Source organism: Brassica napus, chromosome C4 (assembly GCF_020379485.1).
Source record: "Brassica napus cultivar Da-Ae chromosome C4, Da-Ae, whole genome shotgun sequence".
Classification (NCBI taxonomy): domain Eukaryota; kingdom Viridiplantae; phylum Streptophyta; class Magnoliopsida; order Brassicales; family Brassicaceae; genus Brassica; species Brassica napus.
Window position 1 is genome coordinate 47,754,125 of NC_063447.1, and position 122,642 is coordinate 47,876,766.

Consider the following 122,642-nt stretch of genomic DNA (forward strand, 5'->3'; position numbering starts at 1 on the left):
CATATCGGCCGTCATTATCTCCGGCGTCGATCATTTCATCCATCATCATCTCCGGCGCCACTCATCTCCATCGCCATCATCACCACTTTAATCGTTTCCGCCTTCACTCCGTTATCGAGCTAAGCGTGTTTGCTAATTGTGTGAAAAGTCAATTCTGAAAATGTCTCTCAAACTAGTAGACTACGAGTCTCTCAACGGAGATGTGAAGAAATATCACTATGCAATCAGAGGTTCTCTCTTGACCAGAAAGGTTCTTCCTTTCCTGGATTATCCAAAGTCAAAAGGGTGTTGTTATCTTCATAGTTCCAAGTCTATTATTTGTGATTTTCATCACTTTCTCTCATTGTTTATATCACTGCTTTTCTCGTGAACACATGTAAGCAAATTGGTTTGGTTTGCTAGAAGGATCCTTAAAGTGGTGATGTTAAAGTGCAGATTTTTCAATACTACACTCTCTAAACCTGTTTTGAAATTAGCAAATTTAGTAGATTCATTGTTGGGCTTGTGGATATCGAAGCATATTCTTTCAGGTGAGAATCAGGTCAGTGTCCGTTCCGTCCCGATTCTGGTGAGCGGGAGTTCCGATCAGTTCTTGGTCCTACTAGAAACAAACTGCAGAAAAAATTATCAGAGATGAAACTGAAAAAGAAGAAGAAGCACATGAAGTCAAAATATGAGAAAACAAAGAAGTTAGGTACTCTGCCAAAAAAGAAGGAAGCTTTTTGTTGCTCAGGTTCGCTTGATGCAGAAGCTTCTTTATTGGTTAAGACACGTGGTTAATGGCAGGTATGGGCAATGGTGATCATTAACTCCAGAAACCCGACCGGTCAGTGTCTCAGTGAAGCTAACTTAAGAGAGATATTGCGATTCTGTTATGACGAGATATTGGTTCTTTTTAGAGATGAAATGTATCAGCAAAACATATACAAAGATGAGAGACCCTCATCAGCTCCAAGAAAGTAATCATTATTACACTATGGAACACATGTGAGAACAATACTTTGACTTTAAAATATTTTGATGGATATCTTAGATAACATATATGCCTTATAATAGTATCACATTAAGATTTTCTTAATAAAATTCCTGAAAATACTTCAAGACAACTGAAACTTCTGATACTCTCAAAACTTCATTGATGTTTCTACACTAACTGAAGTAATTTTATACATCGTTTAAACGTTTCCTTTGTTCCTATCTGCAAAAAAATCAGGAAAGAGATCATGAACACGTACAAAAGCTTCCAAATATTACTTGAAAACTCCAAGATTTTGAGCATCTACCTGCTGCGTCTGATTTGGAGTAAAAACTGGAGTCTCAGTACTCAGATGAGCTTTTGGAGAGGCATGTGTCTCATTCGTTGCCTCTGTTCCCATCTGCAAAATAAATCAGGAAGGAGGTCATGAACACGTACAAGAACTTCCAAAAATTAGTCATCAGAGGTTTGGTGTAAAAGCAAGTTACATGATTGAGCAAGTTCATGTTTATTCTCAGAATATTTGTCTCTATTGGTGCCACTTGCAGCTACCAGACTTTTCTGTTGTATCAAATGTCTTCAAAAAAAAAAAGCAGGATTCAGAACAATCTACTGCTGAGCTGGCTCTCGAGAAGGTACGTCTTTTTGTATGATCTCTATTCTATAATTATTTATTTGTTAAAGAAGAAAATACTATTTATGTTGCAACTAGGCATTCACCCTTAGGATGATGATGATGATATAACTGTGGAGCAAGCTTGGGATGACATCGTTCAATGCGTTAAAGTATATATTATTTGATGAGGTTAGTTCACTAATACGGATAACTTTATATGTTTAACAAATATGTTTAAGTTTTTGTCATTATTAATGTTGTAAGTTGTTTCCCTTACAGTTTCTTTAAGCTGATCATCCTCTAGGAAGCCACCTTAGAGCAACATTGCAAAGGGATGGTGAACGTCACGGTTCAGTTCATGTTCTGTCATACTATCAACAATTGCTATAAAGTTATCAATCATTCAGTTAGTTAATTAACTCTGTTTGTATGTAAATTAATGCTCTCTATTTGATATGTGTTCTCTGTTTTGTAGACTATAGCCAATGAATTTTCTTATAGATTTTGATTATGTTATTTTGTTTTGGTTGTTCTAGAAAATTAAGTTTCAATTCAGGATAGCCATCCAGAACAAAGGCTGTCTAACATTCCTTACACGCTTTTGATTCTCTTCGAAAACAGACTTATGCAAGAAAACACACTCATTTTATTTTCTGGAAACCCATCTTGAAAAGTCCACAAGCTATCCTAGATAACATGTGTGTTTTATAATGATACCACATTTAACACTTTCTTGATAAAATTACTAAAAGTGCTTCAAGCTGTCCTATTCCCATGTTCTATGTTTGATTTGTGTTCTCTGTTTTGTAGACAATGAACTCTATTTGGAGATTTCTATAGCCAATGAATTTTCTTATAGATTTTGATTATGTTGTTTTGTTTTGGTTGTTTTGGAAGATTAAGTTCCAATTCAGGATAGCCATCCAGAACAAGGACTGTCTAACATTCCTTACACGCTTTTGATTCTCTTCGAAAACAGACTTATTCAAGAAAACACACTCATTCATAAATGAGCCACAGTTCTGTCTGTGGGATTGGGCACTGTTTCTGTATCTAGCATCTCATCATATCTGCAAGAACAAAAAACAAGAGCTAGCTATGTAAACCACACGGATATATGATTTCTCCTATCTCACATTCACAAAACTGTATGTGTATTATCTATATGATCTAACTACGAAGTATATGTATACCATATTGATTAATATGCATAGATTTGCATACCTATATCTTGACTTTTCTTTGGTACTGACGTGTGTATCATCCTCTTTATTAAGCCTAGTCCATCCGAAATCAGAATATCCCATCTTGTTTCTATCTTGCGTAAAGAAGGAAAAATACCATCTGATTTTCTGGAAGGCTTTTCTGAAACTATACAAATGATTCCTGAATTTTTCTGAACTCTAGACAGCTTCACAAGAGATATCAAAGATATCAACATGCCTAAGCAGAACAAGACACCAAGCAAAAAAGTTTCAAAATTTGTTACCATCCGATTTTCTGAAAGGCTTTCCTGAAACTACACAAATGCTTCCTGAAATTTTTCTGAACGCTAGACAGCTTCATAATCACAAGCAACAAGAGACTAACAATGTCATAAGCAACATTTCCTAAACACATTCAATAGATGCAAACAAACAACAAATGAATATGTAAGCAGAGATATAAAAGTAGAAATTAAAGAAGAAATCAAAATAACTTGTCACTTAGGAAAGCTAAGCTTAAGACAGTAAGAACAACAACAATGATGGCAAGAGGTCGGGAGATAATAGCAAGACATGAGTGTTCAACACAACTCAATAGGATCATTAATCATATTTCTCAATCAGTGCTTTAAAAATGACACAGAAAGGCTTTGTCATTCTATTGAACATGTTAAGGGAATAACCAAATCCCATCAAGATAGAAACTTTTGGAGAAGATAAGATGGATTACCTTAGTTTTTGTACTGCTCAAAGTGAATCTTGAATTGCTTTGTTCTATCTGTTCAATTAATACAACAAAACAAACTTATTAGTTCTCAAACCATTATCATTGAAGACTGAAGCCTCATATTTGAATCTCAAAACTCTAGACTTTGGAATCATACCGAGATGGCGTTGGAGAATCAAAGCTTCGTCATTTCGTCGGAGTTGATGATAGTGCTTGTCGTCGCCGGAGTCGATTGGGATTTCGTCGCCTTGGTGCTGCCGTCGGAGATGATGACAATGCTCGTCGTCGCCGGAGTTGATGACAGTGCTCGTCGTCTTGGTGCCGACGTCGTGAGAGAGATCGTAGGAGACGACGCCGAGAGAAGTCGTGTCTTTTTTTTGTTAGTTATATTATTTACTGAGGGTATTAGAGTCTTTTGAACAATTAATGAATGTTATTTTTGTGACTTTTAGCTTCTCATCCTATTTTTGAGATAAAAACTAAAAAAAATGCTATTATGGAGAATTGCCCTTTTGATTATGGTTCTATTAAGTTCCATAAACATTAAAACATAAAATTTAAAAGAAAATTTAATATTAAGAAAGTAAATAACTTTAATAAGATAAAATATAATATATCTACCTCATTAAACGATTTTGTAACTATTTGATCAAACTATGTTTATTTTTAAAATTTATTTTTAGTTTTTTTAATATCTCTTAAAATAAGCAGTAAACAAAATTGTGACTGTATTTGAAAATAATATTATATAAGTAAAATATAATTTACTAATATTTTTTGCTGTAATTGAAAGATATTATGGTCAACTAAATATAAGAAAAATAAATAAAACATTTCAGTAATACTTATTATAAACTATTTTTAGTCAATTAAACATATATAAGTTTATGTTACTTAATTATTTTATGTAATCATCTAAGAAAATAGATAGATATATAAAAATATTTTTATCACTTTGAATTTTTTTTATTGTTTAAAATTATGTTTTAAAAGAAATACTATTTTTTCTAATATCAGGATTATCTCTGTAAATTGTTTTTAATGAAATCACATTATATAAAAATTTCTATTTTTCATTTAAGAAAACATAGATATAAACAAAGTATTTTATTACTTCAAAAGTATATTTTATGTTATTTAAAGATATTTTTTAAATGTAATATTACTATTTTGTGGACTTTTCATTTTTTATGAAATCATATTATATATACATATATTTTCGTTTTTCAATTCATTTTTTTTAATTTTATAAAACAAATTCCTATTTTATTATATGTATATGTTTTTGGAAAATTTTAAAAAGGAAACTAAAAAAAAATAGTATTTAAAATATAATATTTTTAATTCATTAAGGGTATCAGTGTAATCAACCATCGTGAGAGTTAACGTTAGAGTGACACATAAGAAACTGAATTTTCAAATAATACTAGGGATTAACCCGGGCTACGCCCGGTATTTTTATTTTTTTCTAATTTAAGTTGTTAAATTATTTATATTTAGGTTATGATATATATTTATATAAATGTTAAGATGCATGTCATAATTAAAATTTATTTTTAAATTTTAACACGTTAAATTAACGTATTTTTTACTATTTAAATATTTTTTTGTAATTTTCTTGGCTATCTAGTTATCATATTTAGCAAAACTATATATTGAGTGTTGTAATAAATGTTTTAGATATTTAATTAAACTGCATAGTATTTTCGGATCGACCACATGCTCAACAATCGATCGATCCGTAAAAAGATGGTCGATCTCCTTGGCCAGGTAAGTACAATTTTAGCAAAAAAATCTTTGATTTTCAAATATTAAGTATATAACTATTCTTTTGAATATTGTTTTTTTGAATTGTATTTTTTGATTAAATTATTGTATTATAACGTTTATGTAAATATTTTTTGTGATGTTTGAATTTGTGTTGTTAGTATACTTAACCTAGATGATATTGATGTTTAACAATTAATTTTTTCTGGAAATAAAAAATAATGATATATCAAAACGTATCTAATACTTGTTAAATGATAGTATAATGTAAATTACATCCATTATTTGAAAATAACCTTTTGTTGTTTTTATTTTTTTTAAATCAGAAATTATTTTTATTTAAAAACATTATTAATATATAATATAATAGTTTAAGTTTGGAAGATTAATCTATATATATAAATTATGTATATTTTTTAAAAAATAATTTAAGATATTATATATTGAGTAACTAAATAAAAGCTGAATTTTTTATCTTGAAAATGAAATATTTATATTTTTATCTTCATGTTATACTCACCAATCCAGCATTGATATTTATAACTCAGTATGTTTTTTAAAAAAACTTAGTTTTAAGTAATAAACGAATTTAATAAATTAAATTCATCACCTATAATATTCTGTAAACTATATTTGAAAACTCTCTAAAATTATATTTTAAGGATAATATTACTATTATTTAATTTAAGTTATTTTAAGCATAATATATGCTAAACCAACTTAAATTATATTTACAATATGACCACCCTAAACTGGTTAATAAACCAAAAAAATACTAAACCAACATGAACCAATACCTGATTCGGCGAGGAAAGAAGTGTTTCGGGATAAACGTTTGAATGATTATTAACAGTAATTGTTTGATCATGAAAGAGTTAGTATGAATATTAACAATAAAATTATGGATTAGATTAATTTAAATTTGTAAGAATACCTTTGAGTCTATGAAAAGCAATTCAATTCCCATTAATAAGTTTGGCTTTTGGAAGTTGCGGGTTTCCCAACAATGAATCCACCTAACAAAAAGTTCGTTGTTATAAAAAATCTCCTTCAAGGTCATTAAAGGTTTTTGGAACGGCAAGAGTTGAAGGTGGAACCATTTTTTTGCTCGAGTGCTTTGAAGTTTTCCTTGATAGTGTGAGGTTGATGTTGATGGAATAATGAATTTTATAGGGATTTTTTTGATGTAAAACTATACATTTTTATTTTCTTTTGTTTAATGTGGTATTTCCATTTTTATATAATTTACTACCATTTTAAGATAGATGTAAATTTTAAGATAGATGTTTAAATCTTAAAATACTTTTTCCATTTTTTTAAATGTTTATTTCCATTTCTTATATTTTTTATTTACGTAATATCTATATTTTATATTTTAAAATATGTATTTAAATCTTAATGTACTTTATCTATTTTTTTTAAATTGTGTATTTACTTATATTATATATTTTACATTTTAAGATAGAAGTTTAATGCTTAATGAATTTTTTCCATTTTTTTAAAAAAAATGTGTATTTACTTATTATTATATATATAATTCATATATTATATATTTACATTATTTTCTTATTATTTATTTTCCTGTATATGTATTTCTATTTCTTGTACTTTTTATTTACTTAATATCTCTATTTTACATTTTAAGATAGATGTTTAAATCTTAATGTATATTTTCTATTTTCTTTAAATTGTATATTTCCATTTGTTATACTTTCTATTTACGTAATATCTATATTTTAAATTTTAAGATATATTTTTAAATCTTAATGTAATTTTCCATTTTTAAATTGCGTATTTACTTATATTATATATTACTTATTTTTTTTTTATATTGTGTATTTCTATTTCTTATACTTTCTATTTACTAATAATTTTATATTTTAAGATAGATTTACATTTTAAGATAGATGTTTAAATACTAATGTACTTTTTCCATTTTTTTAAATTGTGTATTTCCTTTTCTTATACTTTCTATTTGCGTAATATCTATATTTTACATTTTAAGATAGATGTTTAAATATTAATATACTTTTTCCATTGTTTTTAAGTTGTGTATTTCTTTTTCTTATACTTTCTATTTACTTAAATCTATATTTTACATTTTAAAATAGATGTTTAATATTTAATGTACTCTTTCCATATTTTAAAAATTGTGCATTTACTGTATATATAATTCAAATATTTATATATTTATAATATCTACTTATTATTTATTTTTCTATATATTGATTGTTAATAATATGATAATTATATTTTACATTTTAAAATATAAAATATAGATATTTTTCATATACTTTATATTTAGTTAATATCTATATTTTATATTTTAAGATAGATGTTTAAATCTTAATGTTTTTTTCCATTTTTAATGTAAAACGGCAGTGTTTAATAGAGAACTTGGACAAATAGTCAAATAGTTATATTTATGTTTTTTTCTTTTTTTATAAAATGGTAATGTTACATTATGGAGATAAGCCGTTTTTTAAGTGAAAAATGGTAATCTTACATATGTTTATTGTAGTTTTTCCATTTTTTATGTTGTATGTTTACATATTATTTTTATTTTTAAATGTAAAATGGTAATCGTACATATGTTTAATGTAGTATTTCCATTTTTTATGTTGTATGTTTACATATTATTTATTATTTTCGAAATTATATATAATATTTTTTTTTACAAAATAGTAATGTTACATTATGGAGATAAGCCGTCTTTTTTTTAGTGAAAAATGGTAATCTTACATATGTTTAATGTAGTATTTCCATTTTTTATGTTGTATGTTTACATATATTTATTATTTTCGAAATTATAAAAGGGACCTTTTGAGGCTCCATGGAGCGTCCACATCAGCAAAAAAAAAACCTCCCGAAAGATGACACGTGGCATAAAATATAGTTTTATATTTTAATATTACTAATTTCAAAAATTATAAATAATATGTAAACATACAGCATAAAAACGGAAAAACTACATTAAACATATGTAAGATTACCATTTTTCACTTAAAAAAACACAGCTTATCTCCATAATGTAACATTACTGTTTTATAAAAAAACAAAAAAATTATATATAATTTCGAAAATAATAAATATATGTAAACATACAACATAAAAAATAGAAATACTACATTAAACATATGTAAGATTACCATTTTTCACTAAAAAAAAGACGGCTTATCTCCATAATGTAACATTACTATTGTGTAAAAAAAAACATTATATATCATTTTTAATAGAAGAACTTGGACAAATAGTCAAATAGTTATATTTATGTTTTTTTTTTCTTTTTTTATAAAATGGTAATGTTACATTATGGAGATAAGCCGTTTTTTTTAGTGAAAAATGATAATCTTACATATGTTTAATGTAGTTTTTCCATTTTTTTATATTGTATGTTTACATATTATTTTTATTTTTAAATATAAAATGGTAAACTTACATATGTTTAATGTAGTATTTCTATTTTTTATGTTGTATGTTTACATATTATTATTATTTTCGAAATTATATATAATGTTTTTTTTACAAAATAGTAATGTTACATTATGGAGATAAGCCGTCTTTTTTTTAGTGAAAAATGGTAATCTTACATATGTTTAATGTAGTATTTTCATTTTTATGTTGTATGTTTACATATATTTATTATTTTTGAAATTATATATAATTTTTTTGTTTTTTTTTATAAAACGGTAATGTTACATTATGGAGATAAGCCGTATTTTTTTTTAAGTGAAAAATGGTAATCTTACATATGTTTAATGTAGTTTTTCCGTTTTTTATACTGTATGTTTACATGTTATTTATAATTTTCGAAATTAGTAATATTAAAATATAAAACTATATTTTATGCCACGTGTCATCTTTGAGATTTTTTTTTTGCTGATGTGGACGCTCCATGGAGCCTCAAAAGGTACCTTTTATCAGTATAGATTATAGAGATATTAATGTTAATCCCATTTAGCACTTAATCAAAATTATTATCAAAATTTTTAATTTTAATTAGTTTTTTACATTTTAAAAAAAAAATACATATAGATACAAATAAAACCTAAACGTTGATTCCCGTCATGTTTTCTTCAACTCCTCTCTCACGTTGGCCTTCCTCTTGTGCTCACTCCGTTCAATGATAACTTTGAGATCCTTTTTTTTTCTCCTCAAAATCTTGTCTTCTTCTTTTTCTCAATAAACCCAGTATTCACAAAACCCTACTTTATTAATTCCATCGAAATCATGGAAGCTCGAGATATCACCAACCCCAAGATACCAATAAAAAAATCCCATTTAGCACTTAATCAAAATTATTATCAAATTTTTTAATTTTAATTATTTTTTTTACATTAAAATAAACATATAGATACAAATAAAACCTAAACTTTGGTTCTCGTCATGTTTTCTTCAAGAGTTCAACTCCTCTCTCACGTCGGCCTTCCTCTTGTGCTCACTCCAGTTCAATGATAACTTTGAGATCCTCTCTTTTTTTTTGTAAAGAAACCACTCTTGATAGTGCTTAGCACTAGCCCAAGATCGTAATACCCGAGAACCCGAAAGAAACAAGAAAACTTCCAAGTATGAAGAATAATATGGAAGAACTCTCAAAGAGATTTAGAAAACTTTGAGTAGAATACTCTTTCTTTAAGAAAACTTTCTTATACTTTACTTGTTCAACTTCTTGTGTTTTTACAAATGAGAGGATGAAGAGGTATTTATAGCCTCCTAAACTCTATTACAAATATCTAGATGGTTCTATTACAACCTCCTTACTTCCTAGATTTTTCTTTATTCTCTAGATTTTTCTACTACAATATCTAGATATTTTTCTATTTGAGGAGGTGATGATAATTCTAGAAAGATTCTAGAATTTAAGCTTAATTTTGGGTTTAGTCCAATAAGAGTTTATTGGTCCATAATTAAGCATAGCCCAAAATCAAGTTTAACTTCAATACTCCCCCTTAAACTTGATTTTGTCCAGCATTCCGAGCTTGGAGCGGAGTATCTCGAACTGACCTTTAGGTAATGACTTGGTGAAGATATCAGCAATGTTGTCCTCGCTTCGAACCTCCAATGCTTCAATTGTTCCATCGAGCACCTTCTCTCTTATGAAATGATGTTCCAATTCAATGTGCTTTGTTCTTCCATGGAACACTGGATTATTGGCCAGCTTGATAGCACTTTGGTTATCTCCATAGATGGTAATCGATTTATTGATTGGTTTGAACAAGTCTTCAAGGAGTCTTCGAAGCCATATACATTCTTGGGCTGCGAGTGTTGAAGCTTTATACTCTGCTTCAGTAGTAGACAATGACACCGTTGCTTGCTTCTTACTGCACCATGAAATGCTTGTGTCTCCACATAAGAACACAAAACCCGAAGTTGATTTTCGATCATCTAAATCTCCACCAAAGTCAGCATCTGTGAAACCATGAAGAGAAACCTTGGCATTATACTTGTACATCAGTCCCATGCCAAGAGTTGTCTTCACATATTTTAATATCTTCTTTGCCGCTTCTAGATGTGGCTTCCTTGGTTCCTGCATGAACCGGCTTACAAGGCCAACCGCAAAGGCAATATCTGGTCTTGTAATGGTTAAGTATAGAAGACTTCCAACAAGAGAGCGATAAGGTCGAGGATTGGCTAACAATGATCCTTCATCGCGTTTGAGCCTTATGTTAGTATCTAGTGGAGTGGAACGTACCTTTCCTTGGTGTACTCCAAACCTGTCAACAATCCTTTTCGCATAACCTTGTTGGCCGATGAATATTCCATCCTTTACCCTCTCGACCTCTAGACCAAGAAAGTGATTCAGCTCACCTAACTTCTTCATCTCAAACCTCACCGACATATCCTCTTGTAGACGAGCAATTTCAGCATCGTCATTTCCAGTAATGATCATATCATCCACGTAGAGGAGAACTACTACATGAACTCTTCCACTTCCCTTGAAGAATAGGCTTGAATCAGCACTTGATGCCATATACCCGCAAAACTGAAGAAATTGAGCAAGCTTTCCATACCAAGCCCGTGGAGCTTGTTTTAACCCATACAAGGCTTTCTTTAGCTTGCATACATGGTTAGGATACTCTTGTGACTCAAAACCAGGTGGTTGCTCCATAAAAATTTCCTTATCAATCTCACCATAGAGAAAAGCATTCTTCACATCTAACTGCCATAGTTTCCATCTAAAGCTTCCAGCTAGTGATAAGAGTGAGCGTACCGTAGTCATCTTTGCTACTGGACTGAAGGTCTCATCATAATCTTCTCCGTACTTCTGAGAGAATCCTCGAGCAACCAACCTTGCTTTGTATCTATCGATGCTCCCATCCGCCTTTCTCTTTAGTCGATACACCCATTTACAAGAAACAGGTTTAGCATCCTTTGGTTTCGGAACCAAATCCCATGTTTCATTTTCATGAGAGCATCAATCTCTTCCTTCATTGCGATCATCCATTCTTCAACTCCTTTTGCTTCTTCATAAGATGATGGTTCATATTCATCGAAAGGAGCTGCAAAGTAACAAGAGTAAGTGGTGACGAACCTTTCATCTCTGAACCGAGCGGGTTTGACAATGTTCCTTTTTGGTCGTTGATTGGCGATAGAACCATGATCATGCTCCTCTTCTTCATCTTGGTCAATGCTCCCCCTTTCACCTTGAGTCTCCTTTTCAAAGCTTTCATTACTACTTGGAACTTGAATAATTTGTTCATTAGTCTTGGAGGAACATGAACCATCATGCTCATCTAAGACTTGATGTAGTTCATAGTAGGATGAAACTTCGTCAAAGACAACATCACGAGACACTGTGTATTTATGTGTCTCTGGATCCATACACCTCCAGCCCTTTCGTTGTTCATCGTAACCGACAAAGATGCACTTCTTTGCCTTTGCTTCCAACTTTGTTCTTTGGGAGTCGAACACATGAACGTAGCAGACCGATCCAAATATCCCTAGATGCTTCACCGTCGGCTTCTTCCCGTGAATCATCTCGTAAGGCGACTTCATGTTGTTTGGACTGAGTGGCATCCGGTTGATGACATAGGCTGCGCATCTCATGCCTTCTGCCCATAAGGCCTTTGGCAAATTCTTATCATGTAGCCAACTTCTGCACGTCTCAGTTAGATGTCTAATTTTTCTTTCTGCTACTCCATTTTGTTGAGGTGTATACGGACATGTATATTCTCTCTTAATACCATTCTTTTGGCAAAAAGAGAGAAACTCCTTTGACATGAATTCTCCTCCATTATCCGTCCTTAGAGTCTTTAGCTTCCGGCCAAACTCTCCTTCCACGGTAACCTTGAATTCTTGAAATCTTTGAAATACTTCTGATTTTTCCTTCACAAAGTATACCCAGGTGTACCGTGAGAAATCATCTACGAACAGCAACATGTAGCAAAACCCGGAATAGGAGGATGTTCTTGTTGGACCCATCAAATCACTATGGACCTTCTCCAATGGACCGTTGCACCTTGAGGTTGAATGATCAAATGGAAGTCTATGTGACTTTCCATATTGACAACCTTCACAAATTTTTCCTCCATCTTGAATCTTCAATTTTGGAAGCCCATGAACCAAATCTTTATTCACCATGACCTTAAGCTTGGTCATATTTATATGGCCAAGTCTAGCATGCCAGATGGAAGCATTGTCGTTCGTACTCATCTTCTCCACATAGGCGTGTGAGGCCGATAAAACATATAAATCTTTGACGCGTGCTCCAGTGTGAACAACATCCGCCTTTAATTCTTTAATATTCCTTAAGAACTTAACGTCTCTTGGGCCAAATAGAACATAATTACCTGAGTCGACCGCATTCACCACCGTAAGAAGATTCTTCTTTACTCCAGGGACATGGTACACATTCTTGAGGGTGATCGGTTCTTCATCATCTCTTTTAATGACAACAGTCCCTTCTTTCTCAACTCGATGGATTGAATTATCAGCGGTAATAATGGCTTCTTTCCCGTCATAACGTTGAAGACTAGAAAATAACTTCTCATCTCCGGTAATATGATGGCTACAACCCGAGTCTACAATCCAATCATTTCTCAAGTTTTTAGTTGTGGGTGTACCTGGATGTGTAGCCTCCACCGTGAAACATTTCCCCCCATTCTTCATCTTCCGTATGACTTTTTGACTCCACCATATTTGTTTCCTTCAACTTGACTCGACAATCCCTTTTGAAATGCCCAGGCTTTCCACACCGATAGCACTTGAACTTTTTCTTATCCATAGAAGATCCTTCACTTCCATCATTGTGTCTTGAACCTCCATCTTTGTTTTTCGCCTTGAAGCTTTGTTGTCTCCGAGCTACAAAGGCGCTTCCCGAGTCATCATTGATTTTGACTCCTGACATTTGCATGGCTAATGACTCTTGCGAAGCTAGCAAATTTTCAAACTCTTCCAAGGAAGGTTGTGTAGCCCATCCTTGAACCGAAGTCACAAACGGTGTATATTCAGGCCGTAGACCTCGAATGATAGACCGCTTCAACCGTGCTTCAGAAATTGACTCCTCCGGATTTAGAGTATTAATCTCAGAGCATAGGTTCTTTACCTTGATAAAAAAAACTCCGAGATTGAAGACTCCCCCTGCTTCGCATTCGCAAGCTCATTCTCTAATAATTGTAGTGTAGCCTCATTCTTCTTGTTGAACAATTGATCTAAAGCTTGCCAAATGGAACTAGCGGAAGTACACCTTGAGACATGCTCAAATATGCTTGAAGATATGGACCTCTTCAAAGCAAACTCCGCCTTGGCATTCTTCCGTGTCCACTCCTTTGTCGCTTCTGGGTTGCAGCATTTCCCCTTGGTGGTGTTGTGTTGTTACCACCGACGACATCCCATAAGTCCTCACTCACCAGGTATGACTCCATGCATGACTTCCATAACCGGTAGTTAGATTGGTTTAGGATTTCCATTCCCAATCCAACAACACGACCCGTTGATTCCATACTTGGAATAGACTCGAGCTCTCTTTAAAAACCGATCTTGATGAGCACAAGATTAGCTTGGCTCTGATACCATGTAAAGAAACCACTCTTGATAGTGCTTAGCACTAGCCCAAGATCGTAATACCCGAGAACCCGAAAGAAACAAGAAAACTTCCAAGTATGAAGAATAATATGGAAGAACTCTCAAAGAGATTTAGAGAACTTTGAGTAGAACACTCTTTCTTTAAGAAAACTTTCTTATACTTTACTTGTTCAACTTCTTGTGTTTTTACAAATGAGAGGATGAAGAGGTATTTATAGCCTCCTAAACTCTATTACAAATATCTAGATGGTTCTATTACAACCTCCTTACTTCCTAGATTTTTCTTTATTCTCTAGATTTTTCTACTACAACATCTAGATATTTTTCTATTTGAGGATGATGATAATTCTAGAAAGATTCTAGAATTTAAACTTAATTTTGGGTTTAGTCCAATAAGAATTTATTGGTCCATAATTAAGCATAGCCCAAAATCAAGTTTAACTTCAATATTTTTTCTCCTCAAAATCTTGTCTTCTTCTTTTTCTCAGTAAACCCAGTATTCACAAAACCCTACTTTATTAATTTCATCGAAATCATGGAAGCTTGAGATATCCCCAACCCCAAGATACCAATAAAAAAAATCCCATTTAGCACTTAATCAAAATTATTATCAAAATTTTTAGTTTTAATTAGTTTTTTTTGCATTTTAAAAAAAAAATACATACAGATACAAATAAAACCTAAACTTTGATTCTCGTCATGTTTTCTTCAACTTCTCTCTCACGTCGGCCTTCCTCTTGTGCTCACTCCAGTTCAATGATAACTTTGAGATCTTCTTTTTTTTTTTTCTCCTCAAAATCTTGTCTTCTTCTTTTTCTCAGTAAACTCAGTATTCACAAAACCCTACTTTATTAATTCCATCGAAAATCGAAATCATGGAAGCTGGAGATATCCCCAACCACAAGATACGAATCAAAAAAATCCAAACCTATTTCCGCTTCGCTGCCTTTGATCGCGAGACATTAAAGTAAAAAAAGCTATGTAAGCATCGTGAAATCGAGTTTCTTCAATCTTAAAAGTCTCATGGTCGTAAATAAGCCGAAAGATGTTTACTGTGAAGTTGTTCTTTCCTCTACTCCTACGTCTTTTATTGGTAAGTCAAACTTTAATTTACTGTGAGTTAAGCGAATGAGTTTCAACTTGCAAACAGATTAGACTATGAAACTAGCGGCATGATGCTCATAACTAACTCCCATAAGCTCTCTCCATCGGACCTTCCCCGAATTTGAACATAATCATGATTAAGTCAGGTCATTTACGGTCTAAACACATATCTTGACGTGTGTATTCTGTGTTGGACGTTAGTAGCGTTTTAGAGGGAGGTGTGGGAGAGTCCGGACCAATTCAGGTAGCTCTTGATCCTATTTCAAGTGCATTACTTGTCAGAGTTTCTCTTAGTGTCCATCGTTGATGGTTTGGCTTTCTCTACAAATTGACTAGCGGAGACTTGCCATTTTGTTCAAATTTCTTCTTAGCCGTAAGAATTTATATCTTCCTTTGGGAGCGTTTACAATAGTTAGTGGGCGTACTGCTATTGTGAATTTATGTTTTTTTTTTGTTGGTCAAATCCTTGTTGTCACCATGCAAGGGTGGATCAGCACCTTACACTGATCAAATCCTTATTGCCACCATCCATTTGCTTTTGACTTTTGAATCTCTCATTTTGTCCAAGTCTCTTTGTTCCTCTTTCAGGTTATGATCAAGGTTTGCTAGGTGTGTAGACGACAAACGCAAGGAGATTGGCATTATGGAAAGATTTTCAATCCAATACAAAGAACTTATGATTCCATTTTTTTACGTTTGTAAAAATTAATTATTCTATTCTAAAATCAGTTTGTTTCTGTTTGTAATAATAATAATATTTTTAATCCAAAACAAGAGTTTATGCTTTTAAGGTTTTTAAATTGTTTAATGATGTGGTATAAAGAGATACACATGTGGTCTTGCTTATGTTGTATCATTGATCAAAAGTTCAAACCAGAACACTGAAACTCACTGTAGTAAAGGGAGCATGAATTCGGGTTTATTAGCAACTCACTTGATGTTTGTACAATGTCTGCTTGAATACACACACAAGCGCGTGGAAGGTTTGGTCCTCACATATGTCAGATTTTTTTTTTAATTTTCCGGTCATTGTTGATGATAGCAGGAGTGACTCGAGGGTACTGATCAAATCAGAAGGGTAAGTAGCTCATTTCGAAATTGACCAGGCTTCGATCGATTCCACAGTCCTCACAAACCATCAACTTTAGCTTATCAAAAATTGAACTCGCATCCAAATTCAGTAACCTACCTCCTTATGCTTCATCAGCAAGTAAACTCCATCCCTTGCTTACAAACGAGTTCCACAAACCACAAGAAACATAGATATGTATCTTATTAAACTTGATTGACCAAAAAAGGAAAAGGAAAAAGAAGATATCATTGAGGAAGTAGATTTTCTTGGTCGATTTGCAGTCAAAATTTGGTTAAAAAAGAAGTAAAAGTCAATATTTTCAAGATCTGCTAAATATTGGCCAATCGTTTTTGGGCTAAATTTTCGGAAATTTGTAACAAATCCAGCAGAAGTTAGATTCTAATTTCTTAAAAAATCCTCAAATAATATATATGAAATCATATTAAGTAATTATGTAGTTTTTATTTAAAGAAAAGATGAAAAATATTATATGTATAATTATTAATCAATTTGATAGTTTAATAAATATATATCTAGATGAACCAACCTATTTTTCTAAAAATTCTGAGAAGTATTCTATTAATGACACATGACTACCTAAAATGTTCTAATGTTTTTCAATTAATATATAAGAGATTAATAAGAGATCCGATTAATAATTGGTTGTTCTTTTTCAAACATATTTTCCAAACACTAATGCAGCATGTACTCAATTTATAGTTTACCATAACTGGAAGAAAAACATAAATGATAAGTTTCCATGGTCATAACTGGACATCGCATTTATCACAGTATCATTATCACCATCTCAGCCAATCCCGTACATTAAATGTTAAAAAGACAAAACTCAACAAGATATTGTAAATATGCACCATTTTTGGTTCAATGTAATGTGGTAAAAACTAGTTAAAAATTAAAATACTAGGAATACATATAAGAGGGAGCACAAATATTAAAATAGAGTCCACACAGTCGCCTTAAAACTCAAATAGATACACAATCACTGCTATCCCTTTCTTATTAAAGGAGGAGCATTGCTAGAAATAAACCTTGGCCTCATGTGTTTATTACATGAGTGCCATTTCCTAGGTGTCATCACCACATGCACTCTCACTTACTTTTTAGAAAAACCCTTCATGAACTAGAAAAATTACATACAAATGCCACTGGTCATTACATTATACTATATGATTTCGGATTTCAAAAATCACTTTCGGATTACATTTCGATTTCCAAAAAAAAAATCGGGATCTAAATAAGGCAGCATATTAACTCATTTCTAAGGTAGACTTTATGATATGTTCAAAAATTTGGAAATGTTTTATTTAAATAAGGCAACACAATAAGTGTCTCATCGATCGTTATGTATGCTTTAGTACAATTTTTGATTCTTTAAACGTGGTACAACTAAGTTCTTTAACCTGTATCAGTACTTGGTACATCTAAAGTTCATATCAAAATTCATAAAACTAATCTTGCAACAAGCAAACTATGTTTATCATAAAACTAATCTACAATCGTTTATCATAATATTTATATCATAACCTATACGAATGTTCATATCAAATCGTTTTATGATATTTTTGATTCAATTCATCGAAAATAACCAATTAAACCCAAGACTTAATGCTTCAAAATATTAAGGAAACACAATTTAATTGTTAATGTAATCAAGGAAACTAAATTCAAAGAATTGAAAAACTTACTTTAATCGATAGGGGAATGATTCTGATATATTTTTGTCGTGACCATCACTGATACATCTAAAGTTCATATCAAAATTCATAAAACTAATCTTGCAACAAGCAAACTATGTTTATAGGAGTAGGATTTCTTGAAGAATATATGATGGAACCTACGAACGGAAATAATGGTATCATCGACCACAAAATTTGTTTTTTTGTACTACACATCCCGTAAGTATTCAACATCTGTAAAAAGAAAGATATACATTTGTATAGTATCACATGGTTTGAACCCCTTTTTTTTTTACAGTAACGTCGTCATTAAGTGTGTCGCTTATGGTGCATTTGCTCATGTTTTCAATGATTTATGGAATTCTATAGATGCAGACATAATATTATGTGTTTTGTAGTGTTGGCAAATTAAATGGGGACAAGGTAATCTATTGTATTTATTGTATATACATAAATTAATCGGAGCTGATATTATATGTATATTTTACTAATATTTTTTCATATTTCATAATAAGGCCGACTTAAGAGGGTTACTAACATTGATGGGTTTTCCAAAGTTGTCTTCGACCCCATTGGTGTTCCAGAAATTGATGCTTTACGATTGAGGTAATACATGCATTCACATATTTTGTTAAATAATGTTTTTAAATTCTCTAGATGATCTATTTGCTATATTTCTCATAATAGGATTGCAAACGAAGACTTATGAAAACATTATTGACATCAGTTATTTTGTCTCCATTTTTATTTTTGTTTTGTTTTTTTATACATTGTTCATTTTATATTTTATTAGACTGTTGCTTATGTTTCATTTAATATTGTATTTATAATTTACCCGCATGCAAACAAATATACAATTTAATTTTAATGGCCATCGCATATAAATTTATATTGACATACTAAAATTCTTAGCTATAATCCGTACTTTTTTACATATATTGTTTTTACTATGACTTTAATTTTTATTATGTCTACATATTAAAAGTTATAATATTTTAATAATCTTTTCGCCCCGTGCAGGGCGCGGGTTATCACCTAGTTAACAAGTATTGTTTGTGAAGACGGGAATGATGTCGACTTATTTTACTTAGTGACTTCATGGGTCTTAGTTTCATTGGAGTCCATTATGTACATATAAGAAGACAGAAATCAAGAATCAATCTTACAAGTATGTCTCACAAAGAATTTTTTAAAGATAATATTCCGTCCGTTTCAAAATACATGATGTTTTAGAGAGTTTTTGATGTTTCAAAATAGACGATATTTTCATATTTTATATTAATTTTAGTTTTATTGGACTGACCAATGATGCTTTATAATTTTTTGATGATTGGTTAAAGTAATTTTAATTTATATTTTTAGTGTTACTTTTTAAAGTGAAAGTGGATTTCTTAATTCTTGCGTCTTCAATCAAAAATTCAAGTATTTCGGAACAAAGGGAGTAAATAATATTCTTTCAATTTCAAAAGATATATGTTTTGGAGTTTTCGCACATTAAAAGTTTAATTATAGTAGATGAATTATTTTTATGATTAACTATTTCTCACCATTTTTAGCGAATCGAAATTCAGAAAACACAATTAGTTTCCTCGAAGTAAATGTATGTTTTTAAAAAAAAAAAAAAAACTTTAAGACATCATTTTGAAAGGAATGAAGTATAAAACAAAAGAAAATTACACAACTGTTGTTTTCGGATAAGTAGATTTTCAACGGTTAGTTAAACGGCAAGGACTTTAAAACTTACCAAGCTAAACCAAAACACATGGAGATTAGCTAGACACTAAACGACCAACAAAGGAAAAATACTTCGTAGTAAGCATTATGATTCGGACAATTTGCTAATCGCATCCCAGTCGATCTCCACCGAAGGAAACTTCACAAGCCCGAATCTCCCAATCTCGTCTAACTCAGAATCCGAGAATTCTAGGAACGTTATGCCCTGTTCTGAAGACGAAGATTCCAACTTAGACTCATCCCACGACGAGTTCTTATCGTTTCTTGGTGAATCATCGGAGAATTTCATTTCCATATGCTCTGTTTTTATCAAAAAAAGCTCTGCTTTATTCGCAGCAGAGCATATATCCTCTGTTTTACTCGAAACAGAGGATATGTCTGCTGTTTTATCCGAAACAGAGCAAGTCTCCTCTGTTTTTCTCAAACTATGACAAATAGCTTGGAGCTTGGCATCAACAGAGGAAGGGAGAGAATTGATCTCTTCGTGTTTGATGTCTGGAAAGTTAAGCTTTCCGATATCTCCACGGATTTGAAAAGCGGCTTGGTCATAAGCCAAGGCCGCTTCCTCGGCGGTTCCAAACGTTCCGAGCCAGAGCCGGGTCCGGCTTTTAGGTAGACGGATCTCAGCGACCCATTTTCCCCAATGCCTTTGCCTTACGCCTCTGTAGAGCTTCTGGGAGTTGGAGGAAGAAGGTGAGAGTTTCTTCATTAGGATTTGGTTTGGAGAGAGGGTTGAGGTTGTGCTGCGCCTATGGTTGAGCTGCTTCTGAATCTGGTATGTTTGGTATGGTGTGAGCTGGTTTAGACCGAGAGGCTTGGATTCCATGAGAGGATCGAAGTACAGATCTATGGCTGCAATTGAGTTTTGTAAAGGTGAGATTTTTATAATACACAAAGGAAAAAGCAACGGCTTTTATAACGGCTGTATTCATTGAATTCGTCTAAACATTACTTAAGAAATATTCATCACATCATCAAATTTTATATTAATCATGAAGGTGAACCAATAGGAGATTGCCATGTCTAGATGTGCTTTGGACCTAGCCGGTCGGAGAAATAAAATATTTGTTGTTCTTGTGTTTAAGACATGTTTTAATTCCAGGTTTTAACACACAATATATGAACCCAATTTTGGGGAATAATTCAAAGTTTTTGGACCATCCAATCAATCGCAAGCTTCCACGATTTGAATATTTAAAATGTGTTTAGTGACCTGATCATATAATTTTAGGTTTGTATGGAAACAAAACAATTTTTGGAAAACAGCTCAAACTAATTATATGATTTTATATTATTATAAATTTTCAAGATATATTATTTTTGATAATAAAGGTTGAAGATAGTGGTGAAGTAAATACTTATGTCACATGGAAGTTGGAGAGTTATTACTATAGGTACGTGTTTTTCACATTTACTTTGATTTTAGACCATTTCATACCACATTTAAGATTTGATAAAGATTCCTTAATTTAATTTACAAAAAGGTTATAAAAGCCAGAACAACAAACACAATAACTAAACGGTTGATTCTAAGATTCTTTGAAAAGCCAACTTGCCTGCAAACCATTTTACCATTAACCGAAAGGACCAATACAAAAGGCTCTTTAAATATGTGAGATTCTAGTTTAAAGATTAATGGTGAAAGGACCATTAACTGAAAGGACCAATATACATGAGCATTTGATGATATACAGCATCTTATTAGATTATTATAGTTTTATGTGGACACTATTGACTTTACGTTCTAGGTACGGGCTAGGCAAAGAGGAATGGGTTATAAATACTTATAATAATAAAAATATTATCCATGTGAATGTTGGTGTGACACATGCATGAGGTACTGAATTCAAACGTCAAGAGGTTCATAAGTGAAGCTGGAAATACTAGGAGCCATTTTACCAAGTGTTTAGTCATAATTCCGGTTGAAAAGACCACAAAGTCCATTTATTTTAAGGAATTTGATGTTATATATAAAGGAAAGGAGGATTTTGGAAATTGCAAAACCAAATAGGATGAATTTGTGATAATCATAAGTGAAGTTGGAAATAACCTAGAAAGCCAACAAGGGCAATATGATCTAGGACTATGAAATGGCAGTTAGAAATAGGTGTTTTATACGCGAGTGTTAAATAGGTGTTTCAGAGAACTTGATAGAACAAATATTTAAGATGAACATCAAAGCAAACTTTAACGTCTATAAACTATAAAGGTATCTAGTGAGGTGAAATTGCTGCATTCTTCAAAAGATTGTTACTTATCAAAATTGTCCTCAAATTTGTCAAATCATAGTTTAAAAAATGTCAAATCAGAAGAAAAAGCATGAATATTCTCATTTCTCATTAACCAATTTTTTATTTGGTAAAAACAATGAGTAAGTAAATTTTGATAATCATTTAATATAGTTAGATTTATGTTAGAACATTTTTAATTGGTAATATCTCACCAAAAAAAATTGCAAAAAAAAAAAATCTCACCAAATTTTTACTATAAAAATAAAATTGTTAAAGAACGTTGTTTCAACTTGAAAGACACACATCGAAGTCTATAAATCATCTCCAATAAACGACCCATTAAATTCATATTACTCCGTTACTAATAAATTTCATCAAAGTAGTTGACATCTTGACACGTCAACTATGTCACCACAACTCATGTTCGAGATAATCTAAAAATAATGCTGAAATGTTCATGAACCTGACCCAATGTTTTGGATCCAGGTAATATTCAATTAGTTTTTAATATTAGTCAAATGGGAGAAGAACATTCATGCATATACTTTGTATGATTCTATGCTTGGTCTTTATAACTTAGAGTTTAGTTTTATGAGTGTATGATTTAGCTTGTATGATGTTGAGAGACAATGCATGGAGGCCTAATCCTAATATTTGTACTTGTTGTTCCAAGTTTTGCGTGACTCTCAAGCATTGAATATTAATTGAACACCAAAAGAGTCGATGAAAACACAAGAAATTAAGAATAAAATTGCCCTGTAAATTCCCATTGTATGGCGTGTTCATCAGTACCAAGGTCAGTAACAAACAGATCTGACTAGTTAGTTTTCTGGATCGTTAATAAAATTATCAATAAAATCTCCATTTCATACTCTATAATAATTTGATCAGAAAAGTAATTAACTAAATAAGGAAAAAAAAATGGCCTATACAGGGATCGAACCTGTGACCTTCGCGTTATTAGCACGACGCTCTAACCAACTGAGCTAATAGGCCTTTTGTTTTAACTATAAATCAAATATTTAATATTTATTATCTCTGATTACACGCTAATGACACGTTTCTCCGCTTCATTGTCTCACATTCTCTCAAACACAGTCTTCACTGTTACTTTGACAATGGCTACTACGTCCAACTCCTTACTCTTCCGAGCTCTGACTCACTGCTACTTTTCTGCTGGTGGATAGAGTGATCGAGTTTTACACATGGTGTTTCAGCTAGCTGTAGGTATTAAGAATATCACTATCAATGACGATTTCTTCCCTGGTCATTTCCCTCATCGACCCATCATGCGTGTTCTCATGATTGAGGTATAACAATTCTCAAACTCTATTGTTAGTTTTGGATTGTGATCCTGACAAAGTTGTTCTTTTTTTTTTTTTGAAATTTCGAAATATTAGAATAAGAAGAAGGTTTTGCTTGTACGCAGAGTTCACACCATAGTGTAACAAAGAGACTCCTTAGTTTTAACTTTTAACTTTTAACCAAGAGTAGCATCAGCCTGAACCATCAACGCTGATGCTAATCACCATCGGTGGGGGTGGGTGTACATAGAGAAACAGGAATTTTTTATCTCTCTTCAAATGTTCAACAGTTTCCAGGAAATCAAATGAGGTCGCTCCCATGATTAGCATCAGCGTTGATGGTTCAGGCCTTTCAGATGCCCACAAAACAATGTCTTTGATCATCTTCATGTGCGTTGCATTTTTATCACCTGCGGGAAGTTCAATGAAGTCAATTCTTGCCAGGAAAAAGTCATGATCCCTCTTCTCACCATAAGCTCTGACTGAGACCTGGCCCTTATGACCAAGGGCCAAAAGGTTCTTCCTGATGACACTCATCACATCTTTAGCACTGAGGCCAACAGGGATCTCACACTGATTTAAGTCCCAGAAAACACCCGTCTCAGCCATAGCATAATTTCCGGAAAAGCTGAAAGAAGACATTGGCCTCGGAGAAAGCTTCTTCGAAGGTTATTGATTATATAAATAACAGATATAATAACCGTCTCTTAGGCTGAGTTATTGATTCATGATTTGACATTTTTTTTATTTTCTTACACTTTTCGGCTAAGAGACGGTTCTCATATCTCTTATTTAAGAGACGGTTCTTAGTTTTTCCTAGTTAAAATTTAAGAAAAACTAAGAACTGTCTCTTAGCCGGAAGTAAGAATCCCAGTTAAGAGATTGGGTTAATCATGGTCTTATATGATTCGTAAATAAATGGATAAGAACATGTCAATTGGGCCTGATGACCATGGGCTAGCCAGCCCGGTCCAAATTAAAATGGTCTTTTGTGAGTATTTTACTCCTTCCGTTTCATATTAAGCATCATTGTAGAAAAATTTTTTGGTTGTAAAATAAGTGTCGGTTTAGCATTTCCATGCAGAATTTATTAACTTTATTTTCCAGTTTATTTTCCTAGGTGTATGGATAATGATGTTTTTATATATAAAATATGCAAAAAACTAAATATTTTCTTAATATGTGTGCACAAATCTAAAGTGACACTTAATATAAAACAGATGAAGTATATTTTAGGTAGAGCTGATGGCAAATCAGTAGCAATATGCTACAGAAGTAATACTTAATACTCTCGTAAATGCAATTAATAAAGTGATTAGTAGATCAATACTTAATACTCTCGGTTTAGCATTTCCATGCAGAATTTATTAACTTTATTTTCCAGTTTATTTTTCTAGGTGTATGGATAATGATGTTTTTATATATAAAATATGCAAAAAAACTAAATATTTTCTTAATATGTGTGCACAAATCTAAAGTGACACTTAATATAAAACAGATGAAGTATATTTTAGGTAGAGCTGATGGCAAATCAGTAGCAATATGCTACAGAAGTAATACTTAATACTCTCGTAAATGCAATTAATAAATTGATTGGTAGACCAATAAATGATTTATATATAAAATTACCATGTAAAATTAGTATATGATATATAATTTGCTTATTTCTGAATAACATAGATATATTATATTTATAATGTATATGTATAATATTTTTTAATATTTTATTAACAATAATGAATTATATTTAGTCTAATTATATTTTAAATGTGAAATAATTTTATTGAAAAATAATTTAAAATTTTATTTTTTAAAAAAAAAATTGAATTTATATGATATATAATTTGCTTATTTCTGAATAATATAGATATATTATATTTTTCATAAATAATTTTATTTTATTTTATTAACAATAACGAATTATATTTAATCTAATTATATTTTAAATGTGAAATAATTTTATTGATTTTTTTAAAAAAATTTATCTTTTAGAAAAAGTATTAATTTTTTTAATTTTAAAAAATAAAAATTTCACTTTTTATTTATTAAAATTTTGAACTTTGTTTTTTTAAATTTTAAAATGTGTTTGTTAAAAAAATATAATTTATTTTTAAATAAAATATTTTCAAATTTTTGAAATAATAAAGTTTAATTTTTTATTTTTGAAAAATATATATAATTTTTGGATAGAAATATAATTTTTTGATATTATTCTATAAAATACGTTAATTATATTAAATTCTTGTAAATGTTTATTAAAAAAATATTGATTGGATAATAAGGAGCATAATGCGTATGCTTATGTTGCGGCAATCAAGCCCAAAGTCAAATGTTAGCTTCAAGTCTTTCCAAGCAAATAATGAAATAATCAAACTCGGAGATGCAAATTCGATATATGATGAAGGGGTTTTTGCAGAATTGACCTATAACTTAAAGTCAAACACAAAACTAACCTCCTTTTTTTTTGAAAATTGGTTTTGCCCTATTCACCCCACAAGTTCATATAATTTACGAAAATACCATCAATTTTTTTTTTCTTTTATTTTTCGAAAATGACATTTTTACTCTCTCACCCTCATCATCTTCAAGTAATTACAAGATTGCCATTGTCATCAATACCACAACCACCATGAACAACCAATTTGAAGCTCTTAATGCTCCCAAAATCGATTTACCCTTCTTCTTTTTCCATTCTTGTGAACTAAACACAACATATCTCTCACTTTCTCTCCACAATGAGCTAAAAAAACCCAAGATTTTGATTCTAAATTTTTTATGGTTCATAGAGTCATAGAAGCTAACGATTATGGGTGGGTTACTTTCGTTTGTGATTCTGTGTGCTTGGAGAAGCCTTATGTATGCTAAGGAACTTATCTCACCAATTTAAGGTATGGCATCGAGTTTTTTTCCAGATCTGTTCGTCAGACGACTTACTTGGGAAGTCGTCTGGCTGTAGACAACTTACCTGGAAGTCGTCTGGTCAACGCAGAGGTTATTTTTGCAATTGACTTTGAAATCTGTAACCTGAGACGACTGAAAGTTAAGTCGTCTGTTTTTGTTTGGTTTCAAAAAAATTTTCAAAGAACCTAGACGACTTACATTTCAGTCGTCATAGGTTAGTTTTGCATTTGACTGGATAATTTCAGAAGTTTGACTTCCCAGACGACTTACATTTCAGTCGTCTGGCGAAAATTAAAATAATAATATTTTTTTAAAAGTAGACGACTTACAGTTAAGTCGTCATAGGTTAGTTTTGCAATTGAAAAAAAAACTTCAAAATTTAATTATACACAGACGACTTATAATTCAGTCGTCCACGAGACGACTTACTTGTAAGTCGTCCAGGATTTTTTTCCGAGATTCTGGTCAAACCTCGTAAATCCTGGACGACTTACATTTCAGTCGTCTCGTGGATGACTGAATTACAAGTCGTCTGTATATAATTAAATCTTGAAGTTTTTTTTTTCAATTGCAAAACTAACCTATGACGACTTAACTGTAAGTTGTCTACTTTTAAAAAAATATTATTATTTTAATTTTCACTAGACGAGTGAAATGTAAGTCGTCCAGAAAAGTCAAACTTCTGAAATAATCCAGTCAAATGCAAAACTAACCTATGACGACTGAAATGTAAGTCGTCTAGCTTTTTTGGAGTTTTTTTTTTTAGCAATACAATAGTAGACGACTTATTTTACAGTCGTCCGAAATAATAGATTTCAAAGTCAATTGCAAAAATAACCTCTGCGTTGACCAGACGACGTATAGTTTAGTCGTCTGGACAACTTAGATTGAAGTCGTCCGCGTCTTCTCCGCTAGTTTTTAAGTCATCTACGTTAGTTTTTGAATAACTTGTATTTTTAAGAGTGATAAGTAACTTCAAGATATGTAAAACTCATATTTACAAAATATGTTCTCTCCCTTACTTTTACTAAATTTGACTAAGTTTTTCAACGCAAACTTATAATAAAATATGATATGCTTTGACTAGTTACTATTGTTTGTTTCCATCTCTTAAGTATTATTGTTATAGACAATAATGATGACTATTGTTAAGAGTTGGAAAAAGGGTTAAAATGCTTCTTAAAATGTTGTATCAATATAAAGCTACCAACATTCTTGTTTATTAAGATGAGAAAAAGGCCATTGGAGTTTATTATTGCATATGAGAGATCCAAAGATAAGAAAAAGGTTACTGAAGTCTATTATTTCATTGATTTGTAAATGTGTAAACACATTGTTAGCACATTTAATACATCTTGGAAAACATTATTACTGATTTTACAAAAAATTCACAACTAAAAGAGTAGACATGCAATTCACAAAACAGACCACAAACAAAACTATTATAGATCATTCCTCTACAAAGACAAACTTGGATTCCACTTGAGTAGACAAGACCACACGACTTTTAAGAAGTCCATACGACTTCTAAGAAGTCCACACGACTTCCACGAAGTTCAGACGACTTTGTCAGAAGACTTTTAGGAAGTTCAGACGACTTCCAGACGACTTTACAGGAAGTCCAGACGACTTTAGAGGAAGTCCAGACGACTTTACAGGAAGTCCAGACGACTTTGTCAGAAGACTTCCAAGAAGTCCAGACGACTTCCAGACGACTTCTAGACGACTAACACGTAAGTCGTCCCAGAAGTCTTCCAGATCTGAAAAACCTGCATATTAAATCCAGATCTGAAAAACATGCATATCCAAAAACGTTCAAATGGCTTAAAAACAGAAAAAATGAGTGAAAGATTGGATAAATCTACCTTTGCAGAACACACAAAAATACATATCTAAAAATAATAGATCTACCTTTAAATTAGTGGAAAATGAGTACCATCTAATTAAAAACCTGCAAAAAAGATAGATTAGTAAAAAAGACTTGAGACAAAACTGGAAAATCTATATAAAGTTTAGTGTTTTCAAGTCAAAGAGATTAGAGTGGGTTTGGAGAGTTTTAGTTTGGGAAAAAAGTAAGAACTTTATACAACAAGAAGTTACCAAATGAAGAAAAATCAGACATAAGAACTTACCAAAACGCTCAGATCTATTATGAAAGGGAGACTTCGTCAGAAGACTTCCATGAAGTCCAGACGACTTCCTGGAAGTCCAGACGACTTCCTGGAAGTTCAGACGACTTCCAGACGACTTCCAGACGACTAACAGGTAAGTCGTCCAAGAAGTCTTCCAGATCTGAAAAACCTGCATATCAAATCCAGATCTGAAAAACCTGCATATCCAAAAACGTTCAAATGACTTAAAAATAGAGAAAATGAGTGGAAGATTAGATAAATCTACATTTATAGAACACACAAAAATACATATCTAAAATTAATAGATTTACCTTTAAATTAGTGGAAGATGAGTACCATTTGATTAAAAACCTGCAAAAGAGATAGATTAGTAAGAAATACATGAGACATGCAAAACTGAAAAATTCATATAAAGTTTGGTGTTTTCAAGTCAAAGAGATTAGAGAGAGGTTGGAGAGTTTTAGAATGATGAACATTACATTTTTGTTGCAGCCATTTGAGAGGAGGAGAGAGAATGTGTAAATTTTTCTTTATATAAGGAGACAAAAAATCCAATTAGGTTAAATATTTTTGACTCAGACGACTTCCTGGACGACTTACATTTCAGTCGTCTGGTGAAGAAATTAAAACAGACGACTTACATGTAAGTCGTCCAGAAGAGTTTAATATTTTTAGCGGGAAATTAAATATTTTTAGCGGGAAACTAAAATAGAAGACTTTCCAGACGATTTACAAGTAAGTTGTCTGGTTTAAATTATTTAAGCGGGAAAATAATTTTTTTTAAAAATTTTAGGCGGGAATATTTGGACGACTTACATGTAAGTCGTCTGTTTTAATTTCTTCACCAGACGACTGAAATGTAAGTCGTCCGAGTAAAATGATCCGGTTAGGTTAAAACGTACATTGGTAAAATTAAAGGTTCGGTACGATGTGGACGACTGAAATATACGTCGTCCGAGTAAATTATTCAACAGACGATTGAAATATAAGTCGTCCACACCCTAAACATAACCCCTAAACTTAATTATCTAATTAAATACTTCATAAAATCAAATCAAACTTGAAAAGTGTTTACTATACACATAAATAAACACATATAGGTGAAAACTAATTTTTGAAAAAAACATTTTAGTTTTCCAAAATCTAACCCTAACAATACATACAATACTACAACATATGTTTGCCAAACTCCTAAACCAAAATATTTCATGATTCACTACTTCCACTCATCTATCTTCAAAACAAATCAATTTTATCATATCTTAATTTATATCACTTAAAACTGTTTATAATTACTTGATTTTTATTTTTCACGCATCAAAATATTTTTTTACAAGATTTATAAATTATTTTTAAAATAAACCGGTACCAGACGACTTACACTTCAGTCGTCCAGACGACTTCCAACATCTCAGACGACTCAGACGATTTACTAGGGCTATATTCGTAAAAATGGCTTCTATTTTTTTGTTTGGTCACAAGGGGCTGAGCTGTAATTTCACTAGGCTTTTAGGTTAGTTTTGCATTTGATTCAAGTTTGGGTATAGGTTTGGGGTTAAAATCAAGTTGTGGGTTAGTTTTGGCAAAAACCCCTATGACGAATGAAAGATCGTTTTTTCTTTCTTCTGGCACTAAAAAGTTGACTGGTGTATTTAGGCAATGGCACAAGTGGGAGGCATAGTAATGCTGCCGGATGGAAGTAGAAGGATCTCAGGATAACTTCTTCTTTAGCGGTATTGATAAAGTGAGATTCCGCAAACCAGTGACTGCAGGAGACACACTTGTCATGAGGATGACACTTCTCAACTTCCAGAAACGCTTCGGGCTTGCTAAGATGGAAGGTAAAGCTTAACCAAAGGACGGTCTAGAGCTTAACCAAAGGAGCTCTTTCCAAAGAAGAATACTTAACCAAAGGACGGTCTAGAGCGTAGCACCACCAAGTCAATATGAACTTCTCCGAAGTATGTACTTACTTTTCAAGAAACAAGCTAACAAATGCTCTAAATTTATTCTTATTCTTTAGGCTTGATTTAACAGATGAATGTTCAAAAACCAATGCCTCCTAGAGTCCTAGGTTCTTTGGAAGATAGAGCTTCTTCCACCTCAACCAGTGAATCTTTTTATTGTCATCAACCGAACTCCTCCAATAATGTGCCATTGCACTTGACAAGTTGTCACATGTGGTTTTTGGTAGTTTAGTAAGAATAAAAGTCATATTCTTATCAATCTCTCAACAATTGTAACTAATGACCTCTCACGAGCTATCACTTCGTCTTACAATCGTTACTTTACACTTCTCAATTTGTAATTCGATAAAGCTAAAACAACAATTATCAAATGTATTTATAGTTGCAACATTATAACTGCAAGTACTTTTTTTTCAATAAGAGTCTTTCTACTATTCACTTTACTTTCCCGCCTCTTCTCTTTCTTGTATATACTCTCCAAGATCTATTAATACCCTCCTCGTCAAGATTCAGCTTGCCCTCAAGCTGAAATGAAGGAAACTGATGTCTCACTTGCTGAATCTTCATCCACATGCTCTCATGCTGAGGCAGGCCTCTCCACTGAATTAGAACCTCCAAACATCCCTCCTTATCATAAGGTGTTTCCAAGATCGCTTATGGTTCCAACATAAACTCATCATCAGCGTTCAATACAACAAACAGTTGGCGTACAAAACCATTGCTACTTGAAAGTGGTAGTACAGGATTGAAACAAGTGCTAAAGCAAGGTCAACAACAAGTTGATACTTAACACCAGCGGAGTACGAATATCACATGAAGAACAAATTGTGTTACAAGTGTATTGAAAAACATTTTATGGTCATGTTTGTGCCAATAAAGAACTTCAAGTGCTGACAGTTATTTAAGGGTGCGAAGTGGAGCTTATAGAGGAGGAATTCTTTGATACAATTCAAGATGAAGGTGGTACGAGTACAGAATTGATGGAGTTATCATTGAATGCGTTTTTGGGCCAACCATCACCAACAACCACAAAACTGAGAGGTTTAGTGGGAAAAAGAGATGTGATTTTGATGTTCGATACACACAAGTTCATCACTCTGATGGTAGCCGAACAATTTCAGTTGAGGATAATTATATCTAATATCATTTGATCCTTATATCTGAAGGTCGCGTGTTCGATCCATGCTCACAGCACCAATTTGATAAGAATCAAAGTTGTATTCCTATCAATCTCTCAACAATTGTAACTAGTTACTTCTCACGAGCTATCACTTCGTCTTACAATCGTCACTCTACACTTTTCAGTTTGTAATTCGAGAGAGCTAAAACAACAATTATCAAATGTATTTATAGTTGAAACCTGTAAATACTTTTTTTCAATAACAATCTTCTACTTTTCACTTCACTTCTCGTCTGCATCTATATACCATATTCCCGCCTCTTCTCTTCCTTGTATATATATACTCTCCAAGGTCTATCATAGTTTGAAGCAACTCATCACAAAGACCGGCATTCCCATACCAACAGACTTGAGCAAAACTTCTTTGCTTTCGTGAGAAAGAATTCGAGAAAACCAAGAAAAGAATCTCTCTTTTAATTTGTCTCTGATGAAGTTTAGTATCTCTACCTTAAATCCACTAAATTAAAGCATTCACGTGGACAAAAAGTAGGAACTAACAGTATTGGTTATGCCTAAAGAAAATGAATCTCATCTCTTACTTCCTCCACAACATTGTCAGTAAAGGTCTTTAATTAAACATGTTTTAATATAAAAAAGAAAAAGAAAAAAGAAAAGAGTTTTGTGAGGGATATTTAAGCATATTAGGGAAGCATGAGGGGCAGGCAAACTCTCTTCATTGTTTGTGTTCTTTGATAATGGCTATTACTACGTCGAACTCGGTACTCTCCCTGAGCTCGAGTCATCATGATAATCAGCCCAGAATCCCTCTCATTCTTTCCCCAAGATCTCATCCTGTTTCTCTCATACACAACAAGCGACCTAGTTCCCTTGCGATTCGTTGTTTCAACAAAGACGATAATGTCTCATCCGAAAAAGATACCCCAATCGAACTCAGTAAGAAAAATTTCTAGACTTTCTGACATTTCATATCCTCCCCCAACTAACTCAACTCGTCTCTTCCTTAATCTCTAGAGTTTTCAGCATTTCCAACGGTTATGGACATTAACAAGATCAAAGAGATATTGCCTCACAGGTACGTACACTTTTTTCTAGGAATTGAAGCGTTTTCTTTTGTAAGTTTTGATCATTTTGTTTCTTTGATCTTGTTAGGTTTCCGTTACTGCTGGTGGATAGAGTGATAGAGTACACGCCTGGTGTTTCAGCTGTAGCTATTAAGAACGTCACTATCAATGACAACTTCTTCCCTGGTCATTTCCCTGATCGACCCATCCTGCCTGGTGGTCTCATGATTGAGGTAACAACAATGCTTAAAGTCTCATGTTAGTTTTGGAGCGTGATCCTGACTAACTTAGTGTGACATCTTTATATATGATTGGTAAATGAGTGGTTAGGGATGTAAATTGGGCCTAATGATCATGTCTAGCCCAGTCCAAATTAAAATGGTCGTAGCTTATATTTGAAAGACTTGAACTAAAAAAGAGCACTTAACTAAAAGGTTGAGTTTGTGTGTCGTTAGGCAATGACACAAGTGGGAGGCATAGTAATGCTGCCGGAAGTAGGAGGGTCTCAAGATAACTTCTTCGTTGACGGCATTGATAAAGTGAAATTCCACAAACCAGTGATTGCAGGTGACACACTGGTCATGAGGATGACTATTCTCAGCTTCCAGAAACGCTTCGGGCTTGCTAAGATGGAAGGTAAAGCTTATGTGGGTGCCTCCTTGGTCTGCGAAGGCGAGTTCACGATAGTTTCTTCTGCAGGTACTTCGTCGTGATCTTACAGTCTCACTCGCTGCTGTATGAGTTTTCTTTTTTCTGTGATTCTCTTGGCCTTCTGTGTTCTGTATTAATGTCTCTCTGAGTGATGAAGAGAATCATGATATAAATAAAATAAAGAAAGTTTGGTTTAACACAAAGATAGTTACTCTTTAAGTCTATTACACATTTGATCCAAAAGCTTAAGCTAAAGTTTTAGATCCTTTTGCTCTTCTTCATCCTCCCTGTCCTTCACTTGTACTCCAAGATCATGTTGTTCTCTGGCGCAAGCCCAACGCAGCCCCTAAGAATGTTTTCCAGCATAGCCCTCTGCTTCGATAGAGCGTTTACCACCGGCGTCCCAGGGGGTACAAGAGGTGCCTTTGTGAGGTAACTGAGTATGGTTGCTACTGGGTGGAAAGAGTGATACTTCCCCTGTAATATAAAAAAGATCCAAACATGAAAAAAAACAAGATCACGGAGAAACTCAAGTACTAGGTAGAGGAGAACACAAACCTCTCCTTTGGCTCTGAATTGGATTCTAGTGCTGAGTTCCGCGAGAAGAACAAGATCCAAGATGATTGGAGCAGCCAACAGAGAATCCTCACAAGTGTTGTGCATTACAATTGTATTCTTCCCTCCCATGAATATTTCCGAGGTGTACTCATCCATGGCTCTCTTACTATCCGCAACATATGGTACATACTACAACACACAACAATAGACTTTGAAATGTGTGTAGAAACAAAAGAAGAACTAATGACTCTAGATTCAAAAAACTAACCTTGATGACAACAACATGGTCAGGATGTTCACCAGGCTCAAAGAGGATGCCATTACTAGCCACCATGTCATCAACAACATTACTCTTTGAAATCTCCTTGGACCTGAAAGTCTGCGGCGCTGAGAGGTTCATCCCATCGTTGTTTCCCAAGTGATTATAGCTCACAATCGAAGTAGGCTACCACACAACAACAAAAAAAGATCAGTCACTCACAAGGTTACTTCACTAACAAGAAAGAACCAAGTTAATGTTACTTGACAAAGAAGCTTTCTTTCTCTCTTTCTACCTTGATCCCAGCTCCAACCAGAAAATCTACCAAAACAGATTTCATCTTAGTCTGACCACTCTTGAAGTCATCCCCACCAATCAAGCAGTTCCTCGATATAGCCAGCTCGATAAGCCCCGGGACAAAAGTATTCTGAGGACTCCCGTTGATAAAAGGAATGCCTTCAAGAACACAAGCAATTGCATAAAGCGTGGAGGGAGAGATCTCAGCCTCGTTCTTCTCAACAGAAGCCAATAGATTCTCCATCGTATCATTAAGCCCTACAACCACATCGCTGTAACGCTCTGTGTTGGCTGTCCATAACACAACTAGCTTATCCACTTTGTTCTTCTCCTTAAACTCCCTACAAAGATTACAATCAATTACACAAAACCAACCAAGTAAAAGTCTTGACATGCTGTTATGTTATACCTCATGTCCTTGATGATGTGATCAACTTGTTCTTTCTTTGTGCCTTTGATCACGCTATTAGCACGTGACCCTTGATTGGCAGCGATGAAGTCAGGGTCGTAGATACCAGGGAGCGGGACCATGTGCTCCATGTAAGGCCTGAGCTGTTTCTGGAGATCGATGTCAAGGACTCTGGCTCTAGCCATAGCGTCTGCTAAGTTCATGTCGCTTATGTCCCAACCACCAAACACAACATCGTCCGGATTCACCATCGGGAGAAGACTCTTGAATGGAGCGTAGATCTCTTCGCCGTTGTAAGATCCGACACGAATCGAAGACGCTTGAGTGAGCGAGCCAAAGTAGTTTGCTTGTTGCACTCCGTCTTTAGTCGCCCACGAGATCCCTCTGCCAACAAAACTTGACAGCTCAAACCAAAGTCTAACCGAAAAAACAACAAAGACAAAACATTTGAGAATTGACTCACTCTTTGTTAGCGATCACACCAGCGGTTAGAGTCGATCCATTGTTTCCTCCCCAACCAACAAGCATAACCCTATAAATCAAAAATGTCACGTGAGTGAAGGTTCGTTATTCTAAGACCGACCCAGATGAATTCGAGTCCGGTTATTACGGAACACGAGTTAAAGATTCAAACTTGATTTACCCTAGTTTGGGGACACGAGTGTCTGTTTTGAAATCGTATTTGATGGTTTTGGGCTTGACGATCCATTGATAAGAACCGTTACGGTTCTCATGGACGACCTCTGTGGTTTCGTAATCGTACACGGAATGGATCTCATTCTCTGTGTACTCCACGTTCGGGCTCTCTACCTTAAAGCTCTCGATGAACATCTTCTCTCTCTCTCTCTCTTTAATCTTTAAGCTTTGTGTTTGGTTTTGTGATCTTGAATCGACGACAAGAGCGAGAGGATATATAGAGAAGACGCGGAGAAGGGGGGACACGTGGCGGAATGTTTGTGGATTGTCTGAGAGGAGATGGTTTGTTCAGTGAGCGAGCGAGCCCACTATTTTAAGCCCAAGAGAGACTGAGAGCAACTAAACCACACGTGTTTGCTTGGTTCACACGCGTGGATGAAGCTAGAATGTGAGAGACACGTTGGAAGCTGGGTCTCTATATATACGTGAAGACAAGTCTTGCTTTTTTGTTAATCTGTGAAGACACTCGAAGGGAAGAGAAAGCGAGAAAGACGAGAGAAGCTGTTAAAACGGCAATGTTTAGCCACCGAGAGACGAGTGGACGACACGCGCAATCTGTTATGTGGAACTGGTATTGTTGGATGTACACGTGGCGAATGATGTGGTGTCACGTCTGAAGAGCGCGAGAGAAAGTTAACGCCGCCGTTAACGGTAAGTTGACCGTTTGTGGAGTCTAGAGGGTCCCAAGGAAATTTTATTGGCTACATGTGTGAAGTGTGGAGTCTGTGGACTCATGGAGTGGAGTTAACTTTTTGTTTGTTTCTTCGAGAAATATTTTTTTTTGTTTCGGAGAATTCTAGAAGATGCATTTAGTTTAGTAAATACCAAATTGAGGCTTTTAATTAATATTTTATCTCCTATTGGAAGTTTGATATCAAATTCTTATAAAAATCATAGTGCTATGCGCAGGTAAGTTTATAATCATTTAAAATCGAAATGTTCTTTAAATTTAAAAACGAAAACAAATAATTTATTAAACTCATCTAGAACTGATCCCGGTTATGTGACACACTATATCTCTTGTTTCGTGTCTTACATATCGATGAAATCCTACTCCTTCCGTTCCTAATAGGTCCATATTTTATAAAAAAAATTTTATTTCAAAAAAATACATATTTTATATTTTCAATATAATTTTTGTTAACTAATAATAAAAAATTGTGGAGTTCAAAAACATTAATTGCATTTTTAAAAATCTTATTAGTTTAAAAATATATGAAATATAAAATTACAAAAAATTATACATTTATAACTAAATTTTAATATGTTTTATTAAAAAGTATAAAAATTTTAAAACATAAATCTTCTAGGAACGGATTTGGGAAACGTAAGAAAAATTATATTTGGCAAACTTAATGTATGTTGAACAGTCCTTCATGGACACGAATGTGTTGGAAGGGAACTATATATCTGTCGTAAAATCTTTTTTTTTTGTAAAACCGTTTAATCATAGTTTCTACCTGTTGTTTATAGTTTCTTTTTTTTTTCGTCAAATGTGTTGTCTATAGACTATAGTTAGATATGTTCATTAGACCATCTTTATCCCGGATTATTAGGAAATTTCTTAATCCGGAGGTCTCATAAAAATCGATCACAAAAATAATGAAATAAGGACTGATCTTGGTTGGATTTTTGCACTGTTTGCGGGCTCCACCAACACGTGACAGTCTGGTTCGTTTTTTTATTTTTTTATTTTTTTGTTTCAGACAAAAAAAAAATTAAAACTAAGAAACCGTGAAACAGTTTAGCGTTAGAGATGATCTTATGGACGATAGACTGTCATTTCCAACGACTATATATGTATTTATTAAGTTTAGTACAGCTATACTGCTATGTATATGTTTCAACTTTCATTGTGAAAATTGTACTACGTACTAAGATTATTGAATCACGATTGTTAAATTAAAACATCATTGTCAAAGAGTCGTGAATAGTTGTGGACCTGGTGAGTGAATGTTAATAATGCAGCGAAGACGAAGCAGTAACCACAAACCATCCAAAGTGTGGGGTTATTTACTTAATTTGATTAAACATGAGTGGTCCTATTAACTAGAGTTTAGAAAGGACGAAGCAATATTTTGAGTGTTCTTATTTCTGTTGAATGTTTTTGTCTTGAGTTCACACTATCACGGATCTGCTTGCATGCCAATGTTATGATGTAGTGATTACATAAACAGCCAATTATCTAATTTAGAGTACGTAAGAAAAGCTTACTGTGATGTAAAGATTCACTATTGTTTAAAATTCAAAATTTATTACATTGATTTCAAAAGGTGGGTTTTGATGGTCTTCCTAGATCTGCACAGACGGTAATGATGTGTTTGGAAGCTTACATGTGATGCAAGTATTTTTTTTTCAAGTAATGATGTGTTTGGAAGCTTACATTGATTTCAAAAGGTGGGTTTTGATGGTCTTCAAGTATTTTTTTTTCCCACAGCAGATGATGCAATTCTCACTTCCATCAACCCCTCACTAAGATGTGAACCGATCTTAGTACATGATCATGTTGTATCCCATTAACCTTCAAAATATACCCAAATCAACTGAGGGAAGATCGGCCTAAGGAAGAGTAGCTTATCATCATTCTCAGTAGTTAGTCCTCATCACTATGAACAAACACAGAGATTGTAAAGACATGAACTACCTAGCTCGCGTGGAATGCATTCAATGTGACTAAGAAATGACTTGCAATGGTTTATGTGTATAAACTTTAGTCTTAATAAATGATTTACAATGGTTTATGGTTACATGAAGCATAAACTTGATGGAACAAAGCCTTAGACAAAGAGTTCTTTTATTGGATTGAAGACAAGGTAGATATATAGTTTACAACATTATATAAACGATCAAAAACACATTTTTTTGTGTGTCCGAACCGTTACACGGAGACAGTGGCACGGAGTGGCTCAAGAGCTTTCTTGATCTTCACAACTGCAGCTCGTAGAACGTCGAGAGATGTGGCGTATGAAATCCTAATACAAGTATCGTCCCCAAAAGCATCTCCAGGAACCATTGCAACCTACTCAAACCAAAAACATATCAACACTTTTAACTAAAGAACTATGTAGATGTGAAAAGGGTTTACCTGAAACTTGTCAAGAAAGTATAATGCAAGAGATGACGAGTCCTTGATCAAACCAAAACCTTCAGCTTCTGATCCGTAGTAAGCACTGAAGTCAATAAAGAGATAAAAAGCTCCCTGCAGGCAAAGTAATAATAACACCAACAATCAAGAACTAGAAGACTGAAGAAGAAACTAGTAAGTAAATAGCTTCAAAGAGAAGCAAGCACCTGAGGTTCAGAGATCTTAACACCTTCCATTTCACGAAAGTTTTTAACCAAGAAATCTCGTCTCTCTCTGTATGCTTTCACCATCTCAGCTACAGTCTCTCCTCCAGCTTTTCCTAACCCAAGTGCAGCAACACCTGCCTTCTGAGCTATGCTACTAGCTCCTGAACTAACCTGGCCTTGTAATTTACTGCAAGCTGCCACTATATGTTTAGGACCAGCGAGGTATCCAAGCCTCCAACCCGTCATAGCGAAAGCCTTCACATATCATATGATCATCAGTAAAGATTTACATCGGTTAACACTAAACCAAAGATTAAATAATAATAAATTACCTTGGAGAAACCGTTTACTGTCAAAGTTCTTTCATACATGTTAGGCAAAGAAGCAAAGCTTGTGTGAGTTGCAGGCGCATATATAATGTGTTCATATATTTCATCTGATAGCACCTAGCAAAAGAAACAGATTTAGCAAAGAAGCCACAAAAGATTGAGCTGTGTGTTTAATGCTAAATACCATAAGCCTTGGATGTTTAGCGACGATCCGTGCAATCTCTTCAAGCAAACTCTTGGGGTAAACAGATCCAGTAGGGTTCGAAGGAGAACAGAGGATAAGAAGTCTAGATTTTTCAGTCAGTTTAGACTCAAGATCTTTTGGATTCAACAAGAAGTTATCAGAGATCTTGGTAGGAATAATCACTGGTGTTGCATCCGCCAGTCTCGCCTGTTCAGTGTAACTTACCCAATACGGTGCTGGAATTATAACCTGCAAAAACAACACTCCACAGTTATAAAACAAAATCAAAACAAATCCAAAGAAGTTTAGTTATTAGTTTACTTCATCTCCAGGAGAGCAAACAGCAAGCACTGCTTGTAAGAGACTTTGCTTAGCTCCATTGCTAACCAAGATCTGATCCGGTGCATAAGACAATCCATTTTCCTCTGAAAAAAAAACACAAACATTTTAACTCCATTTTCGGACATAACTGAAACACAAAGCAAAAGGTGTGTATCTTTTTACCTTTCAACTTGTGACATATTGCTTCCCTAAGTTCTGTAATACCTGCATTCAGCGTGTACCTAGTGAAACCATCTCGAATGGCATTCATCCCAGCCTATATAAGACAACTGATTCAGCACAATCCGAGAGAGAGAGAGAACATAGTGAAACAACTTGGGAGAAATGTGAGTTTATAAACCTCAGCTACGATTTGAGGTGTATCGAAATCAGGTTCTCCAGCAGCGAGTCTGATAACGGGAACACCGGACTGAACAAGAGTGGAGGCAAGATCGGTAATAACCATAGTCTTGGAGGGTTTTAAGGATTTGACACGAGGGCTAAGTGAAGTATCCACTGATAAAGACAGAGTCTCTGAATCATTTGGTTTGGCCATGGCACAGATTCTAGATGAAACCTTACAGTACCTAACCGTTGCATACCAAAGTTCAAATCTAAATTCTAAAGTTCTAAACTTTAGAATGTTGAAACAGAGAGAGGAAACTCACGAGGGGGAGAGAGGGAGTTGTTGGAACCGGATCGACCCGATTGGTTTCTTTGAATCTGGGTACGGTGCGGCGGTGAATGCGGACGAAATGACGGAGGCGGAGGTCTCAGAAGACATTGGGGTTGGTGAGTAGAGTCGAGCTTTTGGGGGAGTTTGGTGAGGGCAAAATTATTTATATAGTTTCTAAAAATTTGGCCACCAACCCTTGTCAGTCGCCGGCGGCTGATAATATCGCCGGAACTAATAAAGTTTCTTTTTTGGGAAGATTAACGGACGTGAACTTTTTTAACTCCGTCAACCCAGATGATAAGACTTGTTAACGCCCGTTATTTAACTACCCCCGCATTGACATTTTGTAATAACTATTCCACAAAACAATACTTTCTTCACCTGTGCATGTGGTTCTAGTAGAATGACATCAATTTTTCCCTGCATGCTGCTAATTAAGTACATCCACAGTTGATGTCTTCTAATGCCTTGTGATGTGTAAATTGTTTTGTCACTTTTAAACATTCACCATAGCCAAAGTGATTAAATAACACTCAAAGTTGTGTCGGAATGACTCGTCTTAATTTTGGGGGTGGTCTGTCTATAATTCTAAAATATGAAAAATAAAATAAGCAATGTAGCAAACTGTTGGCTATCCAAAAAGATACAAAAGTGAGAGACTTTTTTTGACTATTTTATCTTGGAATCGAGGGAAGAGTAAACTTTTTTTTTAAATGTTAAATTAATTCAAACAAAAAAACTGTTCTACAATTTGTGGTGGAGTGTTGCTTATTGTTTCATACTAGAAGAAGAGTAAATTGTCATTCAAAAGCTATTTTGATATTTGTTAGAATTCACCCATCTTGCATGGCCATGAAGACTTAGACAACTTTTATATTAAAATTATTAAAAAAATCAAACAGATTAACTAATTCTTTTTAGTTTTAGTTAAAATATTTTATATTATCATATTTTTATAAAATTATTTGCACAAAGATTGGTTGCTCACGTAATATTATGTATGTTAATAAAAAGTTTAAAAAAAAAAAAAGAATTTGAAATGGGCCATAGGGCGGTTGCACTGACCCCCTATACTTAAGATAAGGCAGGCGCTGCTTCCTCCACTTTGTATCTTCTTCCTTTCTGATCTTCTTGGTTTCCAAGAATTCAAGGAGACTTTTTCAAAAAAAAAAAAGAATTCAAGGAGACCTTTGAACGCAATATCAGCGTCCTTACTAGCCATGAGCTGCTGCGTGACTTCAGCCGGAGTTGCACTCACTTCAAGGACAAGCTTCTCAATGGGATCAAACAGGACGTGTTCATTAATTTTAAGGTACAAAGCCACAAGCTTCTTGAACACAAAGGGTGTACAATTATCCATGAGAATGTGAACGTCCATTCCTCCCGGCCTCAACAAAGCCGGGTCAAGCTTCTCCTTGTGATTCGTTGTGGAGATTATGATCTTTTCTTCTCCGCAGAAAGACCAAAGTCCATCCACAAAGTTAAGTAGACCAGACAACGATATCTGTCCAGAAGAGAAAGATTCATAAGCTTGAGAAAAAGAAAAAAAACACAGGTTATAATAAAAACAGAGGATGTTTATCAACTTAGACCAACTTCTAACTTCTTCTTTGTTTGAACGGGATTCAGTCGACTAGAGTGAAAGAAGTCGGAAATAGGATGATTAAAGACGTTTTATTAGATTCGAACTGAAGGGTTACAAGAGTGACAGGAAAGTGAGAGAGCAACAAGATCAAAGAGATCGCTAAAACCCTAGATCTAGCCGCTTAGTGTGTAAAATCCCAAAGTCTCCTTTCTTGTTGCTTGTTCTCCTCTTTTTATAGGTTTTCTGTCCTTGATGCCCTAATTTCGTACCTCTTTGGGCCTTGATGCGAGAGGCCGAGTATGCGGGCCTGGACAAAGTTCCCTCCAAGCCGGATACTTTCGGTTGGCTTACTCGACCGTCTAAAAGTACTCTAAGGTCGAGCTGACGTGTTTAGCCGCCGAGCCGACCAAACTAATCCGACTTGCTGGATTAGGACCTGTTATTCGATGTGCCTTGTAGGAGATGGGCCTGTTATTTCGTATTGTAGGAGATGGATTACATCCCTCCATAAGGCCCATCTCACGCAACTCACCATCGTCTTTAACGCTCTGAAACTGGAGGTCATAGATATTATATCTCACATGATGTGATTAGCGATTGCAGCGACAATTGAGGATTTTCCGGTACCCGGAGGACCGTAAAGAAGATATCCACGTTTCCAGGCACGTCCCACGCTCTTGAAAAAGTCTTTTCCTTTGGAGAAAGCGTCAAGATCTTAGATCAATGTTGTCTTGAGATCTGGCTCAATGGCTAGGGTCTCGAATGTGGCGTGGTGCTCGAAAATGGCGGCAAGAATCTTTTTTGTTGTATGTGAAGATCTCGAGATCCTCTCGGTGCTTCATTATCTTCTCTGCTGATTTCGCCAAGTATGTGAAGTAATTTGTTTGTATCTTCTCACGAAATTCCTTCTTACATGTCAAGTGAAAGTACCTTAAAACATCCACAAACCAACACTGTAAGAACAAAAAAAATGTCGGCATGCTGGGCCCACAGATTAGTACGTGGGCTATGGTCGCAGGGCACTATGGTTAATTCAAAAAAAAAAAGAGGAGAGTCAAAGGTATAAGTTAAACAGAGCCTACCCGTTTCTCCCGGCAATACTTCTTAGTCTCAACAGAGTGAAGAGTCCACTCAAGGCGAATCCCTTCAAACTCATCTATGATTTTTTTATTCACAGCGATTCCAAGTTTTGGCTCAGCCGCTGGGTTCTTGAGATCACTCGAACCCACTAGGAGTTCACTGGTGGAGAGTCCGGCGAGACGCGTGGGTAAGTAAACTTCAGGCGCACGGAAAGTCTGGTTCTCAGCAAACTCCCACCGTTCCTCGATAACAAAGGTGAAGTCCACAACTTTCAGAGAGACGTATTCTCGGATTCGCTCGGGAACAACCTCGTTGAGGATTGTACGAAAGAGCATCGTGATTGCAGAAAAATAGGTGTAGAGAGAGAAAACTACAGATAGAGAAGGAACTTGATTATAGAGAGTCGCCATCTTTTTTGTTAAAGAGGAGCTTTGGTAAAGAGTTGGAGAGTTATATGTGCTTATTTACAAGAGCATACCTAGAGATCCATTCAGGGTGTCTTAAATTTTTTTAATAGTAAATGTGAATTAAAAAACTCCGCTAAGAGATGGTATTTTTTTTTTTTTTTGTTCAAATGCTAAGAGATGGTATTTAATATTAACTATTAACTAGAGTTAAATCTGTACGGTCGTGCGGGTATGTTTTTTTAAACACAATTTCATTTATATGTTTAGTAATATATATTTGAAAATTTTGCATACAATATATATATTTTTAATATGGTAATTGTTCACATGATAAACTTGTGGTTTATAATAGATAATTTTATTTATTGTATACAACCAAAAAGGATATTAGTCATTTGTATGTAAAAAGTGAATGATTACGAAAAAACAGAACCGGTTGATTACTTCTTTTTTTTTAATCAAAACCGGTTGGTTACTTTTTTTTATTTTTTGCTAAAAAACCAGTTGGTTACTTAAACCGAATGATTTAAAAACACAAAGACCAAAGCAGGATCAGTTGTCTACCTTCTAAGAGTACATTATACCAAAATCATACATGTAATATACGGAGGTCATCAATATCTTAAGTTATATTTGTGTATCAGGTTCAACTTGTAAAGATCCTAATCAAACGTCGAAATTGTTCTCATAATTAGACGTGTGTCATATATTAGCATAGGAAAGTATATATTCTTATATTCATTTAAGGTAGTATAGTTATGTGCCTCTAACGGCTCCTTTGTACAAAGTATACTATATAATGATATCAATAGAATGAGACCAATCATCGATTGGATTAAACCTAATCAAACATGGTATCAGAGCTTGTGCTCTAATAGCCGCCTCCTAAACCTTTCGTTATTATTTCTGCTCTCTTTACTGTTCATCATCTTCTTCCTCTGTTTCTAAATCTCTCTCTCCTCTGGTTCTAAACATTTCTTCCCTCTCTCACTTCTCAAACTCTATGTTTCTTCTTCTCTCTCTCACTTCTTCCCTTTTTCACAAGTTACAAACGTAACGATGGCGGCACAACCAACTCAAATCTCCGACCGTACCTTGAGTCTCACCCAAATTAAGAATCATATTCCAATCATTTTGGACATGAACCAGATGAACTATGATCTTTGGCGTGAACTCTTCGAGACACACTGTCATAGCTTCACCGTTCTTGGCCATCTCGATGGCACTTCTCTCCCGACGGATCCGACAGACACAGCTTGGTCCCAAGTCGACGGCACTGTCAAGATGTGGATCTACGGAACAATATCTGAATCGCTTCTCAAATCAGTTCTCAAAACCAAGTGCTCTGCACGTGAGCTATGGACCACCATTGAGAATCTGTTTCGTGATAACAAGGAAGCTCGAGCCATCCAGCTCGAAAACGAGCTCCGGTCATTGACGATTGGCGACCTGTCCGTTCATGAGTACTGTCAGAAACTGAAAACTCTTTCTGATCTTCTAGCCAATGTCAACTCACCTATCACAGAACGTGTCCTCGTGATGCATCTCCTAAATGGTCTTAGTTCCAAATTTGATAATATTGTTAACGTCATCAAACATCGATCTCCTCCATGTTCTTTCAGTGATGCTCGCTCCATGCTCAAGGATGAGGAAGACCGTCTCAAGACGCAACGACGACCAGATCCTTCGCACGTTGATCATGCCTCCTCTCCCCAAGTTCTTCTTGCTGCATCACCACAGACCTATGACAACAGAACAGCATCCTCAGCTCCTCAATACCAAAATAACCGAAACAGTGGTCGCAACAACCGTGGAAATAGAGGAGGTGGTCGCCATAATAGGGGACGTGGCAACTCAAATTGGAATAGTGGCAACTGGAATCAACAACAGCCAACTTCTTGGAATGGACACAATCAGCTGCAGTGGCCTGCTCTTCCTCCGTGGTCCATGTACCCACAATGGGCCAACATGCCGATGTGGCCTGGTTCGCCGTGGTCTCAGCCAAACCCTCAAGTAAGAGCTACGGCTGCGCCTCATACACTGCAGAGACAGTCCCGTCCGTCCCCAGGGATCTTAGGTCCAGCACCTCCTTCCACTGGTTCAGCTTATCTTGCAGGAATGCACCAAACCCCTTCTGTGGAATCTAACGATCTCATACCCACAACTCTTGCTAACGCCTTCAATACCATGACTCTCACTGATCCATCTGATGCTGGCTGGTACATGGATTCAGGTGCGACTGCTCATCTCACTTCTCAGCCAGGTACTCTCTCAACTATATCTTCTTCTTCGCATACGTCACTTCCGCTTGTTACTGTTGGTAATGGTTCTATTTTACCGGTCACTGCTTTTGGTCGAACATCCTTTCCATCTACTTTTCGTCCTCTGCATCTTAACAACGTTCTTCTCTGTCCAAAAATTTTAAAAAATCTAATTTATGTGCGTCAATTTACCATTGACAATTCTTGCTCTGTCGAATTTGACCCTCTTGGTTTTCTTGTTAAGGACCTTCGTACTCGGACTCCTCTCATCCGATGTGATAGCAAAGGCCCGCTTTACTCTATCTCGTCTCCCTCTGCTCCTTCTTCACCACAAGCCTTCATTTCCTCTGCCACTGCTTCAACTTGGCATCGCCGTTTAGGACACCCCGGTCATTCTGTTCTTCGTCGTCTTGTTTCTTCTGGTTTATTTGATTGCTCGCAAACTGATATTTCTTCTTTGTGCCATGCTTGTCAACTTGGAAAACATCTTAGACAACCGTTTTATTCTTCTTCGTCAGTTGTTTCTTCTCCCTTTGAAATAATTCATTCCGACATTTGGACGTCTCCAGTGTCCAGTATTAGTGGAATTAAATATTATGTTATTTTCTTAGATCAATTCTCACATTTTGTTTGGATTTATCCTCTTCGTCAAAAAAGTGAGGTTTTTGCAAAATTTTTACATTTTTACAACTTTGTCAAAACTCAGTTTAAAATTCCTATAAAAAGTTTTCAGTGTGACAATGGTGGCGAATTTAATAATCGAGAAATGTTGGATTTCTTTTCTTCTCATGGTATTCAGCCACGTTTTTCCTGTCCATACACTTCTCCTCAAAATGGCTGTGCTGAACGAACCCTCCGCACCATCAACACTCTAGTGCGTGTCCTTCTTTTTCAGTCTCATATGCCAAACACCTATTGGGTTGAAGCATTGCACATGGCGGCTCATCTTTTTAACATACTACCTTCTACTGCCATTGATAACCAAATTCCTTTCACTCGTCTTTTTAATAAAACACCTTCGTATGATCATCTTCGCGTTTTTGGTTGCTTGTGTTATCCCAACCTTTTAGCAACTTCATCTAATAAGCTTTCTCCCCGATCTACAAGGTGTGTTTTCTTGGGATATCCCTCACACCATCTTGGCTACCGATGTCTTGACCTTGACTCTCGACGCATTATTCTATCTCGGCATGTCATCTTCGATGAAGTTACCTTCCCTTTCTTCTCTACATCAACACCTTCATCTATCAACACTCCCATCGCTCCCACTTCTGATCACCCTTCGCTTTTTAATCTTGGTTCATCATTATCCACTCTTCCTTCCTCTGCTTCACCGGTAACAAACACTTCACCTCCCCAACCCTCATCTCTGCCTTCGGAAAATCCTTCCTCTGTTACACCTGAACCCATTCCTTCTCATGATCCCTCTTCTACTAATGTTGCCCCTTCTCCTGCTATCTCTGTTCCTGTCCACCCTCACCAAATGCAAACCAGGAGTAAAAGCGGGATCAACAAAGCCAAGAATATTGTCTCTTTACACACAGACCTCGTCTCTCCTCTTCCTCGGTCTCATATTCAAGCTGCTCGTGACCCAAATTGGAATGCCTCAATGAAGTCTGAATATGACGCCCAAGTTGAAAGTGGCACATGGGATCTTGTGCCGCGTCCTTTAAACACTAATGTTGTGCGTTCCATGTGGTTGTTTAGTCATAAATTTAATGCAAATGGTACGCTACGACGACACAAATCACGGCTCGTCGCAAATGGAAAATCTCAACAAGTCGGTGTTGATTGTGAGGAGACTTTCAGTCCAGTCATTAAGCCAACAACAATCCGCACTGTCCTCCACCTTGCGGTCTCTCGGAACTGGCCACTACACCAACTTGACGTCAAAAATGCATTTTTACACGGGACTCTTGAGGAAACAGTCTATATGCACCAGCCACCAGGTTTCGTTGATCCAGAAAAACCAAATCATGTCTGTCTTCTCAAGAAATCGTTATATGGCCTTAAGCAATCCCCACGTGCATGGTTTCAACGTTTCACCCAGTACGCTACAAAGATTGGTTTCAAAAACAGCAAGAGCGACACATCTTTGTTCGTCTATCGCCAAGGCTCAGAACTTGCTTACCTTCTCCTCTATGTGGATGATATCATCCTCACAGCCTCTTCTTCCACTATTCTCAGGTCTATTCACTCCTCTCTCAAATCTGAATTCTCAATGACAGATCTTGGTCTGCTTCACTATTTTCTTGGCATTTCGGTTCGCAGGGACAACAATGGGCTCTTCTTGGACCAACGAAACTACGCGGCAGATATCTTACATCGCGCCAATATGTCCAACTGCTATCCATGTTCAACCCCGGTGGACACATCCGCAAAACTACATGCCGCTGATGGGCCTCCAGTCGAAGATCCAACGCTCTATCGTAGCCTCGCCGGTGCTCTACAATATCTCACTTTCACTCGCCCTGATATCGCGTATGCCGTACAACAAATATGTCTGCACATGCATGATCCTCGCGAGCCGCATTTCACTGCCATCAAACATATCCTTCGTTACCTAAAAGGAACCATAGCAGAAGGCTTACATATTTCTCCGTCCAAGACGACGACACTAACAGCTTATACAGACGCAGATTGGGCGGGTTGTCCGACAACACGACGCTCCACATCCGGTTTTGCAGTGTTCCTAGGTGATAACCTCATTTCATGGTCTTCTAAACGCCAACCAACGGTCTCTCGATCTAGTGCAGAAGCCGAATACCGCGGTGTGGCAAACACAGTAGCTGAAACAATATGGATACGCAACCTTCTTACCGAACTCTACTGCCCCCTTTCAACAGCAACAATTGTCTATTGTGACAATGTAAGCGCGGTATACCTCTCCACGAACCCAGTACAACACCATCGAACAAAACATGTCGAGCTAGACATTTTGTTTGTCCGCGAAAGAGTGGCTCTCGGCCAGGTTCGTGTCCTACATGTCCCCTCAGCGCATCAATATGCTGATATCTTCACAAAAGTCCTCCCTACCTCTCTATTCAAATCATTCAAGTCCAGTCTTCACGTACGAGATCACCACGTATCGACTGCGGGAGGGTATTAGCATAGGAAAGTATATATTCTTATATTCATTTAAGGTAGTATAGTTATGTGCCTCTAACGGCTCCTTTGTACAAAGTATACTATATAATGATATCAATAGAATGAGACCAATCATCGATTGGATTAAACCTAATCAAACATCATATGGACTAAGTATTAGATACATATTTCGACCCATATTATTATGAGTTATTCTTGGGTTCACCCCCTAGGGTGAATCTCTAGGTTAACCAGCCAATAGGATTTATTTATTTCAAATTCGATATCTTTTAAAAAAGGAAACAAAATAGCAGTTACAGAAAAAAGAATTAAAAAAAAAATTTTAACGTCGTCAGCAAAACACTAAACCCTAAATCCTAATCCCTAAACCCTAAACCCTTGGGTAAACCTAAACCCTTTGGGTAAACCCAAACCCTTGGGTAAACCCTAAACCCTTGGGTAAACTCTAAACCTTTGGGTAAACCCTAAACCCTTGGATAAATCCTAAACTCTAAATAAAAACACTAAATCCTAAAACTCTAAACCCTAAATCATAAACCTTGAGTGTTTTAGTGTTTAGTTATTTTGATTTAGAGTTTAAGATTTATCTTAGAGTTTAAGATTTATCCTAGGGTTTAGGGTTTACCCAAGGGTTTAGGGTTTAGAATTTAGGGATTAGGATTTAGGGTTTAATGTTTTGCTGACGACGTTAAAAAATATTTTTTTTGTAATTACTACTATTTTTTATTTATTTCTTATTACCTTTTAATTTTAAAAAGATAATATAATTTGATAATATTTTGTTTTCTTTTTAAAAAAATATCAAATATGAAATAACACAATACTATTGGTCGGCGAGATTCACCCTCTGATAAGTCTAATTATTATTGTTGATCATTACGTAGGTAATGGACTCAAGTCAATGATATCCAATACTGAAGCCTTTCTCGAGATTTTTTCTTTTTTTTTTTTTACGTCAAGGAGCAATGGCATCTCCTTGTAAATATTTAGAAAAAGTCTGACTCAATTTTTATTTGTACTCATGTTTTAATATTTTAGATTTAAATATTAATGGAAGAAATTTGGTATCAATTATTATATTAAATTAGAAGTATAAAACATAATTTACCTATTTTAAAATCTTTTTTTATACTTTTTATATTCTTTTTTTACCCATCTTAACTATTTCATTTGCTTTATTACCATAATAATTGGACATTTTTTATATTCTTAAATTTCATGCATTTATTATATTTTTGGTCATCAACTGTAGTAATTCTAGTAGAATGAAATATATTTTTCCCTTTATGCAGCTAGGGCATCCTTATCAATGATGTGAAGAGGAAGTTCTCAAAAAAATGATGTATTGTTAATTAAAACAAAAATGATGATTAATGTGGTTCTAATACCCACCCAATAAATTCTCAAAATAATTTTTTTTGAGAATTTATTAGATGAATGTTAGAATTCATCAATCATTTTTGAACTCATCAATCATTTTTATTTTAATTAACAACTAATTATCTTTTGAGAAGCTCCTCCTCGTAGCATTGATTGAGTACGTTGCTCTAAGTATATCCACAGTTTCTGTGGTGTAATGCATTGTGATGTGTGCACTTTGAAACATTCATGATAGTCAACGTGATTAAATAACAATCAAGGTGTTAAAAAGACTACTCTTAATCATGTGGGCGCTCAGCCTATATATAATTCTAAAACATGAAAAGAAAATAGGCAACATAACAAACTGTTTGGCTCTCAAATCACTGAGAGGAGAGTTACAAATTAGAGAGAAAAGATAAAATAAGTTAAGTAGCCAAATATCATTCACTCTTTTGAAAATATAAACTTGGAGAGATACGAATTCTACAAAGAACTTTCAAAGCAATTATTCATGAATTAATTAGATACGATTTTTATTCAAAATCCGTTAGCGTAAGCAATAAGAATATAATATTATAATTATCTTTGAACAATTAAAATTTCCAATTTTACTTTAAGTTTATCCATAAAAAAGTTGCCATTACTTTAGTTTATTCATAAAAAAGTTGCCATTTGTTATTCATAAAAAGTTGCCATTTGCCTATAAATAGTGATCAGCAATAACTTATAACCAGTCCAAACTAAAAAGGTGAATTACAGACATCAGACAACTTCGACATGTCTCCCTTTACCTCCTTCGTTGTTGCGCGTGTTTTGTCCTCTCCCTCCGCCCTGAAACAGAACCCCCTGAAACGCAAACGCTACGATGAGATCACTCAAGAGAAAGCCGCACATATGGTTGTGCCTAAAAAAGCCGACGAACATGAACATACCGAGCCACATCCACCGTCTTGGGAGGCGCTATGCGTTCTTGGTCCTTACATGGAGCCTGAGACTCTCGCCATCGCCTCTTGCGTCTCAACCACGTGGTTAGAGTGTTTCTCCTCTGACAATCTATGGAAGGCTCTCTTAACCTCAAGGTCTTCACAGCGCTCCTCTCCCTATGAGGTCGTACAAAACACCGAAACTATCTCTTACAAACACCTTGTCTCCGCTGTTGAAACGGACGCTAAACGCCGCCGAAAAGATCAAGTGGCGGAAGCCGTCAAGATACTACTCTCTGATCTCAGCTTCATCGTCCACGTTTCCACTAAAACAAAGAAAGCATCGGTTTACAAAAGGGGTAAAGATCTCGTGTTTGGTCCTAACGACAAGTTCCAAATCGAAGTCGACGTAAGCAACGCAGCTATCACTGCCGGTGAAGAAGACGTGAGGATGACGTGGCAAGTCATGTACAAGGGAAAGTTCTTCACGCTAGCGGATACGTCAAGAACGTCGTTGGACACAAAGTATGGGTGGTTCACCGAGAAACTTGAAGACAAGTGTAACCGCAAGCTAGTAGGTGACGTCAAGCCGAGATTTAACGAAGATCTTCTTGAGAAGATTGGGTTTTCCATAGTAGACTCAGATGGCTGGGGATCTCTGTTACTTGACGGGTTTTTAAGATATCTTCAGCGGTTTTTCTTGGTATGATTTTCTTACAATAGTCTCTGAGGATATCTTCGATCGAGTAGATGGCTTAGCAAGAATGTATATATAAGTTTTCTTCTAGTGTTGTTGTCCCCCTCTTTTCCTATGTACTCAATAGTATTAATGAAATTTAATCAAGGATATCCCTTTTAAGAAAACGATAGTCCATGGAACAGAGAAGTTAGTATTCACTAAGCTTGAGTTATGTTTTATATATAAATAGTTAGGGTCAGTGAAATCTGCTGAGTAAAATACTTCTGTTCACAATTCCACTAAAATACATTAAGGAGGTGTTATTGAATAGAGAATTAGAATTACGTAATGGAATTAGAGTTTGATTGTACTTCAGTGGAATTTGATGATTCCAATGTAATGCATGGGGATTTTAATAACTGCTATGGAACTTTTTTGTTTCTAAAATTAGTGGATATTTTTAATTTGCTAGGTAGTTAAGATGTGATGAACTTTTACGAAAATAAAAGAAACTGGTTTTAATCACCTTCAACCCATGATGTCGTCTCTTATCTTCAGACTTCTTAAAACGTGAATTTAGATTTGCATATCCCTAATAATCAAGCCAGTTCTTAATACATCCACATCAATTTGGAACATCTCCATCCTGGAGGAGAATCTCCTAGTTGGAGGAGAATTGTAAAAGAATTTTTTTTTTTGATGAAATTCAAAATCCAAGCCAGAAGTGTTGGATTTTGTTTACGCTTATTTCTCATACAAAAGTACATCATATTCCATTCAAATTAGATTCTAATAAAATGCAGATGATATTGAATAACAGGTGATTCTAATTCTATATGACAAATTCTCAATCCAATAACACTGTATTTCATTTCAGATTTAGATTCCATCAAACTCTATTAAACTTCCCAATCCAATAACACTTTAATTTTCTATCGAATAACACCCCGGAAAGCACGGATCGTTGCTGGTGATGAGAGGATACATTCAAAGGGACTGGATTCATTCGGTGCTAAAGCGTGCAAAGGCACAAGGTTGGCATGCTCTTAATCTAGTCAATTTATATAGTATTATCTTCTTTTTTTTGGAATTGAATGTTAAATTTAATTTAAAATCCCTTTTTACATCAAGTGTAACCTATAAAGAATGAGCAATGAAAAAAATTCTATCTTTTCCTACATTATTTCTTAAACTGCATCTTCCTCTTGATAGTTCTATCTTGTGTCAAACAAACAAGTCATTCCCTCTTCAAAAGCGACATCTCCTTTCTTCTGAATGATGGTAAACTTGTTCCTCAAATTCTTATCAATCATCTTGATTACAACTGCAACCGGTAAGGGAGATTCCTCATGCCTTCTTCGATTTCTTTATCTCCAAATAGTATGATTTCTTGATTAAAAGTGCTTGCTCTGTGTGGACTCTGTGATAAGCCTGATCAGGTCTCCCTAACTCGCAGTGTACTGATTTCTAAACACTCTTTTCATCAAAACCTCTCATAGTGCTGAATATGAACACTCAAAAAAATAGATGATATTATGTTAGAAGTTAGCTTCATATTGTTAATTATTAGAATGGTTGATTACAAACTAAAAATTATGTATAATGCTATTATTAACATTTTCTATTTTGATATATTTTTCTGTTTAATAATTTGAAAAATTAAACTTGCAAGTTTAGTTTTCGTTTCCATTATATTGTTTACCAACCTACTTAAAAACAAAAAAAAAAAGGAAATACCCACAAAATTGAATGATGAGAGATGTGAGTTTCACTACCATCCTTCATTAACCAGAAGTTAGAGCATCCCCGTTAGTGAACTTATGGGGGGTTCACACAGACTCCCAAAAAAAAAATATTAAAATAATGAACAGTGATGAATCTGTCCCTTCTCAGTTCTCCCCAATAAACCTGCGTCCGGCGAGTTCATCACTGTTTCGCGGGCCGCCACGTGTCGTGGCGGCCCGCGATTGGTTCTATTTTTTTTTAATCAAACAAAAAAATTAATAATAAAAAATTATAAACTTGAACCCCAAGAGGGGGTTCACTAATGGGGATGCTCTTATACCCTTTAACTAACTAATATTAAGATCGCGACAAAAAAACTAACTAACATTAAGATATCTCTTTTTATATATGTCAATGTACAAATATGTTTATAAATGTATTTAAATTGTTTATTAATCATAACTTTTTAAAAATATAAATATAGATTGTTTGATGCTTATTAACTACTACAACACTGATAGAATATATTTTATTATAATTTATGTTTGTCTTTCTAGTCAAATGACATAAAAAAATTACTCCATATGCGCAATGTCTAACTTCGTTTGTATTTACCAATTTTTACAATGAAAATATGATTATTATATACTTATTATATATGTATTTGAAATACGCTTATTTAATTCTTTAAAATTCATACTGATAGTATAATATTAGTTTTAGATTTTAAACATGATAAATATTTTGATGATTTTTTTTAAAATATTAATATTTAATTCTTAGCTATAAGAAAAGGGAAAATAAATAAATAGAAATTTAACTAACCTTAAGTAATTTTTATTAAAATAATACTATATAAAATCTGTAATATATATTAGATATATCTTCTACTTGATCTAGTTACATTATAAATTAATGCCGAACTATGATGTTTTATTAGCTCACATATATTTTTTTCCTAATTGTAAATATTATTAAAAATATTAACTAATTTATTTGGTGAATTTCTTTAGATTGTTTTTATTATGTTTTCATATATTTTATTAACATTGTTGTTCAAATATCTTTCTTTGATAGAACTTGTGTGAGATCATTTTAAATTTTATATGTTATGTTGATCGCTTTTAATAAAGTTTCATAAGCATGGATCATGTAACTTTTATAGGTGAAGTACATTAAATGCGTATAAAGAGTCACTATGTGCTTTTTTATTGTTAATGACCTAATTTTAGAGCTTTATTGTAGATTATAAAAATATTTAGATTTGTTTCATAAAAACTTATCAGATTACTTTAATGAAGATTTGGATTATAATTTTTTAGAAACATTTGTCTGTCTCAAAACATAATATTAGTAGTGTTACTAAAATTTAATTGCTAATGAGTAAAATGTCAATTCATTTCTTTGATAAAAGGAGAAAACACATAAATAAACAGAACTAACAATTTGCGTCTTACACAATTGAATTACTTTTACCATCATTTATTTTACATACAACTTTGTAAACATAACGTAAGAAAAGAATGAATTGGATCGATAAAAATAACCAAAATTAACCATTGTTTTGTTAAGAAACTTGTTTAACCTGTTATAAATTTAGATGATTTCTTATAGACAGTACCAATGTAAATAAGAATATTTTAAATATTAAATTTCAGTTTAACTCTTTATTTATTTTATTAATTTCAGTTTAACTCCATATATGTTTTTATGATAGAGGCTATACGCTATTAAAATCATTCACAAATAATTTAAAATATCAGAAAATATGTCAAATCAGCATCGTAGTTTAATATTTATAAAAATATTAAAATTTCTAAAAACAAATCTATCAAAATAAACTTAAAAATATCACTTAAGAGAAAAAAAATAAGTAAACTAATCTTAAAGAAGTAAATTTATATATATATTGGTGACAGCTTGTCCAGTGAGAATGCTGTTAAAAGGTGTGGTCATGGGTTCGAGGCTCACCAACAACCTAATTATGGAGTTAGAGAGAACTCATAATAGAGGGGTTGAGGTCGGTGCGCTGTGAGCATGGAGCCCACGGGGCAGGTAGTTCCCACGGGGCGGGTTGTCACAGTAAAGCTCTCGTCTTTGGATAGAGTGTTCCATTCTTTGCAAGTGGATTTTACTGGTTTGAGAGATTTTATCGAGACCTTAGAGAGTATCTCCTCTACCAAATCCAGTGAAAGATCAGTAATCATCGTCATTGTTTCCGTATAAATTAATTAAGGTTTCTATCTCTTAGGGTGGCCCTCTCTATTTTCTTTTATAGCTAAGTATTTCTGATTAAAAACTGTTTTCCTTTTCCAATTTGGTTTTCTAAAGATTTAGAGTCAGTTTAGTTATTTTTATCGAAATATTACGAAGGTAATGACACTGTTACTATTTTTTTTACATATATATACTAAAAAGGAAAAAATATGTTTCGTACTAAAACAGTAAAACATTTTTTCTATAATGTCACTAGGATTTGGGAAAACAATATATAATTTAAAATAGTAATGATATATGTTAAGGAGTATTCATAATGCTTTATTATTTTATCTGATATGAGATATTATTATAATAGAAACAATAACGTACTTGATAAGACCAAACCGTATTTGTGTAACTGCATGTGTTGCAAACTAAGGATTTGTCTGCTTGCCTTAGTTTACATTTACACTTAGTGCATGCAATGAACTACCAGTCATACTGAGACAAAATGTCCACGATAGTAGCAAAACAACAAAAGGTGCATGTCTGCAACAATAGTACTATCATAGTAGGAGCTAGACAGATTTCTTTAACAGATTCACTGGGAAAAATCGTTTTTCATACCGGTGGAGTGTCATTTTGGTGGACTTGATCAAGTTCAGAAATTGTAACAGTTTCTTTCTTTGTAACCTTACTGCCATAGTTTCTGGCTTTGACACTCCTCTACTTATCAAGTTAATATTTTTCTATTTAAAGTTCTAAAGTTAATTTTCTCAAAATAAAATTAAAATCAAATAAGTTAAACAAAGAAAAAAAAGTTCACGAAAAATAATTAACTTGTTACATAAACTAAATATTTGAAAATTAAAAATAAAACTTTTACTAACAAAAAAGGAACAAGTTAAGGAATCAAGTTAAAAAAAAAATTCAAATAATCATGTACATAAAAAAATAAAAATCAATACAAAACGATAAATTAACAAATATAAAAATTATCTTAAAAGTTAGATTGGTATTTATATTAATTTATTTAAAATTTAACATAAAAGAGTTTCACAAAAAAAAACAAAATTATGTCCATATATGTTTTTATGATAGAGGCTATACGCTATTAAAATCATTCACAAATAATTTAAAATATCAGAAAATATGTCAAATCAGCATCGTAGTTTAATATTTATAAAAATATTAAAATTTCTAAAAACAAATCTACCAAATAAACTTAAAAATATCACTTAAGAGAATGATGTTAAAAAGTGAGGTCCTGGGTTCGAGGCTCACCAATAACCTAATTATGGAGTTAGAGAGAACTCATAATGGAGGGGTTGGGGTCGTGCGCTGCAGCACTGTGAACCTGGAGCCCACGGGGCAGGTAGTTCCCACGGAGCGGGTTGTCGCATTTACAAAGAAACACTCAGCCAAAGAGTTTCCCATGTTCTTGAATTTTGATGGTTATCGTTTTAGAAAAAGATTCAGTCTCCACAGAATTCATAGCATCAAAGACTTGACATGTATAAAGGAGATAGCTAAACTACATATTCCTCTCGATTTACTGATAGTCAATCAGTGTGACGGCTTATTGTTATGCTTAGCCAAGGGTGAGGATGACAGTCTAGTGGTATGGAACCCGTATTTGGCTCAAACCAGATGGATTGAACTCAGAAATAGGAGGATCGAAACAAATCAGTATGCTATTGGATACGACAACAGCAAGAACCATAAAGTCTTGGTGCTTTTTGATAATCATTTAAAGCATGAAATCTACGATTTTAAGTTGAGTTAATGGAGGGTACTTGATATCAACAATCCTACCAATCCTAAACGGAGACGGAAGAGAGGTGTGTCATTGAAGGGAAATAGTTACTTTGTTGTTGATGGGAAACTATTAGGTTTCGATTTTACTAGAGAGAAATTTGGACCGTGTATGGATCTACCATTTGACAGTAGTGATAAATTTGGGGATGATGGGATTCGATGTTCTTGTGTAAGAGGAGAGCAGCTTGCGGTGCTATTTCAAAAGTACCTATATGAATTTGTGATATGGATTACAACTAAGATTGAGCCAGATGCTGTGTCGTGGAGCAGTTTCCTTAAAGTTGATATGAAACCTTTCGTTGGGGCGGACCATTGGTTGGAAGTTGAGAGTTTCTTCATTGAAAATGACTACAAAGATAAATGTTATGTGGTAGGAGAGGATGGATGCTACCAGAAAAAAACATATATGAAAGATATTAGGGCTCTGCAAATAACCCGGATTCGAAGAACCGAACCGAACCCGATCCGAAAAAGTAGTACTAAACCCGAACCGAAATTAATTAAATATCCGAACGGGTTCAAAATTTTGGTATCTAAAGAACCGAAACCGAACCCGACCCGAACCGAAGTATCTCGGGTACCCGAATGTAACCGAAATAGATTTATATACCTAAATATATTACTTATTTTTAGATTTAATATATATTATTTTTAGATTTAATATATATTAAAAACATCCAAAATATATAAGATACTTTTAAGTTCTCTAAAATACTTGAAAATATACATAAATAGTCAAAAGTAAATGTCTAAAATAGCTAAAATATATTCAAAACACCAAAATGTTTGAAATATCTATTGATTTTCTATCCAAATATTCAAGTCAAACCAATTTATATGTTAATTTTAGGCATTTTGACATATATTATACAAATTTATATGTAATATATTATTTTGTTTTATAGATTTTGAGAAATTTTAAGCATATAATGAATATTAAAATTTTAAAAATAATTTAAATTGATTATCCGAACCCGAACCGAACCCGCAAAGATCCGAACCGAACCCGAACCGAAATTTAGAAATACCCGAATGAGGCTGAAATCTTTAAACCCGAAAACCCGAAACTCGATTAGATCCGAACCGAACCCGAATGGGTACCCGAATGCCCACCCCTAAAAGATATTGTGGTCTCTTATGCTCCAAGTTTGGTGCAGATCCAATAATCAAGGTTGCCTTCATGAGGCAAGAGAAAAGATTATTAGTCAGTAGCTTGTTTGTTTCTTGCATCACTTCTTTTTATTTAATTAATTATTGTTTTGGAAAAAAACCTGGTCAATTGCTCCTATCTATAGTTTAACATGCTTGGCTGATATGAAACTATACTTGATTATATTGACGAATGACCCTATCTTTGATATCCGTCAAGTTTCATATATATATTTCTTGATGAATACAAAATTTTGTGTTGTATTCAGTTTAGGATTTGATTAATAAAAGTTAAGAGATTTCTCTTTATTTCTTGTTTTCGGCTAGAACATAGGTGTTCTCAACGAATTTAAGAAGACATTGATCTTAGATATTTTTAGACTAAATAAGATCTTTATGTTATTATAGCTTCCGTTATACCAGGTGATATCAGAGCTGCATATCTTTGATTTCTTAATCGAGGAACGATTCTGGAATCATGTTGAAGAGAACATTTATTTTTTCGCAAAGGAAAACTTATTTTCTGAAAATGAAGACACCATTTATATCGATATTGTTGGTGATCCAATATTCAATATATATGATGATGTTGTTATGGAAGAGAAAGACGCTCATGTTCAAAATTCTATTTGTGACGATGATGAAAACAGTTTCATCAAAATTGCAAGGATGAGTGATGGACATGTGGTGGCTGTCTGGGAAGATGGATTCACTACTACTAAAAATCTCCATGTCATATCGACAAAAGAAGACGTCAAGTATGTATTCAACAGCACTAGAAGCCAATCAGATGTCTCCTTGGAGTTTTGGAATAAAAAAGGAGGTTTCATGCAAATTATGGAAATTTTGGCTAAAGGCAATACGTGTCTTATAATTTGTTTGGAGAGGAATAATAAGAAGGTCAAGAGATACCACTTGAAGAGTCTCAAAAAAATAAGGTTTCATGTGAAGATTTCAAGTCTTGAAGGTTTTGGGGTTGAAGATCACGGTTAAGATTCGAATCTTTTCCAACCTAGAAAAAATGATATAGAGAGATATTTGGATGTTGAAAAAAAAAAAAAGGAGAGATATTTGGATATATTCTAAATATTTTGATTATCTAGTTTATAGTTATTTTTTAGTATTTATCTTAATTAGTTAGAATTATCTTAAGTATTTTTAATAGTTTTATTTTTATTTAGTTTTCATATAAATAAGCAGTCTTATGCCTAGAGATGTATTCAGTTTATGATTTGATTAATAATAGTTAAGAGATTTTTTTTTATTCTTTGTTTTCGGCTAAAACATAGAGAGGTTCTCAACGAATTTAAGAAAACATTGATCTTAGGTATTTTTAAACTAAATAAGATGATTGTGTTATCGTTACGTTACATCAATGACATGCGTCGATCCGTCAAATAGAGCGTTTTAACAGTAAAAATTAGGATCATACCAGCAATATACTAAAACGTAATCCAACAGGCCACAGAAAATGAATCATTTCTTGTTACTAGATTTTTAATGATTTATATACATTTTTCTATGAAACTGTATCCAAAGTCTAATTTCTTATTTTTCTATTTAAGTTTATATACAGTTATACGGTCCCAAACCAATCGTGAATTAGTGATGTACCTGATCAACCAAATTATACAAGTAAACCGGTTCAATAATCTTAAATAAACAAAATAAATCGAATTTGTCGATGAAAACAAACCAAACCGCTGGGTTGTCGATTCTCAATTAAAATTTTTAAGTGTAAAATAAAAAAAGAAACCTCCACTAAAATTAGAAAAACAAAGCTGTTGACAGAAAGAAAAAAAAAGATCAGCCTTCTCACAAGCACTATTTACAGTTACAAAAAAGACGAAATCAAATCAAAAAGAGATTATGGAGCGATCAAGCGATCCCCATCATTCCACCGCCGATCTTCTCTCTTGGCCCCAGATCCACCACTCCTCCGCCGCTAATCCCTCCAACCAGGTCCGTTCTCCCCCCCCCCCCCCCCCGATATCTCATCCTTCGTCGTCTGATTCAGTTTCAATTCCAAAATTTCTATTTTCTTTTGCAGCCGTCTGATGACATCGGCGACGTCCTCGGCCGTGGTGGCAGAACCACCAACAAGGAAGCCGAATCGCTTAATAAGAAGTAACCATTCCCTATCTCTTCCTGATTTCAATATTTCAATTTTTTGAATTTTACTGAAATTAGGAAGAAACGGTTTTACTGAACGAAATGTGATTTAGGGTTTTCGTCTGATACATAGCTATTGAATCTTTTTAATAGAATTGAGTTTGTTACATTACATGGTTTAGTATAATATATTACAGTGGTTAGTGTAAAGGAAGCTAAACCACCGGTTTAATATATAACCGGTATGATGATGTACCTTTCAGTGTTTCATACAGGAAGAACTGTTCTGGCCACAAGCTAAAAGAGATGAATGGTAGTGATATCTTCTCTGATAATGGTAACGTAACCAACGGTGATCCAACTCACACTTCAAGAATCCATTACCATCATGATCAGGTAACTTCTTCTTCTGCTTGTCTCTTCTCCCATTCTTTGTAAGGATTATTCATTCAGAATGGTTGGTTACTCTCATTTTTGCAGGATACTCAGATATCTTTCTGCGGCGAAGAGAACAGCGTTGCTGCGACTCCTAAGAAACCAACAACCTCTTCAGCCGAGGCTGCAAAGCTTAAGGAGTTGGGCAGGTCTGTGCAAACACAGGCCGACTCCAAGAGCAAAAAGAAGCAGTTATCGAGCTCCAAGACCAAAGCAATCACTGGTCGCGACATCTTTGCATCTCCTCCTCCTCCTGAAACCCAAGTAGCTGCAACAAAACAGCAAGTTAAAGGAAACAAGAACTTGGAGGAATCTGCTAAAGCCTCCAATGCAAGTACTAAGTTCGTTATTTTTTTTACTTTGTGATGGCTATAGATTGACAATTGCATCGCTTTTTAACAGGGGCAAAGCCGTAACACTGAAGAACATGTTGTGAAGTCATCAAGGAAGATACACAACAACCCCAAGTTTCAGCAACTCACGAGCAACGGTATCTTCAAATCTGATAAGATCCCTCCTGGGTATTCAGAGAAGATGCATAGCTCAGCTAAATCGCGGGAGATGAGGGGAAACAATATATTTGCAGACGGCAAGTCCGAGTATCGGGATTACTATGGTGGAGCGAGGAGGCCTCCGGGTGGTGAGAGCAGCCTTTCCTTGGTCTAAAATGAGTTCAAGTTTTAGGTTTCGTAGGGTTTGGTTTTCCTAAAGATGCTGTGACCAAAGTGGTTTGTTGTTCGTGTGGTCTGTTGACGATGGTCTCATTTTATAATATAAAACGTACGTCTTTTGTAGTTCATAATATTTCGGACATGATTCTAAAAAACAGTAAACGACTCCACTGGACATCGAACCCAGAATCTCTGGTTTCGTAGACCAGCGCCTTATCCATTGGGCCATGGAGTCTTTGTGATAAAGTCCAACAATCATCATAAGTGGAATGCTGTTCAAACAAATGGTTGGGGATGAGACTTCTCTCAGAGCTTGGATTGATCTGAACTTGACGATTTGTTAATTGAATGCTGTTCAAACAAATGGTTGGGGATAAGACTTCTCTTAGAGATTGGATTGATCTGAACTTGATAGTTTGTTAATTGATCGACACCACCTCCAAGAAGTGAAACCTGCGAAACTTAAGAAAATCACTACAAGAAAACATGCGCATAACGACGAAACTTTACACCAAATTTCAGTCGTAATTTGAGTACATGTAATTTTACAATGAATTACCAACTTAGAAGAAGAGTCGTTGTAAAAGTGTAAATTAACGAACAGTGGACGATTACAACTCATTTAAGAGTAAAAAAAGAGTTAAAATAATATGTTACATGGAACAGATTTCTAGGGATCTTTCAAGAGATTATTGAAGTAGATTTTTACCGGTTATTGAAATTGAAATGTGTCCTTTTCAAATGTAAATGGTTCAACCATGTCGTCATTAAAAAATTGGAGTTTTTGATGTCAACGTTGGATGAACATACAACAAATTTGAGTCTTTCTTATTAATCATGTTAGCTTCATTTCATACCCTCATATTAAAGATTCTAGAACAACTAGGTTATGTAGTATTAAAGTTACATCTCATGGCTGAATAGTCGGTGGAGAAGAACCACTTTGCAACAATATTCATGGATAAATGAAGTCGAAGTACATGAACAACAATCGATTCCATCTTTCTTACTGATCCGAATAACCCTGAATACAAAAATATTCCTGGTGATATGACAGATGAAGCAAATGAAAACGAGTTTGGTTAAAATGGTGATCAATTTAGTGATGATAACTCGAATGGTGAATCGGAATGTAAGTGTTATTCATAATGTTTTCTGCTCAAACAATATGTTTTATTTGAATAAAATTGAAGGATGCTGGCACATGGTAGGACGTCTAGGATGGCTTATAGATGATATTCAGACTCTCATTGCTTCCATAAATAATTTTTAATCGAATAAAATTGAAGGATTTGAAGATTTTTCATAAACAATGTCGGTTTGACCCATTTAGTAAACATGATGGATCTTCTTTTTGAATCGGGTTACTGGTTTGGTTCTCCCTATTTGGACTCCCTGTAGGCTCTACTGGGTTGTCCAAATGAATTTAGTTGAAGCTCATTTGTGGTCGTACTTGCATAGACTGAAATATAGATGATATGGTCCATCGGGTGCTGAGAAGATTGTATGTCTTGTCAAATTTGTATATTTTTGGTAGGTTATTACACGTTTTTACGAGGTTTGGTTTAAATAATAAAATATGAGAATTTGAGACTGTTTTTAAGTTTAGAAAAATTATGTTTAGGTTTCAAGTTTTTAGATAACCTTTTGATGAAGTAGCAACATGAGGAAATGAAATCTTACTCTATATAGAGATATGGTATTATTAATTGGATAAAATTTTGTTATGTCTGAGTCATAAAAATATTAAGTACATATAGAAAGATCTTTTTTTTTGTTTTTAATTTTCATTATAAAGAAATATTTAATATGACTTAAACTAGTAGACCTATTTAAGAAACAAATCTAGAAAAATATATTAGAATTAAATATTGGATAAGTTTGAAAATGATATAGTTCACAAGCTTTTTCCAGTATATAACATACAGTCTCATGATTGAAATATCTTTGTCCCGATCTAATTTCAGTCAAATCATTTATAAGGCATTCATATGGTTCCGCCAAAAGATCCACACTACCTAAGCTATTTCACAAATGAATGTAGCTTTTGCAAGAAAATTATAATTGAAAAGCAGAATGATTGTGTTGTTGTACATAAAAATACAGTGAATCTCCATTTTGTAGCGAAGAATGTCGAAAAGAACAGTTGAAGACCGATAAAATGAAGAAGAAGAAAATGAAAGAAGATAAATTAAAAAAAAAGGAAGTTGAATTATACTGTAGAAAATTTATTAAATGTATGTTTTTTTACCTAACAGTATCCTATCAATATATTATTTTATTAAAATTAAATATAATATTACACAAAATTAAATAAAAAACTTAAATTTGAAATTTGAAATATTATTTAAAAACTTATTCAATATATTATCCACTGTAACTTTCACACAACAAAAAAACTTAAATATGATTTTATTTGCTTTAAATTCTTTATTCAAAAACATATGTTATGTTTATGATATTTAGACAGACTGTTTCATTTAATTTGTTAAACCAAATTATAAACCAATATTGTATCTTCTCAAATATTCATCTATCATACATAACACAAGATATAAAAATTAGTAATTCAACTGGCCATAACATTTTCTAATAAAAGATGAGAACATTATAATTCTCATGAAATAATATTTATAAAATGATGAATCTGATAAGCTTCCATGTCAATCCTTCATCTCTCATGGATGTTAATGAAAAGATTGGTACAACCTTTCAATCAAATTTTAGAATTTCGTATGGTCTACATATTCATAAATTAAAAGGACCGGCTCATTAAATATTTTAACCAAATTTATCGGTTAGTATGTGAGGCAATAAAAATATAAAAATCAAATCTTTAATGAAATATATATCCAAATAATTGTAAGATCAATTTCTTATATTCGAGGCGAAAATAACCGTCAAATCATCTAGAATTATTATATTGCTTGTAAACAATAAAAACGAACCAGATAATATATTTAGAACACTTAAAATTATGAAATATCTAATACAAAATGGTTTTTAGAGTTAGTGTTTACAGCTGATTAGTTTAATCTCTAACAAAAAGTTGATATTTAGATATTTATTTATGAGAGTAGTCTTCTGTGATTAACTAGAAACATAAATAAACATGAATATTGCTAACGTCATAGTTATAAATAATTAAGTTATAAATTTCAAAAATAAGCCCTAATATTAACAAAGGACAAATCTCCAAAATAGCACATTTCTAAGTTTATATCACAAAAATAGCAATCCAAAACTAAAATGACCAAAATAGCATATTTCTATGTTTATCTTTTGAAAATTTTAATTTTTTTATTTTTCAAAATTTGAAATCTTATCACCAAAATCTCATTTCTCAACTCTAAACCTAAACTTTAAACTCTAAACCCTAAACCCTAAACCCTAAACCCTAAACTCTAAACCCTAAACCCTAAATCATAAACCCCACCTTTTAACTCTAAACCCTAAGTTTGTGACTTTTGATAAAACATTAAGCGCTATTTTTGTGACTTTTGACCTTGAGTGCTAGTTTGGAAACAAAAACTTAATTTAGTGCTATTTTTGTCTTCTTCTCATTAACAAATACAATAGATTTTCAAAAAGAAAAACCATGGTAAAAACTACAACAATCATCGTCTAAAAGGGTTTCTCAAAATATGTTCAAAGACTCTTCTCCATTTTTCTACAATCTCTTTCTTATTTTTTTTTGTTTTTTAAGTAATATTTTGGGTGAAAAAGACTATTTTGATGTGTGTGCTCTTATGGGTTTAAGTTACTTATGTTTATAGGCGAAGTAACATTCCATGCCTGGAGATTTTTAATGGGCTTAAAATACGTCAAAGGGAATTGCCAAACCGGATAAAAAATGTATAGGTTGCCGTTACCTCAGATTAGTATAGATTTTTCGAAAAAACTTTTTGGGTAATTACTAATTTTAAGATGTTTAAGTGAATGGCTGTAATCAGAGTCGGTGAAGATAGTTCACCGAATTAAGATTTCATTTTATAAAACTTAATTATAGAGTTGATTAGCAGCTTTATTACAAGGAATTATAAAGCAGGATATAGTGCGAACACGTGAACAAATAACCCATTTTATAATTTAGTACAGAAAGATTAATTATTAATGAATAAAAAAAAGGCAGAGTCGCGGAAGCTGCATCAGAGGAAATTGACTAGAAATTCAATTTCGGCGGCCATCTCTCTCTCTCTCTCTCAGTACTCAGATGCTTCCTTGGTCGATTTCTCATCTTCACTTTGATCCTTTCGATTCTCGTTTCCACCTCTTTTGATTACTCTGTTTCTCTAAGAAGAAGAAGAAGAAGAAAGCTTTCACTTTTACTGTTCCAAGTTTTTTTTTTGTTGATGTCTGCTTTGAGACTCTGAGATCGCAAAAAGGAATCCATGGCGGAAGCAAGACGATTTAGCCTTAATAACGAACTAGGTGATCTCATAATATTTCTTTTTGTGTATTTTTTATGGGTCAAATATATATCTAGTTAAAAATCTTTAATATGTTTCGATCTATTAAGTTGTTTAAGTTGAAAACAAAACAAATCTAATTCTTGGTTTAGCTATTGTTTATGGTTTGTATAAGCTGAAAAGATTTGGACATGTAATCTTTGGTTGAGAACAAAAGAAAGAAAGGGTTCAGCTATTATATTGAGTTGGGTTTACTTTAGTTAGCTGCTTTCTAATAGGAAGTTGACTTTTTTTTTTAGCTGCACTAGATTTGAAGCTACCAACCAAATGTACTAATAGAGTGCCTTTAAAAGCTTTACAGATAGAGGAGTGATCTCAGACTTTTTTTTTTTTTTTTTTTTTTTTTTTTGTTTCCTCCGCAGATGTTGGCCAAATACTTTCAGAAGCAAGAAATCGATGGCTTCGTCCTCCTGAAATCTGCGAAATCTTACAGAATTACCAAAAATTTCAAATTTCTACCGAGCCACCTACTACACCTGCAAGTAAAATTCATCATCTCTCCTGGTCGTGTACACCCATTTTTTTTAGGTTTTAAGAATGATGTTCATGATGAATCACTGTTTTATTTCAGGTGGATCTGTTTTTCTGTTTGATCGAAAGGTGCTCAGATACTTCAGGAAAGACGGTCACAACTGGAGGAAGAAAAGAGATGGAAAGACGGTTAAAGAAGCTCATGAGAGGTTGAAGGTAGTAAGATCATAACATATTCTTTAATGTGATTCTTTGATCCCATACGATTTATAGGTGCCTATTAGTGATTTATCTTTGCTCATGAATATCCCCTGCAGGCTGGAAGCGTTGATGTGCTACATTGTTACTATGCACATGGACAGGACAATGAACATTTTCAAAGACGCAGTTATTGGATGCTTCAAGAGTAAGCTTATTATAACTTAAACAACATTTGCTTGCGTTATTATGTTAGATTCCCTCTTACTATGTCTTTGAAGTTGATGAGAACATTGACCTTCAAGCACTATAACTTCAAATGAATTCAATACATATAATAATCTCCTTTGCTAAGTCTCTTGTTGTTGTTTATTGTTGGTTGCCTATGCAGAGAGCTTTCCCACATAGTTTTTGTCCACTATCTCGAAGTTAAGGTTTGACTTCTTCCTGTTGTTAACTCATTTCTCTGCCCTGTTATTTTCTTTTTTTTGCGGAACCTGACATTTTGAGAGTGAAATTTGTAAATGAATCAGGGTAGTAGAGTTTCTACTTCTTATAATCGGATGCAAAGGACTGAAGATTCTACTCAAGAAACTGGGGAAGTCTACACCAGTGAACGCAATGGTTATGCTTCCGGCAGCATTAATCAATATGATCACAGCAACAATCAGTCACAAGCTACTGACTCAGCAAGTGTCAATGGTGTTCACACCCCAGAACTTGAAGATGCACAATCAGGTGCTTCTTCTTTCATACTTTAGTAGTATCTTATCTTATGCATAGCATAACTCGTACTTTCATTCTACAGCATACAATCAGCAGGGGAGCCCCATACTTTACTCACATCAAGCACTTCAGCAGCCTCCAGCTACTGGTTTTGATCCTTACTATCAGATGTCTTTGACACGTAAGCTCTCGGTGACCTGATTTGATGATACTTACAAAACGTCATATGGTATTTGATTTTTAATTTTTTTTTTTTTTTTTTGGTAAGCAGCGAGGGATAGCTATCAGAAAGAGATTCACACAATCCCCTCGTCCACTATGGTAGAAAAAAGCAGAACTATCAACGGTCCTGTTGTAACAAATAGCATAAAAAACAAAAAATCCATTGATTCCCAAACCTGGGAAGAGATATTGGGAAATTGTGGTTCTGGAGGCGAAGGTTTACCTATGCAGCCTCACAGTGAGCATGAAGGGCTTGATCAAATGCTCCAAAGCTACTCTTTTACTATGCAAGATTTCGCCAGTCTACAGGAGTCCATTGTCAAAAGCCAGGTACACACAGTACTATCTGAACTCCTTGTTTTTGATTGATAGTCTATGTATTAATTTTATTTTCAAACGTCTACAGAATCAGGAGTTAAGTTCAGGACTTACATCTGATCGTTCAATGTGGTTCCAAGGACAAGGTTTACACTTCACTCAGTTTGTTTGGTAAAACTTTACATGTTTTTAAAAGCTAACCTTCAATTTTTACTAGCTGTAGATATAGAGCCAAATGCGCTAAGCAATTTAGCTTCAAGTGAAAAAGCTCCATATCTATCTACGATGAAACAGCATTTGTTAGACGGTGCATTGGGCGAAGAAGGCTTGAAAAAAATGGACAGTTTCAACCGCTGGATGAGCAAAGAGCTCGGAGAACTCGGAGATGTTGGTGTTACTGCTGATGCAAACGAGTCTTTTACTCACTCGAGTTCCACAGCCTACTGGGAAGAAGTTGAGAGTGAGGATGTCTCTAATGGTGGATATGTTATGAGTCCTTCCTTATCAAAGGAACAGCTCTTTACCATCATTGACTTTGCTCCAAACTGGACTTATGTGGGTTGTGAAGTGAAGGTTCTCGTTAGTGGAAAATTCTTAAAGACGGCTGAGAGCGGAGAGTGGTCTTGCATGTTTGGGCAAACAGAAGTTCCAGCGGATATTATAGCTAATGGTATCCTCGAGTGCGTTGCTCCTATGCATGAGGCTGGAAGAGTTCCCTTTTATGTAACATGTTCCAACAGGTTAGCGTGCAGCGAAGTGCGTGAGTTCGAGTACAAGGTTCTGGAGTCTCAAGGCTTTGATAGAGACACAGATGATTCTTCCACTGCTTGCAACTCTATCGAAAGTCTCGAGGCGAGATTTGTGAAACTGTTGTGCTCGAAATCTGATTGCACGCACTCCTCTCTTCCCGGGGGGAACGACAGTTATTTGTCCCAAGTGAGCGAGAAGATTAGTTTACTGCTTTTCGAGAACGATGACCAGTTGGATCAGATGCTGATGAATGAAATCTCTCAAGAGAATATGAAGAACAACCTCTTGCAGGAAGCTCTGAAAGAAAGCTTACACTCATGGCTTTTGCAAAAGATAGCAGAAGGTGGGAAAGGTCCGAACGTGTTGGACGAAGGTGGCCAAGGTGTATTGCACTTTGCTGCTGCTCTTGGTTACAACTGGGCGTTGGAACCGACGATAGTCGCTGGTGTAAGCGTTGATTTTCGCGACGTGAATGGCTGGACGGCACTTCACTGGGCAGCTTTCTTTGGCAGGGAGCTGATAATAGGTTCTCTCATAGCTCTCGGTGCATCTCCTGGAACTTTGACTGATCCGAATCCGGATTTTCCATCAGGAAGCACACCTTCTGATCTAGCCTACGCTAATGGCTACAAAGGAATCGCTGGCTATCTCTCGGAATACGCCTTGAGAGCACATGTTTCTTTGCTCAGTCTAAATGAGAAAAACGCAGAAACATCTCTAGGAGCAGCGGTTGAGGCAGCTCCTAGCCCGTCCAGCTCGGCATTAACAGACTCTCTCACAGCTGTGCGTAACGCTAGCCAAGCGGCGGCTCGGATTCATCAGGTTTTCAGGGCTCAGTCTTTCCAGAAGAAGCAGATGAAAGAGTTTGGAGACAGGAAGCTGGGGATGTCGGAAGAGCGTGCTCTTTCAATGCTTGCTCCAAAAACACACAGACCAGGAAGGGGGCATAGCGATGATTCCGTGCAAGCTGCTGCGATCAGGATTCAGAACAAGTTCCGTGGTTACAAGGGAAGAAAAGATTATCTGATTACTCGTCAAAGAATCATCAAGATACAGGTACATAACCTTTTGAACTGGAAAAAAGTTCGGTTCAGTATTCGGCTACTTCAGTTTTTAATTTTTTTATAGAAACTAACCGAAGTTTTTGGTTTCGATTATTTTGGTTAAAAATTCGGATAATTTCCGGTAGTTCAGTTAAATTTTTTGGTTTAGTAGGTTAGTTCGGTTCGAAATTTGGTTAACAATTATTTTCTTTTTTGAAAAGAAAACAAATCTGCGGAATTGAACCGAACTAACCAAAATTTTGGTTTGGTTCGGTTCGGCGAGTTCGGTTCAGTTAAAAATCGCAGCCTAAACCAAACCAATGATCTTGATTCGTTTTAGTTGTGATAATGAAATGCTTAACGGTTCAAAACTGGCAACGTGCAGGCTCATGTAAGAGGTTATCAGGTAAGGAAAAACTACAGGAAGATAATTTGGTCAGTGGGGATACTAGAGAAGGTGATATTGCGTTGGAGAAGGAAAGGAGCTGGTTTGCGTGGGTTTAAGTCAGACGCACTTGTTACCAAAATGCAAGATGGAACAGAGAAAGAAGAAGATGATGATTTCTTCAAGCAAGGTAGAAAGCAAACAGAGGAAAGGCTTGAAAAGGCTCTTGCAAGAGTTAAGTCAATGGTTCAGTATCCTGAAGCTAGAGATCAATACCGTAGGTTACTAAATGTGGTCAACGACATCCAAGAAAGCAAGGTAATGACAGTTAAATAAACTGATCTCATCATTGGTATTTTTGGTTTTGAGCATAATCTTTGTGTAATGAAAACTTGATCTTTTGGTTTAGGTTGAAAAGGCTCTTGCAAATTCAGAAGAAGCAACTTGTTTTGATGATGATCTGATAGATATTGAGGCGTTGTTGGGAGATGATGACACTTTGATGATGCCTATGTCCTCAACTTTGTGGAACGCTTGAAACCACTCTCAAGCCTATTATGTGAGATATTGTCATAGTTATGGACTTCATTAGACTTGTAAATTCTTATGTAATCCACTCTTTTATCATGTTATGTAACTGCATTCATTATCACTCTAATTTATATATTTAACGAAATGAACATAAATCAACTTATAACCAAATAGTGTAACCTCGTCATTAAACTCTACATGGTCGAGACGGCTTCCGATATGAACCACAACCGTAAAGAGAGAGTATTCAGTGTCCACATATTCTTACAGTGTGTTGCTGAGTTTCAGTTCTAGTGGGAAGACTACTCTGTAAAATAGCTTCTTGTGTAACTAAGATGTGTGGTGGTTTCTTGATCTCCAGCTTCTTCTGCGCTTCTTGTAAACTGCACAGTTAGCATAGTATGAAACTGAAACTTTGAAGGTAGCACTAAGTACTACTAATTAGAAGGAGACCTCCTTTTAAACAATTCCATGTAGGCTTCTGTTGTATAAATACAGGTAATAGTGGTAAATGCAAGGCCAATACTTAAGAAAAAGGGAGATTCAGCATTTTTAAATGCAGCAGTTGTCACAAAAGAATTTGTCTTCAGCGTGCAGATTTTCTGTGGAGCTGAAGTTTCTTAAAGATCTCTTTTCATTTACAGTCCTGCCATTAGTTACAGACACATCCATTTAACCTTTAAGAACTGATATGCATGGTTCTCTACGGAATAATTACTCAGAAAATATACTTTTTTATTGTCAAAAATCCATTTCAAGAAGATCAAAATGCTCAGTACAACATTCATTTTTAAGCTTTCTCTTAATACATGAGAGATATTTATATAAAAAAGAAAGAAATATATGTTGGATATTGCCAAGTGGCTGGACTAACGCTTATCTTCTAAGTTTCTCCCTTTTTCAAGTCATTTTTTAATCTTCCTACATTTGTTTTAGGGAAATTAGGTTCAATAACACCATATATATATATATATATATATAATTCAGTATCTAACAAAAAAAACTTTTCTATCTCTTCCTTTTCCTTCCTATCTCTCTCTTCTCCCTCTCTTTAAAAATTTAATTTTTTTGTTGAAATTCCTTTTGGTCCGACAGTTTGTCTAACTAAATGTTTATTAATACTTCTACACCAGTATGTTGGGATTCTTGAAGCCCATGTCCAAATCTATATTATCTGATTATTACGATATTATCCACTTTAGGTCTTAGAGGCTGATCCGCATGTATTTATTTTTAGTTTCCTTCCCAAAAGGCTTCATACTATTAGAGTTGGACATCTCTTTATATATTAGACACTCTTTGTCTAATTCTCCAATGTGAGACTTAGTTTGTTATCTCACATTATCTCCCTCAAACTAAGGATCACATTCATCTTGTGTTCCACAAGTGACTTCCAGAATCTTTTGACTTGATCTCTGCCACACACCTCTCATTCCTAACTCATAGGATACCATTCATCTCTCGAAAGGTATATTGGTGTTTTGCAGATTTCTCGTCAACCGCTCTGATACCAATTGTTGGGATTGTTGAAGCTTATGTCCAACTCTATATTATCTGATTAGTACGATGTTGTCCACTTTGGACCTTAGAGGCTGACCCGCATGGATTTACTTTTAGTTTCCTTTCCAAAAGGCCTCATACTATTAGAGTTGAACATCTCTTTATATATTAGACACTCTTTGTCTAATTCTCCAATGTGGAACTTAGTTTGTTATCTCACACAGCAGGTCCAAGTTTCAATTCCCGGAGAAAGCAGTTTATTAAAATAATTATGCAGACTACCGAGTAAAAGCTTACAAAGGATCTTCAACATGGTGGTCAAGCGTAGATCTTCATAGGACGGCTCTGGTGATGCAGTTAGACGTAGATCCTAATAAGACATGTAGTATTGTCGTTGTCGAATCGTCTATGTAATATTTCTCATAATTGTAATATCCTAATAAATCAGTGTTTAAAAAAATCTAATTTTTGTTGAAAAAATCTAATTTTCTTTTTTTTTTGTTATTCCACAAATAGACCTTTTTAGTATTATTTTTTGGTAAAAAAATGGTTTCACCTATTTACCGGGAACCCAAACATTGTAAATAATATTTCCCAACGTGAATTAAACTTAAGTGGCGGTAATTACAGCCGCAACTCCTCTACCACTGGACCAATTCAACGTTAGTCCCTTTTTATTGTTATGTTATATGAAACGAACAAACTTTTTTAGCTCACGTCTAAGAGTATGTAGTTGGCTTATATAGATTTATCATTAACTTTTTTTTAAGCTCACGACGAACAAACACCAATCTAGAAAGTAGTAATTTTTTTAATTAATAAAATTAATTAGGGTTATATAGATTTATCATGAACTTTTTTTAACCGCAAGAACTTTATTAATTAAATTGTAAAACGTGAATACAAATATTAAATCAACCAAATAGGAGGAATATCAAAGAATATGTATGAAATATTATGATGAAATATTATGATCACTAGTTTGTTTTGCCAGAACATCTGCTGCTTGATTCTTCTCGCGATTCACATACTCCAATGAACACTCTGGTAGCAAAACCATCCAATACTGTATATCACATAAGTAATTCCCCAAATCAATATGTTCATTCACTTGATTAATAATAAGTCAGAGTTCTTGATTATCCCCTTCAAACCATACTCTTCTCCAACCACGAACCCATATCTGTTGCAGAGCAAAAAGAAAACTCATGGCCTCACCTATAAGGGATGATTGAACTTTTCTAATTTGAGCATTTCCGGCTCCCAAAAAGCTCCATTATGATCTCTTAATATCCATCCAATCCCATCAACCATGCTATTAGAGCCAGAGCTATAATCAAAGTTGCACTTTACCCAATTACAAGGGGAAGGTTACCATTTCGATGATTTAGCACCGTACCCTCTTCTTTGCTGTCCAGTTTGATAACATTCCTATACCATTCAATGTTCGAATTCATTGCTCTTTTAACGTCTTCACTAGGATGAACATTTCTTTTATTGAAAATGAATTCATTCCTTGACTTCCAAATCAACCACAAAATCCAGTATACTAATAATTTATTTAGCTCCAAATCCGGTAAAGACTCCATTATGCTAAAGAGAAGTTGAATATTATCTTCTAAGTTATTTGTAAATAGGTAGACTGAGGTAATACCTGAACATCTCCATATCTCCATATAGATTTATCATTAACTTATACACTAAAAATTTCCTAAACTAGATAAATACAAATATATGTATTTCTTAATTATATATATATATTATTTACTTTAGGTCCTTCTATAGTGAAATATGCAAAATGGTCTTCTTCTACTTTTTGAAAGAATCACGAGAATGTTGTTCTTTTTTTGTGTGTTCATATTGCTTCGCTCAAAGTATTTGACAATTTAGAAATTCAATTCAATTCAACGGTTTGATTTGTAAACATGTCTCGTGATCTTTTGGTATTGATTACAGGGAAGAAAGAGAAATATCTCATCCGTACATGCCTATATATATAACGTCATTAGCCGCACGTACTCATCAAACAAGAAGAGCTCAACAGATTCCAAGAAAGTTCTAACAAATTGTACCACATTTTACAATCACTGTCTTCTAATTAAATATGGTTTCCATGGAGGCTTTAGCGATGGCAGGAACCGATTATCAAGAATGGGGACTTAGTGTTGAGGAATGGGAGCTTCAAGAATCAGTAGTTCCGCCCCATTTGCTTGCAGATGATTCTGAAAAGGACGAAGAAGAAGATTATCAAAATGAGGATGATAGAGTTTTCGATGGTGTAGAGGTTAAACAATCTCTTACTTGTGATATTCGAGCTTCGGTTGGGAAATTGATTGAAGAATCGATGTCACATATCATTGTTCACCTCAAGCTGCTTAAGTTCTTGAGACATCTTCTTGAGAACTTTTTGTTTAGCCATGTTCTTGATTTTATTTTGTAACTGTTGTTTTTATTTTAACAAAGAGTGAAATTATTGTAATATAAGTATTTATATTCAATTTTTATAAACTGAATACATTCAAATAAAAGCTTAATTCTGTTTATATGGTTACATTTTTCTTTCATAAATCATAAAACTACGGGAGAGAAATAACCAAATCAAAATTATCCAACAGAAATATCAAAACTATTTATATGGTAAAGAAGATATTTACATAAAAATATTGAACCAGACCTAAACTGAAGCAAAACTTTGTGCAACTGAACTGAATATACAAATTAAGTAAAGTGAAGTTCGCCAAAAATGATTACTTTATATGTATATATAAAATATAACTTTGCACAACTGAGCTGAATTAAACAAACAAAGATTTTAATTTTGTTTCACAATAAGTGATATTCTTCCTATTCAAAATAAATTTAATGTCATTTGAAATTTGTAACCAATTACAAAATACTGTGTTTTATTTTATTGGTTGAACTTCTTAAATTTAATGTTATTTTTGTAATCGAGATAAATTACATTAAAAAATTGTATTATTTTAATTTTTGTGGAAAAACCTTAAAAACCAATTAAAGTGATACATAGGGAGAATATTACTATTAATTAAATATATACCAAATACAATTGAATAAACTTAAAGTTTGTACTTCGTAAAATTTATTATTAAAAAAATTGTTGCAACTTTTTACCAAAGCTGAAATTAATGTTAACTAAGCCAAACCAAAATTTCGAACTGATTTGAACTTGACCCATTTCCAAAAAGGCAATTCTCTAAAACAACATACAATTTTATTTTTTGAAAAAACAACATACAATTTTATTCATTACTTAACATTATTAGTTTAATTTTTTCATAATAATACGCTCTCGAGATAATTAAACCATATAATAGAAATGAGGAAAAATCTTTTCACATAATAATTCATTTAGACTTTGGTCCAACAACAAAAAAAAAGTACATAAAACTAAAAACGAAACTAACGATGTGTAATGAAACTTCCTCGAATGTAAGTATTTGAGTGGATGTGCAAACCGTAACTTCCGAATCATTCACGTTTAGTTCTTTCTATAAGAGAACAAAAGGGATGTGTTAAAAAAAAAGAGAGAACAAAAGGGGAAAAGTCTCGTTTTCATGTTCCATCTTTCAAGCAAAAGAACAAAAAGTGTTGTATGATCATATCAACTGAACTCACGAGAATCTGAACTAATTATAACGATACACCATGCATGACGTATGTATCCAATACGTACTATCTGGTGCTTGATACGTTGAATACTAATTTTGTGATCAATTTAAAAATAATCTAAATCGAAAATCAATCTGACATCAACCAATATCCACTTTCATTACTCCCATAGTTTTTAGTAAAATCTTTAGTCAAAAAAAAAGTTTTTAGTAAAAGATATACTTTTTTGGTAAAAGTGTTAAATAATATATATAATTTTTTATGAGTATATTTCGTTAACAAGTTATAAAATATAAAATCGAGTTTTAGGGTCTACTGATGTCAGTTTTTATATTTATGAAAAAAATATTCATATATTGAGATGGCTGGCTTTATTTGCCGCAAGCAAAGTTATATTTCTCTCTTATACCCAAATGCCAATTTTGAGTAAAGCTAAACGTTTTGGAAAGAAAAAACCATACTTATAAATTCAGATAATATAAATAGTTGTTAGGTCTTGCGAAATCGACTATTCTCAAGTGTTAAGATCTTGATTTGTTTTTCTGTTTAAACGTTGGTGAAAACGTGGTTGGTGACATATAGAAATCTGATTTAAGATGTGGCTAAGAGCATGTTTGGGTCCGAAGACTCAAAAGAAATGTTGTGAGTGTTATCTTAGATGAGATTTCAATATAAAACTAATTGGTGATATAATTGAATTGGTTCATTTATCTTATATATTAGTTAATATCTCTTTTAACTTTCGGATGTGGATCAAGTTAGAATGTAGGGATCGGGCTCTAATATCATATTAAGTTAGAAAAATTTCAAACCTAAAACCAATCGATGATCACTTCATTATCTCATCTAATCTAATATATTAGTTAATGTTTCTTCCAACTTCTGACGTGGGAGACTATGTTTGTAATAGTGTCGAGCTTGTTATGAGTTGGTTTTGCTATATTAAATGAAGGTCTTTCTCAAAATAAATGTTAGTACGTACATAAACGTAGCAGTGAGAGCCTGGGAGGTTTATCTGGGGTTAAGCTTTTTCTTTGTAAAATTCTTTCTTTTTGAGTTAATGTTAAATTGATTCAAAAGAAAATGCTATTTTTACAATTTTTTTGGCAGAAAGAAACTTAATAAGTCTCATCTTGTAGCTAGCCACACTTGGAAACATCCATCATACTGTCTCTCCCATCATTCGAATTGTAGAAATCCTATTGCGAACTACCTTATCAATGCTCTTGACATACTTAAGCCACTTGCTGGTATCTCACCATGTCTTCGTTCGTTTCTCTCCTTCCACATGCTGTAGCCAGCTGAAATACATATCTCAAGAGAAATGTATGTTTTTCTGCTGCCTTGTGTCCTTGAGTAGTTGCACCACACCACTCTTTTTCATATATTATATTTACAGTTAAACACAAAAATAAGCTTCAAGGATTTTGTTGACCAAAGTCGACTCCTTGTATGCTTGGCCGAGTAGCCGAGGCTTTTATAGTCGATCGTCGAGGCAAGTTCCGATTGGGCCGGGTGGGAAGCCCAACTGATAAACCTTGTCTTCTTACGCGAAAATGCAAATCGATGTTATGTGAACTTGGACTTGATATTCTTTTCTCCAAATGTTTCTTTAAACAAAATGTATTAGATTCCACAAGTTCATCCTTAAGCCTTTTGATTCTAACTTTTTCATCGGTCCATAATGCAAATAATACATTAACCACCTAAACATTATATATAAAAATTATTTATGTATTATATGTTTTAACATATAATGAAATAAATATATATTTAATTAAAAATTAATAACTATTACATATCTAATTAAATTGATGCGAACATATAAATCAATTTTATTAATCCAAACAATATTTTTTTTATTTGATAAGATATAAAAGTACATTTAAATGATATTAACATACATTTACGTATGTCTTAAAATTAACATTTAAATGACATTAACATACATTTAAATAATTAAATAAATAACTAAAAACATTTTAAAAAAAATTAATTTTTTTTTTAATGTTTTCAAATTATATTTTTTCTAATTTAAACTTTTTTATAATTTTTTCAAATTTTATTTTGAAATTCGGAAATTATTTTTGAAACTATGCTTTAAAAAAATTTAACATTTTAAAATTTTAAAATGATATATAAATATATATCTTTTAATATTAATAATTAATTAAAAGACTTTTTACTTATATAATTTTGTAAACATTTGTATTTTTTCATAACAAAAATTTTAAACCATGGATCACAAAATTTGAATGTGAGACTTTTAACAGTTTTAGTAATTTATAGTCGTTTTTTAAAATTTAAATTATAACATATACATAAAAATCTAATTTTTTATTATATAGTTAATGTGGTTGTTTAACTTATTTTATAGTTTAAAATTAAACAATTATGATATAAGATACATTAAATTTTATCAAATCTTTATTATTCAAAATGATTAATTGCCATATATATTTTAGCCATATTAGAAAATTTTGTAATTTTTATTTAAGGAAATAATAAAAAACATTAATAATGAATTTATAGTTAGTTAATAAAAAATTTATTATATAAATAAATGGACCAACATATTTTTCTAATGATTCTAAGAATCATACTACTGATGACACGTAGTTACCAAAAGAAGTTGTAACGTTTTTCAAATAATATACATGGATTCTCTTTTGTTTTGTCCATAACCGTATCACATAACACTGCCAGAGTGTTGGCTGATGCCAGCAAGGTGACCATGTGGCAGACTTCAATCTTCTCTTCTATACTTTTTTTATATATAAAAGGTTTATTTGGGATAAATCTACTTTTCAAGAAAAAAAAGGAAGAAAATATAAACTGAACCTTTTTTTTAAGGGAGAATTTGGTTGGTAGCCAAATTCTAAATGAAAATTAAGAAAATAGCATTGATTTTAACGTCATTAAGTAACTAGCTTTTGTCTCATATTTTACCTGGTTATACCTTCTTCGTTAGCAAATCTCCTGTGAAAGAAAGAGAGAGTGCATGTCACTTGAAGTTATGGATAAAAGTGAAGCATCACAATTTTCATCTCACGTAAATCAGTTACATCAAACATTTCTTTACCTCGTATTAATTAAAAAAAATTTAATAAAAAGTATATTTCATATCAGTCAAGTAGTATATGAATTTAACTCCTATATACTAAACTTTATCCTAACCTCATCCCAATCCCTAAACACGAAACCTAAAACCCTAATCAATAAACCATAAACCCAAATATAAGGCATAAACCCAAATATAAACTCTAAATCCAAATATAAACCCTAAACTCACATATAAACCTTAAATCCAAATAGAATGGAACAAAATAAATATCATAATATATATTGATGAAATTATGAAATGTCTATAATTCCATGGAATAAGTTAATGTTGACCCCAACCATACCACTTCACCTTCTATATACTAAAACCTAAACCCTGATCACTAAACCATAAATCCACATATAAATCCTAAACCCAAATATCAACTTAAAAAAATTACAAACTATATTTCTAAACAAAATAGAACACTCTTTAGTAATCGTCAAGTGGAATGGAACATGCTAAAATAGTATTATCAAATGGAATGACATAATAAAATCGTCAAATGGAATGGAACAATATTGCAACCATGACTTACAATAGTTAAAAGTATCTTCCGGAAAACATACAAGTGAAATCAAATCGGCAAGAGTTCAGTCATATTGACGCCGCGCCTAGAATGACTCGTCGCATATGTAGATTTTCGAATCTCTGATGCTTCCCTTCCATCACCGTCAAAACCTTTGCAAACAGTTTTCTCCTTCGTAAAACTATTATGGATTTTACCAAATAAAAAATTAATTTGTAAAAGGTGTATGAATGTTGGAGAGCTACGAATTATTTTGTTGTTAATAATTATTAATGAAAACTGTTTTTATTTGTCGGTTTTGCCGGTAGGATAGAAAAACAAAATGATAATATTATATAAAAATCATATGGTATATCTATAAGTTAGGATAATTAGTTATAGAATGAATTATAATTTTTGTAAGCTATAGAATGCAATTTCCCTTCGTTTAAACTGAACTTTTTTACTGTTAAGAAACTTTTTGCAGTTCAGAAAGTTTACTAGCGATCACGTGCGGTATCTTTGAGCCTTGGTAGATTGGTAGGTATAAAGACAAAAAGTAACAGCCATATTATTTAATTTCCACAAGTTAATTAACTAACTATTAAATCATCATTAAAGTTCAAAAAAAAACTATTAAATCATTATATTTGGTCTTAATTCTTAACCTCGTTTTGCTTATATGGCGGGTCAGCACAATGTTTTTAATTGAATACAACCAATCTATATTATATTTTTCTGCTGAAATGGCTAAACACATTCATGAAAGAAAACTTAACAAACTATATGAGCTTTATATTGCGTGCCCAAGAATTTTGATCTTACAAACGATTATAAATAAGAAATATTAATATTAAATTTGTATCATTAATTTATATTTTTGAATCACGGGAGAAGCCTTCACTTATGCAGAAGCCTTCGCTATCTCAAACTATGCGGCGATTGTGGAAGCAATAAATAAACCAGCTGAATGGCCTCGCTAGAGCTAACTAATCACCTTCCTTCCCTGGCTTTACTCTGCGTTTGACAAGTGGATGTGATTTGCAAAAATTGAGAGCCAACATGATAGCTCGAGAAATGTTCAGATGTGTAATGAGGGAAGAGTGATTTAAGTTCTACGTGGCGATGGAAAGACCGTCGTGGTTATAAGATCGGATTCACCAAAAAGCTCGTTGCTGCAGCTAGCTATTTATCTTAGTTGGTTAATAATCTAGACGGATTAATTTGGTTAAATATCTATAGACCGATTAATTTCTGTATCGACGGCTGTGTCTAGTCCATTAAAAAAACAATTAATTAGGTTTAAATGTTTGACAAGTCTAATGTATACTAGTAATTTAGCAACAAAAAAATCATAAAGTATTGGCCACAATATCCATTTTCATGTGTTTTTTGCAATCTTGAATACAAGATTGTATCAAATTTTTAATTGAAGAAAATATTAAAATGCCCAAAAGCTAATTTTTAGTTAGTTCTCATTAATCTTCAATTTTTTTGTTAGACGTTAGAGCATATATGTCCATTACTGAACCCCCTCCCCTCTCCATGGGGTTCATAAGAATATTTAATTCATTTTTTGGTGGGGCCATAAATAGTATTGAACTTGTATAATATTTGTTCTTGCATTAGTGAACCTGAAGAAAGGTTCATAGGAATAAAAAAAATTAAAATATTTTTTAAAAGTTTTTATTTAATATAATGAGAATTCATAAACATACAAAGATTATTCATCATGATTACCATATTTTCCCATACATTTTCAACTAAATCAGCTTTCAAACGATCATGTATCTGTGTATCCCGAATTTGATTGTGAATGTCAAGCATAGGGACATTCACACTTTTTCTCCTTTTAACCTTGGAACTTCGGCTTGACTCTCCTGCTTCGAAATCAGATGTATCATACTGAGTGTATCCGTCGCGTTCGTTCTCTACTATCATATTGTGGAGTATGACACAAGTTTTCATAATCTTTCCTATCTTTTCCTTATCTCATAGTAGAGCTGGGTTTTTAACTATTGCAAACCTCGCTTGCAATACTCCAAAAGCACGTTCAACATCTTTTCTGACGGATTCTTGACGTCGAGCAAATAGCTCTGCTTTAAGACCTTGAGGAAGTGGGATGGATTGGATAAATGTTGAACAATTCGGATAAATTATGTCCGTAAGGTAGTACGCCATACGATATTTGTGGTTGTTGACCTTGAAATTAACTCGAGGAGCTCGACCTTGTAAAATGTCATCAAAAACTGGTGACCGATCAAGAACATTTATATCGTTGAGGGTACTTGGTAATCCGAAAAATGAGTGCCATATCCAAAGATCATGTGATGCCACAGCCTCTAAGACAATTGTCGGCTTTCCTGTACCACGGGTGTACTGGCGTCTCCAAGCGGTTGGGCGAGATAGCTGATGTACACTTCTGAAGTGCAGATAGCTGCTGTACACCTAGTCAGAGATATTCGTCATATGTATCTCCCGATTGACCATATGTCAGGATTCAGATAGCTGCTGTACACTTCTGAAGTGTAGATGGCCCGTACCTTCCGTGAGCATTTTTTCTTTGCTCAAAGTATGGAACTTTATTATTGAGGCGATCGGCAGTGCGAAGGAATAAAGGCTTGTTCATTCGAAAACGCCGCCTAAACATGTCTGGTGGGTATGTAGGATGTTCCTTGAAATAGTCGTTCCATAGTTGATTGTGGCATTGTTCCCGATCTCTTTCGATATTAGCTCGTCTCTTCGGTTTGTTGGCTTGAACATCAACTAGGGAGTCGATGATATTATCAAATTCTTGGTCGAACATTTCTTCAACAGCTTCATCTACGCCATCTGACGATGAGGATGACATTTTTTTTTTGGGAAATTTTGTTAAGTGTTTAAAAAAAAAGTGATAGAAGAAGAAGATTTGGCTAAGTGTTTAAAAAAAAATTAAGGGAGAGATAGACCAAGGAGGGATTGTGTTGTGGTTGTTGATTTTGCGTGGGCTTGATGGGTGTTGTGGTTGTTGATTTGGTGTGGGCTTGATGAAGTGTTTTTAGAAGAGAGGGGAAGAACTTAAAGAACAGAGAGGAACAAGTTTATAGAAGGGGGAGTGTTTTGATGTTGTGGCCTTGATGGAGCGGCCTTGATGGATAGTTTTTTTTTTTTGCAGGTTGAGATACAAATTTAAAGAAAAGAGGAACAACTTAAACAAAGATGAGAGACAATTGATAAATGAGACACACGACATACATTTTATAGTCCTTTCTCTTACAATACCCGTGAAGTGTAGAAACAAACAAAATACTACACTTTTACACCCGTGACACAAACATACATAAGCAAACGTACTTGAAAACGTGTTGTCACTACTACAACCCGTGACAACTACACCATCCTTCTACTAGAACCCGTGACCTGCCGCGAAATGAAAATACGTAAACTGATAGCCTGTGACACCTACTACCCGTGACAACTAGAACCCATCAACTACAGAATAGAATGTGCTGCGCCATTAGAGAAGTAGAACCTGTGACCTGCAGAAGTACAACCTTTGACCTGCAAAATAACACAAAAGAAGCAAGACAAGTTGTTAATCAACTAGAACCAGTGATCAAGTAATCAAGTAAGCAAGTAATCAAGTAACCAATTTATGAACTACACAACCTAAACAACTACGCGAGTAATCACCTAAACAACTATCACTGACCAGATCAAAGCATCTCAGAAACGAGTTTGTCCTTCAGAGACACCTCACTATCAGTTAGAGTTTTTTTTTTTGGATAGGAGACGTTCTAGTAATTTCTGTTTGGATATGTTCTGTTTCAAGTCTAGAATGCTCTCCAGTCGATCAAATGCTGCTTCATTCCCATGCTTCTTGCGTTTGGCTGCTTTGCAAGCCTTAACACCAGGAGGCCTAACCTCTTCCGAGTCAGGCACCGTCTCCACACGTTCCTTCCTTTCTCCTTTGCACCATCTTTTGACACAAAGTTTGATCTCCATTTTTGATCAAACCGCAGCTCCCTCCACGCATGTTCAAGTGTGAACTTGACCTGGTAGTCGTTTAAGAAGATGTCATGGGCAAACTTCATGACATCGTTCTCATTTTGGCCACTAGATTGCTCCTTCAAAGTGGCCTCATAGCTTCCCACAAACTTACACACCTGCTCATTCACCCTTCCCCACCTCTGCTTACACTGACTCCACTCTCTAGGAGCAAAGCCAGTGAGCTGAGAGCTTGAATTAAAATATTCCGCTATTCTTTTCCAAAACGACCCTAACTTTTGCTAGTTACTAACTATGGGATCCTTGCTGGTGTTCAACCAAGCACTGATGAGCACAATGTCTTCTTATGTTGTCCACTTTCTCCTTTCCACCGGTTTAGGAACATCAGAAGACCCTACTTCTATGGTTTGACTGCTATGGGAAGATAATAGGTTCATAAACCCAGGAGAATTAAGGGAAAACGGATCCATTTTGGTTTCGGGTGGTGTTTTAAACTTTCTTTGTGTTTTGAGAGGTTGGTTTGAGTTTAGGGTCGAAAGGATTTGCTATGTTTTTAAACTACTATTTTGCTTTGAGTTTCGGGTGGTGTTTCTAACTACCAAACATTGATTATAGTTAATTAGACAACAAGTTGTTCACACACTACATTCATTACACATCAAATCAGTTTTTAAAAACTCGAACAAGAAGTAGACAGAGAGCATTCATCAGAGCATTAATCACAGCAACCAACTAACATAGATTTAATGAAACCTAGTTCAGTTCCTACTCTAGAGAGCATCACATCACATTCAGAGCATTTCAAATAATAGTATTATGAAGATCTAGTTTAGTTCCTAGTCTACCTAGTTAAGTTCAGTTCTACTTCAGCAAGCAACCTACACGGGAACATTTTTTTAAACTAAATACTACTTCTACTTCAGTTTAGTTTGAGTGTTTACCTTTTGGATTTCATTTGAAGCAGACCTTCTCAAGATCAGCCACCTGCACAGTGGGGTTATAAACGTCACTAGTGAGGTTATCAAGCAGCAAAGTGAGCCTTTTAACCTGTGTCTGCACATGGAAACAAAGAAACGTTGTTAGTGACTTAAAAAAAACCTAACTTTACAATTATTAACTTGCTATTCGATACTTTCAAAAAAACTTCACTAACCTCAACACTCTCAATCTGTTTATTGAGATTGGGCACCCACTTGATCACCTGCTCAGCCTCCTCCACACGCTTACGCAGGCGTTCCATCTCCTCCTGGACACCTATCACCCAAGGCTGACGATAATGAAACCCATCAGCCTTGTTGATAACATAAACACATCAGACTCGCACAACTAAAATAAAATTTATACTAATTTGCCAAGTGAGAGTAATGCATGGAAGAAGCGGTTTGTATCTCTTACCTCGTAGCTTATGCAGGTGAAGAAGCGCTTCCCATGAAGAGTGTCGTACTCCTCCTTCACCCGAACCTCGTCAATGATTCTCCCACCACAGGGACATCTTCTGGGAATCCCGTATTGTGAATCGGCCACGTTTCCCAACATGTTGAAGTACTTCTGTTGCCTCTTTCTATCTCTTCTCTCTTCTAAGGGATCCATCTGAACCAGAGAAGCAAACTGATTACAACATAATCACGAAAAATATGATTATGAACCCCACATGAGGTTTACAACCATAAATTCGAACCCCCGTATCGATTTTGAACCCTAACTCGAAACCACAAAATCTATTTCGAATTCCCGAGATCGATTTCGACCCCAAAAAGCTTCTATCTAACCATGAATCCACTCGATACTCATCTGAGCTCGTGGATGAGACACTCCGTCGTCGATTCGAAGGAGAAAATTGGAGAAAGGTCGGCGTCGCACGAGAAATCGCCTCTTGGACCGAAACCCTAGTTTTTTTTTCAGAAATGAGAGAAAATTATTTCTCTCCGCTTTCCTCCTCGTGAACTCAATAACGTGTCTCCAATGGATGGCTGACACCTGGCGTGAACCCGTTTCATACGGGGTCACTCGTAAGACGCGGGTCGCGGAATTAAACCCATTTTTTCTTTTTTTTTTTGCTTTCAGACCTATGAACCCGAGCCCATGAACCCTTTTACAACTCTCAATGGGGCTGCTCTTAGGTCCACCTCAACCAACTAGTATCTACAAATAGTTTTGAACAAATATATAAATGATGTGGAATGCTCCTAGATGCATTTTCTTTCTCTGTATATATCAATATAAAATAAAATATTAATAAAATGTTTAAATTTTCAAAATTATGTAATCTAAAATCCATGTTGTTTGATAAAACTCGGTTAGTATTTCACTTACGTCGATGTCATGCCCAAGTTTAATTTAGATATATCAACATATTCACACACACACACACACACATCTCTGTAGATACGATAACTAAAAATTAATATATAAAAACAAAGGAATGCCAAACATTTTTACAAATTTCATTTGATCGTGGGAAATACCTCGGTGCATTTCTCGGCTCAAGATTCAGTAATCAACTAGAAAAACCTTGAGTTACAAGTATCAAGGTATCCCTAGCTACAATTCTCTGGCTAACTTTCTTCTTAATTAGTGATTTCGTTATTTATATGGTCACTGCATAAATATTCATGTGATTATTACTCTATTAACAAAAAAAAAATGGGACTCAAACTCGACCCATCCACCACGTGAAACCTCATGTTCAAATTGTAGTTTTATAGTATACTCGGTTTTTTTTCCCCACCGTTTTAGTCAATAGCAACCCCCAAACGACGTCGTAAATAATGCATGTATAGAGGCTCCCACTACCATAATTGACATTGACATGGTTTAGTAACTTCATTCTCCAACGACCAACATCAATTCCACGAGGCAATTTGGCAGGTGCGTCGTACCAATATTTTCTGAATAAGTATATTTTTTGAACTGTCTAAGTATATTCCTCCGGATACAAGATCATTCGACCAAAATATATTCCACATACGTTTCATATATTTCGAATTCACACATATTAACTATACGAATTTACTACATTTATAAGTTGTTTTCATCTTATCTATTCATTCTAAGAGTCCACACCGTAAACAAAAGTTAATCGATTTACATAAAAAAAAATTCTATGTTTATAAAAGAATTTTTTGAAGGAGAGTTACTCTCGTTCCCCAAAAAAGATATATACAGTTGATAATGAACGTGACAGAGGCATATCAATCTACCTACTAAAAATGATATATACTCACAATAACGTATCTTAATGTGGTTAGTTAGTACAATAAGGAAACAATTCGAACAAAAATGAGGAGATTAGCATCGTCGTCCGCAAGAACCAAAGGAATAATACACAAAAAGTTTTACATATTAAAGATCAATCATGTAAGAAACTACACTTTGCTTTGATTATAACAAAGGAAAAACAATGTTTCACAAAAAAAACATATATCCGTAGAAAATACTGTTTTGAAGGATTGTTTTAATGCATATATAACACGAGGATTTTTGGCAGGTGACCAACAAAATGATTAAAAAGTATGAATTTATTATAATAATAATATTATTATATAATTATTATTATTTTGGATGTTGGCCGTACAAAGCTCAATATGGTGATGACATTCATCACTAGATAGACCAAATCAGTCTAAGTGACCAATGCCTTCCACAGAAAACTGGATAAAATATCGTAAATTTTGATTCGATATGATTCATTATTTATTTTGATTCAAACCTAAAATTTGGATATCCGTAACTTTAGAAACAAGCAAATACTAATATGAAATATCCAATCAAATCATAAATACTAATATTTTTAGAAACAAATATCTGATATGTTATACGCACATATATTCATATATTTAAAAATTATATTTATCTAACATATAAATATTTTATTTTATATGAGTTTACAATATTTTTATCCATTAAATTTAATATATTAGTTATTAGAATTTTTAAAGTAAATATCTAGATTTTGTAATAAAATATTATTATTTTATATTATTTTGAATTTTTATTTTATTTGTGCAGATCAAATAGGATATTCGGTTAAAAATCTAAAATTTTACGGATATCTAAAACAAAAATTATCAGAGTTGGTACGGATTGAATTGGATCGGATCAGGATTACCTTCAAAAACCCGAATACTCGATCCGTGTCCACCCCTACTTCCACACTGCTCCCTTATCACCACATAAAGGGTGTTACTGTCATTTAAACCTACCTAAGTTGATGTGACATTATAAATAACAAGGTGAAAGAAAGATCCATGGAAAAACAATTAGCACAATTACAACACTTTTTCTTCGTATTCTTCTTTTCTATCCTTACAATGGATACTATAGCATCAAACTCTTCGGATCTCACGACCAAGCCTAGTCCCCAAACATCTCCGTTTAGCAACATGTATTTCCTCACAACACTTCAAGCTCTTGTAGTCATTTCTCTCTTAATGATATTCAAGAAAATAAAGTCATCTTCACATAACAAGAAGCTGCACCCTCTCCCACCGGGTCCCAGCGGCTTTCCGATCGTAGGAATGCTTCCAGCAATGCTTAAAAACCGTCCTGTTTTCCGGTGGCTTCATAGCCTCATGAAAGAGCTTAACACGGAGATAGCTTGTGTGCGTCTAGGAAACACTCACGTCATTCCAGTCACATGTCCTAAGATAGCACGTGAGATATTCAAGCAACAAGACGCACTCTTTGCATCAAGACCACTCACTTACGCTCAAAAGATACTCTCCAACGGCTACAAAACATGCGTGATCACACCCTTCGGTGAACAATTCAAGAAGATAAGGAAAGTGATCATGACGGAGATTGTTTGTCCGGCAAGGCACCGATGGCTACATGATAATAGAGCTGAAGAAACCGATCATCTAACCGCTTGGCTTTACAACATGGTTAAAAACTCTGAACCGGTCGATCTCCGCTTTGTTACAAGGCATTACTGTGGAAATGCTATTAAGAGGCTTATGTTCGGAACGAGGACGTTCTCGGAGAAAACCAAAACCAATGGTGGACCAACCATGGAAGATATTGAGCATATGGAAGCTATGTTTGAGGGGTTAGGGTTTACGTTTGCGTTTTGTGTATCGGATTATCTACCCATGCTTACGGGATTGGATCTAAACGGACATGAGAAGATCATGAGAGAAGCTAGTGCGATTATGGATAAATATCATGATCCTATTATTGATGAGAGGATTAAAATGTGGAGAGAAGGAAAGAGAACTCAGATTGAAGATTTTCTAGACATTTTCATCTCTATCAAGGACGCAGATGGCCACCCTTTGCTTACCGCTGATGAAATCAAACCAACCATTAAGGTAACTAGTTGCATACATATTATATATATATATATTTTTTTTACTTTTAAAAATAAAAATTGTGTTGTAAACTAATTATAAAATACGTTATAGATCTATTGTTAAATGGTAGACTAATAATAGTTTAGCGTTTTCTACTATTGTGTTAAAGTGGCAGAAACTTGATGGGTTTAGACGTTTTTAAAATAGATATACTTTCTACAATATATGAAACAATAATTTAAAACTAAAAAAAATGTATTGTGTGGCATTTGGAGAACATTTAAAGAAAATAAACCATAAAACCAAAACACTATCTTTGAAAAGGTTTATTTTTGGAATTAAAATGGCTGAATTAAATTTATTCTAGCTAGGTTTATTCTAACAATTTTTAAGTTGAAGTGATGTGAGAAAGTTGAGAATAAAAATATTTTGTTCTATAAAAAGGAGGTACAGCTGTACTGCCCGCCACCCGGGTTCGAGCTTTGGCCACAACGGATTTAACATCCCTTCCGTTGGGGCGCTGGACCCCTTACGGGGATAGTTGAGAATGTGGCTGCCCAGATACCAGAGTTACCAACAAAAAAAAACCAAAAAAACTATATTATCTTGTCGCTCAAACTAACGAAAAAGGGTATAATGCCAAAACATCCACGTACATAGTTAATATTCACGTTGACTCTTGAGTCCATGCAAAGAATAGTAAACCAATTCACTAATCATTTCTAAATTTTATTTTATAATAGGAACTTGTAATGGCGGCTCCAGACAATCCATCGAACGCCGTGGAATGGGCCATGGCGGAGATGATAAATAAACCGGAGATCCTCCAGAAAGCAATGGAAGAGATCGAAAGAGTCGTCGGCAAAGAAAGACTCGTCCAAGAATCCGACATACCTAAACTTAACTATCTCAAAGCTATTATCCGTGAAGCTTTCCGTCTTCATCCCGTCGCCGCGTTTAACCTCCCACATGTGGCACTCTCCGACACAACCGTCGCTGGGTACCATATCCCTAAAGGAAGTCAAGTGTTACTTAGCCGTTACGGACTTGGTCGTAACCCTAAGGTTTGGTCTGATCCACTAAGCTTTAAACCGGAGAGACATCTCAATGAGTGCTTGGAAGTGACTTTAACCGAGAACGATCTCCGGTTTATCTCGTTTAGTACCGGAAAAAGAGGGTGTGCTGCTCCTGCGTTAGGTACGGCCATAACTGTCATGATGCTCGCTAGGCTTTTGCAAGGGTTTAAGTGGAAACTAGCTGGAGGTGAGACACGTGTCGAGTTGATTGAATCGAGCCATGATATGTTTCTTGCGAAGCCTTTGGTTATGGTCGGAGAATTGAGGTTGTTGGAGGAACTGTACCCGATGGTATAAGCTGAGGCGACAGTGATGTACGGCCAGGATATATATATATATATGTATACTTTGAATAATTATATTTATCTACGTGTGTAATCTAAAGTTTGGTCAAATCATTAACCAAACTTTGTTCGGTTTTGGTCCTTTTTGGAAACACTTGCAGTGTGTTTCCTCTTGCTTTTTTTTTCTTTCTCTATATATATTTTCAAAAATTATTGGTGTTACGCTGATAATTAATAAGTAGGTATCTCCTTATTTTGGTTTGTATTCACATCGATGTGTAGCCATGCATAACTCAATACCCAAGGTAGCTGGCAATTATTTCTCCGTTCCAAAATGTATTTTGTACTTTTTCGTATGGGCCCATTTGGAGTCTCGCTTTTATCTCAAAACATGTACTACGTCGAACCTTGTGACATAGTCCTCGTGACATAGTCCGATAGACACCCAACGTACTACCATTAGGCCCACAAGGCCACAAGCCATCGTGTAGTACTAGTGTACTCTGTTTGAAATGAAATTGAGACCTTCCATTGGAATAAGTACAAACAAATTACATAGAAAACCTTTTGCTTTGGAAACGGGCGAGAGTGAAGTACCATGAGTTCGAAACTCAATCAAACCGGCGACAGAGGTTATTGTTTAACGCAAAGCTATGAACTCAAAGATTATAAGAACTCACTTATATTAGCTTAAGAAAATCCCTCAAAACTTAAGCTCTCAACAATCTCAATCTCTCAATCTCTAAAACTTTTTATTTGATGTCACAAGTCGACACCTTATATATAGAGATATATATCCCTAAACTCATTAGGAAACCTCATTTAGATAAACATAAATCAAATAAGATTAGCAAGACTTGCGGGCTAAGTTATCTCCAAGTTTATCTCCAACAGAGATATCAAAAAAACTATTTTAAATGAGTTTAAATGAATTCTTAAAAGTTCTAACTAACTCATTTCTAACTAATTCTTAAAAGTTCTAACTAACTATTCAAATGAGTGTATCCCATTTGAGAAACTTTCACATGTGTTTTCCAACTTTATTGAAAAACTATTATATTCATATAAATTGTGAGATACTTCTCTTTAAAAAGCTAGTACTAATTATTGAAGGTCCAGACGGAAAAGATAGTTGCGCTTTTAAAACAGTTGAAAATGAAAATATTTTGTGATATTTATGATTAGTGGACTAAAATAGATTTAAACACAATGAATATAGATGACAGTGTGAGAGTTAGAGCACCATTAATGGTAAAGATGTAGAAAAAAAATTCTCAATAATATATAATAGTATTTTAATATTGTTTAATTATATGATTTAAATTAATTAGATAAGAAAAACTAAACCAATAAAAATGGAATACTTGGCACTTGGATATCAAGAATTCTTAAAAGTTCTAAAAGGAGGATCGATACTTAACTATTCAAATGAGTGTATCCAATTTGAGAAACTTTCACATGTGTTTTCCAACTTTATTGAAAAACTATTATATTCATATAAATTGTGAGATACTTCTCTTTAAAAAACTAATACTAACTATTGAAAGTCCAGACGGAAAAGATAGTTGCGTTTTTAAAACAGTTGAAAATGAAAATATTTTGTGATATTTATGATTAGTGGACTAAAATAGATTTAAACACAATGAATATAGATGACAGTGTGAGAGTTAGAGCACCATTAATGATAAAGATGTAGAAAAAGGATTCTCAATAATATATAATAGTACTTTAATATTGTTTAATTATATGATTTAAATTAATTAGATAAGAGAAAACTAAACCAATAAAAATGGAATACTTGGCACTTGGATATCAAGAAGAATTCTTAAAAGTTCTAAAAGGAGGATCGATACTTAACTATTCATGTGTTTTCCTATTTATTTTTATTTTTTATTTCCCAGATATGTTTTTAAACAACATAACTAGAAATGCTCTTATATTTATTTAAAGTCTAACAGAGATTAAACACAATGAAAAAAATAAAGTCTGAGAGCATGTGCAATGGAGATCTCTCAAACAGAATATCTCACAATTTATATCAATAAATAAATAGAATTTTTTTCAATAAAATTGAAGAACTCATGTGAGTGTCTCTCATTTGAGAAACTTTAACATGTGTTTTCCAAATTTATTGAAAAGCTTTCCATTTATATTTTCATATAAATTTTGTGATATTTCTCTTAAGAACTTCTTATTATTGATGGTCCGAGAATTTGCAAAAATAATTAAAAATGAATATTTTTTGATATTTATGATTAGTGTATTAAAACATGAAATAGCGATTAAAACTAAATCAACAGTTAAAATATATTATTTATTTATAAAGTATCAATCATTATAATAGTAAATATAAAATATTATTAATTATAATTAATAATGAGAAGACTATGTATATAAAACTTGTATTTATTTTTTATTAATACTTTAGATGTAATCATTATTTTAATAGAGAAACTAGATCATGATCCGCACATCCGTGCAAATTTTTTTTATTATACTAAACATGTTAGTTTATATAACAAAATTGACAATTCTCACAAAAAAACCATTTTATTTTATTTTTGTCACAAAATAGCCATCAAGGAAAAAATGATCAAAATAGCTCATTTTGTCTTTTTTCTTTTGAAAATTTTAATATTTATTTTTTATGTTTTAAAATTTAAAATTATATCCTCGAAACTCTACCTCTTAACTATAAATCCTAAATCTAGATTAGTTAACCCTATGGTATAAATGTATTTTTACTTTTTAATAAACTTATTTTGGTCATTTTCTTCGAGAGCTATTTTGTGAAAATAAACCAAAAATGATTATCTTAGGGAATATCTCAAACAAAATTTGTCACTAAATTAATGTAATTTATATGTATTGTATAACTATATAATGCCTATATTTAAGTGGCTTATATTGTTATTACTATAAATTTTTGTAACAAAATTTATTTTGAGAAAATTATTATGCAACAATACTATTTTACATAATTTAAATTTTATTTCTAAGTTAGAGATGTATATGGAAGTTAAATTAAATTGGACCTACATAATAGAGAAAAAATATTTTAAGATATTTTTAAAAACCACAAAATTATTTTTTAAAAAGAAACTATAATATATTGTACATGAAAAATAGTTTTGTAGTAAAACTCATATTTGAAAAATTGTTTGAAATACACAAAGTTGGATGATGTTTTATTTTATTTTATTTGAAATAGAAATGCTTTTTTTCTTTCTATCACAATGTTTTTAAGATCTTTATAGAATGTATTTCCAAAAATTAATTAATTTAAATTTTTATTATCATTAAAATATAATTAAAAATATTTATATGGTTTTAGTTTTCGTTCATAAAGAAAAAATCAATTTAATTTGAAATTATTATAATATTTTATGATAGTTAAAATTTGAATTAATTATTTTTCGAAAATAAAATTTAAAATGATTTTGAAAATATTTTCTTAGATTTTTCTTAAAAAATATTTATTAGATTTTAAATAAAAGATAAAGATATTAAAAAATACGATGATTGAATTATGTAAAATTTGATAAACATTCTAGAGTATGATCCATTTTAAAATATCGCATATGATTGTTTTAATAGTATAGATGTTTATTTTGTGGAAATATTAAAATAATTTAGTTTATTAGATTTATTGTAGTAGTGACGGAGGGAAAATGAACAAGGCAGTTTTGATTTAAAAGTCTTTTAAATATAAAACTACGATATATGATTAGTGAATATCAACTGGAAATTGCAAATTGATTCATATATTTTTATAACTATAATAATAAAAATTATATTTTAAAAATGTTAGATCTATACTATTATTTTCGAAGTAAATTTTTACAACGAAGCTCTCGCGTTAAAAGTTAGCACGGTTAATATTGTTTATACCCTTAATGAATCAATTAAATAAATTAGATAAAACAAAAAAGTGAATTTAGTGTTTATTTGATTAGATAAGTTCTTACAATTAATCTATACTATTATTTGCGAAGTAAATTATTACAACGAAGCTCTCGCGTTAAAAGTTAGCACGTTTAATATCGTTTATACCCTTAATGAATTAATTAAATAAATTAGATAAAATAAAAAAGCGAATTTAGTGTTTATTTGATTAGATAAGTTCTTACAATTAATAAAAATAAAAATTATCCATAATTTTAAAATATATTTAAAATAAAAAGATAATTCTTATATATATTGTGTTGTTATCCTTTTTTTGGAACAATATTGTGTTGTTATGCAAAAATATATATTTTAATAAAATGATTAAAAGTTTAAAAACAGAAAATACATAACTAAATATTAAGTAAAATTATTAATTATATATAATTGAAAGAGAATATAAGTGATCTCTAGGATAAGTAAATTTTCACAACGAAGTTCTCCCGTTAAAAGTTATCACGGTTAATATCGTTTATACCCTTAATGAATATATTAAATAAATTAGATAAAATAAAAACAAATTTAGTGTTTATTTGATTAGGTAAGTTTTTACAATTAATAAAAATAATAATTATCCATAATTTAAAAATATATTTAAAATAAAAAGATAATTCCTATATATATTGTGTTGTTATCCTTTTTTTTTGAACAATATTGTGTTGTTATGCAAAAATATATATTTTAATAAAATGGTTAAAAGTTTAAAAACAGAAAATACATAACTAAATATTAAGTAAATTATTAATTCTATATAATTGAAAGAGAATAGCTAAGATTTATATATTATTTATTAATAATGAATATAATGTACAAATGAATTTTAAAAATTTCTAATAGATAAGAATTTTCAATGAAAACATAAATAATAATTTAAAATTGTAATTTTTTAATTAGTAATACATGTATTAATAAGTAATTATAAAATCTCTATGCCCGTACATGCGGGCGAAACACCTAGTATATATATATATATATGGAATCGAGAAAACTAATGAACTCCTGTGTGTGAATTTTCAATTATGCATGTATAAATGATTGTACTTTAAAATGTATTATTATGATTAGACCTGGGCATTTCGGGTATCAGTTCGGTTCGGGTAGTCGGATAGGGGTTAGAGGATCCATTTACTACTTGACCTATTTTCGGTTCGGTTCAGTTCGAATAGTTTCGGGTTCGGTTCGGATAGTAAATGTAGGAACCGGAAAATACTCGGAAAGAATTCGGTTATCATTTGGATCCGGTTCGGATTCAGATAGTTCGGGTTATTCGGATAATTTAGATAAAATATCGGTTATTTAAGGAAAATAACAAATAATTAGGATAATTTAGATAAAAAAATTTGGATATTTCGGATACTTTCGGATAGTTCGGATACTTTATAATAATTTTGTTATCCTCAACTATTTTCAGATACTTTTAATAGAATTTTAAATTAAAAATATATATTTAGTTATGTTATATGTATATATAATTAATATTTTTATATATTCGGGTATCCGTTCGGTTTTTGGTTCGGTTATTTCAGATATAAAAATATAGGAACCGTTGGGGTATTTGAGAGTATTGGTCCGGCTCCGGTTTTGAGTATTTCGGTTCGATTCCGGTACGGTCTTCGGTTCCGGTTATTTTGTCAGGCGTAATTATGATTCCATTTATATACACTAAAGATTCTCATGCCCTTGCAAATATTCTTATTCGTTAGTTATTTTCCCCATCTCACCTAATACTTTTATTTTCTTGATTTGTTTTTTTTTAATAATAAAAGTTGGGAATAAAAAAAAGGGAGCTACGGTCTTCTAGCGAACTCCTGTCATTCGTTTCTCTTCTTCTTCTTCTTCTTCTACTCATCACTTTTCTTATCTCTCTCTCTCGCGTACGCACAGCTCTTCCTTGTCCCGTTGACCATTTGATTAATAAGGTACGATTCTCCAACGACAGAGAAGTCTGTGTGTTCGATTCGCTACTCTCTTCTTAAGCTTTTTTGCAATCCGATTGAAACCATCCCGCAAAGGGCAAACTTGTGGCTCGGATTTGCCTTTATCGTTAGTGGATGAAGAAATCGAAATTGAGATTCTTATTCTGCCTTTCGGATTTGAAGCTCGTTGTTTGTGGTTGTTGAGGATGCGAATGCTCTTTATTCCTCTCTCTCTCTCTGTATTGCATATGATTGGGTTTAGCACTTAGCACTACTATTCATCATTTTGAACCTGAAAGTTAATTAATTTGTGGTTGCAGGGAGAGTTGTATTGATTGATTGAGCTAAAAGAAAATGGCTTCCATACAATTTGGGAGTACATGTGTTGCTCAATGGAGTATCCGTCCTCATTTTGCTGTCAGAGTTTATCATCCTAGCAGCGGACTCCAGTCATCAACCCGCCAACAAAAGTATAGATTTTTATTTCTGTTAAAATGTCTCTCTCGTCTGGATTATGTTATTGATAAGTAGTTTGATTTGTTTACACTGCACATCTTAAGATTAGACTTGGTTCCTTGGCCAATGAATGAGACAGAAAAGATCAGTTTCTTGGAAGAGTTGTATATCTGAAATAACATTAAAAATGTTTTGGTTTGATTACCTTTTGCCAGTTCCACGAGGAGCCGAATAAACTGTTTGGGAGCTTCAAGGTCGAGTATGTTCTCACACGGCTCCTTGCCCTTATTGTCCATGCCCGGAATGTCTAGAAATATGCAACCTCGCAGAGGATCTCGCTTCACTGTTAGAGCTGATGCAGTACGTGTCCCTGTTTTTCTACCCTTTGCAGAAATGTGTATGTATATCTTAGATCTAACGTTTATGATCCCCATTCTTTTATTCTAGGATTACTATTCGGTCCTTGGAGTTTCGAAAAATGCAACCAAATCTGAGATTAAAAGCGGTACGCTTCCTTTTTCTTCTTCTGACTGTTGGAAAAAATCCCTTGTATATGTGTTCCATGCATGATCAAAGCTGTGGTCTAAAAATTCTTCTCCTTGTGTTTCTTTGTTTTGTTATGACGTTTACTCACTCCTTCCTCCTTGCTCTTGTTCCAGCTTATCGGAAGCTTGCTAGGAATTACCATCCGGATGTGAACAAGTAAGTGAAATTCAAGTATAGTATAAGAACTTTGTAGCCAAATGTAAGATATGCTAGGTTGGGAAAACCTGCAACCTTAATAACTCATTAGCGAACAAAAATATGAAATGCTTAGAAACTGCTTATTTTCATTCAAGGCTGAGGATACTTGTAAGTTGGAAAATTGTCACCCTCTTGTTTACGAGTTTTACAATGTGCTTCCAGGGAACCTGGTGCAGAAGAGAAATTCAAAGAAATAAGTAATGCATATGAGGTGAACTAAAACACAACTTCTCTCTTCTCTCTATTATGAAAGTTCAAACTTCTGGAGATACTTTTTATTTAGCCTTTTGAAGTTTCTGTTGACGAAAGAACAAAATATTATTTTGGGTCTACAGGTCTTATCAGATGATGAAAAGAAATCTCTTTACGATAGGTTCGGTGAGGCCGGAGTCAAAGGCGCTGGTGGAATGGGAGGCATGGGGGTACGTTTTTCAAAACAAAAGATATACATTTTAATCTTCAACCAACCAGCTCTCTGATCACTTGCTGGTTTGGTTTCCATAGGACTTTAGCAACCCGTTCGATCTATTCGAGTCGTTATTCGAAGGCATGGGTGGGATGGGAGGTGGTGGTGGGATGGGCAGAGGTTCAAGAAGCAGAGCCGTAGACGGTCAAGACGAGTATTACTCCCTTATCTTGAACTTCAAAGAAGCAGTTTTCGGGATGGAGAAGGAGATAGAGATAACCCGCCTCGAGAGCTGCGGGACTTGCGAAGGCTCAGGCGCAAAACCAGGAACCAAACCTACCAAATGCACAACCTGCGGGGGTCAAGGCCAAGTGGTTTCGTCAGCAAGAACTCCTCTCGGTGTATTCCAACAAGTCATGACCTGCTCCTCCTGTAACGGCACCGGAGAGATCTCCACGCCGTGCGGTACTTGCTCTGGAGACGGACGCGTGAGGAAGACCAAGCGGATTAGTCTCAAAGTACCAGCCGGGGTTGATTCCGGTAGCCGGTTGAGAGTGAGAGGAGAAGGCAATGCAGGGAAGAAAGGCGGGTCACCGGGAGATCTTTTTGTTGTCATAGAGGTTATACCAGACCCGGTTCTGAAACGGGAGGATACTAATATTCTCTACACTTGCAAGATATCGTATATAGACGCTATCTTAGGGACGACACTGAAGGTTCCAACGGTGGATGGGACTGTGGATTTGAAAGTACCGGCGGGGACGCAGCCGGGGACGACGCTGGTGATGGCGAAAAAGGGAGTTCCGGTGTTGAACAAGAGTAACATGAGAGGGGATCAGCTGGTGAGAGTGCAAGTGGAGATACCAAAGAGGTTGAGCAAAGAGGAGAAGAAGCTTATTGAGGAGCTTGCTGATATGAGCAAGAACAAGACTGCTAATAGCAGCACTAGTGTTAGATGAGAAAAAAAAGAAAGTTTTTGACATTTGGAAATATGAATCTAATATATGAATATGAATACACATTGTTCTTGCTCTGTCCGTATGCTTATGATGGTTGGAATGACTCTTGCAAAGAGGAAGTAAAGGGATGATGAAAGATGATCATTGTTGTTGTCGTGAAGGGAAATTGAACATCTTTAGGAGTTTTTTTTGTTCTTCAGAGTTTTAAATTTAAAGTATATATCAAAACTGTTTGGGTATATTTGAAATTTTATTACTGATTGGCTCATACGAACTCTCGACCTCAGGAGTGTGAATTTCGTTTTCCAAAAAGCGTGAAAAAAATAATTGGGGTGAGAGAGGCTCGAACTCTCGACCTCCGGATCACTCAGTAGCTATGAGACCGACGCGCTAACCAACTGCGCCACCACCCCTTTTTGAAGACTCATATCACAAAAGCTTTATATTCATAAATATGTCTATAGAGATTTAAGGTACGATTCACATTCCTCACCTCTTTAAAATTCTGTGTTGAACTCTTGTCAATACAACTAGGGTTTTCTAAGGAAAGGTATAACCTTTATGTTGTGGTGTGCACTGCTTATTTTCTATGAAAGCTTGGTTTGAAGTATGTGTTGGTTCCACCAATATTGTTTTTTTGACGATGCCAATGTTGTATATTGCATATGAAAGATTGTTTTTTTATTTCTTTCTATTTGATTAAAGAAATAGGTTAGTATTTGATTCATGATATGTTTGTGCATTGGTAGAGTAAGAAAGACAGATTACTTAATTGTGTTGCAATGCAGGGAGTGTATTGAGCTAAAATGGGTGTAACACAATTTAGAAGTAGTCAATTTGCAGTGAGAGCATATCATCCCAGCAGAATCAAGCAAACGTAGGTTCTCTAAAGTTCTTGATCAAAAAAAATGGCCACTGGAATCTAGTGGCATTACTAATCAAGTTTTTGGAAAGAGTATCTCAAAGTTTCTTTTTTTTGTTTTTTTTTGCCAGTTCCATGAGGAGCCAAATCAATTGTTTGGGAGCTTCAAGGTCGAGTATGTTCTCACATGGTTCCTTGTCCATGGCCGGAACGTCTAGAAATATGCAGAGTCACAGAGCGAATACGTTTGATTTCTTATTTGGTAGAGACAATACAGTGAGTGTCCCTATTTTTTTCTACCCTTTTACAGAGAATGTTACCTTGCCTTACATCACTACTTTTTTTTTTATGCCTAGGATTACTATTCCCTTCTTGGAGTTTCAGAACATTCTACCCCATCTGAGCTTAAAAAAGGTATATATGATCAAACCCCTCTGTGATGACTTGGTACTACACTTTTTGGTATGACATTGATTTGTTCTTACTCTTGTTTAAAAGCTTACCGGAGACTGGCTAAGACATACCATCCAGATGTGAACAAGTAAGCCTCCATCTTATGAAAGGTCCAAATGTTTTATATAAAGAATCTTAAGCTTGCAGGGATCCTGATGCAGCAGATAAATTCATAGAAATAAATAATGCATATGAGGTCAAATGAACCCTTTACTCCCTTTGTTCTAGAGATGCTTTTTTTCTGTTGACTAAAAGAAGCAAAGCTTTTTTTTTTGTGGTTGGTGCAGGTGTTGTTAGATGAAATGAAAGCTGTTGACGATATTTGTGAGGATGAAGTCTTAATACCCATCAAGAGGACTTGTTACGATTGGTATTCTCTAAAGACTCTTATGGCCAAATGCACCACTTGCGGCGGGCAAGGTCATGTGTACACATCAGTGAAAACTCCTCTTGGTATGAAGCAAGAAGCCCTGACTTGCTCCTCCTGTAATGGCACTGGCCATGTCTTTGATCTTCGAACATCTGACATCTCTTGAAGGCTTTAGTAGGCTCGTCTGTTTAGAACTTAACTATTTAGTGACTAATGCATAAGTATTTATTTGACCAGTTCCTAAGCTCCAATGCGTCTTCTTTCAAAATAGAAAGGCAAAAATAGTAGAGATGGGGGTGAGAGAAGTTCGAACTCTCGACCTCAGGATCACTCAGTAACAATCGTGTGATGTGAACAAATTACACTACAATAAACCAAAAGATCTAACATGAGGGAACACACAGAACACTTGTTAGGATGTAGTACCACCTCCATCCGACATAAGAGATGCCGCAGCCGCAACTCAACTCCCGTAGATATGAAGGGTTTCGACAAGTGCACAAGCCTGAAGGAAGCAAGGGGGATGAATCAGATAAAGGACACAGACTATCATGAGTAAAATAAAATAGATTACAAAATATTACGGCGCCAGAAATTCACAGAAAGATGAAACCGGAGCTGAAACTTCACCGTAGTTCCAGATCGGGTGATCACGGTCTAGTTTTCGAGGTTGATGAAGATTGCAGAAGCGAAGAACAACGTGATGGGTCAGTTTCACAATGCTCTCTACTTAGGAGATGTTAAAGAGCGTGTTAAGATACTGGAGAAGGCTGGTCATTTGCCTCTAGCGTATATCACGGCTTCGGTTCATGGTTTAAATGACGTTGCTGAGAGACTAGCAACTGAACTAGGAGACAACATGCCCGTATTGCCTGAAGGGAAAACTCCGCCGCTTCTAATGCCACCGTCTCCCGTCATGTGTGGTGGTGATTGGCCTCTTATAGAGTGGTGAAAGGATTATTTGAAAGTGCAGGCAGAGGAGGGGCTGTTGATGGCGATTGGGGTGACATGGTCGGTGTTGATGGAATGGAGAACAGAGGCATGTGGAAGCAGAAAAAGCAGACGAAGAGCTCCCACCAGAGCTTGACACTCCTAAAGTCTAATGCCAAGGCACGTTCAACCTATCTTTGACACTGCAATGCGTCTGGTCCACAGATTGTATGTTCTCCTGATGAATGTGAGATAACCTTTGTATATAAAATGGTTGAAACCTTCCTGTAACTGCACTGTATAGCAATACTCTGGGGGCTTTAGTAGGCTCCTCTGTTTGGAATTTATTTATTAGTGACTAATGCATAAGAATTATTTGACCAGTTCCAAAACTCCAATGTCTCTTCTTTCAAAATACAAAAGGCCAAAATAGTAGAAATGGGGTGAGACAGGTTCGAACTCTAGACCTCAGGGTCCCTCACTATCCCATTGTGTGATGTGAACAAAATAAACTATATTAAACCAAAAGATCTAACACACTTCTCATAATGTAGTACCACCTCCATCCGACATAAGAGATGCAGCAGCCGCAGCAGCGGTCGGCACAACTCCCGTAGAGATGAAGGGTTTCGACAAGTGCACAAGCCTGAAACAAAACAAAGGGAGACGGATCAGATCATACACAAGGCTATATATCTATAATAAATGAGTCTAACAAAAAAAAAAAAAAAATCTTACGGGGCGAGAAATTCACAGAAGGAAGAAACCGCAGCTGCAACTTCACTGTAATTCTCAGGCGTTGCTGGAGCTGTGACAACAACAATCTGCATCCCAGGAGTTACAGGGACAGCCTCATCTATGGCATGAATCTTAGGCATCTTGTTCACCGAAGACACAGAGACGCTTATGTGCGCTGTCCGTTGGAAATGGAAAGCGAAACCAACTTTGAGAAGCTCGTGGTCTAGTTTGTAACCGAGGGAGTAGAACATACGCAAGGCGTTCTTGCTGACTTTACTTTCGATCATGGTTCTCACCAAAACAGAGATCTGATCAGCTCCTGCACCTCGCAACGCACCACCAACATGTTTAACCGTCCATGTGGGCTCTGGTTGTTGGTCAAGGTCACATAGAAGCCTCACTTCTGAAGATACAACTCCTGAAAAAGGTGAGGAAGATTCATAATCAGATCATATTTGATTGACTGATGTTAAGTATCGAATTTGTAAGAGGAATGTACCAAGATTTGGGACGCTTTTCAAAGTTAGCTCATGAACTCTCAAGCGTTCGCGTTGAACACCACAGAGACCTTGAAGAAGGATCTCCAGAGCTTCAACATGCTGAACCATTGACCAAGAAAACATCAAAATCTAAGTACCCATACCCAACCAAAGGTTAAAAACTTTACAAAACTAAATGGGTTCTTCTTCATGAACATTCGAACCTGTGTCTCAATGATTCCTTGAACTACACACTCCATTGGATTGTTGTTTCTTCAGTTCTTACAAAACCTTCTGCACAATTTATCACCCAGAAAGTAAAAAACTTTCAATTGAAGCAACGAAAAGTATCCACAACAGAACAAATCTGATAGCGAAATTAATCCCCAGACTCTGAATTTCTTCGTTCGTCGTCAAAGAGAATTGGGGGATTTTACGCCCAGATATAATTCGAGTTACAAGGAATTATTTTCACGGTCTATATACAACGTTTAGATGGATTAAATAAAAAGGCCTATTAGCTCAGTTGGTTAGAGCGTCGTGCTAATAACGCGAAGGTCACAGAATCAAACCGAATTCGATCCGAAAAAGTAGTAGCAAACCCAAACCGAAATTGATTAAATATTCAAACGGGTTCAAAATTTTTGTATTTAGAGAACCAAAACCGAATCTGATCCGAACCGAAGTATTTCAGATACCCAAATGTATCCGAAATAGATTTATATACCTAAATATATTAATTATTTTTAGATTTAATGTATATTACAAACATCCAAAATATTTAAAATATTTTTAAGTTGTCTAAAATACTTGAAATATATACAAATAGTCAAAAATAAATATTTAAAATAGCTAAAATATACTCAAAACACCAAAATACTTGAAATATCTATTAATTCCCTATCAAAATATTCAAACAAACCAATTTATATGTTAAGTTTAGGTATTTTAACATATTATTCAAATTTATATGCAATATATTATTTTATTTATATATTTTGAGAAATTCAAAGTATATAATGAATTTTAAAATTTTAAAAATAATTTAAATGAGTTATCCAAGCCCGAACTAAACCCGCAAAGATCCGAACCCGAACCGAAATTTAGAAATACCCGAATGGGACTAAAATCTTTGACCCCGAAACCCAAAACCCAAATAGATCTGAACCAAACCCGAATGGATATCCGATGCCCACCCCATGTTTCTCTCGTAAGCCGGCGTCGGCCATATAAATTAAAATAAACATTTATTTTTTGGGAAAATGGTCATTTAAATCATGAACTTTCTAATTTGGTTGGAAAAAAAATGAACTTTACCGTGGACCATTTAAAACATCAATTTATCGTGACTAGGAATATAAGGCCTCAACTAAGTTTGACGAAACCAATTTTAATATGTCGTTAAAATGGTTAACATATTGAGTTAACGGGGTTAATCTCTGTCTCCACTCTCTGTTAAATTCATACGACGTCGTTTTGGAATTTTAAAAAAATTGGTGTTTAAAAGAATCGAACATGAGAATAGTTAAATATTATTATACCTCTAAATCATCTTCTCTCGAACTAAACCCCTAATTCGTTTATGGCTTGTGACAAATTCGGCTTCTAAAAGTTATAACTTGGTAGGAATTGGAAACTACAAATCGTGAACTTGAACCTAATCATCGTCTCCCATCCTAAATCCCTAAATTGATTTTGCTAGGTTTTAAGAATAAATAATTTGGGGTTTATTAGACTCATAAATGAATTATGTTTCTTAGACTCATAAACAAGTATTTCGTTTTATAAACTGGACCGACAGATGATAAACTGGAGAATAAGTAATTCGTTTTACTTGTTTCGTTTTATAAACAAGTAATGAGAAGATGATTTGGAGATATAATAATATTAACTGTTAGTAGTTATACTTGTCAATAGAATCATAAGTGGTCTAGTTGTTTATGTTTGTGACAAGGGAAACTTTGGTCTCATGTTCTCGATTCCTTTGAACACTAATTTTTAAAAAATTCCAAAACGTTGTCATATGAATTTAACAGATAGTAGAGACAGAGATTAACCCCGTTAACCAGTGTTTTTAAAACCAGACCGAAAGCTGAACCGAATATTTTTTGGGTTACAGTTTAATATGATTCTACAAGGTCAAACCTGGTTCAATAATCTGGTTTAATATAATTTTAGTATATAGATTTAAAAGTAATGTTAGTAAATATGATACATAATTAAAATATAAATAAATTTAAAACATAAAATATTATAAATATAAACTAGTTTTATGTTTATATGGATTGTTTAGAGATTTTTGATAGTTTTAATGGTTTTTATCAGTTTAATAACTCTAAAATCTAATCTTGCTACGTAACCGGTTCATGGTCGAATCAATTTTTATCAGTTTAATAACTCTAAAATCTAATCTGGCTACGTAACTGGTTCATGGTCGAATCAATTATTAGACCCAATCTGGCTATGTAATTGGTTCATGGTCGAACCCGGTTCAACCACCGGGTCGGTCTGGTTTTAAAAACACTGCCGTTAACTTAATCTGTTAACCATTTTAACAGCGTATTAAAATTGGCTTCGTCAAACTTAGTTGAAGTTTTAAATTGCTAGTCACGATAAATTGATGTTTTAAATGGTCTATGGTAAAGTTTATGTTTTTTTTCAACCAAATTAGTAAGTTCATGGTTTAAATCTGTTCAATAGTCTTTGTATAAATAATTATTTTAAATTGCAGGTGCAGTTTTCCCTTTCATCCAACCAAAAGCAGATTCATAGTTTTTTTCTATAGAATTTTTTCTCAATAGTGGATCTGTAAAGGATCAGTTTTAGGGTTTTTAAAAACTAAAGTTAACACTGTGGGTCTTATGTTCCATCATTCCTCTAGCATTCCAATCATAACCATGCCCTGGCATACCAACCAATGGCGATCCAATTCATAATTTTGTTAGGGCGATGATGAAACAAGTTTCTCATATACCCAAGGAAGAATATGACATGACACTACTATCAGTTGAGTGTTTGCCCATGATCGCTCTTTGTAATTAGAGAAAAAAACAAAACGATAAAGTAGCAAATCAACATTGATATGGTACTGTTAAAATTTAAGTATAGGAAAAAAACGACAAAAGTTAAAATAGTTTTTCCATTATATGAATAACTAAATTCCAATTAGCAACTCCTAAATCAGTATGTACTAGACCCACTATATATACTCGAATGTGTACAAACATTTCAATGTGAAATGTATTCTTGGGTGGACTTGTGGGTAATGGGTGGTGTTTCTACTCACCAAAGCACACCAAGTGTTGGACCATTTCTCCCGATCAATTCTTTTATAAGAATTATTGTTCAAATCTGTTAAAAATGAATATGATCGGTAACAGATATGTGCGTCTTTTTTTTTTTTTTTTTTTTTTTTGTTGAAATTGCGATGCAAGAACGAACCAAGGTGGTATAGTGAAGAGGTCAAAAGAAATCTCCAAGGGGAAACAAAGACGGTATTTCTTAAATAAAGCTTTTCTTCCTTTGGTGTTCAAAAAAAAAAAGAAGCTTTTCTTCCTTTTTTTGAAACAAATATATAATTATTTTTGTCACGCGTAGACCCAAAGACAACTAGTTCATCTTACGTTAAATTATCCATCTTCGTACGTAAGTACTATATATATGGCCATATGGAGGCAGTTAGAAGCACAAACCTCGTACTCAATCAAGAGTTTCTACTTAGAAATAATTCTCGAGTTCTTTTTTTTTTTCTCAAAGGAAGAAGAAATCATGGATATTTCTTTGCTTCCAGTTTCGGAAGTTTTGAAGCTGTTAATTTCAGAGTTCAAGAAACTGAGGGACTTCAAAGACTTGTTCGAGACATTGGCCTCGACGACGCAGAGAATAGCTCCAATTATTGCGCAGATGGAGAAGGCCCAAAAAGTATTGGACCCTGCTAATAAAGACCTAGATGTTCTTAGCAAAACGATGCGAAGAGCTATAGAACTGGTTCGCGAGTGTCCACGCGGTATAACCGATAAAAGACGGTATACTAAAGAGATAGATTTAATCAATAAAAGTATTCTCACCTTCTGTCAGCGGGAGCGTAGGGACTCTCTTTTTCGAAGACTAGAAGAAACTCAAAGAACCTTATTTGATGAAGAAGAACAGCGGGTTTATTTGGAGAGTTTCAAGGATCATGTCAAACGAAAGCAAGTTCAGGTGGATCAACAGTTTGCTGAAGCTCTTCATGAGAGTCATGAAGGATCTTTCACTGCATGAAGATGATCAAGTGAATGACTCGGCCACTCAAGAAGCTCTTTTGCTTAGCCACCAGGAGGGACAAGCTGCCAAAAGGCGCGCAAGAGAGTTATTGGATGAGCAGATAGCATTTGGTTTGAGATATGAAGAAACAAAAAAGATAACTAACGGTTCATCTTCGTCCACTATTGCCCCACCGTATAAAAATGAACGGCTGGATCAAGTGAATGACTCAGAAGCTCTTTTGCTTAGCCACCAGGAGGAACAAGCTGCCAAAAGGCTCGCAAGAGAGTTATTGGATGAGCAGATAGCATTTGGTTTGAGATATGAAGAAACAAAAAAGATAACTAACGGTTCATCTTCGTCCACTACTGCCCCACTGTATAAAGATGAACGGCTGGATCAAGTGAATGACTTGGCCACTCAAGAAGCTCTTTTGCTTAGCCACCAGGAGGAACAAGCTGCAAAAAGGCTCGCAAGAGAGTTATTGGATGAGCAGATAGCATTTGGTTTGAGATATGAAGAAACAAAAAAGATAACTAACGGTTCATCTTCGTCCACTACTGCCCCACTGTATAAAGATGAACGGCTGGATCAAGTGAATGACTTGGCCACTCAAGAAGCTCTTTTGCTTAGCCACCAGGAGGAACAAGCTGCAAAAAGGCTCGCAAGAGAGTTATTGGATGAGCAGATAGCATTTGGTTTGAGATATGAAGAAACAAAAAAGATAACTAACGATTCATCTTCGTCCACTACTGCCCCACTGTATAAAGATGAACGGCTGGATCAAGTGAATGACTCAGAAGCTCTTTTGCTTAGCCACCAGGAGGAACAAGCTGCCAAAAGGCTCGCAAGAGAGTTATTGGATGAGCAGATAGCATTTGGTTTGAGATATGAAGAAACAAAAAAGATAACTAACGGTTCATCTTCGTCCACTACTGCCCCACTGTATAAAGATGAACGGCTGGATCAAGTGAATGACTCGGCCACTCAAGAAGCTCTTTTGCTTAGCCACCAGGAGGAACAAGCTGCCAAAAGGCTCGCAAGAGAGTTATTGGATGAGCAGATAGCATTTGGTTTGAGATATGAAGAAACAAAAAAGATAACTAACGGTTCATCTTCGTCCACTACTGCCCCACTGTATAAAGATGAACGGCTGGATCAAGTGAATGACTCGGCCACTCAAGAAGCTCTTTTGCTTAGCCACCAGGAGGAACAAGCTGCCAAAAGGCTCGCAAGAGAGTTATTGGATGAGCAGATAGCATTTGGTTTGAGATATGAAGAAACAAAAAAGATAACTAACGGTTCATCTTCGTCCACTACTGCCCCACTGTATAAAGATGAACGGCTGGATCAAGTGAATGACTCGGCCACTCAAGAAGCTCTTTTGCTTAGCCACCAGGAGGAACAAGCTGCAAAAAGGCTCGCAAGAGAGTTATTGGATGAGCAGATAGCATTTGGTTTGAGGTATGAAGAAACAAAAAAGATAACTAACGGTTCATCTTCGTCCACTACTGCCCAACTGTATAAAGATGAACGGCTGGATCAAGTGAATGACTCAGAAGCTCTTTTGCTTAGCCACCAGGAGGAACAAGCTGCCAAAAGGCTCGCAAGAGAGTTATTGGATGAGCAGATAGCATTTGGTTTGAGATATGAAGAAACAAAAAAGATAACTAACGGTTCATCTTCGCCCACTACTGCTCCACTGTATAAAGATGAACGGCTGGATCAAGTGAATGACTCGGCCACTCAAGAAGCTCTTTTGCTTAGCCACCAGGAGGAACAAGCTGCCAAAAGGCTCGCAAGAGAGTTATTGGTTGGATGAGCAGATAGCATTTGGTTTGAGATATGATGAAGACGGTTACTGATCTCTGGGAGAGTTTCAAAAAAAAAATAAGAGGTGTGATGAGCTTTTATGGGCCTAGCAATCAATAACCGGTAGCCCACACCAAACTATTATCAAGACAAAGTCAATCGGCTAAGTCTTTTCTTGTTTGATTTTCAATTCTGCAAATAAGAGTGGTGTTATATGCTCCTATGGGTTAGGACAAAGCATACCACGTGTCCTTATTTCCATGTTCTATGTTTGTAGGAGTTAAAACTCCATTTCATTATAAACTGAAAAAAAAAAATCATTTAAGCTGAAAATGAAATCTATATACTATATAAAGATTCTCTCTTTTTCTCTCTGCATCCAAACTTTTCCGTTTTGGTTCGTCTTTCTAGTGCCGCTGCGAGAGACCTTATGACAGATGAGCAAAAAGAAAAAACCCAAGTCAGCATGAATGTCAAGCATAGATAGAAAAGGTACCTTGAAGATGAGTAGTAGTAGTAGTATGAAAACACATATGGATCGCAAAGACAGAGCACACAACCATTTATCCAAATTTCAAGCCGCTACGAAAACAAAAACAAAATCAAGAGTCGAGATAAGCGAATAATAGAACTACGAATTATTGATAAACTAGTCATTTTCTTCTGGGTAGTTTAGTACTATAAAATTAAAGTATACATCAAAAGAAAATGAACAAAATGGCCTATTAGCTCAGTTGGTTAGAGTGTCGTGCTAATAACGCGAAGATCACAGGTTCGATCTCTTTATAGGTCATATTATTTTATTACATAATCCATCAAATAAGTCTTCTCACCTCTTTTAGCCATTGTACATATATATCAATGTGGCTGCTTCGAGCCTCTTTTTCCTTCGAGACGCCATCTTTAAACTTTACCAACGTAGAGAATTCTTTCAACACTCTCTTTACTGAAATCTACAAGACTGCAACACAGTTGTTATTACTGTTCCCTCTAAGAACACCTTGTGTTGTAGTAACTCGCAAGTCAATCTGGGATCTGTTCCACAGGTTTAAAACGAAAAAAGAAAAAAAAAAACAGATTCTTTAATTGGTTGTGTTAGGTAGTGAGGGTATTTTTGCATGTATAATGATTTTGAATTTGGAATGTAAACATTCATTTGACTAAAAAATGTTATCAAAGCTCCAAAGTCATCATGGTCATGATGCTTATATGAAAAGCAATTTGGAGCCTGGAGGTACCAAGTGAATAATCAAAAAAAGCACAACACAATTTAAAAAGTTTATGGTGATGAAGGCAGGGCTTTAAGCTGTCTCCATAGCTACTGAATCGCCGTTGTTCCCATCAACGGAACCACCACCTGTTTTTGGTGTTCTCTCAGCAAGTCTCTCTAGCAGCTCCTGGCAATCCGCAAGAGTGATCATAACAGCCAAACTATTATTCCCTCTCCAGCAACTGATAGCAATCGTAGATGCATCTGCTTTCACAGGTTCTTCACCTGAGATACGAGCAAAACTGTAAGAAATCCACAATCCTACATGAGTAAAGCAACCAAAACAGTACGCACCGTCGCTGAGAATCACCACACAGCATCCCAAAACAAGTTCAGTTGCTTTCTGACTCAACTGTGGATTGACAAAATCCGGAAACCTGATCGATTTGTGTTCAAGAAGATGTTTGAAGTCTGCCATTGGAGTGTAGAGAACTTGTTTGGTGATGTATGGAAGGATCACAGGTAGTCCCTCCGCTGATATACGGAATGAGCACGGCTTGCTTGAACCTTCTTTTGCAGATTGTCTCTCCTGCGGTCACAAGCAAATTTTCAGCAACGTTACAAGAAATGATAGAAGAAAAATATTGTTACTTACAAACATCTTGAGGCCAACAGAAGCAATCTTAAGCTGCTGTCCGACTGCGAAATTCAGCTGAAGAACTTCCTTAACAGATTTTGAAACATAGTAAATCCTCTTCACGCTGCTGGTGTCGGTGTTTCTTGTCACCAGATGACCATACAATGGGAATGATTCATCTTTGATACCGTAAAACTCTTTGATGCTATCGATTAACGTCTCCTCTTTCAGGAAAACAACAGGGTCGAAGCCTTTCCACCTCCCTTGCATCGGTACTTTTCTCTTGCCTCCCGCTTGACTCGGTGGATTGGCTTCTTTCTCTTCAGTGATGGTGGTTTCTCCCTGTGTGGTTTGCTTCTCAGGCTCCAAGCTATCATCATCCTTCTCATTGTTTGCATCTTCTTCCTCTACTGGTTCAGTATTAGCACTGACAACAGCTTCTTCAGCCGGAGACTTTTCTGTCGAGTCAGCATTTTTCTTAGATGAGTGCTTTCTTGGATTTGGTTTCTCCTGAAATTCTGTGAGAAAAACTACCGATAAGAACTACAGAAGCGAACCCATAGGCGAGTATCTATCATTCAAGAAACATGTTCTTCAAAAAGAAAAAATCACCTGGCAGTGGTGAAACTTTGTGAAGGACCGCGATGAAAAAGGCTCCGGTGTTCTGATCATGAGGCACTATCCTCATGCAACGTTCAAGTGGAAGATCAGAGACTTCAACGACTGGTTCATCAGGAATAGCATCCACCACAGAGTTCTCTGTTTCCTTGCACTCATCTTGAACACCACCATTCTCATTCTCCTGAGTTGTTTCGGTTGAGTCCTTGAGGTTTTTCCCAGAAGGAAACATGCTCACAATGACTCCTCCTCTTCGGTTTTGAGGAACGTCTTTGTAAGAAGTAAACCACCCACCTTTATCACGCACCTGGATCGAGCAAAGGTCACGCAAAAATACATGAGTTATCCCATTAGAATTTCATAGAAGAGGGTTTGTTCACTAGGTTGAATTGTATTAGAAACTGACCTTCCATGTCTTGAGACCTGGCCTCCGTATGAGTTCAGGAAGCTTATCAGAAACATCTACAAGTTCAACAGAGTCTCCACACCTCCTTAGAATCTGAACTCAAGCAAGAGTTTTTACTCAGCTACAGCAATAGCAGATTCATAACGAAAGGTGAAGATGGTGTTTTACCTCAGCGACAACAGCTTCATCCTCAACTGGGTTCATTGAGCAGGTTGAGTATATCATTTTCCCACCAACTTTCAACAGCGATAAACCTGGACAGGAGCAAGCGTACATGTTTAAGACACAGGTGGTCATTCTACGAGCTTATTTCATGAATAAGCAGTGGAGACAACATAGAAGAAAAGCCTACCCCTCATAGCAAGGATAACCTGTAGGCTATGGAGTCCATTGCCCATTCCAGAATTCCTATGCAGAAACCAAAAGGAATTAGAATCTCAACAGCAAAGGCCTCAGTAAAAGATGAGTAAGAGAAAAAGGTAAAGGTGAAAAAACCATTTCCGCCAGATGTCTGGAGCTTTGCGCAGGGTACCATCACCACTGCACGGAACATCACACAGAACACGGTCAAAGGAAAGTTGATTAATGGGCATATCTTCACTTAGTCCTTTCAAGCGACAACCGGGGAACTGTTGCCCTTCATGATTAGTCACTATCAAGTTTGCGGTGCACATTCTCTTTGTTTGGTGAATAAGAAGGTTAGATCTTTGGAAATCAACATCGTTAGCCACCACCTGATATTTTCGAGGGAAACAATCAATTAGAGTTTGCAAATTCTAAACATGTAAGAGCAGCACAAACCATTCCATTAGGTAGAGTTCCTGGTTCTGATGCTCCATGTATAATCTCGAGCAGCTGAAATGTTTTGGAACCCGGTGCAGCACACACTGTTCAGATCACAAGACGATAAATGATTAGTAACCACTATTTTTTCTTCAAAGTGGATAGACGGATACTTCTTAGAGCAGCTCTTTCAAACTTTTAACAGTATGAAATGGAAAATTCACTCACTGTCAAGCACAAAATGATCTGGATGTACGTCGAGGAAAAGAGGAGGCACCTGCATGATGAAATTCAACAACGGTTTTATAAATGTTAACTAACTAATGGCGGAAGAAGGTAGTAAGCTGTCATACCATGCTAACAGCTTCCTGTCTAGTCATGTTTCCAACTTCATTTTCCAATTTCAGAAATTCATGAAACCTGAAAAAACCCATCATGTGTAACACACAATCTCTTTAACCATACAGGAAAAATAAGCAGAGTAACAAAAAAAAAAAACATTCAAAAATGTTTAGTGAAATAGGTGTACACCTCTCGAGTATCTTATTTTTCCTAATCTCCTTGCGGGAAAAATTGGAATGCCAAGCGAGATTCTTAGGATACCAAGGCAAGGGCTTAATAGCCTCCAGCTCACCACCTTCTATGGCCTATAAACCAAAAACCATATCTGAGAACAAACAGATTCTCCATTTCCATTCCAACACAGCAAGACGTTTACAAAACATTGTAGTTTTACCTCAGCCTGAAGAGATTTCACAAAGTCATTCTCCAATATGGATATAATCTCATCGCAAAACTGGCTGCTGCAAATTCACAAAGAAGGAAAAAGAAACTAACTTGAGCCAAAGCAAGTTAATAACTTTACTATATTGTTTTAACATTGGAACTAAACCCTAAAACCTCACTGAGAATATAAACAAGGCTTACTTGGAGTTAACCCTAAAGGCAGCGGGCAAAGGCTTACGAAGAATCTCCATGAACAGATCCCACTCTTCTGCTTTCACTATCCCTTGTTCCTACACACAATTTAACCCAATAAGACATTAAACTCTTTGTCTCAGAGCCACGAGGATGTTACCTTGTAATACTCCTCGAAGTTAGGGTTATCGGTCAAGAAAGGCTCCCAGGTGGGTTTGTCGGGAGCATCGGATTTGGGGCGTTTCCAGACATTCTCTCTGCTCTCTTTGAAATGTTTTCTCTGAGAACGACCTCTCTGTCTTCCTCTTCCCATTTGAAGAACCGATAATCTACGAGGGAGGGACTGAAGCAAGGTAAGTCTTGTTTCTTTCTTTCTTCTTCTTATTCTCTCTCAGAGCTTTGTTAATGGGCCTTAGGGTTCTCGTTTAGGAAATATATCTGTAGGCCCATTTACTCTTTTAAACTAGTCCATTATAATTGTATTAAGCCAGAGAATTGGAACTTCTTCAACATTAATTGAAAAATGAAAAATGAAAAATCATCAACATTGTTTGTTTGTTTTTTTTTTTTTTTTTTGCGTGTGTACCTGTTAAGGCCCTGGACACTCCTCCAACGGTGGGTCGAACCCAAGAGCGCAACAGCACCAACATAGGAGAGCAAAACAATATAAAACCGAATGACTTCCTAAAATGTCTATATACATATATTTTATCAAAAAGTCACTTAATGCAGGAACAAAACATACCTTCCGTGATGAGAGCTACAACTAGTGCTTATACGTTCACCTACTTGTGTTTCCTGGTCCTGTTCAATTGATTCCCTTCAGGTAGAGGAGCTTTTTCCACCACATAAGAAGCAATCAAGGTATCCAGTTTTACCAACCAGAGAGCAATCGCAGAAGTTGTTCGAGGCATAGAAGGGAAGCTAGTTATAATTTCTCCCATTAAAGCGTTACTATAATGCTCCTCCTCCTCACCAAAGTGCCATAACCAATCTTCATTGATTGCCCCAACAAAGTCGCCAATCACCTGCGTAATTTCAGACAGCGTTGAGCTTCGTCGAAGCCTTTTGGCCCATAACCTATGAGCTGACTTTTTCCATGCACCAATCAAAGCATCTTCGGGCATTGCAGACTCAATGGCATACACTGCAGCCTTTAGTGATTGCAACTGGGAAGATAGAACTTTGTGATCTGGAAATGAATCACTACTCTCTTCATTCTTCCTGTTGCATGTGGCTGCATGAATTGCATATCTTTCTTCAAGATCTATATCAAGCTCGAAGGTAGCATGGCAAATCTTACAGTGCTTCTCATCTCTCCAATACAAATCATGACAACTCTTACACCTAGTAAGTGTATCAAGGTAGGATCTTCGGCTGTGTTTATAACAGCATTGAGATTAAGATAATATTTATCCCATATCCATTCATCAAACTCCTGAACAAGGCTCCACAATAGGCAAATCTCATTCAGACATAGGTTGTTGTTGTTGTCTATATCAGAAACCGGTGAAGAAGAACTGTCCTCTCTGACTACATGATCAATTCTTCTTAACATGCATGGCTTGACAGAGAAAACTTTCTCGTTTCTCCAATGACTCAATAAGCCGTGCTTCCCGTCTACCCCTATCGTCCAACACTGACAACAGTGCCCGCAAAGCCTCCTTGTGACTGATAACTTCCCAGTGACCATCTTCAGAAGATTCAAAGTAGACACATCTATGACCAGGGTCATTTGCGTTGCATGGGCCTAAGAAAAGCCAGTACCTGTTGAACCTACGGTCAGAACCAAGGTATACAGATTGCATAGGGTGAACATTATCTCCAGCGAGCTTTGCAAAAGCAGCCCCCACAATTGATGATGAATCAACTGGATGAGAATCAGACGATTTAGATAGCTCTTCGATTCGCTCTCCTCCATGGACCCATGATACGCGTGGATGATTATTGATTAGAGGATGATGCTCTCTTGATTTTTCGAAAAGTGTAATATCACTTGCCAGCGTTGAACATATTGAACGCTCTCCTTCTTCTTCTGATGCAGTTGCAAGATTCAGCGCAGCAACCTCTACTGCTGCATTAGCTAACTCGGATATTTTCAAGCCATTTTTGCCTCCTTGCTCGTTAAGCATTCTAAATAATTCACCCTTTAATGTTCCAAGACGGAGGCCATACTTTTTCATGAGTCTCCTTTCCTTACTTAGTTCCTCTGATTGACCACCAGCCCGCTTTACAGAACCAAAACCAGCTGCAACCAATATCTGACGCAGTATCTCCGCCCATGTAAGAGAATTTAATGAATCCTTCCACATATCAAGAATAAGAATTTGGCTCTCCACCGACTGTAGCAGGGCTAGAAACTTGCATGATATACTCAAGGTTGAAAAAGATCCCCTTTGCAGCTCCGTTTCAACATCAACCAGAAGCAACTTCAGCAGGGAAAGATGAATTTTACCAAGGAGCAAAGAGTCCTTATCATGAAATAAATGCCCGTGTGAACTCGTCAATTGTGAAGGGGCATATGTCAAGAGTTACTGAATAAGTATACAGGAAATGGACAACCTTAAAAAGTTTCTTCCGGCTATCCTCCTTTGGCGATTAGGTTTTCATTTCAAATTTTCAACACACTGTCAATTATTTAATTTCATATATTATAATGTGGGCGTCCATGATAAATTGTGTTAAATGCAAGACAAAGAAGTTTAACGTGTATGAGAAACCATATGATCAGAGCAAACGTAACTCTTCTGTACCAAGTCAAATAAAACATCTTGAAAACCATTCTATTTATTGAAATATTTATATGGATATTGTTTGGAACTTGCTAAGTTCTTCTCTGTATTTCGCCTCAAGACATCATCACTAGATAAGTATTTAGCATGTAATTAAGTGAAACAATATCAGTCAGACTCGGAGTGATCATAAATATGATTAAAAGCGTCTCTTTTTTTTTTTGGAACGCAGCTCTAATTTTTGAACACAGATCGTAATCGGCCGCGTAATCGTTATACTTGCGTTCTACAACAGCTCTATAAATGTTAGTAACGAAAGACAAAACAACGTTATTAGAAGAAGAGAGTAGTAAGCTATCTTATTCTTACCATGCTAACAGCTTCCTGCCTAGTCATGTTTCCAACTTCATTTTCTAACTTCAGAAATTCATTAAACCTGAAAAAAAAACACCAATGAAAAAACCCATCATGTGCTAATACACAATCTCTTTAACCATACAGAAAGAAAAAAAACAGAGTAACGAAAAAACATTCAAAATGTTTAGTGAAATAGGTACCTCTCGAGTATCTTATTTATCCTAGTCTCCTTCCGAGAAAAAAATTGAATGCCAAGCGAGATTCTTAGGATATAAAGGCAATGGCTTTATATCATGTATCAAACCTATCTTGGAAACTCTTTTAAAAAAGAGGAAAACTAAATTGGGTGAGAGAGCTTCGAACTCTCTACCTCAGGATATGAGACGCTAGCCAACAGCGCCACTACAATGGCGAAATATAACGAAACTTTCCTTTTCTTAGAAATTATTTTCAACGTTTAAAGAAGAAATTTCGATTTCACAATATTGTATACTAGTTAAATTTTGTAGAGTTAGATTTCGCGTCTTTTATTAGTTTATTTGATAAATCTTAAAGTAATGAAATTACGGTATTGAATGTGAAGTGGAATAAATACAGGAGAAAAGGAGAAGGAAATTATACGCAGATTGGACTGCATAAGCTGTCCATTCACCTAATAAATTGCAGAACTAAAATGAAATAATAAAATATTGATGTGCTGCTTGCAGATTATTTTTATGTGTTATTATTCTGGCATGCAGGAAAAGAAAAAAATAGTGGGTGGCGAGGGGCAGAAGCCCAATCCCTGTACATTTTTAATTTTTTTTCTTTTCAATGTGTTGCCTATAAACAAACAACACTTCACATTATTGTTTACATTAATAAAATAAGATTTTTCTCTAGCAAATAAATTTTTGTAATTTTTTTGTCTTATATATAATAATTTTTATTTTTGGAAATCAATGTACATTTTAATTTTTTTTCTTTAATGAATTACAAAAATTTTATGCATGCTTGTATTTTTATATTTTAATTAATTGAATATATATTTTTATGTAAGTTAGTTTATAAATTCATGCATGTGATTAACAATTCACCTAATATTTATATATATTATGAATATACATGCATTTTTTTATCTTTTGTTTAATTAATTTTATATTTTAATATATGCAGTATTTTTTCGTTGTGTTTAATTAGTTTTTTATATTTATGAAGTTACCTCATATATTTATGATTTTTGGTATAAAACTGAATAAAAAAAATCGACGGTATATAAACCGAACCAAACCAAAGTAGATATGGTTTAAATATGGTACCTATTTTTTATAAACCAAAATACCAAAAAAAACCAAAAAAAAAAGAACCGAAATCGAACCGATATCCAAATTGGACACTCCTAGTAACTTCAGTAAATTATAAAAGAATTTACTATGTTTAAAATAATTTTGACTATGTTTCAATTAATTATGAAATGATGATATTTATTTTTATTTTTATCAACGTGATATTTTTTATTTTGTTTACAATAAGTTTTATTTTAGATATTTAGTTTTCATTAAATTTTTAAATATTTATTTCAATACAATAATTCATTTAATTAACTTGATATGTATTTGTTATGTTTGATCTGCATGATCTGTATTTATTCTGCTTGATCTGTATTTTTTTATCAGCGTTACCCATTTGAAGCCTACCTATGGAAGCCATAGAACATCAATGTGTTTTATATGCAATTCAATAAAGTAAGATAAAACATTGAAATGCAAAGAAAAATATGGATGATGTTCATTTTAAAGGAGAAAAAACAATACATTTATGTTTATATAAACATTATACTAATTATATATATATAATTATTAATTTATGATACTAATGGAACAATGTATTTACCTAAGAGTTTTCAAAGTTTTATTATCTTATTATTTTATCGAATTTTACAAAGGTATAACTTGGGACCAGAAAAATTTATTAATTTATAGTGTTTATTAAATTATCGAGTATTAATTTATAGAAGTTTGATCGTACGAAGTCGAGTATACATGCAATTGTCATGTATACAAGGCGATTGATTACATTTTTGCAGTAACAAAAAACTAAGGTAAAAACTCATGTCAGTACGTAGTTTCGAGAGCTTGAATTGAAACCAAATCAATGAAATAAAAAGAATTTTTTTTCTTACTCAAGTAAAAATGAATTTGACATTAATGAATTCAAACGTGGTGGCAATAGTTAGTGATTATTTAATTGATACTAGATCTTGATCCGCACAACCGTGCGGATAATTATTTTAACTTTTATACCATAAATATTTGTTTTACATGATTATTGATATATAATTTTAACATTACATTTTAAAACAATATAATTTTACAGTTCACATACAATAATTTAATTTATTGCTTTAACTTGTCAGTGACATTTTTCATTTTAGCATTTTGTTATATTTGTGGGAAATGACACATAATTTAACACTAACTTAGATATTTCATTGAGGGTATACTTGTATTTTAAATTTTGGCCATACATATATGTTAATCATTATTGTAGGTTTTTGGCCATACATATATGTTATATCAAATTATTTGTATGATTTAAATATTTGACTCAATAACCTATACTAAGTCTAATTTATAAAACGTTTGTTTCATTTAAATTATTGAACCGGAAATTGTAGTGTATTATGTTTGTTTTTGTCAGTTTAAATCTGTATTTTTTCTGCATTATCTATGTTTTATTGAAGTTTATTATATTTTCTATTGGTGATTTAGATTTTTATCTTTTGGTTGCGTTACTCCAAAACTCGTGGATTATTTGCAATGAATTTTTTTGCGATAATTTTTTCTTTTTACAATCTTTCATCTATTATACATCACGTTATACAATTAACATTTAAACCTGCCATTACATTTGGCAATGAACATACTGAAAGTAATCATATTTACATGAAATATTATTTTCAGTCTTTTAAGTTAATGACATAAATTAGTACAATATATATTGCACTTTCAAAATGGCAAAAGATAAAAATAGTACAAAAATAATTGCATTAATGAATAATATATAAAATTGGTCTATATAGAAATAGGAATGATTACGTTTATGTTCACAAAGTATTCATATATTCCTATTATTAAAATATAAAATTAAATCGATCACTATATTTAATAACACAAATCGATTATACTTTCAAAATAGCATGTGTAAACCGATTGTTCATATTGATAGCATAGTTTTAATCATATGGTACACATTTTTAAATTGATAAATTATATATGTTAGGGATCCAATATTAATTGAAAATGTTAAATAAAATTAATATCTTAAATTTAATACAAAATTGTACATGAGTTTAATCATAATACAAAATTAATTAGGCATTTAAAAGGTTATTTTAGTGAAAAATGAAATATACATTTATATTTTAAATAAATACGATATAAATTAAATATTGAAAATGTTTGTTTTAATTAAAAATGAAAATATATATATATATATTAAATTAATACGAAATTAATTAAAAGGTTTTTTAGGGAAATAATACATTTATATTTATTTTTTATAAAGATATGAAAAGATTTTATTTATGATGAAAATTTAGAGAAAATAAAAGAATATCTATTTGATTAATTAGTTTTAGAATAATTCAAATAATTCAAATATTTATACAAAAAAAAACATTTAAGCAACTTTTCATGGAGTGGTCTAAATAAAAAATCACATCATGACTTCTATTTTAATAGATAAGAAGTTCCGTATATTGGTTTGGTAAAAATTCAAATTTAGTGGCCTTCATGTGCGTTCCATTTGCTGATTTCGAATTTTATAGGGTTTTTTAGGAAACTATGGCCATGTTCGTTTACGTGTCGCGCGACCTGCGACCTGCGACCTGCGACTAAGATTACGTTCGTTTACGTGTCGCGCGACTTGTGACTTGCGACCTGCGACTAAAACTATGTTCGTTTACGTGTCGCGCGACCTGCGACCAGTCGCGCGATCAAAATTTTCTTAATTTTTAGTCGCTGTTTTTTCGGGCGACTTAAATGGGAACCCGCGACTGGTCGCACGATCAGTCGCGCGACATCAAAACGAATAACAACCTGCGACTTGCGACTTGCGACCAATCGCAGGTCGCATGTTACGCGACAGCAAAACGAACAACAACCTGCGATCTGCGATCACAGGTCCCGTGACATGTAAACGAACACGGCCTATATACCTCCGAGTCATATGTATTAATATGTATTAATTATGACTGTTTGTCCTCAGTTACAACTAAAGATAGGGACATCATAATATCTCCAAACGGCAGCGTATTGGAAGTTCAGAACCCACGAACGGAAAGTCGTGAATTCATGATGACGAAGACTTACCTTTAGTGTCAGTCACTTTTGAAGGATTTTTTTTTCCTTTTTGGTCTAAAGTCACTTTTGAAGGATGCTGGTAAATAAAAATAGTTTAAGAAAATGATACTAAAAAAGCGCAATTTGTTCGGTTGCAGGAAATACGAACCAATGGCTCAAATTATTGCCCCCTTTTGTCACAACAATCGTCTTATCTCACGACACCCAATCACTCACCTCTCCAATTATTATTGTTTATTTTTTTGCTTTATTTTGCTAAATTAAATGTGGTCTTTTGTTTAGTCTATACATGACCAAGATTTATAGTTTGATAATTGTGGAAGTGTTATTATCGCGATATATGAGGGTTTCTAACGTATCATGACCTTATATTCGGGTTTATTACGTGCTTCCAACTTAAAATCAATTGGTGATTATTGGATTAGCCATAACCCCTTATATATTACTTAATGTCCCTTAGAATTCCCGATGTGGGATATATATCCCTAATATCCCTCCTCGAGATGATGGCTGTTATCGGCCAGAAATCTCGAAACTTTAGGACATTTATACTCGGTCGAGCGAGTTAATCACGACCTTTATACCCGGTCTGAAGGGTTAATCACGACCTTTATACCCGGTCGGAAGGGTTAATCTTAATTTTAATTTTAATTAGAAGTTTATGGTATTTATGATCTGGACTCTGATACCATGTTAGATTCGGGTTTATTATGTGCTTCCAACTTAACACCAATTGGTGATTAGTAGATTGATTCTAACCCTTTATATATTACTTAATATCCATTAGAATTTTCGACGTGGATATATATCCCTAATAATGACTAATGGATGTTGCCTTCAGCATGTTAGATGTGCTTCGAGTCTTCAACGCATATATGTACTTTATAATTGAGTAATTTTACCAACCCAACGTATAGTACGTAACTGTTAGAAGGATAAGGTTTATATTCCCTTCTACAAAGTCAAAAGTGGCGTTTAAAGCTGAAACCACTTTACTTCTTCATGACCTTTGAAAGCTTATAATTTTTTTTTTTTTTGGCATCAACCTTATAAATAAAATGTGTTTACACTATTTGATTGGATGAACATTGACCGGAATTACTGTTGGATACCGAAGACTTTTTTTTCTGAATTATACATGATATCATATGGCCTACAAAAGTGGTTCACACCAGTCACGTGTCGGTTTCATGTCGGTTTCATGTTTTTGACTATGCTGAAATGTTAATCCCCTCGAAGGTTGGTTTGAATAGTATTAACTACTAGCATTGATCTCTATACGTTACATATTATCTATACGTTACATATCAAGTTTATTGATTAATCAATGCAAATAGTAATAAATTCTGAAAATTAATAATATGAAGTGCATTGTTCTTCAAAGACGGACATTTTGAAACGCAGTGCACACAGTTTTTCATCAGTTTTGATATGTCGACTATATTCTCCTGGTTTGGATAACTAAAACAGTTTATAATAATTTAGATTTTTCTGTCAAACAAAAAGAAGTGCATTTGTTCAATATTATACGTTATAGAAATTGTAATATCAATTGTGTACCTCAGTAGTTTGTCTGCTAAGCGCTTTTTAGCAGAAAAGGGAGAGGAAAAAAACTAGTCTTAGTGTGTTTGTTGAAAACAAATCAATCCGAGAAAAAATATAAATCAGTTCTTTATCAATTCCTCTAGAAAAGGACACATAAAGGAAAATTTTGCTTTTCAAATTACAAATGGAAAATACTCCTTTTAGATTTTCTTTACTTATTATTTTTCATTTGTAATCCCAAACAGAAAATGTTTTCCCACTTTTTTAACTATTTTAAAACTAGTTCAGTAAGATGGAAAATAGTTATTTTAGCCATTTAACCTTTTTAGATTTTACTATTGAATACTTTGAGTATTTAAAGGTTGATGTTTTAAGTTTTCACATATATAATAATAAGTTATATTTACTTTTTCAATTAATTTTAAATTTTATTTATTTTCAATAA

At 34.2% G+C, this 122,642-nt stretch overlaps 15 protein-coding genes, 1 long non-coding RNA gene, 4 other non-coding genes and 1 pseudogene across 30 annotated transcripts; 10 read left to right on the plus strand and 11 right to left on the minus strand.

Moving 5' to 3' along the window:
• Nucleotides 1-19,917: 19,917 nt before the first annotated feature.
• Nucleotides 19,918-21,235, minus strand: LOC106374433 (ethylene-responsive transcription factor ERF056-like). Its single transcript, XM_013814459.3, has one exon. The coding sequence runs from the start codon at nt 20,746-20,748 to the stop codon at nt 20,008-20,010; it is 741 nt and encodes a 246-aa protein (XP_013669913.2). The 5' UTR covers nt 20,749-21,235; the 3' UTR covers nt 19,918-20,007.
• Nucleotides 21,236-23,075: 1,840 nt separating this feature from the next.
• TRNAI-AAU lies at nt 23,076-23,149 on the minus strand. Its single transcript has one exon. It is a non-coding gene; the product is annotated as a tRNA-Ile (tRNA).
• Nucleotides 23,150-23,649: 500 nt separating this feature from the next.
• Nucleotides 23,650-24,099, minus strand: LOC106373113 (meiosis regulator and mRNA stability factor 1-like). The gene has a single exon (XM_013813334.2). It carries the CDS (start codon nt 24,097-24,099, stop codon nt 23,650-23,652), a length of 450 nt encoding a protein of 149 aa, XP_013668788.2.
• An 8,176-nt stretch (nt 24,100-32,275) lies between these two features.
• Nucleotides 32,276-33,513, plus strand: LOC106375927 (3-hydroxyacyl-[acyl-carrier-protein] dehydratase FabZ). The gene is made up of 4 exons (XM_013815945.3): nt 32,276-32,531; nt 32,610-32,670; nt 32,748-32,892; nt 33,115-33,513. The coding sequence occupies exons 1-4, from the start codon at nt 32,333-32,335 to the stop codon at nt 33,370-33,372; spliced, it is 663 nt and encodes a 220-aa protein (XP_013671399.2). The 5' UTR covers nt 32,276-32,332; the 3' UTR covers nt 33,373-33,513.
• LOC106375926 (inositol-3-phosphate synthase) lies at nt 33,460-36,396 on the minus strand. Its single transcript, XM_013815943.3, has 7 exons — nt 35,477-36,396; nt 35,297-35,365; nt 34,834-35,217; nt 34,423-34,765; nt 34,137-34,313; nt 33,869-34,057; nt 33,460-33,787 (listed from the first exon to the last, which is right to left on the minus strand). Exons 1-7 carry the CDS (start codon nt 35,662-35,664, stop codon nt 33,605-33,607), a joined length of 1,533 nt encoding a protein of 510 aa, XP_013671397.1. The 5' UTR covers nt 35,665-36,396; the 3' UTR covers nt 33,460-33,604.
• Nucleotides 36,397-38,229: 1,833 nt separating this feature from the next.
• LOC106375928 (bifunctional aspartate aminotransferase and glutamate/aspartate-prephenate aminotransferase) lies at nt 38,230-40,586 on the minus strand. Its single transcript, XM_013815946.3, has 9 exons — nt 40,323-40,586; nt 40,016-40,241; nt 39,838-39,931; nt 39,655-39,758; nt 39,334-39,582; nt 39,153-39,266; nt 38,821-39,075; nt 38,615-38,728; nt 38,230-38,548 (listed from the first exon to the last, which is right to left on the minus strand). Exons 1-9 carry the CDS (start codon nt 40,436-40,438, stop codon nt 38,408-38,410), a joined length of 1,413 nt encoding a protein of 470 aa, XP_013671400.2. The 5' UTR covers nt 40,439-40,586; the 3' UTR covers nt 38,230-38,407.
• Nucleotides 40,587-42,006: 1,420 nt separating this feature from the next.
• Nucleotides 42,007-44,058, minus strand: LOC106373115 (AAA-ATPase At1g43910-like). Its single transcript, XM_048756298.1, has one exon. It carries the CDS (start codon nt 43,403-43,405, stop codon nt 42,983-42,985), a length of 423 nt encoding a protein of 140 aa, XP_048612255.1. The 5' UTR covers nt 43,406-44,058; the 3' UTR covers nt 42,007-42,982.
• Nucleotides 44,059-44,124: 66 nt separating this feature from the next.
• Nucleotides 44,125-46,072, plus strand: LOC106399911. The gene is made up of 2 exons (XM_013840355.3): nt 44,125-45,665; nt 45,908-46,072. The coding sequence occupies exons 1-2, from the start codon at nt 44,462-44,464 to the stop codon at nt 45,940-45,942; spliced, it is 1,239 nt and encodes a 412-aa protein (XP_013695809.2). The 5' UTR covers nt 44,125-44,461; the 3' UTR covers nt 45,943-46,072.
• A 3,364-nt stretch (nt 46,073-49,436) lies between these two features.
• LOC106373116 (probable F-box protein At5g04010) lies at nt 49,437-52,422 on the plus strand. Its single transcript, XM_013813335.3, has one exon. It carries the CDS (start codon nt 50,911-50,913, stop codon nt 51,763-51,765), a length of 855 nt encoding a protein of 284 aa, XP_013668789.2. The 5' UTR covers nt 49,437-50,910; the 3' UTR covers nt 51,766-52,422.
• Nucleotides 52,423-60,351: 7,929 nt separating this feature from the next.
• Nucleotides 60,352-61,972, plus strand: LOC106375929. Of its 9 annotated transcripts, none has more exons than XM_048756303.1 (5): nt 60,352-60,588; nt 60,677-60,753; nt 61,002-61,134; nt 61,228-61,507; nt 61,576-61,972. In XM_048756303.1, exons 1-5 carry the CDS (start codon nt 60,496-60,498, stop codon nt 61,587-61,589), a joined length of 597 nt encoding a protein of 198 aa, XP_048612260.1. In that variant the 5' UTR covers nt 60,352-60,495; the 3' UTR covers nt 61,590-61,972. The 9 variants fall into 9 exon arrangements, with proteins under 9 accessions (XP_048612260.1, XP_048612259.1, XP_048612256.1 ...); XM_048756302.1 differs by having other exon boundaries at nt 60,353-60,588; nt 61,219-61,507; XM_048756299.1 differs by having other exon boundaries at nt 60,353-60,588; nt 61,228-61,503.
• Nucleotides 61,973-62,006: 34 nt separating this feature from the next.
• On the minus strand, nt 62,007-62,079 carry TRNAR-ACG. The gene has a single exon. It is a non-coding gene; the product is annotated as a tRNA-Arg (tRNA).
• Nucleotides 62,080-65,992: 3,913 nt separating this feature from the next.
• On the plus strand, nt 65,993-71,102 carry LOC106375930 (calmodulin-binding transcription activator 3-like). Of its 2 annotated transcripts, none has more exons than XM_048756305.1 (12): nt 65,993-66,275; nt 66,676-66,795; nt 66,885-67,000; nt 67,102-67,190; nt 67,374-67,416; nt 67,516-67,720; nt 67,791-67,889; nt 67,980-68,260; nt 68,337-68,394; nt 68,466-70,054; nt 70,427-70,744; nt 70,836-71,102. In XM_048756305.1, the coding sequence occupies exons 1-12, from the start codon at nt 66,236-66,238 to the stop codon at nt 70,962-70,964; spliced, it is 3,087 nt and encodes a 1,028-aa protein (XP_048612262.1). In that variant the 5' UTR covers nt 65,993-66,235; the 3' UTR covers nt 70,965-71,102. The 2 variants fall into 2 exon arrangements, with proteins under 2 accessions (XP_048612262.1, XP_048612263.1); XM_048756306.1 differs by having other exon boundaries at nt 65,994-66,275; nt 68,472-70,054.
• Nucleotides 71,103-72,953: 1,851 nt separating this feature from the next.
• LOC106374435 lies at nt 72,954-75,290 on the plus strand. Its single transcript, XM_048756307.1, has one exon. The coding sequence runs from the start codon at nt 74,562-74,564 to the stop codon at nt 74,895-74,897; it is 336 nt and encodes a 111-aa protein (XP_048612264.1). The 5' UTR covers nt 72,954-74,561; the 3' UTR covers nt 74,898-75,290.
• Nucleotides 75,291-87,917: 12,627 nt separating this feature from the next.
• LOC125586315 (tryptophan N-monooxygenase 2-like) lies at nt 87,918-90,589 on the plus strand. Its single transcript, XM_048756308.1, has 2 exons — nt 87,918-88,994; nt 89,720-90,589. The coding sequence occupies exons 1-2, from the start codon at nt 87,933-87,935 to the stop codon at nt 90,347-90,349; spliced, it is 1,692 nt and encodes a 563-aa protein (XP_048612265.1). The 5' UTR covers nt 87,918-87,932; the 3' UTR covers nt 90,350-90,589.
• A 5,378-nt stretch (nt 90,590-95,967) lies between these two features.
• Nucleotides 95,968-99,003, plus strand: LOC106406128 (chaperone protein dnaJ A6, chloroplastic). Its single transcript, XM_013846727.3, has 8 exons — nt 95,968-96,200; nt 96,518-96,667; nt 96,869-97,013; nt 97,101-97,158; nt 97,313-97,355; nt 97,560-97,608; nt 97,733-97,819; nt 97,902-99,003. Exons 2-8 carry the CDS (start codon nt 96,552-96,554, stop codon nt 98,760-98,762), a joined length of 1,359 nt encoding a protein of 452 aa, XP_013702181.2. The 5' UTR covers nt 95,968-96,200; nt 96,518-96,551; the 3' UTR covers nt 98,763-99,003.
• An 87-nt stretch (nt 99,004-99,090) lies between these two features.
• TRNAM-CAU lies at nt 99,091-99,175 on the minus strand. Its single transcript is given in 2 exon segments — nt 99,091-99,126; nt 99,138-99,175. It is a non-coding gene; the product is annotated as a tRNA-Met (tRNA).
• Nucleotides 99,176-99,333: 158 nt separating this feature from the next.
• On the plus strand, nt 99,334-101,671 carry LOC111212009. Its single transcript, XR_007322819.1, has 3 exons — nt 99,334-99,639; nt 99,756-99,900; nt 99,981-101,671. It is a non-coding gene; the product is annotated as an uncharacterized LOC111212009 (long non-coding RNA).
• A 40-nt stretch (nt 101,672-101,711) lies between these two features.
• LOC106402747 (mediator of RNA polymerase II transcription subunit 18) lies at nt 101,712-107,722 on the minus strand. Of its 2 annotated transcripts, XM_048756311.1 has the most exons (7): nt 107,570-107,722; nt 107,003-107,486; nt 106,662-106,919; nt 102,819-102,888; nt 102,615-102,714; nt 102,116-102,533; nt 101,712-102,023 (listed from the first exon to the last, which is right to left on the minus strand). In XM_048756311.1, exons 4-7 carry the CDS (start codon nt 102,852-102,854, stop codon nt 101,921-101,923), a joined length of 657 nt encoding a protein of 218 aa, XP_048612268.1. In that variant the 5' UTR covers nt 102,855-102,888; nt 106,662-106,919; nt 107,003-107,486; nt 107,570-107,722; the 3' UTR covers nt 101,712-101,920. The 2 variants fall into 2 exon arrangements, with proteins under 2 accessions (XP_048612268.1, XP_048612267.1); XM_048756310.1 differs by lacking the exons at nt 106,662-106,919; nt 107,003-107,486; nt 107,570-107,722 and adding an exon at nt 102,987-103,041.
• Nucleotides 107,723-109,367: 1,645 nt separating this feature from the next.
• On the plus strand, nt 109,368-109,441 carry TRNAI-AAU. The gene has a single exon. It is a non-coding gene; the product is annotated as a tRNA-Ile (tRNA).
• A 336-nt stretch (nt 109,442-109,777) lies between these two features.
• Nucleotides 109,778-113,594, minus strand: LOC106406275 (RNA cytosine-C(5)-methyltransferase NSUN2-like). The gene is made up of 15 exons (XM_013846899.3): nt 113,381-113,594; nt 113,230-113,318; nt 113,039-113,105; nt 112,834-112,949; nt 112,656-112,722; nt 112,531-112,579; nt 112,321-112,406; nt 112,015-112,253; nt 111,872-111,927; nt 111,688-111,773; nt 111,520-111,612; nt 111,108-111,420; nt 110,514-111,013; nt 110,213-110,447; nt 109,778-110,143 (listed from the first exon to the last, which is right to left on the minus strand). The coding sequence occupies exons 1-15, from the start codon at nt 113,531-113,533 to the stop codon at nt 109,950-109,952; spliced, it is 2,343 nt and encodes a 780-aa protein (XP_013702353.1). The 5' UTR covers nt 113,534-113,594; the 3' UTR covers nt 109,778-109,949.
• Nucleotides 113,595-113,781: 187 nt separating this feature from the next.
• Nucleotides 113,782-115,991, minus strand: LOC106403629 (annotated as a pseudogene).
• Nucleotides 115,992-122,642: the final 6,651 nt, after the last annotated feature.

Coding starts and splice junctions, on each gene's coding strand:
- LOC106373113 (XM_013813334.2), bottom strand. CDS start 24,099: ATGTCTTCTTTCAGCTTTTCCGGAAATTATGCTATGGCTGAGACGGGT.
- LOC106374435 (XM_048756307.1), top strand. CDS start 74,562: ATGGTTTCCATGGAGGCTTTAGCGATGGCAGGAACCGATTATCAAGAA.
- LOC106375930 (XM_048756305.1), top strand. CDS start 66,236: ATGGCGGAAGCAAGACGATTTAGCCTTAATAACGAACTAG. Junction 67,890..67,979: donor CTATCAGATGTCTTTGACAC/GTAAGCTCTCGG, acceptor TTTGGTAAGCAG/CGAGGGATAGCTATCAGAAA. Junction 70,745..70,835: donor ACGACATCCAAGAAAGCAAG/GTAATGACAGTT, acceptor CTTTTGGTTTAG/GTTGAAAAGGCTCTTGCAAA.
- LOC106406275 (XM_013846899.3), bottom strand. CDS start 113,533: ATGGGAAGAGGAAGACAGAGAGGTCGTTCTCAGAGAAAACATTTCAAA. Junction 112,723..112,833: donor AAAAATAAGATACTCGAGAG/GTGTACACCTAT, acceptor GGGTTTTTTCAG/GTTTCATGAATTTCTGAAAT. Junction 111,774..111,871: donor GGTTATCCTTGCTATGAGGG/GTAGGCTTTTCT, acceptor GCTCCTGTCCAG/GTTTATCGCTGTTGAAAGTT.
- LOC106373116 (XM_013813335.3), top strand. CDS start 50,911: ATGTCTCCCTTTACCTCCTTCGTTGTTGCGCGTGTTTTGTCCTCTCCC.
- LOC106375928 (XM_013815946.3), bottom strand. CDS start 40,438: ATGTCTTCTGAGACCTCCGCCTCCGTCATTTCGTCCGCATTCACCGCC. Junction 39,932..40,015: donor CACCTCAAATCGTAGCTGAG/GTTTATAAACTC, acceptor TGTCTTATATAG/GCTGGGATGAATGCCATTCG. Junction 39,076..39,152: donor CAGTAAACGGTTTCTCCAAG/GTAATTTATTAT, acceptor TGATATGTGAAG/GCTTTCGCTATGACGGGTTG.
- LOC106374433 (XM_013814459.3), bottom strand. CDS start 20,748: ATGGAATCCAAGCCTCTCGGTCTAAACCAGCTCACACCATACCAAACA.
- LOC106375926 (XM_013815943.3), bottom strand. CDS start 35,664: ATGTTCATCGAGAGCTTTAAGGTAGAGAGCCCGAACGTGGAGTACACA. Junction 34,766..34,833: donor CACATCATCAAGGACATGAG/GTATAACATAAC, acceptor TAATCTTTGTAG/GGAGTTTAAGGAGAAGAACA. Junction 34,314..34,422: donor TGGTTGGAGCTGGGATCAAG/GTAGAAAGAGAG, acceptor GTTGTGTGGTAG/CCTACTTCGATTGTGAGCTA.
- LOC106399911 (XM_013840355.3), top strand. CDS start 44,462: ATGGCGGCACAACCAACTCAAATCTCCGACCGTACCTTGAGTCTCACC. Junction 45,666..45,907: donor TCATCTCACTTCTCAGCCAG/GTACTCTCTCAA, acceptor TTTCTTGTTAAG/GACCTTCGTACTCGGACTCC.
- LOC106373115 (XM_048756298.1), bottom strand. CDS start 43,405: ATGGCGACTCTCTATAATCAAGTTCCTTCTCTATCTGTAGTTTTCTCT.
- LOC106406128 (XM_013846727.3), top strand. CDS start 96,552: ATGGCTTCCATACAATTTGGGAGTACATGTGTTGCTCAATGGAGTATC. Junction 97,356..97,559: donor TACCATCCGGATGTGAACAA/GTAAGTGAAATT, acceptor ATGTGCTTCCAG/GGAACCTGGTGCAGAAGAGA. Junction 97,609..97,732: donor AAATAAGTAATGCATATGAG/GTGAACTAAAAC, acceptor TTGGGTCTACAG/GTCTTATCAGATGATGAAAA.
- LOC106375927 (XM_013815945.3), top strand. CDS start 32,333: ATGGCTATTACTACGTCGAACTCGGTACTCTCCCTGAGCTCGAGTCAT. Junction 32,532..32,609: donor AGATACCCCAATCGAACTCA/GTAAGAAAAATT, acceptor CTTAATCTCTAG/AGTTTTCAGCATTTCCAACG. Junction 32,893..33,114: donor CTGGTGGTCTCATGATTGAG/GTAACAACAATG, acceptor GTGTGTCGTTAG/GCAATGACACAAGTGGGAGG.
- LOC106402747 (XM_048756311.1), bottom strand. CDS start 102,854: ATGGAGTGTGTAGTTCAAGGAATCATTGAGACACAG. Junction 102,534..102,614: donor GAAAAGCGTCCCAAATCTTG/GTACATTCCTCT, acceptor CACCTTTTTCAG/GAGTTGTATCTTCAGAAGTG. Junction 102,024..102,115: donor TTCTGTGAATTTCTCGCCCC/GTAAGATTTTTT, acceptor GTTTTGTTTCAG/GCTTGTGCACTTGTCGAAAC.
- LOC125586315 (XM_048756308.1), top strand. CDS start 87,933: ATGGAAAAACAATTAGCACAATTACAACACTTTTTCTTCGTATTCTTC. Junction 88,995..89,719: donor AAATCAAACCAACCATTAAG/GTAACTAGTTGC, acceptor ATTTTATAATAG/GAACTTGTAATGGCGGCTCC.
- LOC106375929 (XM_013815947.3), top strand. CDS start 60,496: ATGGAGCGATCAAGCGATCCCCATCATTCCACCGCCGATCTTCTCTCT. Junction 60,754..61,001: donor GCCGAATCGCTTAATAAGAA/GTAACCATTCCC, acceptor TGTACCTTTCAG/TGTTTCATACAGGAAGAACT. Junction 61,504..61,575: donor AATCTGCTAAAGCCTCCAAT/GCAAGTACTAAG, acceptor GCTTTTTAACAG/GGGCAAAGCCGTAACACTGA.